Source organism: Grampus griseus (assembly GCF_964374135.1).
Source record: "Grampus griseus genome assembly, chromosome: 12".
NCBI lineage: Eukaryota > Metazoa > Chordata > Mammalia > Artiodactyla > Delphinidae > Grampus > Grampus griseus.
Genome location: NC_139006.1, coordinates 86,401,878 through 86,526,337, shown reverse-complemented (window position 1 = coordinate 86,526,337; position 124,460 = coordinate 86,401,878). Strand labels below are relative to the sequence as shown.

The window sequence follows — 124,460 nt, the reverse complement described above, 5'->3', positions numbered from 1 at the left end:
GCTCTTCCAGTTGGCAAGTCTATTTTAATGTTACATATATAGAAAATGCATTAAGTGGTAAACCAAGGGGTGTCCTAGAATAACACAGCGTTTACCATGATAATGTGATACTAAAATAAAATGACGCAAAATAGGAAATGAACCACGGAAGGGGTGTTCTCACTGAGCATTTATCCAAAGCGGTCTGCATACCCCCCTCAAGTTGAAGGAAATTAGTTTACCAGGCGGAGCTCCAAGAGAAGTGGGTGCTGGAACCCCAGCCGGGACACTCTTCCTCATCTCACTGTGCTCACCCCGAGGACCATCGCTCGCAGGGTCTAGAGGTATCGGGAGGGTCTACTGAACCGAGAAAGGCTCTTCCCACCAGGACAGGAAACCACAATGATCACGCTTTCCAAGATATCGTATCAATCTGCACAGCCACCTCCACGCCACTCGGTCCAGACCGAGAAACGTATGTGGCCTCCTGTCCATCTGGGCGGAGGATGGTCCGAGGAGCTGGTCCAGGGTGCCCAGCCCGGCGGGAACAACCTCTGGAGGGAGGGTTGAGGTCGGGAGCAGGTCAGAGGTTAGCGGAGAGGATGTCGGCTCAATCCGTGGGGCTGGCTTCATAAATCGGGTGCGGGCTGTAAATTGGAATTGGGATTTTGGGAGGAGAGAGAACTGGGGCCTCAGGAAAACACTGAAATAGGGAAAGAAAAGCCTTCTTGTAGCATCTGAAAACGAGAAGAGCCAAGCCTTTAATTGAGTCTATTAGGGCTGTCGTAACACTATACCACGGACTGGGCGGCTGAAACAATAGATATTTTCTTTGCTTGGGGTTCTGGAGGCTGGAAGCCCACGGCCAAGGTGCTGGCAGGGGGATTCTGGGGAGGCCGCCCTCCAGACGCCACCTGCCTGCTGGTTCCCCGCGGCCCCTCCTCTGGGCACGTGACACACTGCTGGTGTTGCTCCTTATGAGGGCACCAGTCCTCACCCTTGAGACCGCCCTTAAACCCTGATTAGCTCCTAGAAGTCCTGTCACACTGGGAGTGAAGGCTCCAACAGATGGATTTGTGTGGGGAGGGGCACCAGTCAATCCACAGCAGGTGTGTGTTTCTCGTGCAGCGACAAGTATGTCCTAGACCCCCATCTGGCAAGAGTTTTAATTAAACCACAGGACTTTGCAGGGAGGACGCTTCCTTCTTTCCCCAAAAAGGTAACATGAAGTGAAGCATCTCAGTGCATTTTCTGTGGCGATTTTTCTCTTGTTAAGTAGCGAAGAGTCAGGGAATCCTAGGCAAAGCGGCGTAAGCAGGGGGTGCGCAATCGCAGCCCGGTGAAGCCGAGGGACGGGTAACCACCGCGGGCTGTTCACTCCAGTGCACGACCCTGGAGCAACGTCCTTTGACAGCATTTGCCCTGGAAGCAGAATCAACCACCTAACTTTCGAGAAACATGCTGATTTCAGTCGGGCTCTCCCTTGCCCCCCAGACAATCTCAACTTTGTCCCCAGGGGGAGGGTGACAGCTCCTCCTCTCACAGCCTCTTCTCAGCTCGACATCCCCCCCCGCACCGTGAAAGAACACGGGTTTGCCCAGCACCCGAACCTCAGCAACTCCAGAAACTCGTTGCTCGGTCAAGACCCGAGAGCACGCCTAAGATGACCAGTGCTTCAACCGCATCCAGACCAGCTGGGGCCCCTGCTGCTCGCAGCCTAGTTCCAGATGCTGGTGCTAAATTAAGGAGAGATTTGGAGCAGAGCGTGGACAGAGTGACTGACAGGGTGCACAACAGCCCCCGAGGGGGTGTCCTGATGGCCCGGGAGGCGCTGGGTTGGCGGCTGTGCCCATGGCACCTGCACCAGCAGCACGGTAGCCCTGGGAGGCCCCGCCCACCTCGGGGGGCAGAACCTGGCCTCTGACGAAGGCCCCCCGGGGAGGTGGGGACGTTGCCCGTGGAAGACACCCACTGGACCCAGAGGACAGTGACCGGTTCACCTCCCTTAACATGAATTGTGGCAAAATCACTTATGATAACGGGTCTGCTGCACAGGTGGGCAACGTCCTGCCCTCCTCGGGGACGCCTGTCTCTGCACCTTGGCAGCCAAACCTCAGAGCAAAACAAGCAACACAGGCTGCTGCAGTGACCGAGGCGGGGGGACCCCAGAGTGCTTGCGAGTCCGTGTGGATGCTCGCTTCCCCCGCCGAGGAGGGAGGAAACGAGGGCAGGGCCTGCAGGCAGCCAGGAGCCAGCCAAGCTGCAGGAGTTGGTTGTGCGTCCGGAGGCGGGGCTCTCACTGTTGGAGGGGGAGGGGATGAAGCCTGCAGTGTTGGAGCATCTATGGGACCCCATGGTTTCACGTGTAGACGGGTGAAAAGTCTCAGATCGATGATGAGTGCGCGCGCACACACACGCACACACATACATACACACACTCACTCACACACTCTCTCTCTCTTCCCCCCCCCCCACCCCCACCACTCAGCTCTTGGCTTCTAAATACCACGCTCCACTAGAGGGAGCCAGGGCTTCGGGAAGAAACGGCTGGTTCCAGCGCTGGGACAGGGAAAGGGAACAATTTCTTGGGCCAGAAAGTAAGAAAGCGCTCAGAGAGTAACGTGGGCATGTCAAAAGGACTCAAAGCTACCTGAAGGAGCCCCTACTGGCCAAATCCAGGACTATTTGAGAGTCAAAATAAGGAAGGATCCTGATGGATTGCAGCCATGAAATAAAACAGGAAGCCACAAGCCCGAACCACCATAAACACAAGAATAAACCACCGAGGGAGAACAGGAAGCCCGTTCTCAAAGTGGAATACCAGCTCCTGATGACAGAGGGAATGAAGGGACCTGCAAGCAGGGAGACGCCGGGGTACCACACAGGCTGTCGGCGGGATGAGGCACTTGGCCGCGTGGTCGCAGAGCTTCTCACAAATACTCACCGGTTACAGAGGGGAAATGGTTACAGGGTTGACACCGACAGCATCAGTCATGGGACACGTGGACACTGCGTGTCACCTTGATAAGACGCACTGAGAAGAGCATCACCTCTGTGACGCAGGACCCGGCCCAACCGGAAGGCACGGCAGGGCGGGGGCGGCTGCTGAACTCACTTTCAGACGTCAGGGTAACAGGAACCACGGCGACATGGGGAGGGGCGTCCCGGGTGAGGAGGGTGCAGGTGCCGGCACGACCCTGCACCGGGTCTGCTGCACAAAGATCTTATCCTTCACAGGTTCGGCAACACCGGAAAGGGGTGTTTTATGAAGATTTCTCTGTGCCACTCTCACAACTTTTCTGTAAATCTGAAACTGCTTCAAAGAGTTTACACAAGAAGGATAAAGATTTCGGATTATTAAACTTGAGAAAGATAATTCAGAGACAACCTAGAAAACAATGCGTGGTGATGAGGGTGCAGATGGCCACCTGTTGTCCACCTCCGGCTGAGATCACATCAAGATGAGCTACTTCGAGTTAATCCGTAAGAATTTCTTCCCCTGAAGCCGGTTAACAGGGTAACCTACAATCACCCTGTTCTGATACTAAACTAGTGGCATAGAACCATCACTTCTGGTCGATAGAGAATTTAAAAATCAGGGAAATACCTGTTTATTGGCAGAAAGGAGAGGGTGGGGCTGTGTGTTGCCCCGTTTTTCACTTTTTCCTTAGAGAGTAGAGGGATTTAACACTTTAAAGGTACTGCATGACAGTAACATCTCCTCAGTGATAGAAATAACACTATGGGTGGTGCACAATAAATTAATCATTGACATTTGTAAAAAAAAATTTCCATTCATAGAGTATGCTGAGCCGGGAACATATTGCCAACAACTAGTGAAACATGGTAAGTTCTCCCCACCTGCCGGCTTAGAAGAAGACCCGCCAGCTTCCCGGCTGCTGGCAGGAGACTTGAGGCTCCCGGGCCAGAGAGCAGGGGCTGGCAACTCACAGCAGGAGGAGGCACCAGAGCCCCGGCGTCTGTGATGATACCCCAGGTGACCTCCACACGCAGCCCAGAGCGGGCCAGGTGATGCCTGCACGCAGGGTGTCGTGTCCCGGGAGAGGAAGCAGGGCTTTGGGAACCTGAGTCTCCAATAAACACACGGCAAGCCGGCCTGACCTTTGCTTCGGTGAGACATACCTCGATTACACGGGACAGTAAGAAAAGCATCACTTGGCTCTGGAGGAAGATGTCCTCTCTCCCGAGGTCGTATTCTCTTCAAACTGCCTTGAAGAGATCGTGGAGCAGAGATGGCCAGTGCTTTACCCCTAACACTTGCAGAAATGAGACAGACCCCTGGAGAACTACCTCCCGATACACCACAGCTCACTGGTTAAGAAGAGGTCCTCGAGCTGGGAAGGAAGACATCTAATCAACTAATTTTACAGACCAGAGAAGTGAACCGAACTGCCTAAAGACAGGCGGCCCGTCAGCGCCCTGGCTAATCTGACCTGAGGCCCCAAGGCCTGACTTCCCAGCTCTGCCCAAGCCCAGGACGCACCGTAGACTCGTGCCCTTGACTGTGTTTAAGTATCAGCAGCAATCTTACACCACCCAAAAGCCACGCTTTCCGGAAACACTCGGCCGGGCCATTTTAAACAGCTGCAATCCACGGTGGAGGGAACAAATGGGCCACGACCTGATCGCTCCTGGAAGAGCAGCCCCTTCCCCCACCCGCCGTATTTGGAACACTAACAGAGCAATATTCTTCCTACAAACAAGCAATGAGAACAGCAAACTTCTTACCATTCCCTCTGAGCAAAGCCCAGGAAAAAATAAAAATCACCTTAGCTGTTTCAGACTTACATAAATCTGAGTGATGATCTTTTAATGTTGAAAATGTGTACCTTCATGAGTTATCACTACCCTTCTGCAAAGAGGAAGCTCCGTGGGAAGAACAGAAACCCACCTCCTTTTCAGAGTTCCGCCCCTGTACTAACGCACGCTCCTCTTGCGCATAAATACTGGTGTTCTTGTAGAACTCAAGCTCACCAACGGCAATGGGCAGGAATTACAAAATACTCTTCTGGAGAAACACTCGCTAGTTCAGTGCTGACACTGGAGGAGATGGAAACTTGACGCAAGGATGGGAACTACTCACTTTAGGACCGATTCTCCTCATCTTGTCAGTAGCGTGCTGTCAGAGGATAAGGAGACATTTGAGGGACTTCCTGCTGAACCAACAGGCTGCAGGCTGAGCCCCATTCTTGCAGGACCCTCCAACCACACGCCTGCCTTTAAGAGGGACAGAGGAGAGCCTGGGGCAGGGCGTGGGAGTGCAAAGGTGTTTCCATTTGCATCTACCGCCATTTCACGCAGACGCGACCACTTGTGCAGCTGCCTCCTGCCCCCCAGCGGCCTGTGAGCCACATCCCAGTTTCCAGTTCAGTATCATGGGTGGGAAGGGAACGCACCCTCCTTCGGCTTACTGAAGGGCTTCACCGTTACATTACCACAGAAGACAGTTAAAGACAGTCACGCCCTTTCTAAAGGCACTACTTTACAGTCTTACTTTGTTTTCTTGCCTGGTCATTTATGACCAGGATACCGCTGAGTACGGCCAACAGTGAAAACAACAGACACTGCTACCTAACACAGACGGCCTGCCTGTCATCACACCATATTCGGATTTTTAGTTTGAAGATCTGCAAATAAACCTTGCAAGGGTAGCGTTCGTCAAGCGCAGAGGTACAGGAAAATATGATTAAAATGCTTTTCTGTAAAAACCTGAGCTTGAAAGGAATTCATGTGCCAAACTATTTTAAAAGAAAAAAATTAATCACATTTCCTAACTTCATTTTTTATTTATTGTTATTTCCAAAGCAGATACGCTATGATGAGATATTTTTAAAAATACAATTATCTATCCTCAAAACCCTGGTTATGCAGGAGACTAGAAATCTCTTGGCAGAAGACTTTTTATCAACCAGTAAAGTATAAAGATCAACCTGTACTCCACTCCACCAAAAAGTTCAAGTGATATTATGTCTTTACAAAACCTTATTTTTCAAGGAATGTCTTGCAAAGAAGCAGCTTTTATAATTAGGAAGTAAATCAAAAGAATACATTAATGTCTTGTGTTTGCCTGATAATAAACTGAGAAAACCCACAAAACAGATTATTGATAGATTTGTTTTTTCATTAACCAAAATAAAAGTAGGCTTTAGATTCACCTGGTAAGGCCTTACTTGGGCAGTGCACCAATACAATTCACTGAACTACGCTTTCTATACAATTAGGAATTAAACAAACCCCTTTTAGAGACTGACCTGAGATGACATTTAATGCTGAAACCAAAATAAATAACCTAGCAAAAACAAAATTTTTAAGATTTCAATCATTTCAACTTCGGAGATATTTGTTCACCAAAATTAATCAACATTTCTAAAATAGTTTAATACAAAATTATAAAAGAAAAGTGCAATAAAAGCAGAACCTTTAACTCTGGCGCAATGACAATTATTCTGAATAACAGACTGCAGCCAGGTATACACACTGACATCCAAGAAAAACCTCAGGGTATACAAGTCCAGCATCACAAGAATAAGTCAAATAAGGCTTTTTTTTTTTTCTCCCTTAAAAAAATATACAATACATAAAGCAGTTTGAAAAAAAAAAGTAATATTATTTAACAGTTTTCTGACTTAAATATTTTCACATAACAAAAGGTTTTATATCACTATCGATGTTACTTATATACATATGCCAGAAGCGTGAACAACAAAAAATCAAAAGACGCCCCTTCAAAAAATAACAGTAAAATGTCTCTTTCTTCAGGAATCTGAAATGAGCTCCTCTCTTAATATACAAAGTCCATACAATATTTATATCATAAAACTGCTCTCTTCTGAAACCAGCGAGGCAATGAGAGAGAAAATAAAGGCGATTATTTTTCAGGAAAAACAAAAACAAAAAACCAACCCCAGCTTTATGTCACAATGACAAGGATATCCATTTATTAATAAAATGAATACAATACTGATCTGAAGTGCTCGCTGGGAGGTAAAAACTCTGTCGCTCTCTCTGTAACTGGGACTAGTGCTTATTTACAAAATATACTGTTCGGCCACACAGAGGCCCATATATCTGTATATGTACATATGTATTTATATATAGAACATATAAATAATTTCAAAGGAGAGATTCACATGAAGTAAAGAAGTTTCCATCTTTGGAATGCTGTGGGAACGACACACACTCTGCCCCAGCGCGGGCAGCGCGGGGTAGGATTTGGTTTGGGACATGTTCAACGTGGCACCATTGATGATACTAAAGAATTCCCTGAAATAAAAAATACACCTGCTTATGCACGAAGAGAAAACCACGGGGCTCATACAGGTTCTTACCCTCAAAGTACAAATACACTTCTTAATCACTGAGGCGGACAGGGCTGCAGTCCCTTTGTTCCCAGGAGACCATTCTGTGATTTCGGACCTGCAGTGCATGGCTTGTGCTTTCTGCGGTAGCCCGACCCATGTACCCGAGTATCGACTCGGGCAGCGTGAGTGGCATCATCCCGCGCGGACAGCTGGATCCTCACGTGTGTGTCAGGCTTGCTCTACTCCCCGGGTGTACGCCCCAGACACTGCATTCTTGTCACTAACGATTAGATATTTGTAATGGAGAGAGAACTGGTCCGGCCATCTCTCAAGGTATTAGTTATATTAACTTATGGTAGACTAAAAATTAGAGTCAATTTCTACTAATTTCAAAATTCACAGAGAAAAAGATGGAAAAAACCTCCCTGCGTGTTGTAACGTTTTTTCCGAACTTCATGCACCTATCTTATGTTTGTTTCATGAGCTATGCTTCTTATAACAGAAAGCATGAAGGAAAACCTATCTGGGTTTTTCCACGTTAACTTCTGTCTTTGCTAATACAAAGAAATCACACTACAATGAGAGTCCGATCCAGTTAATTTCTTTTTAACTAGACGCACTGGCCACGGAGTAGGCGAGACTGCTGACGTAGTACCTGAGTTCAGTGATTTGCAGAACAACAGCAACATGCTTCCACCTTTCCCAGCTTTCTTCCTCAAGTCTCTGAAAGCCAATGATTCTTCAGATAATTTTCTAGCTGTTGTGGTAACATTTTTAACACTTGAGGCTTCAAAACAGAAATCCCAAGGGCTTTGTTCTTCTCCACACTTCACTCTGGAAACGTTCTCGGGGCCGGGCTGTGTCAGAACACGTTGGCCAGGGTCTGCCACTCGCTCGCGGGTTCCGGCTCCACCTCCTCCAGGTGGAGCGCACGGCTCAGCACCTCCCCTCCGTGCTCCTGGGGGACGGCGGGTTCCTGCAAGGTTCCTGCCGTGGTGATAAAGAAAGAGTCCCAGACATTCACTAGCACAAAATTATTCACATTTAAATAAGGACAACTTAAACGGAGACAAGAAATTCCTAAGTTGATTTGTTTTCCTTCCCGGTGAAAAAAGTCATCTGAGCTGCAGGTTTCATAATTCTGTCGGTGACGACAATTACTGTTACTTGAATACGAATACTTGAATACGCACAGAGCGCTCGTTCCCTATGCTCATAAAGCCTATGTGCGTATGACATCCTTGATGAGCGATTACTAATTAATACTAGTGATAACGACAGGCACAAGTTTTCTAACAGAAAGTAAAGCACGAAGCACTAGTGTGTAGATGTTAGAACTTCCTCTTCCTCAAAAACTTCACAACACGAAGGGTCCTACCCCTGTGGCTCCAGGAAAGCCCTGGGCACTACTCCCGCCACGCTCAGGCCGTCCGACTCCCCTCGTGGCCACAGCACCCAGACCGGCAGAGCAAGCCCAAGACGCAGGCTGTAACCCTCCCTGACTTGTCGCAGACACTCCGCGGGCTGCGTTCCAGCCCCCGCCCCAAGCCCCCCGCCCCTGCCTGTCTCCATAAAGGGTGCGGGCATTCCTGGACAACGCGGGAAACAAGGCGGACAGAGGGACGCCCCTGCCCTGCCGGCACCAATGCGGGGGAGTCAGCTCGGGGACACGGAGGCCCATCTGCGGAGCCACAGGGCACAGACTCGCCCGACCTGGACCCTGAGCCTGAGGCGGGGACGCAGGGCCAACCCCCGGGGGCCGGCCGGGCGCGGACCGCTCAGCTCACAGAGCCCCGCGCACCGTGCAGCCAGGACGCCTCACCCGCGTAGCTGTGGGCCCGCTTCATGTGCAGCTTCATGTTGCTCTTCTGCGTGAAGCCCATGACGCAGTAGTTGCACCGGTAGGGCCGCTCCCCCGTGTGCTTCTTCATGTGCACCTGCAGCGCGCTCTTCTGGTTGAAGGCCTTCTCGCAGAGGGTGCAGTGGAATGGCCGCTCCCCTGGGGACAGACAGCACAGTCAGCGTCCCTGATAGATGGCGCTCGACGAGCACACACAGCACAGAGTAACTCCGAAGAAGGGATGCGAGTTTAACAGCAGGCTAAGGACGTTCCTCACTCAGGATGCTAACCCACAGGGTTCCAGCAAGGCCACTCCATGGGGAGCCATGAAAGACACCTTGATCAAAAGCTATGGAAAGTCCTAGAAGCACCCAGAAATAAAGGTAGAGCACATATGGTTCAAACAAAATGTTTCTAATCCATTTTGAGCAGAAAAGCAAAAAGACATTAAGGACATGGGAATATCAAATCCAATTGACTAAAAGTATGGTTTATACAATATGCTTCAAACGGTACTTAATTGCTTTCAAGCTGACGTGGAAACTGACAAATGGAGGGAAAAGTCGCCAAGCTGACTTCCGCTGGGGGCCTGCCCAGGTGAACGCCTGCCCTACAGCCACACTGCGGAGTCCGGCCCGCCCCACGCAGCATCTCTCTGCTTCCACCCCCTGCGGCCCTGGCAGTCCTGCCACCCCTCGCTGTCACGCACCCACTTCCAAGTCCCAGGGACCGGGTCCCTTCCTGCCCCAGGGCCTGGCACAGCCCTTCCCCCTGGCCTTGAAGGTTCTTTCCCACATGCTCTGCCACGCTGCCTCTCGGGGTCACGTGCCAGCACCCCCAGGGCTGTCCTGGGAGCACCTGGTCCTCAGCCCCCCAGGTGTCCCTCCACAGCCAACGACAAAGGAGGTCTTCCTGCAGCTTGCCTAGGGCAGGCAGAGTCCCAAAAATGGCCCCCCAAGGTCTCCTGCCCTGAACTCTGGGCCTGGGACTATGATGACGTCATGCCTGAGAAACGAGAACGGCCACAGATGAACTAGGTCGCTCGTCAGATGACTGGGAGTGACCAAAAGGGAGACTGCCCTGCGGGCCCACCCTGATCACACCGTCCTCAGAAGCTGGGATTCTCTGGAGACGGAAGGGGAAGCTGAAGACATCAGGAGCTGGAGTGACGACGGGGCACCCATGTGAGCAGGGACGTGGCCCCAGTGACAGCCACAAGGTGCCCACTTTACACACATGCCAAACCCTTCACGTGCATCTATGCTAGTAAAAACGGCAGTCGTTTCTCTTGATTGTGCTTTTGAACGAATGCATTATGAAGTAACCACATGGTTGTTTTTCACTCAAGAGCTACTTGCTGGACACCCGGTGGGCGCCGGGTCTGCGCTGACAGGCAAGGGGCATCCCTGAGGACACATGGCCCGCAGGCCGGGGAGGGCTGCCGGGCACCTGCTGACCACACAGGAGGCCCTCATGCCAGCCGGGGCACCAGCGGGGCAGGGCCTCTCGGGAGGAGGCGTCCGTGTGAAGGTGAGTCAGAGACGGCCGGCAAAGGGACAGAAGGGCTGGGAAGACGATGACCCACCAGAGAGCACCGGGAACAGGGTGGGCGCCAGACAGAGAGCTGGATGCGGGGAGAGACCTGCCTGTGGCCGCAGGGCCTCGGGGGCTCAGGGAGGTCTGGCGGGCTCTGCCGGGGGTGCTCAGGGGGAGCCTCCGAGGGCTCTGGCCCGGCTGCCAGGTGAATAGAGGCCTGGAGGGGTGCACAGAAGATCAGAGAGGGTGGGAGGCCGAGCCCGTGGTCCCGAGGAGACGGAGGGGCGGAGGGGGAACGAAGCACGGCTGTGGGGGTCCCGCCGTGCGGTCACCTGTGTGGATGCGGCTGTGTCGCTCCAGCTGGCTTGGTTTGGCAAAGGCCTTCTCACAAGTGTCACACTGGAACACCCTCGGCTTCTGAGAGCTCAAGGAAGGACCGGCTTGATGCGTCTGCATGTGCTCCTGGTAAAGACAAACACACATGTGAGGAATACTGAAGATCCTACCAGAACTTTAGACTTGAAACAGGAGAGGAAAACCCGGCGCAGAAAGGCCCGTCAGTGGGAGGAGGACCACAGGCTCGCCTCCGATCCGGACCCTCGTGGGCGTTCCCGGAGCAGAGTCGGAGGTGGTACCCGGTGGATGGGAGGCCGGGCCTGCAGCTTGCCAGGGAGACCCAGGCTCCCCCCGAGCCCCTGGGCTGCATCTGGGCGGGGTGGTGTCTCGGCCTCCCTCCCTGTCGGCCACCGTGACAGTTGTTACAGGACCGGCTGGATATTTTGCAGGATGTCCCTCAACTGAGAGGTGCCTGATGTTTTCCTCATCACCAGACCAGGGCTGTGGGCTGTGGGGTGTGGGCCGTGGGGAGTTCCGTGCCATTTCCATCCCACAGTATCATCACTGCTGGCACTGACTCTGATCACGCAGGCAGCATCTGTCAGGTTTCTCCAGAGAAGGGCGGCCATTTGTACCCCCTCCCATCACGTGCCCTTGCTGCCGCTCGCCCCTAAGGAGTGGGGCCACCCCCTCTTGGGGACAGCATCCACAGGGGCTACTCGGGATTCTTCTGCACGGGAGACCAGCCTGTTCAGTCGATCATGTTTCCACCAGTAACGATCGTGGAGGTTTTGCACTGTGGGCTATAACCCAATTCTACTTTGTTTTCTTGCCCCGGCTGCTCCAGCTTTGGCCCCTAGGAACTCTTTCAGTTGCCCCCGTGTCCCCCTGACACGGTCCCGTCATATACTGCATGTGGGTGTGATGGGTACTTCCTTATTTTCTGGCACAATGTAATTTTTTAAAAATTCCAGATTTCTGAAGGTCATCAAGAGAAAGTAACTTATAAGTATTAAAAGGCCAAATTTAGTATTTCAAACTGTGGATGTTTATGGAAGAGTTATGTCTATATATAGTAACATATACGATTTTAAACATCTTAAATTTTCTTGAACCATTTTTATTCTTTTCCCTCTTCAAAAGGATTTCTTCTCTATCAGGCTGTAACGTTAGTATAGTTATAATTTCTGTACTGTCTACTAAGAGCTCAGTGCAGGCCTTAAGTGCTTTATATTCCTCAAACTCACCCTAAAATGTAAGTATTAACACCCTTATTTTATAAAGCAGGAAACTGAAGCTGCAGACGGTACGTGACCCGACCAGGAGCACAGAGGCTCTAAGTGGCAGAGGCAGAGGCACACAGAGGTCGGGCGGGGCTGGGGGCCCCTCAGGCATAAGGAGCGCTCGCCAACCTCACCGACCTCGCGCTGCAGCCTCTGCAAGAAGACTTCGTTTGACAGTGTTTTGCTTTTAAAAACGAACATGGAGTCTCTTTTCAGAACACATTAATACTGGGGCTTCTCATCTCAGAAAACAGTAGAAAAAGAGGCGAGAGGTGCCAGGCAGATGGAGGCCTGGAGAACAGAAACTCGGTTTACTGACTGACCGTCTCCTCTAAAGGCCCTGAAAAAGGAAGAGTGGGATTCACTGTGCAATCAGGCGTCACAGGATTCTCGTGCTTTTGGTAACTAAGCAGCAGCAGAGGAGGGGCTCTGGCCTGGAAGTCACAGGCCTGGGCACTCTCCCTGACCGGTGGTCCTGGAAGTCACATCACAGTACCCTTCCTCATTCTTTCCTCTACTGTGTGGACATCCCAGAGTGGGACCCTCAGGTTGTCCCCAATGACTGGCAGCTACGAACAACGCTGACCTAACCCTGAGCTCGGGCGGGCATATATGCCTTTGTGCCAACTCTCATGGTGGGAGCCGCTCTCGCGTGGTTAGGTATCGCCTAATTCCCCTGCAGGATGCCAGACCAATTCTGCAGCCTGCCAGCCGTCACGGAAGTTCCTGCCTCCCCAGAGCCCTGCTCATAGGTGCCGACAGAGCTCTCATACGTGTCCCCGCGATGGGAGAAACGGCATCTCGAGGTGATCTGTAAATATGTTCACCTCCATGGGCCTTTCCTCGAAAAGAGATGGGAACCGTGTCGCTCACTAGGAAGAGTCCTGACCCCACGGAGTCCTAGGCCCGTGCAGCGCCTCTGACCTGAAGCGAAGAGCAGCGACGCTGCCGGGAGGGGGGCGGGGGTGTACCTTGAGGTGCGTGGCGCGCTTGAAGGCCTTCCTGCACACGGGGCAGACGTGGATGCGCTCCCGGCCGTGCATCTCCTTGCTGTGGTGCAGCAGCAGGGCGGCCGAGGCGAAGGTGCGGCCACACTCCAGGCACTGGTGCAGCCGGCCCTCCTTCTCGGGCTGCCCACCCTGGGCCAGGTTAGGAGACACGTCCGTCACCTGGAGCGGGTCAGAAATCCCGGCTTGACGGGACCGGCGCAAGGGGTACAGGCAGCCCCGCCCCGAACCCAGCCCCCGAGCTCGGCTGTCATCTGTGGGAGGCGGCCGGCCTCCTGGCCTCCCGTGGGAGCAGCTGCAACGAGCAGCTCAGGCGTGCCTCAAGCACGCTGACCGGGCAGGCTCTGGGAAGCAGAGCACGGCGCCGGCTGGGACCCCAGCCGCAGACCCGGCCCCCAGGTCACTTGTCGTGGCCGCTGCGGGCGAGGTCCTCACCCCTCGTCTTTACTTCTCTGCAAAGTTCCAGGAGTTTTTAGGCCTTTATACGTGGAACTCTGTCATTTACTACGTGTTCGTCCACCCTCACCCCCGCTGCCAAACTGCGTTTAAGAAAAAGGACTAGTCAAAGGAGAAATAGGTCATGCACACACACGTGAACGTGTATACTATGAAAAAGTATAGCAAGACTTGAAAGAATCAGCAAAGGTATGACAGGAAATCCTACAAAAAGAACAAAGGCAAGTAAATGGCCACGTGCAATCTGATCAGTGGGCAAGTAAAGAAGACAGTGATAGATTTAAAACTACACTTCCGCATTACTGGAAAATCATGGAACAAACGAGACCCAGTGCTAACCCCCCACCCCCGGGTCCTTCCTGCTCAGCACCTGCTCGTCTCTCGGGAGACACATGTCTTCAGGCTGGCGCCGAGCCCGGCCATGCAGGACTCTCCAGGACCCTCCATCCCATCCCTTCTGAAGCTACGCTTTTTGAAAACTATGAGAGATTGTGGATAAAACTTGTGCTGTACCTGATAGGCGATTTCTTCACAGGCTGCCGACGGCTGTGGAGTGGGGCTCACCAGGATGACCTGGGGCGAGCCCGCACCCCCAGGGCCCGAGAGAGCGGGGTCCGTGAGCAAGGCTGGGAACTGCTGACCCTGGCAGAGGTGATTACTGCTTTAGAAGTTGTGACATGATCAAATCCAGTTGTAATTTAAAAGATCTCTTATGGTGCAGTAACTTCAGAAAACAAGCTGGCAGGTCCTCAAACGCTAACCACAGAATCACCATATGACTCAGCAATTCCGCTCAGAGAAACGAAAACCTACATCCACTTGAAACCTTGTACAGGAATGTGCACAGCAGCACTATTCACAACAGCCCAAACAGGCAGAGAACCCCAATATCCATGAACTGATGAACCAACAGACAAAATGTGGTACAGCTATACAATGGAACAGTATTCATCAATAAAACAGAATGATGATGACACGGCTACAACGTGTGCAAGCCAGTGAAGGAGGCCAGTCACAAGGACCAGAGTCTTATGATTCCATTTATGGGAAGTGCCCAGAATCGGCAAATCTGCAGAGAGTGGATCAGTGGTTGCCAGGGGCTGGGGGAGACCTGCAGGGGTGGGGTGGATCTGGGGTCGAGGGAGGGACTTGGGGAGTGACTGCTAACTGCTAATGGGACAAGGGTTCTTCTCAGGTGATGACCTGTTCTAAAATTAGATATGGTGATGGTTGTACAGCTCTGCAAACATACTAAAGACCATTAAATTGCACACTTTAAATACATGGGTGAACTTTACGATATATAAATTATATCTCAGTAACCTTGTAAAAAAAATATATATATAAAGGACATTTGTTTAAAAATAGACATACAAAACTACTTTGAGTCTTACTGCCACGCCAGCACACCTTTATCAACTGACTGTGAATCTGAGACAGAGAGAGAGAATGGATGTGGTGAGGGCGATGCAGGGAATAAGTGCAGAGACGAAGTTCAACCTAAAGGAACCAACACTGTACTGCAAATGCAGGCTCCATACTAAGAACACAACTCGAACTGCTACCATTAAAGCTGATTCTAAGTGTATTTCACACATCCTCAAAACACTCACTCAAAACCATGGATTTGAAGAATCCCCATCAATGCACGATGCTAAGGGGTAAGGGGTCACACGGCCACACAGAACATGGCCCATGTCGCTGGGGGCCTGCAAGCTGAAGGGGAGGGCTGCTGCTCAATGCCCTCACGGGACTGACACAGGCTGAGCCCCAACCGGGAGGACAGAGGCAAGGAGCGGGCAGGGAGATGAAATGCAGGGCCAGACGGCACTGTGAGCACTTCCTCCACCAGAGGATTTCAGGTGCACTTCTTACTGCAAAGACGCCGCCCAAGGCAGATGGGGAAACAAAGGCAACGGGGTAGAATATGGGATATATGGGGCAGAAAATAAATTTACAAGGTCATCTAGATTCTAGAAAAAAGAGAGCTTCAATTAAGATTCTTTACTTTCCATAGGCGATTTTTTATAAAGTGAAATAACATTTTAGGTATCTCCATCCATCAGTCCAATTTTCTTACACAAACGTGGGATGGATTGAAAAGTTCCTATGTACCCTAATAAAGCATCATGTCCACTACCCCCCTTACACAGGGAAGTCGGTTGAATATTGCTATCTTCAAGTAGCAGTTACTGCTGCACTTCTACGTGTCTGTGTCTGGCTTTGGCCCCCACTCTGATTAGACAGTTGGTACCCAGTGTTGGTACCCAATTTTGAAAAATCAATCAAATTTGTCAATCAAAATTAATAAATTCACATTTCCTTATTTTATTAATCAAGAACAAATACAACTGCTGGCCAGAAATTCTGACACACCTGAAGAAGTGCTGGCTCAATAAATTCATATATTCCCAACTAAAGCTAAGACATTTGAGACTCTTAGCTCATACAGGTTTATCAAGGGGAAATTACAATTCCTTTTTGTTTTGAAATGACAACACTGTAGAAGAGATCAGCAGTTGTCAGGGGGAAGGGGAAGCAGATGTGGCTAAAAGGGTAACCTGAGGGATCCTTGTGGGGATGGGCGTGTTCTGCGTCCTGACTGTGCCAATGACAACACCTGGAGGGTGCGGTGCCCTGGTTTTACAAGATGCTACCACTGGAGAAACTGGGTAGGGGGTCTACAGGATCTGTGCTATTTCTTACAACTGCCTGCGAATCCACAATTATCTCAAAATAAAAAAGCTTAATTAAAAAGAATCCTGAATACGACGTGATTTACTAGCTTATGGCTGGTGTTCCAAAGGCTAATGTTAAGTATTCTAATGCAAATGCCCTGATTCAAAAATCAAGTGCCTAATAAAATAAATGCTCAACAATTAGCTATACTTACAGAAATGATGACCTGAATCCGCTAAAATGGCATCATCTAGAAGTCACTTATTTTTGGTTTGTATTATTACTTGCAGTCTGTTTCTTTGCTATATTTCATTTACACTGAGGTGGAAATTGTAATAATTCTCATTCCCCAAGTGCACATGAATTTTGTAGACCCCTCAACTGCTCAGGGGGCCCAGGCTGCTGAGTCAAAATCGCCTGGGAGGGAGCGTTCTGGTCGGCCGGGACAGAAGCCCCTCGCATGCAGTGTCCCACATGTTCCCTGGGGAAAGGGCCGGGCATGCTGGCAGGGGATCTCACAGGGCGTGAGCCCAGAGCGAGCAGAGGACACGTGACCGTTCTACAAAGGGAAAGAGGGAGGACCTAGAAGAGCTAACCCATCTTCCTGCAGTCAAAACAGCCAGCACGCACCTGTGGCAGGATCAGAAGAGACCCTGCTCTGGATGCCACAGCCATCAGCGTTTCCCTGCACAGTGAGAGCCCAGAGCGGAGACGAGGCTCCAGCCAGGAGAGCAGGTGACTGTCTACTCTGCTGCCCAGCCTGCCTCTTCACAGCCAGCGACACGCACAGCCGGGCACACGCACAGACAGGGACCAGCAGACAGGTCCGCTGTCGAAACTCCTACAGCGCTTTACTACAGGGATTCATCACTGTAATTAATCATCCTTTCTCATGAGTTTTCTAATTAAGCTGTGAAAGGTTTTTCGGCATCTTAAGCTCAATGCGTTATCTAAAATGTACACCCTTCTATCCAGCACATCTCCTGCAGGGATTCATCTAAGAACATAAGTGATACAGAGCATAAGAATTTCCACCCTACTAATAACAAACCCTGGATGCAATGCAGTGCCCCTCAGTAAACTCATCTACAAGACGAACGGTGGTACAGCCATTACAAACGTCTGCACTGCTGAAATCATTGATGGGAAGATATTCACAATATAATTAATGGGAGGGGGAAAAGTTTACACTACACGATATATACGTGAGCTCATTTCTGTAAAAGTTAGAAAATACGCATCTGTACGTATGCATAGAAAGGTTTAGAAGGGAAGACACACTCAAACGTTAAATGCAGTTCCGTTTGGGTAGTGGATTTTTTTAAATGCTTTTCTGTATTGTCTGGATTTTCTTGTACTCCCCACTTTGCATTTAACAAATTACTTTTTCAATTTAATCAGAAAAAACCACTTCAGCTTTGAAAGAGCGTATTCAGAACACACACTCAGGAAAGTGATAAGTTCCCCGGGACGACCCCGTGGGGCGGGGGGAACACAGGAACTCACCTGAGAAGCGATGTTGAGCGTGACCGTGTCCAGCCCCCCGGAGAGCAAACCCTGAGTGTCAGCCAGGGTCAGCGTGACGCTGGCCTCTGCCCCCACTCCCGATGAGGACATGACCAGGTTCTGGGCAGATGTGGCAGATGGGGACATGGGTGTTGTCAAAGGCAGGCTTCCAGCTGTGGCATTAAGTTCTACAGAAGAGGCAAAACGGGAAAGTAGGTAAGTCCAATGTTATTCGCACGGGAAGACAATTCTCATAAAGGAACGCATCTGTCATAGTCAGCATTTACAGTGCCTAAGCTTGTGAAAGTGCATGAAGGCATCACAGTATCTTTGATTCCAACGTTATGGCAAGGCTTTTGTAAATATCTACACGTCCTTACACGTAAATGTACTCTGCTTCTGAAGTGTAAACAGAGAAAAAAGCCGTAAAAGAGAGTGAAAAAGTGACCCTGAGGCCCAGTCACCGCTGCCAGTGCAGAAGGAGACTCAGACAAGAATTTCCAGGACACTGTCCTCATCCAGGACCAGAGACCAGCCTGGAGAGAGGAATGAAATGGGACCCACTGAGCGACAACCAGCTCCACAGTGTAACATCTGACAACTCTGCTTACGTTCACCTATTCTGAAACACAGGCAATCAAAATCAACCTCATGCAATCCTTTAAATACTAATTTATCCTGCAGGGCACCTTAATCTTCTTTGGAGAACAAAACAAAACACTATAATATTTTCCCCTTGTAGCTAATGATATAACAGAAAGGAAGACGTCTGGGACAGATCGGGCAAAGAAAGGAAGGCCTTCTCTTCCACAACACTGAAACTCATGCACCTACTGGCAAACGAAATGGGCTTAGCATGGTACTATCAAAGTCCTGTGGCGGGCACCAACAAAACACAACTGTTTAAAGTTTTTACTTGTAAGCATAACACACATGCACATGCACGTGTACACACACACACACGCACAATTCTCACAAGCTGTCCTTCCATTCACCTAGCAAACGTGACTTATCACCCACTTGCGTCAGCCACCGTTCCAGGTGCTAGCGACCCCAAGATGACACCTAAAGCAGAAATTCCGAACACTAGTCCCTAATTAGGTCTGAACACAAAACACCACGAGACTCCCGCGGTCCTCTGCTGAGACCTGGGTCTGCCCGCGTCGGGCACAGGGAACCAGGCTACTTACTTGTAACTGGCGTCCTCCACAGATCCACACTCCCGGAGTCCCACACTGTGCTGCACACACCTGGAACCTTCAAAAGCAGTACAACCATTAGGAGGCTGGGAGTCTCCGCTCTGAAGCAGCCACGCGGCTCCCGAGAACCTCGCCAGCCCCCCCTCACTCGCGTCTGCACAGCGCGCGTGCCCGGCCGCCAGGACGGGAGGGGAGTGTGGATCTGCGGAGGTACCCGGGCCACCTCCTCACCGGGCATCCCCTCCACACACCCGCCATCGGGAGGGGTGAGGATGAACAAGAAGGACCCTGCAGGACCTGGCGAGGAGCAGCTCCACGAGCTGCCGTTCAGTCGGAACCCTAAGGAGAGGACGGGGCCGGCCGCAGGGCGCGGGCTGGGAGAAGCACGGTGGTGTGAGGGCCACGTCGGCCAAGAGCACCACCATGGGCTCAGGGATCATCCCGGAGTAGCCACAGGACTCCAGACCTCACCACAACTCCTGCAACTAAGGAGACGCAGACCTTCTCCCCTTCCGACCAGTGAACTACGTCCAACGTTCTGAGGACGGTTAAGGTAGTGGAAGGTTCCAGGACGTGCAGCACAAGGAATGCAAAGAGAAAACAGAAGCCTGCGAGTTCATTAACTAAGGTGAACCCTGACGCAAAGTTCAGAGAAAAGACTGAACAACTTCACGGAAGGCCAGAGCTCATATTTCAACTCAAACAGTGTGGTGGTGATGCAACCTTTAATAATGTTCTTAATTCAAGAGACTTCCCACAAGAAGGATGACCCTAGTTCAGGCAGAACTAGTCTCAATATGGTCGAAAAGAACCTGTGTTTAAAAATTTTCTTTCGCATTCAATTAAATGATTAAACTAATTAAAAGCTGTCATTATATTTGTTTACTATAGAGCTCTTAGCCGTATGAAAGTATCTGCTTAAAGCTCTAGAAGCCGTAATTTAAAATTCAAATTAAATACTCTGAACAGGAAAATGAAGATTCAACACTGAAGTAAACACTGTAGACTCTTCCTTTTAGTTCCCACTTACGTTTTCTTATTTCTTCTGTTCTCCTGGGACACATCACAGCCATCTAAGCCCTACTTCACTGCATGACTCTAACTCAAAAAGAGTAACCTTTAAAGGATTAACAAGTTCTGTATGTTCATCAAACCCACCCTGTTTTCAGTCTTTGTTGGGATAAGTCTTCACAGCCTCTAAGAAAACTTAATGATAATTTTGGAGGGTTTCGTAACAAGCTGACAAGGTGTGAGATCACTTTTTTCTTGAGATTAACAAAAAAGTGGTGAGAGGAGACGGGGAGTCGGGAACGGGAAAGATGCCCTGACTGGCCTCACCCTCAGGAAGAGTGGGAAGAGCATCTGATGGTAAAGTGCACCCACTGGTAGGGGCCGTTAACATTTCAGAGCTGTTGGGAAGTAAGTAACTGACTGCACTTAAATCTAGGAGAAACGGAGGTCAAAATAACCTCACAAAGAACTAGTAAACAAAGAACTGATCCTTCTCTCACTGAAAGCAGAACTCAATTCATTCATCAACATTACCTTAAAAAGGGACTCAGATGACAATGAAAACACGGCGACCCAGAACCTATGGGATGCAGCAAAACCAGTTCCAAGAGGGAAGTTTGTAGCAATACAGTCCTACCTCAAGAAACAAGAAACATCTCAAATAAACAACCTAACCTTACACCTAAAGGAATTAGAGAAAGAAGAACAAAAAAACCCCAAAGTTAGCAGAAGGAAAGAAATCATAAAGATCAGATCAGAAATAAATGAAAAAGAAATCAAGGAACCAATAGCAAAGATCAATAAAACTGAAAGCTGGTTCTTTGAGAAGATAAACAAAATTGATAAACCATTAGCCAGACTCATCAAGAAAAAAAGGGAGAAGACTCAAATCAATAGAATTAGAAATGGAAAAGGAGAAGTAACAACTGACACTGCAGAAATACAAAGGATCATGGGAGATCACTACAAGCAACTCTATGCCAATAAAATGGACAACCTGGAAGAAATGCACACATTCTTAGAAAAGCACAACCTTCCGAGACTGAACCAGGAAGAAACAGAAAATATAAACAGATCAATCACAAGCATAGAAATTGAGACTGTGATTAAAAATCTTCCAGCAAACAAAAGCCCAGGACCAGATGGCTTCACAGGCGAATTCTACCAAACATTTAGAGAAGAGCTAACACCTATCCTTCTCAAACTCTTCCAAAATATAGCAGAGGGAGGAACACTCCCAAACTCATTCTATGAGGCCACCATCACCCTGACACCAAAACCAGATAAGGATGTCACAAAGAAAGAAAACTACAGGCCAATATCACTGATGAACATAGATGCAAAAATCCTCCACAAAATACTAGCAAACAGAATCCAACAGCACATTAAAAAGGATCATACACCATGATCAAGTGGGGTTTATCCCAGCAATGCAAGGATTCTTCAGTATATGCAAACCAATCAATGTGACACACCATATTAACAAACAGAAGGAGAAAAACCATATGATCATCTCAATACATGCAGAGAAAGCTTTCAACAAAATTCAACACCGATTTATGATAAAAACCCTCCAGAAAGTGGGCATAGAGGGAACTTACCTCAACATAATAAAAGGCCATATATGACAAACCCACAGCCAACATCATTCTTAATGGTGAAAAACTGAAACCATCTCCACTGAGATCAGGAACAAGACAAGGTTGCCCACCCTCACCACTATTATTCAACATAGTTTTGGAAGTTTTAGCCACAGCCATCAGAGAAGAAAAGGAAATAAAAGGAATCCAAATCAGAAAAGAAGAAGTAAAGCTGTCACTGTTTGCAGATGACATGATGCTATACACAGAGAATCCTAAAGATGCTACCAGAGAACTACTAGAGCTAATCAATGAATTTGGTAAAGTAGCAGGCTACAAAACTAATGCACAGAATCTCTTGCATTCCTACACACCAATGATGAAAAATCTGAAAGAGAAATTAAGGAAGCACTCCCATTTACCACTGCCACGAAAAGAATAAAATACCTAGGAATAAACCTACCCAAGGAGACAAAAGACCTGTATGCAGAAAACTGTAAGACACTGATGAAAGAAATTAAAGATGATACAAATAGATGGAGAGATATATCATATTCTTGGATGGGAAGAATCAACATTGTGAAAATGACTCTACTACCCAAAGCAATCTACAGATTCAGTGCAATCCCTATCAAACTACCACTGGCATTTTTCACAGAACTAGAACAAAAAAACGCACAATTTGTATGGAAACACAAAAGGCCCCGAGGAACCAAAGCAGTCTTGAGAAAGAAAAACGGAGCTGGAAGAATCAGGCTCCCTGACTTCAGAATATACTACAAAGCTACAGTAATAAAGACAGTATGGCACTGGCACAAAAACAGAAATACAGATCAGTGGAACAGGATAGGAAGCCCAGAGATAAACCTACGCACATATGGTCACCTTATCTTTGATAAAGGAGGCAAGAATATACAATGGAGAAAAGACAGCCTCTTCAATAAGTGGTGCTGGGAAAACTGGACAGCTACATGTAAAAGAATGAAGTTAGAACACTCCTTAACACCACACACCCAAATAAACTTAAAATGGATTAAAGACCTAAACCTAAGGCCAGACACTATAAAACTCTTAGAGGAAAACATAGGCAGAACACTCTATGACATAAATCACAGCAAGATCCTTATTGACCCACCTCCTAGAGAAATGGAAATAAAAACGAAAATAAACAAATGGGACCTAATGAAACTTCAGAGCTTTTGCACAGCAAAGGAAACCATAAACAAGATCAAAAGGCAACCCTCAGAATGGGAGAAAATATTTGCAAATGAAGCAACTGACAAAGGACTAATCTCCAAAATTTACGAGCAGCTCACGTGCAGCTCAATATCAAAAAAACAAACAACCCAACCCAAAAAATGAGCGGAAGACCTAAACAGACATTTCTTCAAAGATATACAGATTGCCAACAAACACATGAAAAAATGCTCAACATCACTAATCATTAGAGAAATGCAAATCAAAACTATAATGAGGTACCACCTCACACCAGTCAGAATGGCCATCATGAAAAAATCTACAAACAGTATGGGGGAGTTCCTTAAAAAACTACAAATAGAACTACCATATGACCCAGCAATTCCACTACTGGGCATATACCCTGAGAAAATCATAATTCAAAAAGTCATGTACCACAATGTTCACTGCAGCTCTATTTAGCCAGGACATGGAAGCAACCTAAGTGTACATCGACAGATGAATGGATAAAGAAGATGTGGCACATATATACAATGGAATATTACTGAGCCATAAAAAGAAACGAAATTGAGTTATTTGTAGCGAGGTGGATGGACCTAGAGTCTGTCATACAGAGTGAAGTCAGACAGAAAGAGAAAAAATACCGTATGCTAACACATATATATGGAATCTAACAAAAAAAAAAGAAAAAGGTTCTGAAGAACCTAGGGGCAGGACAGGAATAAAGATGCAGATGCAGATGCAGAGAATGGACCTGAGGACACAGGGAGGAGGGAAGGGTAAGCTGGGACGAAGTGAGAGAGTGGCATGGACATATATACACTACCAAATGTAAAACAGAGAGCTAGTGGGAAGCAGCCGCATAGCCCAGGGAGATCAGCTGGGTGCTTTGTGACCACCTAGAGGGGTGGGATAGGGAGGGTGGGAGGGAGACGCAAGAGGGAGGAGATATGGGGATATATGTATATGTACAGCTGACTCACTCTGTTATACAGCAGAAACTAACACACCATTGTAAAGCAATTATACTCCAATAAAAATGTTTAAAATAAATAAATAAATAAATAAATAAAGTATTCTAAAATCAAAAAAAAAAAGACTCAGGTAAGAACAAAAAGACAATGTTAAATTCCTTAAAAAGCTGTGCTAAATTTCAAGCCTCTACTAATAATAACTTTCTGCCTCTGAAAGGGTACTTATAGAATACTTGCCCATTTTCTAGGAAAACCCTTTGTCATGGGTGTTACCTGGATCGGATCTGGAAATGGCCTTCAAACCCATATCACACATCTGAACAAAAGCACATGCTTTCGTTCTGGATGTGAAATTCTGACTCATCGGGGCACATCGATTTATTTGTAAATCCCTAAATGGTAACAGCCTACTTCCAACTAAGGCGCAAAGAGCCCAGAAGCTGCCCTAGAAGCTGGCAGCCCACCACGTGCTGCTCACACAGAGAGTTAACGACGACAACCGTGCGCACAGTCACCATGCTCGTCCCCTGCCCGTGAGACAATCACTCTGTATCTGTGGAGGCAGATTTACAAGGTGGAACACCTAATGTCTGACTCACAGAAGACAGATGCTTTCCACAGGTGATCAAGGGCCTGCAACATGACTTTCACCGGGTGACACCGAAAGTTTGTATTTTGGTGCTCATCTTAGAAGAGGCATGTTTAATCTCAAAGTCACTTCAATTTCAGTTCTTATTGGTGTGGCCTGAAGCTCGGCCTGGGGCTGACTGATTCTAAGATAAATGTTGCCCATTAAGATGCAATCTCTTGACAATAGAATATAGATGAAATCAGCCACTTAATTATAACTAGCACTAGTGGAATACGCAAACCTCTCTAAAAACATCTGCTTAGAGTCAAGGATCAAGTGGTTCAGCATATGAAGAATCTTTTCCTATATTCAGGATTATTCAAAGATGCCAAAGGTATTTGAGATCGTAATACAACTGAGTTGCTTATACAAAATTAATCCTGTATTTATAATAACTGATACTACATTATTAAACAAATGTTCTTTAGTTATGAGCACATCTTTTATTTTCTAATATCATGAAACTCCTGAAAAACAATTTTTTTACTAAGGTACCAAATTAAGCTAAAGTGGCATCAAAAAAGAAGAAGAGAGAAAAGTTCTCAGCTGGCTCTACAACAATAAGTCTTAAGAGAGAAAAAAAAATTAAATCAGAAGGGGCATGCGTGTTGTTTTTAAAGAAACATCAGTGCATGGCATACAGGAGCCCTGTACACAACTGACCGCTCTTCCCCTGCCCGTGAGACCATCACTCTGTATCTGTGGAGGCAGATGTACAAGGTGGAACACCCATTGTCTGACTCACAGAAGACAGAGGTTTAAAGAAATACAGGTGGCCAAAACAGAGCCCTCTGCGTTCCTGGGCCCTCCCTCCATCCGCTTCTCCATTCTGATCAGAACATCACCAGCTTTAAGTAATCTGCTGTACCAGCGAACGCCCAGGGTCACCAAGTAGCGCAAAACACCCCCGCTCCATTTACAGGGAAACACCTAAAACTCTCCTTGTCTTTCCATCGATTTGCCCAGGACTCACTACAGACATGAAGCAGGGCTTCCAAGGAGATGTAAGATTCCACCACCTACAGCCAGTTTACTCCTCAGGGAAGGAGGAGGCGGGGAGAGCCTGACATCCCAGCATTCCAGGACATAGACCCCCACCAGAGCGTGACACCACTCATTAGGGCCAAACACAAGAGACACATCTTCATGTTGCAACACGCACCGCGCACCGCGCACCACGCAGGGTGGGAGAGGTGATCAGAACCCCAGAGGTGACAAGAAAGAACACAGTGTCTAGTCCTTTACAAAAAGACACAAACTAAGACTTTCAGGAAACAGCTGCAGAAACAAGTTTGCTATGTAACTTGAGTAGTACATGATATACTGTAGAAGTCTTACCTATTACAGGCTAAATTATAACCTGAAAGTACTAGCTTTCATAGCCAATTAGAATATAAAACAAAATTCCCCTTAATTGCAAACAAAACCAAAAGACTCTCATTTCAAATTAGTAAGTACAAGAATTCAGTTCTGGGATACAATTTTCTTAGAGCCCCAAAATTAAACAAGCAAACCGACGCAGGAGGGACAGAGTTAAGAGCAAAGTAGAGACAGGAACACACGGAGAGCAGTGGTACAGTGGAAACGGTCATCGGCCAGAAGTCCAGATTTTGCATCTGCCCAGATCCGCCAACACGTGATTCCAACACGGCTCTTAACCAGCCGGGTGTCAGTTTACCCTTTAGCAAAGGGGAGGGGTGGACAGAAAGCCCCTCAGGGTCCTGAGTGGAACCTCACTGTGTGCAGCTGCCTCAGCTCACCACCTGCTTCAGTTCAGCAAGTCCCCACCCTGCAGCATCTGCAGATCCATCAAGCCCTCACTCGCGGGGGAGAAATGCCCCCCCCACGGCCAGGGCTCCCGCCTCGGGAGGCCGCCCCGACCAGGTCAACCCCCCACCCGAGACGTGCTCGCTGGGCGCCCTTCTCCCCTTTATGTATCGCTACTGCCGTTAATCCTACACTGATTTACGGCTTCTTCAATAAACGTCTGCTCTGTTCGTTTCTAGGACCCAAAATGCAAGGGGACCGTAGTTGCCTTGCCCAACATGACACACCCAGATTTAGTATACTTCTTACCATACAGTATGCACCACAATCTTTCAGTGAATAGAAGAAGTACTGGCTAAGAAAGCATTTCAATTAAGCACGGAAAAAAGTCTAGCTGGGGGTACAAACATATCTAAAGATTAAATTTTTTTCTCAAAAAATGATATACAGAGTTGGAAAATAAAGAGGGCTAAGAAAGTAGTGAAATCTCTACAAGGAAGGCAAACAGGTATGGCGTCCTCAACTGTTAACGTTTACTTATGAAGCTGTGACCTATTTTACTGGAGCTCTTTTATTTTTTATTAAAGCCTATACTTCAAAACCTTAGTAAGATGTCTTCTTTTAATTCTGCCATCCTACATTCAGCTGGTGCCCAAACATTCCCACCGCAGGGCACAAAGTAACGAGCCAGAGGCACTTTCAGCCTGGGTGACACAGGGACAGCTTTGTGACTTGCAGACATACACAATGCCTTGCATATTTGAATAAGATTATTTACCTTTGTTCTTTAGAAGGTGGAAACGACCTTAAAAGGTTAATAACACTCGAGACAGTTCTGTGTCCTAGAATTATACATAAGCCACTAATCATCACAGAATCACATCAAACGTATTAGAACGTGCAGTTGACACACTCGTCACGCAAGAAGACAGGTGACTTCTCTCTGCTGACCAGGTGCAGAGCCCTGTAACTATGAAACGTCATGAAGCCTCTCGTGGCTGGATCATTAGCTGCATACCTGAAGCGTTTAATGTTGCACTCTGTGAGAGAAGCTGATCATTGCTTATGGTCAAGGTGGCACCCGTAGATTGATTATTGATTGCAGGTGCTGACAATCTTATGCTTCCGTTCAGTTCACTACTTCCATTAGAACTGTGCTGAATAAGATCTTGACCTAAATAGAAATTAATACTGTGATATCTGAGAGTAACACATTAATTCACATACTGGCAAGTATGTTAAACATATAATAACATCCTTTTAAAAGTGAAAGCTATTTCATTTTTAATACTATTTAAAGAGAAAAAAAATTAAAATAAGACCATGAAATACATTTCCCAAAATGAAACTACCTGTTCACACTTTTTAAGCTATAAAGTTTTTAAGTGCGTCTTAAGAGTTCTACTTTAACCCAGCATTTAGGCACTTACAGCTACACACTCTGTTGAATAAAACTTAAACTGAATTGGAAATACTTCCAAACATGGTGGACTCCCAGCTGCAGCACCGAGGGGCACGAGGGAGGGTACCAAGGCCTCCCTTGCGGCAGCAGTGGCCGCTACAGGTCTCCTACGGGAGGGTCACTGCCCCACGGCGCTCTGGACGCGCACAGCAGGCTCAAGCACGCCGTGATGTACTCCCACCGAGAGACATGGGCTTCTGTCAGCTTCATTAGCTTGTATGTAACCTTTACATTACAGCATAATTGTATAATGTAATCAGATAGTATGGAAACAGAGGAACATGAAAATTAAAAACCCGAGCTGTTTCAATGAAAACCAAAAGACAAAAGGATGCTGCACTCAGCTTCATAATCACCGACACCCTCATGCCACACTAGAGAAACAGAACTGGGGAATGAGTCTGTGCAACAGGGGTGGAAGTGTGGGCAAAATAAAACGTTCAGAACTCCTACCAGCAGAGCAGACCCATTTTCAAAGACCTGCGGATAAATGCTCAAAATCGTGTAGGCATCGTTTCTCTGACTCTCTGCTTGACGTGGCTTTCTATTAATAACTAAAGACATCAGGTAGGAGCACTTTTACTTACACGACAACTGGGGGAGACTGAGGACCCTCCTCGCCTTTTACCCAATGTTTAACTCCTTTCCCAAACAGCTTAGGAATTGCTAAAGGTCTGTACACCTTAGCTGAAGTAGTATTTGCATTCTAGCATTCGTAAGCATTTATAATTCTGTGCATTCATGGAAAACAGAACATTCGACAGAATAACCAAACATTTCTATAGCACAGCTAGATGCTCTCCAAGGTGACCACAAATTAAAAGTTTTTCTAGACTTCTCAGAATGCGACACGAAAATGTTGAGTTAGTAGTCCCACAGCCAATTCTCATTACACACAATAATGAGAAGTAAAGGAATAGGAAATCTTAAGCCCAGAGTTTGGGCAACCCTTATTTCATCAACTGACAAAGATTTCTCCTAGGATAACCCTTTTAAGCTTTTTTTTTTTAAATTGCAGTTATATTCACCTAATACACTAAAAATTAACAATAAAATAACTAAATGATCGATAATAGGAAAACACAGGAGAAACAGAAGTACAAGCCACAAAAACACATTTGCCGAACTGTATGTTATGTGTTTTTTATATAGGACTAGCACAACCCCTCAGATATTGAGATTATGCAAAAAAAGTTAATTTGATCAACAAAACAGCTTTCTGAAAATAACTCTTCCATGTTTCCAACATTACAATTCAAATATATATATATATATATATATATATATATATATACACACACACATATATTAAATAAAAAAGAAGAGAGTTAGTGAATTAGATAAAATTCAGAGTTAACTTCTGCTGCCTGCTAGCACCTAAACACCACTGCGTGTCACTGAGAAGCAAAGCTCCATCCAGGAACAGTTCCTCAAATTCTCACGTAAACTGAAAGGAATAAAGACGCCCCTCAAGAAAGCAAGCTTTTGGTTTTCTTCTCAATAACTACTCTTTCTTTTCCAATAATGATTTTTGCAGAAATCTCAGGCAACAGAGGTAATAACTACACTGACCGCTCACACGGCTATCAGCCCAGTATTCCAGCCACTGCCATACTCTGTCTCCAGGGAGGTTATTTTGACCCCAGCAAAATGTTCTTTTCTTTTTTCTTTTCTTTAAAAAACAACAATCTCATAAGGTTGTTATGACACTTAAATGAGTTAATATTTGTCAAAGTTACTAGAACAGGACCTGGTGCACTGTAAGGGTCAAAAAATTGTTGCTAAATTTAAGAACCACTCCGTTAACATGAAGAGCTCATAGCTAAGAGTCATGTGGGCAAAGCGCACCTGTAAAATATGCTCCAGGCTAACTAAGATGAGAACATACTGTGAGAATTGATGCTCTATAAGGGGAAGAGCTGACCGTGAACGTCACAGGCCTGGAACAGGGAGCACATCAGCTGGTGACTCACATGGAGGATGAGCTTGCCAACCTCGGTGGCCTGGGCTGCCAAAGGGTGTCTTCCACCCACTTATCTAGTTCTACCATAATTTTCTACATAATCTGAGAAGAATTCTGAAAAGGTCAGGGGGGTAGGTATCTGTAATCTCCTAGTGTAACCACTTATACCGATTCAACTCCTTTAGCTCAAAGGAGCATGGTAAGAATTATGAAGCCACGGTTTTCTGCTCTTGGTTAAACGAAATATATCTGACAAAGCTACCTGGCTCAAACTGGACGTGCCGTGAGGAACCACCACGTTTAATCCCTGGTATCAGATGGGAGCTGCAGGATGATCATTCTCACATAAATTGCAAACACTTCCTGAGGCACTGGATTTAGGCAAAGCTCAGTCTTACAGGAAAAAGATACAAAAAAGAGTTACCTAAACTGCAGGTGAAAGGATTTAAAAAATTTTAAGACTAACCGGAGATGGTCAGGGTGATTTCCTGCGGCGACCCCGAGGACGACGCAGCGGTGGGCCCGGCAGCCTGCGCCAGCACCTGGCTCAGGCTCGAGTTGTTAATGGTCAGGGTGATCTCATGGGGGCCACTGGAGGTGGACACCAGGCCTTGTGATGTCATCACCTGAGAGAGGTCTTGCGTCCCTGGTCATCGTTATAAAACAGAACAAAGCTGGGCTTAAAAAAATAATCATTTCCTCCTTGTTCATATTAAAATATTTTAGTGCAACTGTTACTTTAAAAAGAGAAAGATTCAAAATACAGTATCAGTCATTTCTAATTCCTTAATCTGAAATCATTTAAAAACAAACAAAAAGCCTTATGAGGAAATAGGAAGCCGGTTCCATGAATGCAATCTCTGTGCATATACTGACTAAACATCATTTATCGTCAGAAAAGCTTACTTTATTCTTAGGACATTTATTCGTTAAGCTTTATAAAGAGAAGGAAACAGCATCCCAGTGTCCCCAAACCAAATCTGTGATGTCAGCAGCGAGCCGAAACTCCAGCTGTCACAACCAACCGAAGCGGCAGCTCTCACCACTGCTGCTGGTGGTCAGCACGGAATCCTGCTCCGAGAGCGGGCCTATGGTCAGGTTGGCAGACGTCACCGTGGGCTGCAAGGACAGGCCTGAGATGGGCTGGAGGACCACGCTGGCCGGGACTGTACTGTCTGGTGTCTGAAGGGAGCTGTGCTGCGGGGCCAGGCCGGGCTCCACGGTCGGCTGTGGAGCAAGCAGGTTACCCTGCTGTAGCGTCTGCTGCAGGACGCTTGGGTCAATCTGAAAGCACAGAGGTTGTTGTGATGGAAATTTCACGCTGAGTGTGACTCAGACCATCTGAAAGCACAGAAAAGCCTGGTGGGCGTCGCACCTGTAGCGTGATATTATTAATGCTGGAAGCGTCGATCCCAGAGATTTGAACACTGGGTGCAACCAGGTTAGCAGCCAACTGTAACTGTATGCCCTCGAGGGTGGCCAGGCTTCCGTCTGTCAGAGACACTGTCCAGTCGCCACCAGCTGCAGAGGAAGAACAGGAATGACTGCGTACCAGACACTTTCTCAAACAGGAAAAATGCACTGGGTTCCTAAATACAGAAGTTCTAAACACACACCGACATGACCTAGTTAACAAACACTAATATTTACTTTACACAGGCACACACATATCTAATTTAATCATCACAAAACAAACCTTGTGAAATAGAAAATAATATTATCCATTTTAAACACATCAGGAAACTAGGCTCAAAGAGATCACACTGATCAGCCCAAGATTTAAAACAACGCTATTATTTTGTCTTATTATGCTTTAATTGCACCATGGGTCATGAAACTGAAAGAAAGCCACTTAAGATGTCCAGTAGCTACTAACAGTTGCTACGTTATTTGTGAGTGCACAGAAAACCCAACTGACTAAAATTTAATGCTATTCAAATACTGTGTGACCCAAGAGCAATTGGATAACTCGTATATGAGAAGCAAGGTTCACGGGTAGCTATAAATTACGTCTCACTATTAAGTTTGTGAGAATACTAAAAAAGAAACAGGTTTAAGCCCATCAAACTAAACAAAGAGCTGAAGCCTGAAATGCAGAAGTGACGTTAGAAAGAATGGGAAACGGAAAGGCAGCTGCGCCTGCAAGTCAAGACTTCAACCTCCTGCGACCTCGCGGGAAACCCTCAGGAAGGGCAGTGTCCTGAGGCTGAAGGTCGCGCCCCCCACCCCACCCCCCGCCCCCGTCCCGGCGTCCACAGCCCTGGTGCCTGTCAGCCCTACTCACCGGACACGGAGGCGGGAAGGACGGCCTGGCCCAGCAGGCCCTGCTGCAGCAGACTCTGGTCCAGCTGCCCCGCCAGCACGGGGCTGTTCATGATGAACACGCTGGGGTCGGAGGAGGGCGGAGGGGGCGCGCTCACGGGCTGCGGCCCTTCCGGCGGCCCCCGGGGCCCAGGCTTCCTGGCTTTCTTAGGGTCCGGTTTGTAGTGAAACTGCATGTGAGTCTTCCTCCGCCCGGACGTGCGGAAACGCAGCTCACAGTGAGGACACTTGAACGGCTTTGCTCCTGTGTGCAAACGCATGTGGACCTTCAGGCTCCCCTTGGTGGAGAAGGCGTTGCTGCAGACGTGGCAGCTGAAGAGCTTCTGACCTGGGAGAAGAGGCCGTGCGTCAGCGGGCTGGCCGGGTCGCCCCCGTCGGCCAGCGGCCTGGCTGCCACCACGCTGCGTCCACCATCCCCCACACTCCCCGGGGCCCCTCGCTCCGGAGGGCCGGTGGCTGGAAAACTTAAAAGTAAGCGAAGTTCACTGTCGAGGATCCGAATTCAGTCTTTCCACGACACGGAGGCACACCAAGCCCTGCCGGAAGCGGGGACCCGCCCTGCATCTCGGGCTCCGCTCCCTGATCTTACGAAGCGTGAGCTCACGCCTCACCGGTCTTCTCCGCTGACAAAGGGGCGCCCGAGCCGCCAGCACAGGTGGAAGCCGCCCGGCAGACTGCGCTCCGGGCGCACGTGCCCAGCTCCTGGGGCACCAAGTCCTCTAACACACGCGTGCTGCGGGGTGAAGGAGGCCCGGCAGGCGGGGCTGGGCGCGGCGGCAGGGCCCCGGGACTGGCGGCGCCTGCTCCCCTCGCGCTGCTCGGGCCGCAGAAGTCAGCTGAGGGGGGGCCCTGGAAGGTGTCTTCCCAGAGATTCTCTTCCTAGTCCTGATGCCCGGGAGCCCACACGGAGGCTTGGTGCGCAGGAGGCGTCCTTAGGGTGGCCGGCACCTGCCGCGTGAGCTACCACGCGAGACCCGGGACACAAAGCCACTAAGCGGGTCCCTCCTGACCCTCGGCAGTGCCCAGGGCCGCAGGGGAGGGTCAAGCACAGATCCTAAGGAAACAACAGAAGAACTGTCCGTAGAATAGGCAGCTGAAGGACTTCGTGTATCTGTTTACCTAATTCCACACACGAACCCATCAGAAAAGAATCACAGGACTTTACGCCTATGTGTGCAATTCCACTTGTACTCCCTTGGTCAATTCTGCTTACGGCCAAAGCTTCAGAGTGTAAATTGGTTTGACAGTCATAATCCTACGCGTCCTCACGACGCTAACGTTTACTCCGTGTTTACCAGGTGCCACTTTTACTTTTCTAGGCAATTTAAACCGGGGGGGTGGGGGGAGGGTACTCGTGTTTGCCCCATTTTCTACATGACGGATGGGCGGGTCAGAGAAGTAGCTCACAAGTGAGGACAGACTCCAACCGGGCAGAGGCCCAGGGCCGCCTTCTCACCCACGAGGGCGCACCGTGCACAATCAAGAAGCGGAGGTTGAGCACGTTTTACTTAGGATGATTAACCTTCAGTTCCTCACATAAGATGAAGAAAATGGCCATGAAATTTGGACGTTAATTGTTTTCCTTTATCAGATTTTCCCCCCACAGAAACAGAATTGCTACCTGGTAAGTGTAATCAGATTTGTGAAATCCCCAGTTTTCACAGAATTTCAACAAACTGAAACTCTGGCCTGAATGAGACTAAGAGGTAATCTTTCTAACACAGGTATTTAACTCTGAGTAAGACAACTTACAACGCCACATCTGAGACCTAGATCCTTTCCTTTGGTGTCAGAGATCACTTTCTCCGTGTTGGGAATCACAAATCTTCTATATTCATTTCTTCATGGTTCCTGATTTTTAAGCTTTGTTTCATCTTGAAAGTATGTGTGCAAAAAAAATACATAGGAACAAGTATAAAATGCTGTCGGAAGGCATCTACCAACAGTGCAGGTGTTTGCTCTTACCTGTGTGAGTCTTCACGTGGCAGTCCAGGGTAGATTTAACAGTGAAACTCTTCCCACATTCATCGCATTTATATGGCTTTTCTCCAGTGTGGATTCGAACATGCCTAGCCAGAAAGCATTTGCAATTAAGTCTTTCTTTTTAACTTTATACGCAATTTACAAACAACTTCATGATTTAAAATTTATAGCTATCCATATAAATAAAAATTATGCGTGACTATGTACTGAATAAATTTAGCAAAACAAAACTTTTAAGCTTCACTCTATATAAATAACACCATAAACAAATCCACAAGACAACCAAGTAATCTGCAAGACCAATGAAAACAAGGCTAACTTTCCTGAAAACCAAAGAGAATCTTACAAATCAGCAGTAAGACAAGAAATATCACAGCAGAAAAACAGGCAACACACAGGCAGCGTAGAGAAGAAACACACGCACCCAAATGCCACATGAAAAGGTATTCCCCAGCCTCAGAATTTAAAAAGAGCAAGTTAAAATGACAAGCCATCCCTTTCCCATCTGTCTGATGATGACCCACTGTCGGCTGGGTGGCCTAGGAGCAGGTGTTCAGAGGCTGGGGGATGTAAACGGCACAGCCCTCGGAGGCCAGTGGGTGTGTCCATCAGCACTGACCCCGGGCACCCACACAGGTGCACACAGAGCACAGGACAGTGGGGCTGGCCTAGTGATTCCACACTGAAAACTAGGCAGTCATCAACAGGGGTCTGGGATGCCCACACGACAACAAGACGTCGCCGTGAAGGATGAAAGAGGTGGGCGGGTACTGACAAAGCTGTCTGAGACCCCACAATATGTAACAATTAAACCGAGACCAGAATTGCATAAGTTAATGCTGACGTATGAGTAGACATTTCTGAAAAAACGCACAGAAGAAACTGCTAATAGCGCTTGTCTCTGGGGAGGGGAAGGCTCTCCCTTCATAGCCTCCTCCGCTGTTTTCGGTCCTGGCTCGCTTCACCAGGACGTCTGTCCAGTACGCAGTGCGGGCAGCTGAGCCTCGCACGACTGTTAAATGAAGGACAGAGGAGAAGGCAGGCTGGCTGCCAGGCCGCAGCAGGCTTCTCGTTTCCAGGGGCACCTGCCGCCTCGCCCCCTCACGGGGGTGCAGGGTCAGCAGTCCCGCCTCCGGGGCGCACCTCCGGGCCCGGCTGGCTGCTCGTCAGCACCACCCGCCGGCTACGCGCTGCAGACCTTCTCAGCGGCGCGACGATGCCCACGGGGCTGCCCAGCAGGACGCCCTCGTCCGCGATTCACACCCCTGCCTCCCGCTGGGGCCCTGCCCCGCCCCGCACCCAGCGTGTTGCTCCCTTGCGGCCACCGCCCGGTCCTCTCCTAGCTGAGGGTTCCAGCGTCTCACTCCCGGCCTCAGAGTCCACATGCTGTCATCTTCTTAGCTCGTTCCTCCTCCCCACCCGCCGGGACACGACGCCATCTCGGCTCCGCGCCCAAGCCTGGCCCGGCCTTGCCCACTGCCCCTCGCCCGTCTACCCGTCCCTCTCTCACTGGCACATGCCCCTTCCTGCCCGGCAGGAATACAAGGGCAGGCGTTACTAGCTGCGCTCACGTGAGGAGCACTTCCAGCCTAGCAGCTTCTGGGCAGCCTGTCTGCCCTCCCGTCACATGCAGGGCTCTGTGCGACAGAGAGGGACAGGAAGACGCCTCTTTGGTTTTCTGAAGCAGCCGGCTCTCTTATTACCGGTCTTGAAATCCCGACAGCTCCTCCGTTCAATCACCCTCTACCTTTTACCCAGCAGTTCCACCTCCTGAAGCAAAAGACGAGCGCCCCCCTGGCCCCACCCCGTAAACAAAAATCCTCCAAATGTTTTAAGAGAGTGCTGTACTTCGGCCTTCTTTCCTGGAGCCCGTCTGTCAGCTGCCCTCCGCCACTCTGCCAGACCGCACGTCAATCACCGCCTCGCGGCTGATGTGGACTCGACCCCCAGCGCTCGGGCCACCTCCCCGTGTGATGGAGCCTCGTGCCATACAGACCGGTCGCCCTGTGGGGCGGGCAGGAACCCGCTGCTATTCTGAGCGCCTACAAGGCTGGGCTCAGCGCCGCATCTTCCTCAGAAAATCATTTTTAATTCTTTTACTGCTACCACCGTCACACAGAAATAAGCACAAACACCCACAGAGCAAGCAGATTTCTAGCTAACGTGCTCAATGAGCTCGCAAGGAAGCCTCCAAACGCACACGGGCCTGCAACCAGGACTCAAGAGAGGAAGGAGCCACTCAGAAGGCGTCAGCACGGGTTGCCGAGGAGCGCGCAGACCGCACACCCACCCCCGGGGCAGCGGGCCTGCACCGCACCTGACCAGGTCGCTGGGCTTCTTGAAGCTCTTGGGGCAGTAGGAGCAGCAGTTGGCGTGCTTGGGCTCGGCCTCCAGCTCCGCCTGCCTGTCCTTCATCTCGCTGACGCGGTCCTTCTCGGCGGCCGACTGCACCAGCACCTGCTCTGAGACGGTGGCGCTCTCCTGCGGCCCAATCTTGGCCAGCTGCGCCGTCTCCTCCTCTGTGAAGGTGATGACCTCGGGACGAGCCTTTCTACACACGTTTCTTTCAGAACTGTCTTCCTCTTCCTCCAGACCCATCTCTAAACAACATGTAGGAAAAAGGATCAAATCCTAATAAAAAACTAAATGTAACAGAACTAAAACAAAACATTTAACTTAAATATGTAAGGTTAAAATTAGCAACTCAATGAGGCTATATTTGGGATGGTAAAGGGTTTTTTCCCACCACTGTCTATTGAGAAGCTGGTCAGGGTGGAAAGGCCATGCCTCGGGGGAGGGGTCACTGCCAAGGGCAGATGCCGTGGCTGACGGTCTCCGCCAGCCCTGCCAGCAGGCTGGCAGTGGGCTCTGAACGGGTCAGTGTCCGCACGAGTCAACAGTGCTCATACACACAGACGTTCATTTATCAACACGGACACAAAGTGAATTAGCGTAAGAGGACGAGCAGCCCGAAGGAAGAGACCAAACTGATAACTGGCAAACAGCCGCCAATTAAAAAGACTCACTGAAAGGAAAGAAAACACTTAAAAAATATGTATGTTGAAGTATTCTCTCAGTGAAATGTGAGGATATATTTACATCCATTAAAAAGAAAGAATAAGCTGCTGTTAAAATGTAACCGAGAAGGAAAAAAAGGTTTGGCTGGGGACAGGGGACAGGGGGACTTTATTATTGCACAGATGGCTAAAAAAGTTTTTTAAAAAACAGTAGAGACACTAAATAGCAAAACGGACGGCGGTCAGAGCCAAAACAGTGAACTAAAAACTGACGGATGGCCCTCGAAGTCGCACCCCCATCTCAGCACGCTCACTCCGCCAGCACCAATGGTGTGAGGTGCACAGTGCCGGCTGCAGCACTGACAGGAGCCCAGGCCCCAGGACACCGTGTAAACTATCGATAGCATAACTCACACTGCACGTGGAACAAGGTCGTTTAAAAGATTTAGAACGCTGTGCACTGGCGCCCTGTGTCAGGATCTATGCAAGGTGCATGTTCTGTCACCGTAATTTCACTCTGGAACTTGCTAAGAAGAAATCATCTCACAGGTACAAAGAGTATAGGCACAAAGTAATCCTCCTGGGATTCCTATACTTGGGGTGGGAACTGGGCCCATCAGCTCGTCTCCCGCTTAAGTTAGCTTCATGGTATCTCGTGTCGATCAGATGAGAATGTGCGTGGTGAGTAAGCACAGCGCCGAGGGTTAAAGCCCCCTGACCGCCAGCTCCTCCTGTTACACTGCAGCACTGGGCAGCCACTGCGCATCCAGCAACAGGAAACCGTGTAATGAAACACAGCGGAATTCCGTGCAGTCGTTAGAACTGATGCACACCCGTGCTCACTAATACCAAATTCGCCTGTAATGAACACCCATGCACGACAACACTGCATGTAACGTGCTTTCCTATCAGGGAATTCAGGTCCACCTACGCGTGCGTACATGCATGCGTGGGCGACAGCCTGCCCTGTGCGGGGACGCTGGTATTTTGGTGCCTGGTGACCAGTGAGGTGAGAAGTTTTCCTCTTCGTGCCTCCCGAATCTTTCTTTCAAAGAGCAAATTATGATTGCTTTCATAATCAGAAAATGAAATAAGTTAATATACTGGTACAAATCACCTCTGCAATGAGTTAATCACTAAGTTTCAGCATCGGCTGATGATAAACCTGAATCAACAAAGGGACCACACCTCCTCCTTCTGCCTCTCCCGGTGCTGACCCAGCCGAGGGGACTGTCTGGTGCCTCTTCATGTGCTTTTTACAATGGACTGTGGTTCGGAAGCCCTGCTCGCAAAACGGACACTTGTAGGGCTTCATGCTCATGTGCGTGGCCGTGTGCCTGGTGAGGCTGCCGTTGGTTGTGAAGGAAGCGTTGCAGACGCTGCAGCTGAACGCCTTTTCTCCTGCGACAGCAGAGACGGGGTCAGAACACGTTCGTTACCTGAAAACCGCACGCGGTCAAAGCAAAGATGCGTTCAACAAGCTGCAAAACCGAAGAGCATGTACTTGCTGTGGTCTCCAATTTTTAGGAATAGAGGGTCTTTCAAGAAGGTTATTTTAAGAAGACGGACGGTCATAATGAAGCAGACAGATCATACTAAGCCCTGACAAGATGTGAAATCATTGCTGGTGGACAAGGAAAATGGTGCGGCCACTCTGGAAAGGCCATTCTGGTTTGGTAAACCCCAAGGTTTAAACAGTTATCGTATGACCAAGCAAGTCCACTCCTAAACAGAGAAGCGAAAGCTTGCATCCACACAGAAACGCACAAAACGTTCACAGCAAGATTATTCCTGATAGCCAAAAACCGGCAACACCTCAGCTGTCCAACAGCTGATGAGCGGACAGGCAGAACGTGGTTTCTCCACACAGTGGACTACTGTTTGGCTATAAAAATAAGTGTGACACATGCTACAACGTGGGTGGACCTTGAACACGTGCTGAGTGAGGGAAGCCAGTGACAAAAGGCACTGTGTCGTATGGTTCCGTTTACAGGAAGAGCCCGGAACAGGCAAAACCACACAGACAGGAAACAGGTCAGTGGTTGCCTGGGGCTGGGGGCCCTGAGGGGTGTGATGAAAATGCGCTAGAATTCATATGCTCTAGAATCACGTATGGTTTTCCACGTGTTTACGTCCAGTGCGGGGCAGACAATGACCTGTGTGTGTCTTCTCGTGGGACTTGAGGACCCCAGAGGAAACGAAGCCACGTCCACAGAGCTTGCACTTGTAGGGCTTCTCCCCGGTGTGTGACCGCACGTGCTGCTTCAAGTGGCTGGATTTCTTAAAGCCTTTGTTGCAATAGTCACATCTATACACACAATACAGACCACGTTAATTCACAGCATGATCACAAATGCAACACCTGAGAAGGGAAGAAAAGCAAACACGCTTCACCAGCAATCAGTAAACCATCAGACCTAACTGTTACAGAAAGCAGCTATGCTTCCAACACTTAGAACACTGAAACACTAGCGAGAAAAACTTGTTAGATCAAACTCTGCTCCGACTGCACCCTTAAACATATTTTATTATTTCAAAGTTAGTAAGACCTACAGCAGTTCTCCAGGAGAAATAAAATTTGATTAACTACAAACTATTCCTTTAAACATAACAGGGAATTCATCATGTGCTACCTTCTTTACCAAGTCATAAGATGCTGCAAACCCTTCCGCTGCATGAGGGTCAGAATCACCTGAGTCTAGACACTTGGAAATGTCAGTTTGTATACTTTTTAGTTGATAAAATACTTTACCAAACAGATGCTACTGACCTATTTTGAATAATATATAAATATGTAGTGTTATTTTCCTCTCAGTTGTTATGAAATATATTAAAATTAAGGATGAAACAATTATAAATTTCAAAATTCCTATTCACATATTATTAGAAAATTTTTAAAAATTCTGAAAGCTTATTCCATTTTATTTCCCTATTTTTTCCATTTCCAGGTTTTAATCTGTGATAGAAAGGTACACAGAGCACACAGCTCGGCACACAGCAGCAAGTTCTTAATAAGTGTTGAATGAACGAATGGGGAATGAATGAATGGCCAGAAGTCCAGGAATGCCCAAGCAGATGTCACAAAGGAATCACAAGAAAACGTTACACTAATCTCACTTAAAAATACCCGTGCAAGATCCCAAATTAAACATTAACAAACAAATACTTGTTGAATAAATGGAAGTGTGACTTAAGTATCAGGAGGTTATATATAAAACACACAAAGAGCCGTGGACAAAAAGGCACGATATAAATTCAAGTTATTTCTGAAAACACGGTAACAGCAGCCTAGAGTGGGGACAGGAAGCTAGAGCAGAGTAGTTTATGGGTACAGGCTGCTGCGTCCAAACCCTGCCCATGTCACTTATTAGCTGTAGAAGCTTTAGCAAGTGAGTCTCTTTTGTCTCAGATACTTTCTTTATAAAATGGGGGTGACGACAGGCCCTGTTTCCCAGAGCTTTTGTGAAGCTGCAGGAACGGTGCAGGTGGGCACTGGGCGCAGCAGGACGGGCTGCAGCCCAAGTGCGCGCACCCGGAGGAGCGTGCGTACCCGTAGGAGCGTGCATACCCGTAGGAGCGTGCGTACCCCAGGAGCGTGCGCACCCGGAGGAGCGCGCGCACCCGGAGGAGCGCGCGTACCCGGAGGAGCGCGCGTACCTGTAGGAGCGCCGGCTCTGCTCCTCGCTGTCGTCCAGGAACGGGGGACGTGGCGCCTGCAGCCCCAGCTCCTGCTGGGGTGACTCCTGAACCAAACGACTTGTCTAAAACATAGTAGAAGCACAGAGCAGACTGCTTGAGTATCTATGAATGAATACAAACACCTAACAACTAAGGATAAGAACACTCATAAATGTGGATTTAAAAGGAAGAAACCCCAATTAGGTTGTTGCAATCATTTGGGCCAAATTAATAACAAAAATCATCTATACCAATTTTAATGAAGAAATACTTATTTTATTTTCCATTAACTTGCTTTAATCTTTCCTTTTTTTTGCGGTACGCGGGCCTCTCACTGCTGTGGCCTCTCCCGTTGCGGAGCACAGGCTCCGGACGCACAGGCTCAGCGGCCATGGCTCACGGGCCCAGCCGCTCCACGGCATGTGGGATCTTCCCGGACCGGGGCATGAACCCGTGTCCCCTGCATCGGCAGGCGGACTCTCAACCACTGCGCCACCAGGGAAGCCCAATCTTTCCATATTTTTTATGTCTATTAAGAGACTACTCTTTCATCTGCTCTATTCTTACTGAGAGTGAACAAAACGCCCTGCTTTCTTAAAATACTAAGTCCCCTCGCTTGTCACAAAATCACAGGGGGAGAAAGCATGTTCCCAGCCCAGGAGCAGCAGGCCTGGAGACAGCAGTCCCTTAACTCAACACCTTCCGGCCACAGGTGGTGCAGCCCAGGGACTGGGCAAAGAGCTGCAGGAAACACCCATGTTCAGTGGACAGAGCACAGGCTGACCTTCAGGACATGGGGGACAGGCGCAGGAGAGGCCAGAACAGTGGAGAACCTACCTGCGTGCATGCATTTCCCCTGGCTTCCAGGACCCACCCCGAAAAGCCACAAGTGAGCGGGTGTGCAGTCTTGCTCAGAGGGCCGAGTGAAGGCAAGTCACAGAGACGCATGCCCCCCACCACCCAGATTCAGCGCCTACTGTCAATTACGCAGCTTCGAGCTGGGAAAACGTGCTCTGAAAATTTCACTGGAGGGTCCAGGTCCTCCACTTGGCAAAAGTTACCCACAGGGTCTTTTAAAGAGAGAAAATAAGGACTTCCCTGGTGGCGCAGTGGTTAAAAATTCTGCCTGCCAATGCAGGGGACACGGGTTCGAGCCTTGGTCCGGGAAGATCGCACATGCCGCGGAGCAACTAAGCCCTGTGTGCCACAACTACTGAGCCTGTGCCCTAGAGGCCGCGAGCCACAACTACTGAAGCCCGCACGCCTAGAGCCCGTGCTCTGCAACAAGAGAATCCACCGCCATGAGAAGCCCGTGCACCGCAACCAAGAGTAGCCCCCGCTCGCCACAACCAGAGAAAGCCTGCGCGCAGCAACGAAAACCCAACGCAGCCCCCCAAAAAATTAAAAAAGTAAATATTAAAAAAAGAGAGAGAGGGCTTCCCTGGTGGCGCAGTGGTTGAGAGTCCACCTGCCGATGCAGGGAACACGGGTTCGTGCCCCGGTCTGGGAAGATCCCACATGCCGCAGAGCGGCTGGGCCCGTGAGCCATGGCCACTGAGCCTGCGCGTCCGGAGCCTGTGCTCCGCAACGGGAGAGGCCACAGCAGTGAGAGGCACGCGTACCGCAAAAAAAAAAGAGAGAGAGAAAACAATTGATTTGCCAATCATTTTCACCACTGCTGAAAGATTTCCAAAAATGGCAAAATCAACACCAAAACAAAAACTTAAATGCCTCCAACTTGACTAAGAGAGGAAAATTTTAAATGATGCATTTAAATATGTATCTTTAGTATGGCAGCCTTCATCGTATTTTCATTCTAACATGTTTCTTTAAGATTCCACATATTAAAATGCTTTGGTTTTCTCGCTAAAGCAAGGCGATATCCTTCAGATGTTACTGAAGTCAGTTACACTCTCCTGACTTTCCTGACTTTTAACAGAAAAGGTAAAGCCACATCATGGGAATGAAATCTTAAAACAAAAATGTTTTAAGGAAATAGAAGCCCTATATGATAAACACTGAGGTTTCCACAGGTGATGCAGCAATCTTAAAGTTGCAACAAGTAAACATGCCCTCTTAAGTAAGCAAATTTTAAATAATTACAGTAAAGAATAAGATAGAATCTGCTCAATGATGAGACTTCTGCAATACTCACTACATTAATCGTGTCAGAGCTAGGAACCGGAAGTAAGTTCTGCTGATGGAAGCTCGTGGACAGGGCTTGAGACTCCAGTGTGCTGGAATCTTGTAACTGTTGGACCGGTGGAAACTGAGTCTGTTGATTGTACGTATCAGTCACTGTAAAACCTGAAATAAATTAGAAGACACGAGTTCTACAAAAAATACTAAAGTTACACACACACACACACAAAACCAAAAAAGGCTGGCTTTACAAATAAAGGCATTTAAAGGAGCATGTCTACTTTCTGAACGGGAATCAGGCTCGTTAGCTTTTATCAGCAGGCTCTGAAGTGGTCTGCTCACAGGCAAGAGACTACGCTCAGCTCCCACCCTTGCAGGGCAGGCTAACACACCAGCCACAGATAAGTCCCAGCTTCTACTCAATTACCTTTCCTTGGCTAGAGACCAGGTGTAGAATGGTCATTAAAGTCCCCTTCTGGAAAATCTGAACAGACTACAAAATAGCGTATGCGTGCATGTGTACACACATGCACACGCTACCCGCGCAAGACGTTATCTGGTTCGATAACTGGTCATAAATTTCAGAAGAGCACTAAAAGAAACACTCAAGCTTGCTGTAAAGTTAACCCCAACCAGGCGCAGCTCACTGGAGAGCCCCGGGTAAGGCCCACCACTGACCCTGTGACAGACCCGCTGGCTCGAAGGGCTGCGGCGGGGGAGCCTGCTCCTCGTACTGGCCCACGTGTCCTTCCAGAGTGTGCTGCGGGACCACAAGCCTGTCTGAAGACAAGAAGCACAGACGAGGGCGGAAAATTCGTAAACCCGGAAGCTGCTTCACATCTACCAACCTGTCCAAAAGGATGCTTCGGTGAGTTTCCAAAAAGCAGCCTCCTTGTTTGGAAAAGACAGTAGGAAGACAATTCATACAGAGGGTACAAACTTACACATGTTGGCTAAAAAGCACAAAACCCTACTCACAGACCAAATACTTCTTGGGACGCCCACAAAGTAAACAGCAAGCTGACCGGCCAACCGTGTGTCAGGCCCGCAGGGGGCCGGAAGCCTGAGCCGACTCTGTCACTGAGCTCACTGTCCCCCCCCGTGAGCCGGCATCTTTCTGCAGCGAGACCTCCCCGCAGGAGGCAGCGCGCTGGCTGAGGGGCCTCAGCTCCCGCAGCCAGCGGCACCCAGTCCACGGCCTCACGCTGGCAAGTCCGGGAGCCATGCACCAGGACACGCGTGATCACGCAGATGGGCACTCAGTGGAAACCAAAGACTCTCTCGCGGTAGGCTCAGGGGTGAAAGTGGGTGACAAGCAGCACGTATCAGAAGGTCCCATTTCTACCATTCTAAATGCACCGCAGACTCTCTCACGCTCAGACACACGGCACAAACTGCGCTTTAAAAGGTCAGGGACCAGAGGGCCAGCGGGGACTGGAGTACAAAGGGCTGCAAAACTCCTGAGAGTTAAAAGCCCTGAACCGCTCACCTTCATCTGCTTCCAAAGGCTGCCCCGCCATCTGCTGGCCGAGCCCCGCCTCCACGCCGGCGGGCGGCCCCAGGTCCAGCACGGCCCCGGGGTTGTGGGCCACGGCCTCAGCGGTGGGCTGCAGTGCGGCGTTCTCAATCTCCACCTGCACCTGGGTGGGCACGTGCATGCCCTGCTGGTCCACGGCGCCGTCATCTACCGGGCAGGCCTGCTGCTGCTGCCGGAGCTGCTGGGCAAGCTCAAATCTTCAAAAAATGGACAACAGTCCGCAGCGTCAGCTGCTGTCAAACACCGCGGGCACGCGAGGTGCGATTTATTCAGTGACAGTTTTCATTTTAAACTGTTTCACTTTGAAGTCGCGGCGGCAATCCAGTTGAGAGTTAAACACTACAAATAATCTGAAAGAAAACCCCCGTGCCCTTATCTCTAAGCGCTTTCACAGACTATAGGGGCCGGAAGGCAACAAGGATTTTTCAAAGTCTGAACGATACAAAAGATGCCACGTTTCAAAGCTAAACTCTCCCAATTCAAATTCTGTGATGAGCTGAGGTGTTCAAAACAAGAACTGCATGAGATGAGGCAGCGTCTTGACAGACTGCTTTCAGTGTTATACACACACGTGGGAGAGACGGGACCGTCCTGCAACCTGCCAGGCCGTGCGCGGCTCACTGACCAGTGGGCCACAGGCGGCAGAACCTGGACCACGAGGCATGTGGCTGCGATGGTTTTCTGCAAAATCATTATTCCTGTTAATATTACTTTTACGTGTACAAAGCATACCTGGCATATTATCATCAAGGCCAACAATTTCTCTTTCAAAGAGAAAAATGAACAATGAATTCAGTGAATGAACAATGAATTCAGTGAATGAACAAAAACACTGGGGAAAAAACAAACAAAAACCCAGGTCAAACAATGATCTGATTAACAGGCTGTACAGTATCTCAGCCATGAAGGGGCTACTCCAGTCAGACTCACACAAGCTCTACCGGACGCTGGATGCCAGAATCACGTGAATCTGCTGATTCAGAATTCCATTCTGAGTTCCAAACAAAGTCTTTCCTCTTCATTTTCTGATATCAAAAACAGTCACTTGGGCTTCCCTGCTGGCGCAGTGGTTGAGAGTCCACTTGCCGATGCAGGGGACACGGGTTCGTGCCCTGGTCTGGGAAGATCCCACGTGCCACGGAGCGGCTGGGCCGGTGAGCCATGGCCGCTGAGCCTGCGCGTCTGGAGCCTGTGCTCCGCAACGGGAGAGGCCACAGCAGTGAGAGGCCCGCGTACCGCAAAAAAAAAAAAAAAAAAAGTCACTTTTCGACTACTTTTACTGAGGTGGGGGGACAAAAATGTACTGAAAAGCAGCAAAGGAAAGAACACGCACTGTCACACCTCCACCACAGGGTGACTGTACAGCGGTGCCGTGGGTTCACGGGGTCCTCTCCACCACCCTGAAGGAGAGGAACTGTGCCCTCTGTTGTGACTGGTGGAGCCTTGTTTTCTGTTTGTTTGCCTGGGTGTTTTCACAACTCTTACTACAGCGACTTTTTATTTTTAATGTAAGTGTATATGGCATTTTAGGAATTCCCAAGACTTCAAACAAAGGGATCAAACGACTGGAGCTGCTGCCTGCTCGCAGGCAGGTTCACAGTACACGCCATCTATAAGATAAACCCCCAACTCTGCAATGACAGACCTACCCGTCCTTACGCTGCCACCTGAAAGTCACGCACACTCTCCCCTGGCGTAAGCATGGCACGTGTCCCTCAGCGGAACCCTGGACAAGCAGTGGCCAAAGCAACACTCCACTGACAGAAATGACCCGGCTAAAAACAGCTGACCCTCTTCCCGGAAATTACAGCACTGGCCTCTGAGCCTGTAAACTGAACTCCCAACACCACCACAAAAGCACACTGTGAAGGCCGGGCGTCTTGCAGAGAGGCCTCATTCACCACGCTCTGCGCAAGCTGTGGCCGCGCCCCATTTCTCTTGGCAGGGGGGCAGCAGTGCACGCTCTGAGCGTCTCCGCCCCCATGAACTCTCCAGCCCCTGAATGCGTGTGAAGCACAGAGCTTCCTCCATAAAATGCAGCCAAGTGTAACTGGACATGTAATTGGCAAGAGTCCCCTAACTGACACCACCAATCTCATAGTCCCTAGATGGTCTCGAGAAGCACTTAAACTCCTCGGCTACGCGATCAACCAAAATCGAGGAGAGTCAATTCTGCCAAGTGTGCTTCGGCAGCCAGAGGGATGAAACCAGAACACCATTTCTCCGAGTTACCTTATTCTATCAGTTGGGAGTTCTGTTTGGTAGGTAATACCTGGACAGAGACATCCAGGTTAAAATACGGCTCAAAGGTAAACATTCTAGGGCAGAAGGCTAATATTCTTTCCTGGTAAGCCTGGTAACTCTTGTTCTCAAAGTCTCCTAGGAGGTGGTCGTGGTCACCTTGTCCATGCTTTCTGTTACAATACAGAATTCTGTGGCTTCACAGAAGCACCACTGAATAAGCTCCAGACACAGTCAGAAATGCGTCTCTGTAAGGGCTCGTTGGGTCCCCTTCATTTACAGATGAGGCAGCCCTCTAAGCAAGCAAAAATCTAAGTTAGGGCTTCCCTGGTGGCGCAGTGGTTGAGAGTCCGCCTGCCGATGCAGGGGACATGGGTTCGTGCCCCGGTCTGGGAAGATCCCACGTGCCGCAGAGCGGCTGGGCCCGTGAGCCATGGCCGCTGAGCCTGCGCGTCCAGAGCCTGTGCTCCGCAACGGGAGAGGCCACAACAGTGAGAGGCCCGCGTACCGCAAAAAAAAAAAAAAAAAAAAAAATCTAAGTAAGCTTTAATGATGGATTTATGTGTTAGCTAAAACATAATTTTTTTCTGTCAACAACCTACAATAATTACCATTCAGATAACACTAATGATATGCCTAGAGGTCCCAGAGTTGACCAAGATTTTCTTTTTTGAAACCTTCATTACCTCATTATAGTAGACACTGTCTATCTAGCATTTTATCTACTACTGATTATTAGTTTTAAGAGAGTTTAGAAAGCATTTAGGCCAACACTGACTACTTCAACACTACATTAAAAATAAAAATGATGTGCTTCAGTCTATGGTTCTCAATAGGTCATTAAACACTGATACAGAAGTTTCTTTAGCTCATACACCTCCTGCTAGAAGTAATAATAAAGGGAACAAAGACAACTATTTCTTCAAAACGCTCCCCACCATCATCTGGGAATTATAAGGATTGTTAAAAAGTGACCATCAGAATTATACCTACCTATGGGTTTTCATGTGCTTTTTGCAATTTAGTGAGGTCTTAAATGTTTTCTGGCAATAGGGACACATATAGGGACGAAGGTCGTTATGGATGCCCATATGTCGCCGTAAGCTACCACCAGTAGTGAAAGCTCCATTACATATCAGACACTTGAAAGATTTAAGTCCAGTGTGCGTTCGGACGTGTGCTTTGAGCACTCCTGCAGAAACAAAGCCTCTTCCACACTGAGAACATTTAAAAGGCTTTTCACCTGTATGTGATCTAAAAAGAATAAAAATGGTAATGAATAAGCGTCTTACGCTTTCACGCTGCTTTCTAATTTAGAACGCACTCTAGTAATTATCTCACTTGGCCACCCCTTTTCTGAGCTCAGCAGCAGAGAGACTCAGCTCTCACGTCCCCACAACGGGACCTGAGACTCAGCGCTCAGGTGGCTCATCTGAAGTCCGGGGCTCGCATACAACCGACACAAAACCAGACCCCACATCCTCTTCTACGTTCTGTCCTCTTCTCATGACCCCTCACTGTCTCTTGTGATCAGGTTTCTATCAATACTTCCTCTTCCCTGTTGCTAGCACCAAGAATTAACCTGATGAATACACCCGAGAAACTGTGAAAGAGCATAATCCTCATGAAACAAACCAAATATTTCTCTGACATGTCCCAGAGATTGCAAATACTGAAATATAATAGGAGTGAAATATAATAGGCAGTTTGTGGGTAAAACATTTTGGTCAAGACACTGAAGAATGAAAATATCAATTATCAGTAAATATTCTGGGGTTAAAAGTGACATTTTAAATAACAAAAGCTAACACTACCATTCTTAGTATTTCCACAAGTCACCAGATCACTGAGTCACTGTAACTATAAATTTCCATCTCTGAATCTACATTACCTTACCTGATGTGTTGTTTAAGATGGCAAGACTTTTTATAGGCACGATGACAGTAAAAACACTTGTACGGTCTATCTGCTTCATTTACAAAATTATTATTAAAATAACTTTGAAAAAGCTGGTTTCTTGGAATGGGCTGGATAAGACCTACAAACCAAAAGAAAATCAGGAATAATTCACTGTCAGTGCTACTAAGAAATGTCAAAAGGCACCTGCTTTACCCAGAAGATAAACATCCTGAGGAGCCGGATTCCAGTGTTGGGACTAATCGCTACTATGTTAATTGTGTTAGGGACTCGCTATTTAAAGAACACCTATCAGGAAACACTTAGAGAGTTAATATAAGATATTCTTTTCGACATAAGGAACATTTATATTGTCGCAATTACTTCTCCTTGTTCTAGAGCCAATTTTTCATAGATTTCTACATTTAACTTTCTATATGAGCATCTGTTGGCATGCAATTTATATAAGTACATCAACATGCAGGTTAATCAGAGTTTTTAAGTCCCTTATTTGTTCAGTATGAAGACTGTACCCTAGGTACCATAACAAACTCAGACAGAAATGATTCCAACATGATTTTTTGTTCTAAGAAAGTCAGGGTTTTCATAGAAATTTTATTAAAAGAAAATCTGTAAACAGCAAAATTACAACCTTAAATATTTCAGGTTTTACATACTTTCAGTGAATAAAGAATGCCTTTAGGTTGACCGTGTAATAAGTATGTCTTGATCAAGCAACTGAATTATTTATGAAATTCAGAACAAACATACACCTGAACTCTCTGAATCACTTAATATTTACCTGGAACGAGAGGAAGATGTACACTGTCAGTTCTACCTGGGCTGTTTGCTCCTCCTCTCTCCCAGACAGTGCAGCTACCAGCCAAGACTCTGGACTGGCCACACTCCCTGCTCCCTCAGCTGTGCCACTCACTTCCATGCGATGATTACCAAGAGGCACCTCCTAACACAATGCTGTCCAGACTGTCCCTAACGGTGCGGGTTACAGCTCAATCCTGTCCCCTAAAACCCGCCTGTTCCTCCCAGCTCTCCTAGTTCTACGTAAGGAACCCCATCCGCCTAGTCATGCGGGGGCCGGGGATTCCAGACTTCTGGAGCCGCTCGTCAAGTTTGCCATTTGCCAGTCCTGGAGATCCCACTTTTCCAGTGTTCTTAAACTTGTTTCCTCGTTTCTATTTCCACTGCTATTTCTATTTCGCTTCACTCGCGTGTGAGACTTAACTGAATGGACCCGCACTTCCTGATGCTGCATGAGAGCTCATTTACTTTTCAAAGAGAATTCAGAACCTCCCTTGTGGGACTTCCCTGGTGGTCCAGTGGTTAAGACTCTGCCCTCCCAAGGCAGGGGCACAGGTTTGATCCCGGTTAGGGAGTTAAGATCCCACATGCTGTGTGACACGGCCAAAAAATAAAAAAATTAAAAAAAATAACAGAACCTCCCTTGTGACTGATGTGTGTACAACCCACAGGGCACACACTCGAAGAGCCGCCAAACCTTCTCCCATTTCACAAGGATTCAGGACTGGGGAGACGCATGGGGACCACACAAAGCCCTGCCCTCCTGGCAGCTCCAGCATCGCTCTACCTTTCACGGCATTGCCCTGCTTTTTCCCAACAACTCCTTTCTCACGCTCAAGAAGAGAAAACTTCAGTCCCTCAGTCCACCCCACCACCTTCCCCAGGACACACGCGCTAAGTCTGCTGCAGACAGACTGACACGCCTGGCGCTCAGAGGCAAGATGGCCGTCCAAGGGCCGATTCCCAAACCCAGACGCACGTTCACTCTTCTGCGTGGCTCTGTGTCAGACACGCACCTAGACCAGCCTCCTGAATGTTCTGCTCTGCCTTCTCGTGTCACCAGCAGAAGAATGTCCCTGGCACAGTGCGCCGGGACCCGAACAGCAGTTTGCTCAACCACCTCCCGTGGTCTGCCACCGAGAACGGGGCCACCGCGCCCACCAGGCTCGGCCTCCTGGCCCCGGTCCCCACCTCTCCCCACACCCACCGCCGGCTTCTCCCCAGGCAGCTCCGTGCTGCGATTCCTAACGAGCCTCACTGTCCCACCTCCACACGCTGACTCACTTCTGTCCCAGCACTTGTCACTGCTGGTTCTGTTTTCTCTTTCCCCACTCCCTGGGCTATAGCTTCTGGAGCCTGGGGCCTGCCCCATGGTCATAGATGTAGCCCTGAGCCAAAGAGCACTGGCCAGGTAGGACACGTAGATACGATCGAATATACTAACGATCCTGTTCTCAGTGTTTACAAAATCAGAGAAGGAAAGGAAGGAAAGAAGCACGCACAAATTCCAACCAAGGTCGTTGATTCACGGTCTGACATCCAACCTTTATTGGACACCTACTTCCAGGGAATCATGTTAGATTCCATGAAGAGAACAGAAAACTGAAGTGAGTATTTTCCAAACTGGCAGCCAAAAAGGGTGGCTCCTCTGGTCACTGCGAAGCTTGTGAAACTGTGAACCTCAAATGCTCTGCAAGGAAGGTCCACAGGCAACACATAATAGCAGCTGTTAGGCACAGTTCCCCGATATCTTATGCAAACAGGTTCAGTAACTATTAGCATAAAGTACCACTTAATTAAAACTGTAGCTCCAAGTAATATCTGATAAGCCATTTTCTTGTTCATTGCTGAACTTAACGGAATGAGTGATTTCTAAGAAAAACACCAATAAAAAAATTTAAAACTCTCCTCCCACAATTAAATTGGGCTGTACAAACGTGAGACATTAATTTTATAGACTTCATCAGACAAGATATACATTAAAAAGCAACACAGGAAAGTGAAATAATTTTAAGCAATTAGTTATATAAATTGTATAAATTCGTGAAAGTAGGTAAAGTAAATGAAATTCACAAGGTAATTTTTAAAAAGTAAAAAGTCCTCCTATAGTCGTCTTGTATCTGTTTCATCGGGAAAAAAATAAGATATTCACAAATAAGGAAACAAAGTATTGCTTTTGCCATTTCCCACATCAAAAAAAAAAAAAAAAAAAAAAAAAGCCATACTGGGTGCTGGGGGCAGGGCTGTGCAGGGGTTCACTGCCTCCCAGTCAGACCTGAGGTCAGTTAGCAAAGCGGGGCTCCGGGTGAGCGCCTCCCTAGCCTGCAGTGCAGACACAAAGCTCATCAGACGGCAGAGCCGGGCTGCACCCCTAAGGCTCCAGGCTGCACCCGATTCAGCACCTTCAGAGAGCTCGCCACCCGTCTGCCGCGGCAGGCCCTGACTTCCAGCCTGCACGGAAGCAGCCTGACGCCAGAACCTACCGGGAGACTCCAGACGGGCTGTCTGCGCCAGGCCTTGAAGCTGTGAGCCCTGTAAGGCCCACAGACCATCCTCCTCTCCAAGTCACCCCCATTCTGGTGCAGGGTCCCCCCTCCAGCCCCACTGTTCTCCCAGCTCTTTCTCCTGTGGCTTCTGGAACCTACGTTCCACAGCAAACAAGTTCTCCATCATAAACAGGTCCCATAAACAGAATGTTCAGTTACTCCTTTCTTTTCCGAAACAGCAGGTCTGTGGTTGAGCGGCTGGCCTGGACGCTCCGGCTCCTAAGGCCCCCTCCGAGCCTGAGGAGCTCGAGCCTCCTGCCCCGGCCCAGCTCCGCCTCCCAGCCTGCCTTCGCTTCCTCCCCAGTCCCACCTGCCCTCCACGAACCGAATCCCTTTACCCAGTCCCTTGCCAATACGCTCTTGTGCAAGTCCTCTGGCCCTTTCTCAAATAATTCACAAGATCGTAAAAAGAAAAACAAAAGAATGTGCCCAGTAACACCCCTCAGAGACAACCACAGTGAACGGTTTAGTAGCCACTCTAACAGAAGAGTTTGTAATGTGAAAACATAAGTGGGATCAACCATACACACTGTTCTGGAACTACCTGTCCATACTTCATACATATACTTAACTCTCCAAGTCATTACATATGACATCATCCCCATCACCCTTTGGATGCTGGCAAGGAATTCCACCGTACCAGTGTACCCAGTTCCCTTAATGCACTTCTGGCGGACATCCTGCCTGTTTCTAACTGTACACTACTGCAGGGCTGCAATAAACAATCCAGTATATACAGCTGTCACCTTAGTGTCTCCCCGCTAGACACACAATTATAGTCTCTGGGCAGCATCCAGGTATATTTATTTTTAAACAGAACCCCAGATGATTCTGACACCTTTGGGGGGGAGGGGAGGAGTCCCACCTTGAGCTCCTCAGAAAGTGAAATAACAGGCTTCATTTTTCTGATGCTTTATTTTTCACGTCTAATAATTTTACAAAGTTCTGTTAAAAAGCTAAGCTAGGGCTTCCCTGGTGGCACAGTGGTTGAGAGTCCGCCTGCCGATGCAGGGCACACGGGTTCGTGCCCTGGTCTGGGAAAATCCCACATGCCGCGGAGTGGCTGGGCCCGTGAGCCATGGCTGCTTAGCCTGTGCGTCCAGAGCCTGTGCTCCGCAACGGGAGAGGCCACAACAGTGAGAGGCCCGCGTACCGCAAAAAAAAAAAAAGCAAGATAAATGCACTAATATCAATATGATTAAAACATGAATATAAACTTGGAAGATCAATCATTACAGCGCTGAGGTTTAAAATAATAGATAACCAGGGACTTCCCTGGTGGTGCAGTGGTCAAGGCTCTGCGCTCCCAACGCAGTGGGCCCAGGCTTCGATCCCTGGTCAGGGAACTAGATCCTGCATGTCGCAACTAAGAGATTGCATGCCGCAACTAAGGAGCTGGCGAGCTGCAACTAAGGAGTCCATGAGCCACAGCTAAGGAGCCCGCCCGCTGCAACTAAGACCCTGTGCGACCAAATAAGTAAGTAAATAATTAACTAATTAATTAATTAATTAAAAACAAAACAAAGCCCCACTTTTAATTTAAAATAAATAAATTTAAAAAATAATAGATAACCAAAGCCTGGCTCACTTCGAAGAAAATATTTTTCAAACATCTATGCTCCACAAAAATGGTGGGAGCATACACCATTACACAAACTCACACATACGCACAGTCATATATAGAAAACACAGTGATTTCTTTAAAAAAAAATAGATATGTCGTATACACATATGATTTGAAAATCCAGAAGCAGCTACAGATCAAAATATTACGATCACCCTGACTCCAATACTTCCCCAGTCTGCACACTGTTTTATTTAAACTTAGTTCTTGAATTTAGAAGAGAAAGCATTTAGAGGACAGTACACCGCATGTCTAGTGAAAACAGCCCCAAGTGCAATGAACTACACAGTATCTGTGTTCAGTAAAGACTAGTGGTGCTCGATGCCAAGATCCAGTGGCCATCTGGGCCCCTGGCGGCTCCTCCACACTCCTGCACCGGGGGCGCAAGGCTGACGGGTGTGGGAGGAAGTGAGCTTTACTGACCACATCCTGATCCAGAAGTCTGAAGACCCAGGTTCTAGTTCTACCATGAGCTCTAGTTGTAGAACCTAAAAGCAATGTTAGAACGCTCTCTAGGGCCCACATTTTACATCTGTGAAAATGAAGAGTGAGGAATGTAGGCAAGTTTGGGAAAGACTATTTTTAAGTTCCCACGCAGCTCTGGAAGTTTTTAGAATTACACAACTATATGGAACTGTTCTATCCAACAATGCTCCCTTAATATGCAGAGATTAAGTTACTTGCTGGAGTATTTTTTTATGCATTCTAATACTTTCCTAAGCGACGGTAATTAGTGTAAAAGGTATTGAGCTTCAAGTAACTAGACTGGACTGGAACATCTCATCTCCCAGTTAAGTCAAATAACTGTAGCTAATCTATGCTAAACCTTCTCTGGCATGTTTTTATCAAGATCTGTCCCCCAAACATAATTACAGTCACACTTTTTCTACATACGCCCCAAGGAGCTCAGATTCTGAGAGAAGAGACAGACACAAATACAAATAATGACGAAGTGTAAAATAAGTATTTAAATATTTTACAATGTGAAGCCAGCTCTATGAATCACTTCCCCCATGTGTCCCACTCAGCCTAGAACAAAGGAGAATTCTGCTTCCACTAATTTCGTCTAAGATACAGGTGTCTGTGAAGCTAAAAGCACAATGTTCTCCGTTTTAACCTCGGAAAGTCTGGAGAATCAGGGCTCCAGTTCAACTCAACTAAGGATTTGTAAACTTAACGGCAAGAAACCCACAGGTGTGTAACCTGAGTCATGGCAACCTGAAAAAACTGGTAATTTGAGGGTTACCCTCAAGCATGAAGGATAATTCTAGGGCTGCTAAGTAAGTTTTTAGTCTGTCCTAACTTTTAGAGATTTTTTTGCATTTCAAGAATAACACAAATCACTGAGAACCTAGAGACTACAGTGAAGTTAAATACACATTAAGTGAAATTGGTCTGTTGTTTTGTTTTGTGAGCTGCCACAACTGCACAAGGACATCAGAGTGTTCTAACCTACCATGGGAGTTCCGATCAGTGTCTAAACAATTAAACACCCTAAGAATTACAGTTCCTAGGAAGCTTAGCAGAAATCATATGTAAAATCATTGCAGGCTGGTATTTGGGGAGTATGCTCTTAAACTTGTCGTCTCTTGGGGGTTTTCCATTTCTTCTAGAGTCAGTTCTGATAAGCACGTTATTCTAGAAAAAATCCACTTCATCTAAATTTTCAAGCGTATTAGCAAAATGTTGTAGAGTATCTGCAAACAGTTTTTATCTCATCTGTATCTGTGCTTACAGCTTGACTCTCATTCCTAATATTACAGATATTTTCTTGGTCTTTAGTTTACTAGAGACGTGTCAAGCTATCTATTTTACTGTTAACTTTTTAAAAATTGTAAAATTATGTTCACTAGAGTTTTGTCTTCTATCTTAAATTATTGTACTTATTAATTACTTTTTGCTACTTGCTTTTTTATTTTTCTACTTTTTTGAGTTATATATTTTATTTATTTTTGTTCTTATTTTTTAGTAAGAAATACTTCTTAAAAGCTGTTATCAGTCTTTTCTGATAATAGCTTTGGTCCATCCCACTGTTTATAAAAACGTTCCCATTTCTAGGATGTAATTGCAGTTTTGAGTCTTACTTTTCCATAGAATGAAACTTTAGATAGCTACTTTCTATTAATTTATGTTTTCAGTGAACTGTAATCAAAGACTGTATCCTTCACAGTACCTATTTCTGAAAACCTGAAACTTCTCTATACCCTAGAATGTGATCAACTTCTATTTCATGCATATTTAAAAGAGTGTTGTGTACTTTGGAGTAGAAGGCTTTAAAGCCATTCAATCACCCTTTTGATATGTGCGCTTCAAATCCTCCTCAGTCTCACTGTGTTTACACCAATCTAATTGAGGGTCTCTCACTCTGGTTCAGAATTTGAATATCTCTCCTTTCTTCTGTTTTTGGTTTATATATTTTGATGCTATGCTCCTAGATACATAAAGGCTCGTGACTATAGATCACCTTATTAGTGGACTATAGCTGACATTAGTCTACAGTATCTCTCTTTTTTCTACCATTTAAGCTTTATTTATATTAAATTATGTTTTACTTGATATTAATTTTGTTCACAGACTAGATTATCTCACCTAAGACGATGAAATACAGGAGAACTGCATAAACATGTAAATTCTTGCAAAAAACTTAATGAGTTTCCTTTAATCTTGTTTTAGGACCTACAAAAATCATTTCTCTGAAGATTCTCATGAACAGTGTTTTCTTTTTAGTTAGCTAACAAAATCATAATTTACCTTGATCATAACAACACCAAGCCTAAAAAGAACTTAAAAGCTGGCAGATTTACCTTTTAATCCAAAGGTTAAAGCAGCCCAGATAATGATCTGTTACACAGCCTGCGGGGCTTCTAAGATGTAAATGACACAGCATACTGTGTGCCCCACTCAGGACACCCATCCACCCCACAGGTCCACTGAGGTACAGTCTTCCTTGGTGAGGACTCACATATGAACATCTTCACTTACACAGCACTTCCCTCTTACCGAGAACATAATCTGAGCAGCAGTTGAGCCAGAACTAGGATCTTAATTTAATTGTGAAACTTGCTGGCCCATAAAGCAAAACAATCCTTAACAACAACTCCACCGGCACCACACATACAACTATCTAACTACGCAGACCATAATGTTCATACACCCTTTGCAAAGTACCAAGGGAGGACAATCTTACCTACGTCTGTTATGAGGATCGGCTCCTGCAAAGGAATATCGGGGACCGGAACGCTCGCCTTGCCAACACGAACTTTTGCAGGTTTACGCTGGTGCCTCATCTTTCTTAACTCCGTGTGTTTAAAGTGAGAAGCAATGTGAGTCTTCCTGTGGCCTGAGGTTCGAAATTTCTTGTCACAGTGAGGACAAGCAAAAGGTCTGACTCCTGATAAAAAATAAAATAGACTGTAGAATTATTCCAAAGAGATACATCTCAGTTAACGCCGACATAAAATTCTAGTATTTTAATACTGATCTGAATTCTCAATTTGTTGTTTCATGCCATATGTTTATAATTTCATGGACATTATAAATTAACAGTTATTCTCGTTTGCATACAGTGCACGTTACAGATGTTAAGGCATGTAATAAGAGCATTTTAAGTAAAAAAAAAAAAAAAGGGCATTTACTATTTTCAGGAGAAAGCCTAAAATTGTAAAATGGATGTTCAAACAACTAGTAGTCCTTAAGACACTAACGTGAGTAAGGCTGCTCTCCTCTCTCAAATCATCCTCTCTGTAACTGGAATAACAACGGGGCCCCAGGTTTGCTGCTGGGATTCTACACACTTGTGTTTGAAGAGCACTTAGCAGTGCCCGGCATTGGGTAAACGAGCAGTAAATGGTGGCTGTTTGTAAATAACAATGTCACTGCTGCTGCTGCTGACAGTGATAACATCCTTTTAACAATCCTCTGCTATGACTTCCCTTTTCTGAAGGAAACTTCCTTTTCTTACAATTTTATTGGCAAATGAAAATGCAGATTCCAAAGAAAGGCATATATCAAAACAGTCTCATTTCAGCTTTTTCAAATACCCATCCACATGCTCAGCTCAGCCCAGGAACCTCAAAAGGTTAGGAGAAGTTACTGCTAATGCGTACAGCGTTTCTTTTGGGGGTGATAAAAATGTTAGAAAATTAGATAGTGGCATGGGTTGCACAATTCTGAAATGCACACTTTAGAAGAGTGAATTTTTATGATTTGTGAATTATATCTCAATAAAACTGCTATGAACAGAACTGGAGCCTGAACATGGAAGTTCTCGTGCCCTAATACTGATGACAAAATATCCGACAGGCAGAGTGGGTATTGATATTAAGGTCCCAGCCTGAAGGGCGCCAGCTAAAACCCAGAGGCCCCACGGGGGCGATGCCGGCCTCCTCCTCGGGAAGGCCCTCCTGGGCTGCATCTGAATCCCGTCACCCACAGCGGTCTCCCCTCCTCACTCCCTGCACTCCTGCCCTCACTCGTAAGTGGTACAGTTTAACACTCCCTCTTCGGGCCATCGGCTCCATGAGGACCAAGGTCACGTGGACTTTGTTCAACAGCGTGTGCCGTGTGCCCAGCCCGCAGAAGGTCACGGTCACACTCGCTGAAATAAAGAGCAACGGGCGCTCCACACGCCCAGCCACCAGCGCAGACCCCGCCGGGAACCACCTGCGGCGGCAGGCCCGTACCTGTGTGCAGGCGAACGTGCACCTTGAGGCTCCCCGAGGTGGAGAAGCTCTTCATGCAGCACTGGCACTTGAACGCCTTGACGCCCGAGTGCGTTTTGACGTGGGCTGTCAGCGTGCTCTTCACGGCGAAAGCCCGGAAGCACTGCGGGCACTTGAAGGGCTTCTCATGGGTGTGGATGCGGATGTGGCGCACCAGGTCGCTGGGCTTGCGGAACTCCTTGGTGCAGTAGGGACACACGTGCCATCGCACACCGTTCTCCTCGCGGATCGACCCTGGAGGAAGATTACAATGAGAAGGGTCCAGCTTGGCCTCGAAACCGCATTTCACCAATTATTAATGTCCTTCTAGGCTTAGATTTAGACAGCACATCATACGTATAAAAAGCTATAGACCTTTTGCCACAGCAGAGGATATATGATCAACTGTGGAAAAAGCTGAAATTTCCATAATAACTGAAATGACTGATGACTATGATTGAATCTTGCAGAAAATCCTAACAGTCCCATATGAACACAAATCATAGCCTAAGAGAGATAAGAACGCTAACTAGACAGGTACTATGATATAAATCAAGAATCAGCAGGGCAGACTTAGTCTGCTATAAGTGTAAGTAACAGTAGGTGTGATCAAATGACTCCAAAATTAACTCAAAGAACATGAAAAGAAGGAATGAACTTACAATAAGTATCGTCTGAGCTGACCTGTTATCACTAATAAAAAATGCAAATAAAAATGAGGAAATGGTAAATTCTTATGCTACAGAAAGGAACTGATTAATAGTTAAAATAAAGAAATAACATATTTGATCATGAATGAGTTCATGATTTATGATCAAATATAGAAGATTCTTTTGCAACGCTAAATATTGCATTTGGCCAAAAAGTGCCTTTGGTTTTTAAGTAAAAATAAAAGATGCATTTTTCATTTTCACCAAGAACTTTACTGAACAATGTGTTCACCCTTTTGTTCCACTACCTTCTGCCATTTCATAATTCCATCTTCCCAAAACTTCTTATCTTTTTGAGCAAAGAACTGTTGCAGGTGCCTTTTACAATCTTCCAGGGAATTAAACTGTTTTCCATTAAGAGAATTTTGTAAAGACCAAAATAAACGGAAACCTGAAGGTGCAATGTCTGGTGAATATGGCGGATGAATCAGAACTTCCCAGACAAGCTGTGACAGTTTTTGCCTGGTCATCAAATGAACATGCGGTCTTGTGTCATCCTGATGGAAGACTATGCGTTCTCTGTTGACTAGTCCTGGACGCTTTTCATCGAGTGCTGCTTTCAGTTGGTCTAAATGGGAGAGTACTTGTTGGAACTGTTTGGTTTTCCAGAAGGAGCTCATGATAGAGGCCTCCCTTCCAATCCCACCATATACACATCACCTTCCTTGGATGAAGACCGGCCTTTGGTGTGGTTGGTGGTGGTTCATTTCACTTGCCCCGTGATCTCTTCCGTTCCACATTATTGTACAGTATCCACTTGTCATCGCCCGTCACAGTTTATTTTAAAAACGGAAGGTTTTCTCTTCATTACGTTTAAGTAGAGAATCGCATGTGGAAATGCCGTCAAGGTTTTTTTCGCTTCACTCATGTAGAACCCAAACATCAAAGCGATGAACACAGCCAAGCTGGTGCAGATGATTTTCAGCGCCTGATCTGGATACCTGGAGTGTGTCGGCCGTCTCCCGCATGGCACAGCGTTGACTGCTCTCAATTAATGTCTCGATTTGATCACTATCAACTTCAAGTAGTCTACCCGACCACGGCACATCGTCCAGCGAGAAATCTCCAGCACGAACCTTCACAGACCACTTTTGACACGTTCGATCAGCCACAGCACCTTCTCCATACACTGCACACATCTTTTCTTGTGTTTCGGTTGCGTTTTTACCTTTCTTGAAATAATAAAGCGTAATATGCTGAAAATGTTCCTTTTTTTCTTCTCTTCAATATTAAAATGGCTACACAAAAATTCACCAGTTAAGTCTTTTTTTAAATGCACGCTGATAGGACAGCTGTCACATACAATCTAACAAAATTGCTTCGAATGAGTTAAAGACAACCAAGTGCTACTAGACCCATCTTACGGAAAATACCAAACAAACATTTTGGCCAACCCCATACTGTTATTCAACCTTGATCCAGGTTTGAAGCTATTCCTCTCAGAAGAAAAATCACAAGTGGAATTTATGGAAATATAATTAGTAAAATAATACCTAAATTGGCAAATTTCTAATTTGGCAGAATCAGCTTTTTAAATTTCAATTAGATGTATTCGCCAGAAATTAAACAGACACCTACAATAAGGTAAGGAATACACTTGAAATCAAAGAGATTTGGGCCCTGCTAATGAAATTCATCAGAAAATTTTCACTCTTTATTTAACTGTGTCTTTACAGACATAGTTTTATTAGGGAAAAGGAAAGCTCTTTGTTTCCTTCTCTTTGTTATCAGTCAATACAAGGAATTTTCCTTACGTGTTAGTGAATCTGTAAGGAGAGAAAATGTATTTTCCTGAATATAACACTTTTTATGGGACTAATTAACATAGAGAAAGAGGTTAGGTAAAAGAATGAAAAGTAATATTTTTCTAAAAACAAGAACAAAGAGAGGAACATACACACACCACGGCGGGTGGGGGGTAAAGAGTAGAAAACAAAGGAAATGGTTTTTAAAGTGAGAGAAAGATATTTATTTTAGGTGATACTGCTTATACTAAGGAAGTCTAAAACTTAAGATTGCTTAGAACTAATAGGTATTAGAAGAAGTGCAATAATTACCTAAAGGTCTTATCATGACAAATCAGAAAAACAACGTACAAAGAGATAAGACAGAACCATAATATCTGTCAGTTAAAATCTGGAAATCATCTCCCCAAATCAGATTTTTTTTCCAAACAAAAATGAAAATATGTCTTTAATTACATAAGATGACATAAAACTGTCACCAGGTTCTAATTATTTCTGGGAATGAACTGGAAGAGAGATACAAACTGGCAGCTGAAGCTTCAAACCTGAAGCTCTCTCCAAATCTGGCCTGTATACGTTTTGTTTGGCCCAGGCAGTGTTAGAAAAAGAAAACTGAATCCAGATTTCTGACCCTTTGACAAACTGAGTGATCTGGAAAACCAGTTCTGCATTCCCACGTGGCAATCTTTCTTGGTGCTGGGCAATAGCTTTTCTCTTCAAACATATTAATAAATTTTGAAAGAAAAAACATGCATAATCATCTTCAAGACGAAAAGGTATTTACTAAAATTCAACGTCTAGTTTTAAGTTTTAAAAAACTGCCTAAAAACAGGAGGAGGTGAATAAAACATATCAATACAACATTTGACTTGACAGGAAAATACTAAAAGCAATCCTATTAAGGTGAGGAAAGAGTCCACTATCACACTGCCATTAATTTATCATGTTTGAGAGATACCAGCCAACATGACTAGATAAGATAAAGAAATGCACAGTAATAACTATAAAGGAAAAGGTAAAATCATTGTTTACAAATGATATGATTATACACCTAAAAAACTAAAACTCAGAAAGAGGCCCACATTTTAATACGTGAAAATCAACATCCTTCATACCTACCAACAAAATCCAGAAGAAGATTTTAAAATACTACTAAAATATGGATAAAAAAAAAATCTGAGTAAATGGAAATGCATACATACCCTATTCTTTTTTCTTAAGTTATTCTTTTTATTGAATGAAAGATTCTTTAAGTTCTATAGTGCTTTACAATTTTCAGAAGTTTCACACACATGATTTCATATAATCCCCTATTAACCCTATTCTTTGGTATAAAGACAAAAATTTATAATGGCATCAATTCTCTCTGATTAAATCACTTATATACAAATACCAATAGGGATTCTTTTAGAACTAGTTTTGGAAGTTTAGCAGTCGCTTTTAAAGTACATATGAAAATATAAATATGTGAAAACAGTAAAAAATACACTTTAAAGAAAAGTGTAGTGAGAGAGGACTAGGTATCCTAGTTATAAAACACACGATAAAGCTAAAACCATTTGGTATCACAACACATGAATAAAAAGACAGATTACTGGAATAAAGTCCAGAAAAGACCCATACAGGTTTGAGAGTGTAATACATGATAAAGGCAGCATTGCTTTCCAGCAGGAAAAATGTGACTTATTCAATAAATGGTGTCTAGGCAGCTGGATGCCCATCTGGAAACAAAAAATAAAACTGAGTCAAAGATTTGGTTTAAAATATGAGAGTAAACAGATAGTAACTGGACATATCATGGTGCTCATTTTGTAATGATGTATAAAAAAATGAAAGTATAAGTGTTAGATAAAAGAGGCACTTTTTCCATAATGTCAGTGTTGAATTCTAAGTATTGCATGAGTCCAAAAGTCATAAAACACTGACAAATTTGGCTACATAAAAACATTTCTCCCCCTTTTGCTATATAAAAAGAAAATACCTCTCCCTTTTAACTCAAAAGCCAAACAAATTAGAAAAGAATACATGCCACAGATACAGCTCACAAAATACTACCAGGTAAAGAAAAAACGAATGCGGCAGAGCATTTAGCACTTGGAGGATCTAGATGAAGGCAAAAGGCAATTCTCCGTACTTACTGTTCCTGCAATATTTCTAGTAAGCCTGCAATTGTTTCAAAATCAGTACTTTAAAACAATCTTTACAGAATTTACCCTCTGAAAGCTCTGACACTTCCAGAAATGTACCCTACAGATATACACATATCCATGACAGCATTACTGGTACTGGCAAATACCTAAATATTATTTACCCATAAAACGGAATACTATTCAGGCATCTTGTAAAACAAGCTATCAGGTGGGAAAAAGTGAACCACAAAATAATACATGCAGTATGCCATACATCCTGCTAAAAAACAATAATATATAATAATATGCCTAAGCTTGTTTAAAAGACACAGAAGACCCCAGTGACGGCAGCTGCCTGAGGGAGGGGCGCATGGAGGACCAAGATGAGCAGGCAGGGGACTCCCTGCTTTCCACTGTACCCCATCGTGTACCTTTTGAATTGTGGGGCACGAGCAAGTTTCACCTGCTTTTAAAATAACTTAAAAGCGTATGTATTCATTACGCACTTGGTATGTGTCAGGCGCTATTCAGTTCTCTTCCATTTATTCTATCCCTTTTATCTACCCCTGTTACAGATGAGGAAGCTGACATTTTAAAGGTTAACTGACTTTATTAAAGCTTCATAATGGGGGGTGCTGGGAAGATGGCGGAAGAGTAAGATGCGGCGATCACCTTCCTCCCCACAGATACACCAGAAATACATCTACACGTGGAGCAACTCCTACAGAACACCTACTGAATGCTGGCAGAAGACCTCAGACCTCCCAAAAGGCAAGAAACTCCCCACGTACCTGGGTAGGGCAAAAGAAAAAAAAGAAAAAACAGAGACAAAAGAATAGGGACGGCACGTGCACCAGTGGGAGGGAGCCATTTCCACACAGTAGGAAGCCCCTTCGCGGGCGGAGACTGCGGGAGGCGGAGGGGGGAGTTTCAGCACCGCGGCGGAGAGCACAGCAACAGGGGTGCGGAGGGCAAAGCGGGGAGATTCCCGCACAGAGGGGAGATTCCCGCACAGAGGGTCGGTGCCGACCAGCACTTACCAGCCCGAGAGGCTTCTCTGCTCACCCGCTGGGGAGGGCGGGGCTGCGAGCGGAGGCTCGATCAGTCAGTCGGTCGGAGCGCAGGGAGAGGACTGGGGTTGGCGGCTTGAACACAGCCTGCAGGGGGTTAGTGGGAGGAGTCCGGGAAAAGTCTGGACCCGCCGAAGAGGCAAGAGACTTTTTCTTCCCTCTTTGTTTCCTGGTGCGCGAGGAGAGGGGATTAAGATCGCTGCTTAAAGGAGCTCCAGAGATGGGCGCGAGACGCAGCTAAAACCGCGGACCCCAGGGACCGGCGAGAGCCGCGGCTAAAAGCGCGGACCCCAGAGACGGTTGGGAGACGCTAAGGCTGCTGCTGCCGCCACCAAGGGGCCTGTGTGCAAGCACAGGTCACTATCCACACCCCCCCTTCCGGGAAACCTGTGCAGCCCGCCACTGCCAGGGTCCCAGGATCCAGGGACAACTCCCCTGGAAGAACGCACGGCGGGCCTCACGCTGGTGCAACGTCACGCCGGCCTCTGCCGCCACAGGCCCGCCCCGCACGCCGTGCCCCGCCCTCTCCCCGGGCCTGAGTGGGCCAGAGCCCCCTAATCAGCGGCTCCTTTAACCCCGCCCTGTCTGAGCGAAGAACAGACGCCCTCCAGCGCCCTACACGCAGAGGCGGGGCCAAATCCAAAGCTGAGCCCCCGGGAGCTGTGAGAACAAAGAAGAGAAAGGGAAATCTCTCCCAGCAGCCTCAGGAGCAGCGGATTAAAGCTCCACAATCAACTTGATGCACCTGCGTTTGGGGAATACATGAATAGACAACAAGTCATCCCAAACTGAGGAGGTGGACTTTGAGAGCAAGATCTATGATTTTTTCCCCTTTTCCTCTTTTTCTGAGTGTGTATGTGTATGCCTCTCTGTGAGATTTTGTCTGTATAGCTTTGCTTCCACCATTTGTCCTAGGGTTCTATCCGTCCATTGTTTTTTTATAAAAAATTTTTTTCTTAATAATTAATTTTAATTTTATTAACTTTATTATACTTTTCCTTCCTTCTTTCCTACCTTCCTTCCTTCCTTCCTTCCCTCCCTCCCTCCTTTAGACAATGAACCATCCCAAATTGAGGAGGTGGACTTTAAGAGCAAGATTTATGATTTTTTCCCCTTTACCTCTTTTTGTGAGGGTGCATGAGTATGCTTCTGTGTAAGATTTTGTCTGTATAGCTTTGCTTCCACCATTTGTCCTAATGTTCTATCCGTCCCTTTTTTCTAAATAATTATTTTTAATTCAATAACTTTATTATACTTTATTTTACTGTATCTTCTTTCTGTCTTTTTTCCTTCGTTCCCTCCTTCCTTCATTCCTTCCTCCTTCCCTCCCTCCCTCCTTTCTTTCCTTCTTGCCTTCTTGCCTGCTTTCCTTCTATCTTTCTTTCTTTCTTCCTTCCTTCCCTCCCTTCTTCCTTCCTTCCTTCCTTCCTTTCTTTCTTTCTTCCTACTTCTACTAATTCTCTCTACTTTTTCTCCCTTTTATTCTGAGCCGTGTGGATGAAAGGCTCTTGGTGCTCCAGCCAGGAGTCAGGGCTCTGCCTCTGAGGTGGGAGAGCCAACTTCAGGACACCGGTCAACAAGAGACCTCCCAGCTCCACATAATATCAAACGGTGAAAATCTCACAGAGACCTCCATCTTAACACCAGCACCCAGCTTCACTCAACGACCAGCAAGCTACAGTGCTGGACAACCTATGCCAAACAACTAGCAAAACAGGAACACAACCCCACCCATTAGCCGAGAGGCTGCCTAAAATCATAATAAGTCCACAGACACCCAAAAACACACCACCAGACGTGGACCTGCCCACTAGAGAGACAAGATCCAGCCTCACCCACCAGAACACAGGCACTAGTCCCCTCCACCAGGAAGCCTACACAACCCACTGAACCAACCTTAGCCACTGGAGACAGACATCAAAAACAACGGGAACTACGAACCTGCAGCCTGCAAAAAGGAGACCCCAAACACAGTAAGATAAACGAAATGAGAAGACAGAAGAACACACAGCAGATGAAGGAGCAAGATAAAAACCCACCAGACCTAACAAATGAAGAGGAAATAGGCAGTCTACCTGAAAAAGAATTCAGAATAATGATAGTAAAGATGATCCAAAATCTTGGAAATAGAATGGACAAAATGCAAGAAACATTTAACAAGGACCTAGAAGAACTAAACATGAAACAAACAATGATGAACAACACAATAAATGAAATTAAAAATACTCTAGATGGGATCAATAGCAGAATAACTGAGGCAGAAGAACGGATAAGTGACCTGGAAGATAAAATAGTGGAAATAACTACTGCAGAGCAGAATAAAGAAAAAAGAATGAAAAGAACTGAGGACAGTTTCAGAGACCTCTGGGACAACATTAAACACACCAACATTCGAATTATAGGGGTCCCAGAAGAAGAAGAGAAAAAGAAAGGGACTGAGAAAATATTTGAAGAGATTATAGTTGAAAACTTTCCTAATATGGGAAATGAAATAGTTAATCAAGTCCAGGAAGCACAGAGAGTCCCATACAGGATAAATCCAAGGAGAAACACGCCAAGACACATATTAATCAAACTGTCAAAAATTAAATACAAAGAAAGCATATTAAAATCAGCAAGGGAAAAACAACAAATAACACACAAGGGAATCCCCATAAGGTTAACAGCTGATCTTTGAGCAGAAACTCTGCAAGCCAGATGGGACTGGCAGAACATATTTAAAGTGATGAAGGAGAAAAACCTACAACCAAGATTACTCTACCCAGCAAGGATCTCATTCAGATATCATGGAGAAATTAAAACCTTTACAGACAAGCAAAAGCTAAGAGAGTTCAGCACCACCAAACCAGCTTTACAACAAATGCTAAAGGATCTTCTCTAGGCAAGAAACACAAGAGAAGGAAAAGACCTATAATAACAAACCCAAAACAATTAAGAAAATGGGAATAGGAACATACATATCGATAATGACCTTAAATGTAAATGGATTAAATGCTCCCACCAAAAGACACAGACTGGCTGAATGGATACAAAAACAAGACCCATATATATGCTGTCTACAAGAGACCCACTTCAGACCTAGAGACACATACAGACTGAAAGTGAGGGGATGGAAAAAGATATTCCATGCAAATGGAAACCAAAAGAAAGCTGGAGTAGCAATTCTCATATCAGACAAAATAGACTTTAAGATAAAGACTATTAGAAGAGACAAAGAAGGACACTACATAATGATCAAGGGATCGATCCAAGAAGAAGATATAACAATTGTAAATATTTATGCACCCCACATAGGAGCACCTCAATATATAAGGCAAAAACTAACAGCCATAAAAGGGGAAATCGACAGTAACACATTCATAGTAGGGGACTTTAAAACCCCACTTTCACCAATGGACAGATCATCCAAACTGAAAATAAATAAGGAAACACAAGCTTTAAATGATACATTAAACAAGATGGACTTAATTGATATTTATAGGACACTCCATCCAAAAACAACAGATTACATGCTCATGGAACATTCTGCAGGATAGATCATATCTTGGGTCACAAATCAAGCCTTGGTAAATTTAAGAAAACTGAAATTGTATCAGGTATCTTTTCCGACCACAACGCCATGAGACTTGATATCAATTATAGGAAAAGATCTGTAAAAAATACAAACACATGGAGGCTAAACAATACACTACTTAATAACGAAGTGATCACTGAAGAAATCGAAGAGGAAATCAAAAAATACCTAGAAACAAAGGACAATGGAGACACAACGGCCCAAAACCTATGGGATGCAGCAAAAGCAGTTCTAAGAGGGAAGTTTATAGCAATACAAGCTCACCTTAAGAAGCAGGAAACATCTCAAATAAACAACCTAACCTTGCACCTCAAGCAATTAGAGAAAGAAGAACAAAAAAACCCCAAAGTTAGCAGAAGGAAAGAAATCATAAAAATCAGATCAGAAATAAATGAAAAAGAAATGAAGGAAACAATAGCAAAGATCAATAAAACTAAAAGCTGGTTCTTTGAGAAGATAAACAAAATAGATAAACCATTAGCCAGACTCATCAAGAAAAAAAGGGAGAAGACTCAAATCAACAGAATTAGAAATGAAAAAGGAGAAGTAACAACTGACACTGCAGAAATAAAAAAGATCATGAGAGATTACTACAAGCAACTCTATGCCAATAAAATGGACAACCTGGAAGAAATGGACAAATTCTTTGAAATGCACAACCTGACAAGACTGAATCAGGAAGAAATAGAAAATATGAACAGACCAATCACAAGCACTGAAATTGAAACTGTGATTAAAAATCTTCCAACAAACAAAAGCCCAGGACCAGATGGCTTCACAGGCGAATTCTATCAAACATTTAGAGAAGAGCTAACACCTATCCTTCTCAAACTCTTCCAAAATATAGCAGAGGGAGGAACACTCCCAAACTCATTCTACGAGGCCACCATATCCTGATACCAAAACCAGACAAGGATGTCACAAAGAGAGAAAACTACAGGCCAATATCACTGATGACCATAGATGCAAAAATCCTCAACAAAATACTAGCAAACAGAATCCAACAGCACATTAAAAGGATCATACACCATGATCAAGTGGGGTTTATCCCAGGAATGCAAGGATTCTTCAATATATGCAAATCAATCAACGTGATACACCATATTAACAAATTGAAGGAGAAAAACCATATGATCATCTCAATAGATGCAGAGAAAGCTTTCGACAAAATTAAACACCCATTTATGATAAAAACCCTGCAGAAAGTAGGCACAGAGGGAACTTTCCTCAACAGAATAAAGGCCATATATGACAAGCCCACAGCCAACATTATCCTCAATGGTGAAAAACTGAAAGCATTTCCACTAAGATCAGGAACAAGACAAGGTTGCCCACTCTCACCACTCTTATTCAACATAGTTTTGGAAGTTTTAGCCACAGCAATCAGAGAAGAAAAGGAAATAAAAGGAATCCAAATCGGAAAAGAAGAAGTAAAGCTGTCACTGTTTGCAGATGACATGATACTATACATAGAGAATCCTAAAGATGCTACCAGAAAACTACTAGAGCTAATCAATGGATCTGGTAAAGTAGCAGGATACAAAATTAATGCACAGAAATCTCTGGAATTCCTATATACTAATGATGAAAAATCTGAAAGTGAAATCAAGAAAACACTCCCATTTACGATTGCAACAAAAAAGAATAAAATACCTAGGAATAAACCTACGTAAGGAGACAAAAGACCTGTATGCAGAAAATTATAAGACACTGATGAAAGAAATTAAAGATGATACAAATAGATGGAGAGATATACCATGTTCTTGGATTGGAAGAATCAACATTGTGAAAATGACTCTACTACCCAAAGCAATCTATAGATTCAATGCAATCCCTATCAAACTACCACTGGCATTTTTCACAGAACTAGAACAAAAAATTTCACAATTTGTATGGAAACACAAAAGACCCCGAGTAGCCAAAGCAATCTTGAGAACGAAAAACGGGGCTGGAGGAAATCAGGCTCCCTGACTTCAGACTATACTACAAAGCTACAGTAATCAAGACAGTATGGTACTGGCACAAAAACAGAAATATAGATCAATGGAACAGGATAGATAGCCCAGAGATAAACCCACGCACATATGGACACCTTATCTTTGATAAAGGTGGCAGGAATGTACAGTGGAGAAAGGACAGCCTCTTCAATAAGTGGTGCTGGGAAAACTGGACAGGTACATGTAAAAGTATGAGATTAGATCACTCCCTAACACCATACACAAAAATAAGCTCAAAATGGATTAAAGACCAAAATATAAGGCCAGAAACTATCAAACTCTTAGAGGAAAACATAGGCAGAACACTCTGACATAAATCACAGCAAGATCCTTTTTGACCCACCTCCTAGAGAAATGGAAATAAAAACAAAAATAAGCAAACGGGACCTAATGAAACTTCAAAGCTTTTGCACAGCAAAGGAAACCATAAACAAGATCAAAAGACAACCCTCAGAATGGGAGAAAATATTTGCAAATGAAGCAACTGACAAAGGATTAATTTCCAAAATTTACAAGCAGCTCATGCAGCTCAATATCAAAAAAAAACCAAACAACCCAATCCAAAAATGGGCAGAAGACCTAAACAGACATTCTCCAAAGAAGATATACAGACTGCCAACAAACACATGAATGGGCAGAAGACCTAAACAGACATTTCTCCAAAGAAGATATACAGACTGCCAACAAACACATGAAAGAATGCTCAACATCATTAATCATTAGAGAAATGCAAATCAAAACTACAATGAGATATCATCTCACACCAGTCAGAATGGCCATCATCAAAAAAGTCTAGAAACAATAAATGCTGGAGAGGGTGTGGAGAAAAGGGAACACTCTTGCACTGCTGGTGGGAATGTGAATTGGTTCAGCCACTATGGAGAACAGTATGAAGGTTTCTTAAAAAACTACAAATAGAACTACCATATGACCCAGCAATCCCACTACTGGGCATATACCCTGAGAAAACCGAAATTCAAAAAGAGTCATGTACCAAAATGTTCATTGCAGCTCTATCTACAATAGCCCGGAGATGGAAACAACCTAAGTGTCCATCATCAGATGAATGGATAAAGAAGATGTGGCACATATATACAATGGAATATTACTCAGCCATAAAAAGAAACGAAATTGAGATATTTGTAATGAGGTGGGTAGACCTAGAGTCTGTCATACAGAGTGAACTAAGTCAGAAAGAGAAAGACAAGTACCGTATGCTAACACATATATATGGAATTTAAGAAAAAAAAAATGTCATGAAGAACCTAGGGGTAAGACAGGAATAAAGACACAGACCTACTGGAGAATGGACTTGAGGATATGGGGAGGGGGATGGGTGAGCTGTGACAGGGCGAGAGAGAGGCATGGACATATATACACTAACAAACGTAAGGTAGATAGCCAGTGGGAAGCAGCCGCATGGCACAGGGAGATCAGCTCGGTGCTTTGTGACCGCCTAGAGGAGTGGGATAGGAAGGGTGGGAGGGAGGGAGACGCAAGAGGGAAGAGATATGGGAACATATGTATATGTATAACTGATTCACTTTGTTATAAAGCAGAAACGAACACACCATTGTAAAGCAATTACACCCCAATAAAGATGTTAAAAAAAAGATTAAAAAAAAGCTTCATAATGATTTATACATCACAAGGTTTATGATAAATATAAAAGCATTTGTTCAACGTTTAACCGATACACAAAATACCTCTTAAAATAACAAAGCAATTTCTACTAAAAATATTCCCTCTCACAAAACTGAATAAATCAAATAGTGACAGCTATAGATGGCAGAGTACAATTGGAAATGTAATTAAGGCTAATTTTAAGCTGTTAAGAAAGTGTTACAACTTACGAGACAATAATAGTTTGCTCAGGGTCTTCTTAGGGTATCAGATGGTGTCAACTACTCCTGAAGAGGTATTTTCAGAAACAGTCATTACATTAAACGTACACTGGTCCCTATAAAGTTTTAATCAAGAGGAATATCTTTATATAGAAACATGTCCCCATGATAGTTTTCTCATCACAATATCAGAGAGATGGTTAAAACAAAAAAAGCTGGCTCCAACCTGTAGTAAGGATCACATTTAATCTAAAATTTACTAGAACTACATAAGCTTGCTAAGTGCTCTAAGTACTTCATTTATCCAAGTATCTCAAAAATTAATCTGCATAATCTTTACACTCGATGAACACAACACTCCACATTAAAACAATGTACAATAAGGTTAACTGCAGTTCCATTTTGAAATCTCCACCTAATAATGCTCAGTGCAAAAGAGAAAGCTGTTTCTAACACCTAAAGATATGGGACGGCCCAGGATGAAGCCTCCCTTCCTCGTTACTTTCAGGAAGCCAGGTCTGGCCTTTCACTTGAAGACGTGTATGTTGCCTGCAGCCACATCAGAGCATGTTCATAGGCTCAGCATGACGACTAGCAGTTAACTCGTACAAAACGTTTCGCAAGACCTGTGGGTTTCCATCAGTTTATCAGGGGCACATAGAGGAGACGTTCAAGAACGCACAGCTAAACGTGTAACCTACAAGGCTATCATAGAGCTATTATTAAAAGTATGTGGCAATGGCCCTTTATTTCCTTCTTGCCTCTCTAGATCCCAGGAAAACACAGACAATAAACTGCTTAGATTCCATCATCCTATTTTCACTTGGGGAGACGGGGCAAGACCCAAAGAAAAAGGAGAGTAGGGCCACAATGTTTTGTGGGTTGAGAAACGAGGATCTCACAATCGCACGTTAACAATGAGAAAATACATTCTCTGAAGTGTTAACAGAGATGACAGGGTTACTCCATGCTCTCCAGAAAGAAAGCACTTGCCCCCAAGACACCTGGGAGGGGCAGAGTAGTTATATTCACTGAGAAAATGTTCTCAAAGGAACGCTTTTCCTAAAAGGCAGGAATCTATTTTCTTCAAGAAAGATGCATTAATGCGTGCTCCCATGCAATGAGCCATACTGAGCACCGTGGGGTGTTCGGAAACGAAGGGAATGTGTTCTAGCTGTCCACAAGTGACGTGAGGGGTCGCAGGGGTCCTAAACATTCTAGTCTGCAGGACTGAGAGGGGGAGACCTGTGCTCCTACGATGAGGCACCATGATCTGGCCTCAAATGACCACCCGAGTCTGCACAGAGAACAGGAGAGGAGGGGGAGGAAGAAGACATTCACGATGCAGAAAAGCCTGGGGAAACCCACGTCATTCCGAAGACGTGAGAACGTTGAGAACAGCAGGAATCCAAGTTTACCATAACAGAAGCTTGCAACCAGGTGACCCGGGAGGGAAGACAGAAATGCACGCTGGGGCAGGCTGCAGAGGGCTTGTGGGCCGAGAAACGGAGCAGGTGCCGGAGCAGGTGCGGCAGGAAAGGGCCGGCGGCACTGGGGGACAAAGGGGCAGAGACTGGCGGGAAGGGCTGGAGGGAAGGAGGGGCCTGACAGCAGCGGCGGGACAAGTCAGGAGGGGCCCTAATCACAGGGACCTCGGTAAGTTTAACGAAGTTTACGATAAACAAATGCTATTAGGTAGACGCTATCAGAGACTTCAACAAACATACCACCTTCAGAAGGAAAAAGGAGGGCGTGTTTCTTAAAAACCAGCAATAGGCCACCCAAAGTGTCTAAACCTTAAAGCATACTACAATTACCAGGTAGAAACGGAGATTTCTTCTTTATAATCTTTTTTTCTTTTTTATCCAACTTCTCTGGGCTCTCCTGTTCTTCTTCCCGCTCTGCGGCCGTAGGGTCAGCTGGCTCCCTTGAAACGCTGGGAGCGTCTGGAGTCTGGCCCTGAGCGGCCGCGGCCTTGGCGTGGCTGGGGTCGCTGGGATGCGCTGCAACTGGAATTGAAGACAGCCCACTGTTTTCTAAGGCTTGCTGAGACAGAACAGAACTAGGAGGTTAGGAGGCACGATGCCCACACCTGCCCGCCAAAGTCAATTACAAAGACGCGACCAAGCTTGACCTACGGAACTCTGACTCCACCCCACTGGGCGTTAAGAGCTACATCGCCAAGCAGTCATCTCTGAGCGAAACGCCCAGCCCTTGGAGGCCGAAACATCCCTCCTGATATCTGACATCTCGTCTCCACCCAAAGTCTGGTGTGGCAAGCATTTACAGTTCTAAATTCAAGGGCACTGAAATTAATTCACTTGCCTTTTAGAAATTTTCTCTCAGACAACCCTAGCTGTCTGTACACATTTAGGAATCCCTGGTTGAAACTACAGTGGGGTCACCCTCACGACATCAGCCGTCATGACAACCTGAGATTCTTCACACCCCGGCCAACTTGTCACCACAGAGGTAGAGGGGAGAGGTTAGTGCTCACGTCAGTAAGTAAACAGAGGGACAGGAGAGAGAAGGCTGTCTCTGCTTGGGAATGAAGGCGGTGACTATGGAGCTGGGCGGGGAGGAAGACTCAGAAGAGCCCTCTGCCCTCCGCACGCTCCAGCGCCACAGGAGCAGGGACGCTCACACTGTCAAGACAGGCAGTGCTATCTCCAAGGAGCGCAGTGGGAAAGGAGGAAATATTCCTTACCCTCTGTCAACAAGGGTAGATACAAGGAAGTTCTGAAACGCCTATACTTTTCAAGAAAATTCACTTACAGAGAAAAAATTATAGTTTTAAACTTTGTATTTATCGAGTGATAAATCATTTCAAATACTGCACTGTCCATAAGTACTCAAACAAGCATATTTTGTTTCAATACAGTTTTTCAATGACGACACATTTTGCATGAAGACCCCTTTCCTTTGACAAGACCTGCATATTGCGTTGTCAGTGCTGACGCCCAGCCCCTGACAAACACAGACAGGAGCAGGCAAGTGTGGCTCACCTGTAGGATGTCCTGGCTGACCCCCACCGTGATGCTCAGCTGCTGGCCGGCCTGAGGCGGCTGGCTGCACCCCGCAGGCCCCGGCTCCGACAGCTCCAGCAGCTGCTGGATGACATCGGCCACCGCCTGGGAACTCTGCTGACTCGGAGCAGACGTGACCTGGGCTTCCGCCTGCTGAAGAGGTAAGGTCTGAAACAGCGTGGCCTGAAACACAGCAACATTTCGTTAAAGATATAAACAATTACATTAATTTGTACACCAATTTTTTTTAAAAAGGAAATAAACAGGCATATCTCCCTTATGAGCATTAAAATCCCAAAATTAGTATCCCAAACATGAATTTTTTTTTTAACATCTTTTTTGGAGTATAATTGCTTTACAATGGTGTGTTAGTTTCTGCTTTATAACAAAGTGAGTCAGCCATACCTATCCAAACGTAAATTTTAAATAAAATGCCTCACTGATTTTTAAGTTAGACACAAAATTGGCCCTTAAAAAAATATATTCAATGAATTTTTTCTACTACAATTCAAGTCTTGTAAGCGGCGGTAGAGACTATTGCTTCAAGATGGGGGTGAAGCACACAAGCCTCATCTCCCTCTTAGTCCGTTAAAATGAAGGAGTAAAAGAGTTACAAAATATAGAAAATAAGCAAGAGATCACTGTGGTTTAAAATTTTTCTTTTAATTCTCAAAAAATAGGGGCACTGGAGGAATAAATGCTCTGTAAAGCTACAGCCAAGAACTTGTGAAGAGAGAGCTGATCTGATTCCTCAGAAACCCAGGAATGTGAAACGCATACACAGAAGACAGTAGGGGCAGAGAACTACCCTGCGCGATGCTGTAATGGTGGATAACAGGGCATTATACACTGGCCCGAACCGACGGAACGTGCTCCACCGAGAGTGAACCTTAACATAAACTGTGGACTTCAGTTAATAGCAGTACACTAGTACTCATCCATCAGCTGTAACAAGCGCACCTCACCGATGCAAGGGGCAATAACGGGGGTAATAACTTAGGTGGGCTGCTGGAGAGGGGTCTACGGGAGCTTTCTGTACGTTCCGCTCACTTTTACTATTAACCTAAAACTGCTCCAAAAAATAAAGTCTATTAATTAAAATACTTATCACTGACAATGAATCCCGTCTTCCTCCATAGAAAAGATGGCTATTAGGCACTTACCTTCAGGCAAAAAAATGGGGGATTGCCTCTAAAAGAGATAAAAATGAAAAAACTATTTGGGGAGAGCTAGGGCACCTTTTGTGGCCCTTAGTTCCCTAGATTAAACAAAAAATCGTTTACATTCTGCCACCAGGGACCCCAATTTTAAGAGCTGGTTCCCTGGCCAATTATAAGTAACCCTGGAGTTCAACCAGCTCTGTTCACACATAAAAAGTTCAGAGGCAGGTTTCCTGATGCTCCCCTTCTTAAATGCAGGCAACCAAGAACTATAAGACATCTGAAAGAAGAAGGAGTGGGGAGATGCACAAGAGAGACAATTCAATGACTAGAAGAGAACTTTTAAGAGAAAATGCTGATTAGATTTCAAAGGAAAGTACATCAAACCAGAAAAGAGTATCTTCAAAAAGAAACAATCAGATCACAAGGAAAGATCTCAGAAATTAAAAACCTTACTAGCTTAAAAAAAAATTCAAGGAAAGAATTATAAGATAAAGTTGAAAAAAACCCTCCAAAGTAAAGCACAAAGGTCAAGATTTAGAAAATGGGAGAGGCAAAATGAGACAGTGTTCAGGGGGCTGGACACTGACCCCTAGACAGTCCTGAGAAACAGTACGTATAACCTGACACAGAGCGCTCTTACACACGCAGATGAGGGTAAAAGGTGGCGTGGATCACAGGTTTCCAAACCCCTATACTACATTTTCTGTTTTTTACTGAAACTATAAATTTTAAAAATGATTTGTATTATCATTCCAGGTAATTCACTACATCTACATATTTGATTCGCATACTGCCAAAGGAAATGAATATTTGCTTGATTTATACATTGAAAATTTTATTTAAAAAATACTCAGTCCAAAATAGAATTTAAGACATAATTATTAGACTCTAATTATTCTCCAGTTTTAGAACTTCTTTACAACATCCTCCCTGATCAAGAGTAAGTTGAGCAATCATCCTAAGCTGCAAATATTGTGAGAAAAGAAAAGAAAAAGTAAACACTACATGTGAATCTCATGCTTGGGAACTAAATACAAACTAGGCCTATTTTCTAGTTTGGGAGGAGGCAGCTGCTGACTGAACACAGACTATCGGCTGACAGCACTCATGAGCTACTTCAACACTCCCGAGACCTGTACGTCCAAAGTCTCTGCTGTTGGTTAGGACACCAAACTCTATGCTTAGATGCTGCCATTTATGATCAATTGGGAGGGTAGTAGAAGTAGCAGATCGAGGCTGAGCTATGAAAGCCTACAAAAAAGGAGTAAAAGGGGGTGTGTTTGGGGGTCATACAATTTCAAATACATGTACTGAAAAATACAACTGAGTTTCCCAGAAGTCCAAGGTCTCAGGAAAAAGTATCACTGTCACAGTAGACCTGGAGAAATATTACTTTAAAGAGAGACGTGATTCTTAAAGTATAACATAAGGATAAAGAATATTCAATAATCATCATCAATAACACTGACCATAGGAATTACAATTTCATAAATTAACGATTACATGATTACATTTTGTCTTATTTCTAACCGGTTCAGATGACAGTCCATAAATCAGAATCACGTTAATATTATTCTAACGTTTTTAAAAATTTGATTTCCTCTCACTCCTTAAACAAACAAAAGTAGCACCGTACTTCCATACAGGAAACTTCCATAGCATCTTTACGGTGCTAAATACTATTCTAAATAATATTCAATTTTCAAGGTCATAATTAAGATGACAGATTTTGGTAAAAGAACACCTGCTATCAACCAGCTTACTAAGCTTACCGTTAAAACGTGAGCAGTCTCTGCAGCACTTGTTGAATTCTGTGGCCCACCCATATGCATCTTGCTGATATGAGTGTTCAGGCTACCTAAACTTTTAAATACACAACTACATTCTGTACAATTATAGGTAGGGCCGTTCTTGACCTTAAAAAAGAAAAAAGAAGTTTTTACAATTGTTAGATTAAAATATTTAAATTATGGCAAATCATAATTTATCATTCAATTAAAATGACAGAAATAATCTAACCCTTTATCATACCTTTTCTTATAAGTTAGGTAGGTCTAGAATCAATGACCCAACCCTTTAATCAATATTGCCAGTATGAGATTAATTGAAATTTCAGTCTTTTCTATAAATCAGAACTGGTTAAGTGAAAAATCATAGTTTTCAGTTATTGTGCTCTAGTAAAAAAATGTCTGACATGTTCTCAACTTCTTAAATGGTTAAGCACAGTGTGCAATAATGAAGGCCAGACAGTTAAGATATAATTTTACTCTGAGCCTTGAACATACAAGTCAGGATGGATGGCCACGCAATGTATACATTTTCCATCACCAAGTCCAATCGTCCACGGCGGTGACTGCATTTTTTGGTTTTTTTAATAGTGACTACTTTTTAACACTACGACAGAGCCAAGAGTGGACTACAAGGCAATATCAGGAACAGGGCCACCCAGGCACAGAGGAAGCACCTACAGTGTCCTCTCTGCACTACTCAACAAGCCCAGCCGGCTCTGAACTTGGCTAAGACCTCCACTCCACCTAGCACCTTGCTAAGAATGAACTTTACGGCTTTAGACTCATCACAGGATTAGATAATGTTACAAGCAATCTTTAGAGGTTGCTCCCGTCCCACCGCAGGTCCCAGGGTGTCCCCAGGCTGGGGGCAGGCGAGTCCCCGGCCTTCCCTGAAAGGGTTTCCTAAAGCCGGGAGCACCAACGAGGACGCCTGGGACTGTTATTCCTCAGCAACCTGTACACAGAGGGAGCTCCACGAGAGTCACTCACACAGCCCACATTTGTTCTTCTCAAGTCGGAAGGGAACCTCACGAATACGTACATGCTCTTCCTAGTGTCTCTGGGTCTTAGATAATAAAACTTAGTCTTTAAAAGCAACTTCACTGCATATGAAATTCTCAGTCTCTTTACAAACTATATGAAGTATGTAGGGTTTTCTTCATTTTAGTGTTACTTAAGGATTTACTCCAAGGAAAAAATTAAAAGATATACATATGCTTTTAGGAATGTGATGCTTTTCATCCTCCAAAGTATTGTAGTTATATAAAATAAATGATCCATGATAAAAGTATTTGTGTTGCTTAAATATTTCTTCATAATCTACAGTTAGACTAAATAAGACACCAAATCATGACAATTAACAAGAGCAAAGGTGGGGACTTCCCTGGTGGTCCAGTGGCTAAGAATCCGCCTTCCAATGCACGGGACACGGGTTCGATCCCTGGTCATGGAACTAAGATCCCACATGCCGCATGGCTACTGAGCCCGCACGCCGCACCTAGAGAGAGGCCCACAGGCCACCAGAGAGAAGCCTGCGTGCCACAACCAAGAGCCCGATGCAGCCAAAAATAAATAAATATTTAAAAAAATAATAATAAGAGCAAAGCTGAACCAATTTAAGAGAAATACTTCCAGAGTTTGCAAATCAGTATTACCTGGAGACAACAAGAAAATTAGGAACATCAGTTTGGCTGAAATAGTTAGCTAACATGCAGTGTGGAGGGAAATACACCGACCAGGGCTCTGTTTGATAGAAAATGTGAATGGGCCCATATGCAAGGTCAGCAATACTAGCACCAGAAAAATACTTTCTCCTCAATTTCATTTGTCTCTCAATTTCTTACACTTGGAAGTGTCTGTTTCAGGTTCACTAAAGGGATGACAGAGGTTAACATTCAGATTGACGGACCACAACTAAGAATGGTACTATGATTATTTCCAAACATTTATTCATCAAAGGTATAATACTGTTGGCGAAAAGACAAAAAATAGTATTTTATATTTCTCCCATGTATAATAGGCCAGAAAGGTTCAAATGTGTGTATATATATGTGTGTCTGCGTATATGTGTATGTATGTGTGTATATCTGTGTGTGTATATGTGTGTATGTCTTGTGTGTGTGTATATGTGTGTGTCTGCATGTATGTGTGTATGTCTGTGTGTGTTATTGTGGCCTCTCCCGCTGCGGAGCACAGGCTCCGGACGCGCATGCTCCCATTGCGGAGCACAGGCTCCGGACGCGCATGCTCCGGACGCGCAGGCCCAGCGGCCATGGCTCACGGGCCCAGCCGCTCCGCGGCACGTGGGATCCTCCCGGACCGGGGCACGAACCCGCGTCCCCTGCATCGGCAGGCGGGCTCCCAGCCGCTGCGCCACCCGGGCGGCCCCGTATATGTATTTTTAAACAGGGTCTGCTCTGCACAAATTCTTCGTCTACATTTAAAATGGAGAATTTCTCAGGTTCACTCTTAACTCAAGAGCCATCGTGCAGCCTGTGACGTACTGCACACCTGTGAGGACCACACCCCCAAGTGTGACGCTTACCTCTGAGTGAACTCTCTGCACGTGTGACTGGAGATTCCCTTTCTGAGAAAAAGCGGCAGGACAAAAGGCACAGGCGTGGGGTTTTTCACCTGTATGCTTAATCATGTGAGTTTGCAGCGCCCCCTTCTGGTTAAAAGCTTTTCCACATTCGCTACATTTAAATGGTCTTTCACCTAGAGAGGGAGAAAAATGATCAAAACATCATTCCATACTGTGCCAGCATCTGACGGATTAAAAGAAAATACTTAAGTTACCCACACTCAAGACCCCGAACCTACCCCTCCAGGCAGAACGTTCCCCTGTGGCCGCAGACTCACACGTCTCACTACCTACTCAAAATCTCACAAGTAACACCAAGGTTATCAGCAAACTATGGAAAAGGCAAGATTAAATTTCAGGTCTAGCTGGCTCTAAAGCACCTTTTCTTCCCTTAAGGTCGCACGGGAAATCACCCAAACGTCAACGTATCTCGTACCTGTGTGTATCCTAATATGCCGAGTTAACTGACTTGGCTTTTGGAACGTCTTTCCACAGTGTGGGCATGAATACGTGAATCCACTCCTGTCAATGTTCCGATTATAAGACCTTGTACTTGACACCCTAGTATAAGTAGAGGGAAAACACTCAGTAAGTCGAATCCCTTGTGCCACCACTTCTAAATCAAAATCCTATGGGAAAGGTTAGGCCGACTGGCCATCAGAATGTGCTTTAATGAGAAATCAATCACATAGAAGTGTGTAGGACACACACACACATCCATGGATTAGTTTTGTGTATCAATATCATAAAACTCATTTTTTTGGTTGGGGAGGAGGAGAGTCGGAATGTCTCTTCTAGATAAAGCTTTCCCTGTGATGATCAAACACAGACCTGTGCAGGTGTGGTTTCTACGTCGACACGAGTGTGTGCTGCCTGCTCCAGGCTCCTCCTAGATGCTGATGATCTCCAGCAACTCGGACTCCTCCTCTGTGCAGCAGCCCTGGGCACCTAACTCTCTAGCTGACACCCCTTGAAGGCTCCCGGGCGCCTCAAACCTAGTCAGTCCCAAATGAAGCCCTGTTAATTCTCAGCCTGCTCCTTTCCACAACAGGAGACGGCAGCTCCCAGCTGTGAAGTTTAAACCTTAGAAGTTACACTGGATTCTTCCTTCTCCCTCACCCCTGACTTCAAGTCCATCTCCAGAAGCTGCTGGTCTCACCCCAAAACACCTCCAAAGAAGCTCCCGTCTCTCCACCCTGCAGCCACCAGCGTGGCCTGAGAGCAGCACCGCCATTCTGTGGCCCCGATCCATGGGTCTCCCTGCTTCAACCTCACCCACACAGCAGTCAGGCTGCGGCCTGAAGGCTGGGCAGCCAGATCCGTGGGCCAAACCCTCCCAGGTTTTCCCGCGGCCCTTGGGGTAACACCTGCGTTCCCGGATGGGCTCAGCGCCCTCCAGCTCTGAGACCCGGCCGCCTCGCACTCAGCCCCGTGAGCTCCACTCCACCCCGCAGCCGGCTCCCATCACACCGGCCTCCCCCTGCGGCTCAGACTGTGGCAACTGCCCCCCTCCCCACCCACCAGGCCCAGAATGCCCCCCAGACCTGCAGGGCCGTCTCCCCCTGCTCCTCACCTGGGTCCCACTTCAAACGGCCATCCTAAGAAAGGCCTACATCCGACAGGTGCCTCAGCAACTGCCCATCCCTGGAGCGTCACCCCAGGTGAATCCAATCCTACTTCCTTCTCAACACGCCCACTGCCTGAAGCCTGCGCCGGCTAATCCGATTGCTTGGCCGCTGTCTGTCTCCCCTGCTAAACGGCAGCTCCGCGAGAGGGAGGCAGCTTGCCCGGCCCCTGGAAGGCCCAGGGGCCGGCGCGCTCTAGTGCGCGGTGACCACGTACGCACCTTCAGTTGCCTCTCCAAGACCTTCGGGGACAATCAAAAGAGCCTGTGCTAGAACGTCATCACAATAAAAATCTAGTGTGATAGGACACATGCGTTACATTTGGGGAGTTTAAAAATCGCCGAAATAACAAAGCATCAGGTGGGAACCACATTAGTCAACAACCAGCAATATGAAGGGAGTGGGAAAGACAGGAGAACTTTGATCATATGGAGATGTTCAGTCCACGCTTCCAAAACACAATGCCAAAGAGAATACATAAATACTACAAAACACTCAGGCACTTTACAAACTTTATTAACTGGTGTGGGACCTTTTGCTGTGGTGGTGCTTGTTATTAAACAGTACAGATAGCTCCTAGATACTGGAGCTTGGAAGGGTGGCAAGTTAAACTGATGATAGTGTCATTAAAAAGTTAATCAATACGGGCTTTTATAGTTTGTTGTAGAGATTAGCTCAACGAGTGTGACCACTGATCACCACCATTGGCTAACTTAGCACAAAGGGCCAGGAACAACTCTGCATTTCATATCATTAAGAGAAGGAAATAGCAGTAAAAAATATATAATCAGGAATAGGTCAAATACAAAATTTCGAAGCCATGTTAAGTTTTACTAGGAACAAATGTATATATGTATGTAAATACAGGCGTGGTTGCTAATATTATGAGCACTAAAGCCAGACTACTAGGGCTTAAATCCCTAACACTTGACTTATGGCTGTAAACCCTTGGGAAAGTTACTTGGTCTCTCTAGTCTACCTTTTCTCATCTGCAAAATGGGGACATGAAAGTATCAGGCCTGAAGGGTTGTTTGTAAGGATTAAATGAAGTTTTACTTATATATTTATATACACACTAAGCACAGCAACTGTTCGAACACGTAAGTTCTAAATAGGTAGTATAAATAAACCAATTCAGTAAAAAGGGTGCGAATGTGGCCTTTGTGAATCCTCTCCACACACCTTGTTGCCTGCCCATAACAATGTATTGCCAATATACTCTGTTCTACACCTTTTAACATTATAATATAGCTAAAAACGGCTATCCATACAGTCTGACATTTAAATTTTCGACCTTTTCTGTCCTACTGTAGACACAACACATAACACATGCTACGAAAGACATCCCGACACCACGTGAGATGAGTTGCCCTGTTCTTGCTTCTAACGCAGCCAAGATGTGTAACCAGTCATAGCAAAGCATGCCCATTTTTAAGGTACCGTATAATTTTTTTAGCCCAAGAAAAGGCTCACACCTAATTTTATAATGTGTCTTCATGTGCTCTCTCAGCTGTGATGACGTCTCGAACTCCTTCCTGCAGGCCTTGCAGGCGTGAGTCCGGCTCGCAGCCAGCTCCTGGCGGTGCTCCTCCATGTGGATGGCCAGCTGGCTCTGCAGGGTGAACTCATCCCCACACTCAGAGCAGATGAGGTTCTGCAAAGGCAAAGACCGCCCGTGAGCAGAGCAAACACTTCAGAGCCATCACCTCTTGAAAGAACTCATACTGTAAATGGCTGATACACAAAGGATGCTTTCCTCTGGAACAAACACTATTTCACCTCTCAACAAATAATATCATCATGTCCAAATATGAACATATAAAAATGATTTCTTTCCTGATAGAAACATAGGGAAAAGGATGAGAGAACAATACAATTTCCGAGCAAAGCGAATTGTTTCAAACTGGCTGCTGGGTAAACGGCATTTTGTCCATCTTTGCTGTGAAAACTTTAAAGAGAAGCAGAATGACTTCAATACCACAAAAGTGTCAGGAAAGAATTTAAATTAAGGTGACAGTTTAATAGACTACCTTAAAACAAAATGACAGCTGGTAAATTTTTAAACGGAAACACCTATCCTTCTTTCAATCTGGTTTACGGGTAGTCGATTACGAGAGGTCCGCGACTCTGTCCAGAAGTGCCTGGCTGAGCACCTGAACAGAGCTATGGAATAAGTATAAAATACACACAGGATTTCAAAGACTTACTGAAAAAAAAAAAGGAAGAATGTAAAATAGCTCAACTTTTAACATTTGAATTAGAATATTTTGGATATATTTTCATAAATATATTAAAATAAAATATACTTCATCTGTTTTCTTTTCAACTTTTGGAAATATAGCCACTATAAATTTTAAATTACTCAAATTTCAATTAGGATAGTGCTGGTCCAGATGTTCTGGAGTTGGGCCTTGGTTCACGTGAAGGCTGCCGGTCACCAGCGGTGTGTATCTGGGGGTGTTGACCACTCAAAGTCTGTGAAACAGTGGTGACAGCAATGCCTGCCCTCACAGGGTTGTTATAAAGTTAAGTACAACGGTGCATGTAAGATGCTGAACGGTGCCTGGCACAGAGGAAGTACTCAGTAATGAACTGTTGACTCAGTACAAAGTTCAATGAGTTTACTCATGTGACCTTCTATAATACAATTATTTATTTAAATGATCCAAACATGGAAAAGAATGAGTGTAACCTGTCAATGAGAATAAACTATTATTTCCAAACAACGAAATATATAGCTATTTCTTCCCATCAGACTTTCTCCTAAGTACTCCACCTGACAGTCTCGTAAATGCATGGAAACAGCGTTAACATGAGGCTGTTCACTGGTACTACTCAGCGCATCCTCTGCAGAAAAGACAGGATGAATGGAATACTTTGAGCAATCCAAGAACGACGCCAACTTAAGTAACTTTAAATTAGTGTTACTATATAATAATTTAAGGAAATAATGAACTATCTTGTTAGTATCTTGCTGATAATAAAGAAATTTCTTTCTTGGGAACTATAAAAATTTAAAAACCACCTAACAAAATTTGCTGCCTATCTTGAGTGTAGCACTGGGGGCATCCACACCCTGAATCTGTACAGCAAGGGATTCTCCTTTCACTAATGACTTACAATCACGGATAAACCCTGACTTGTTACCCTCCCACCCGCCCCCTGACTCTTTCATTGCTTTGGCTCAGACCCATCCTCTTTTCAGGTACTTCTTCACCAAATGACAGGTTCGTATATTTCAGGAGCCATCTACATGGATACTACTCAGAAACTGACCAGAATTTTCCGAGTGGAAACTCTGGTTTATGTACAATTTGCTCATACGGCGAAAGCAGGACCAAGCACATGCTGGGCCACAACCGAACAGACCTCGTGGTGGAAAGTTTCGTGCTGCCGCTGTGTTACACCCAGCCAGACCAGGAGCCGGGACGGGCCTCCCTCCCTGCCCAGGACCTGGCACCTCGAGCAAGTCTCTGGGGAGTGCGAGGCCTGTGCGCGGCTGGCGGACGCCCACTGTACCGCGTTCCCCGCAGTCGGAGCTCCCGGCAGACCCTCTAGGCAGAGGCGGTGGCTAGTGCCTGCCCCAGAAGCTGGCGGTCCTGGGGGAATTCCAGTGACCGCTAAGTGGCCAGCAGATCATCCAGGGAAACATGGCATTCGTATCAGCCCCCACCTGGCTGAAGATATAATAACTTTTTAAAAGTCAAACAGAGTATAAAATACGCTAAATACTAACCGCCTTTAGGCTGCTCACCCCGTAACGCTTGCCCTTCCGCCGCCCCTCCCCCGGGGCCACCCACGACCTTTCTCTGTACCCCGTTCCCTCTCCCAGAGCCCCCAGGCTCCAATGCCCAAGCGCTGTCCTTGCCCCTGCCCGGGCTTTCTCAGCAGCCGTTCTTCCTTTCCACGGGAGTCCGCCTCAAAATGGCGCTCAGCGCAGGAGAGAAAGCTTAGCCCACCCCACAGGGCACCGCCCTCCTCTGAGCCCCAGCAGCACTGGTTTCCATCACCGTCCACTGGGCTCATCTCTTGGCCGGTGTCCCCCTGTTCAGAGGCAGGACCAGCTGGGGAGTGGAGGGCCACCTCACAGGGCCCCTCTGCCCCGTGCAGACCGGTCCATCCCACATCACCTGGCTGAGTCTTGGTGCTGCCGGTGGAGAGACTACACAGGCGGGGAGTCAGAACACGCCCTGCTTCTACCCGTCAGAGGATGGAAGGCCGGCTTCTAGCTGGGCTCTCTAACACCATCGGGGGGGGGGCGATCTGGGTGCCACCTCCTTCCGCCAGGAGACGGATGCAAGATTAGCTCCCTACTGGATCCCGGGGGTCAGGGGAGCAGAGGGCCATCTGCTTGCAGGGGACTGCAGGAGAGCAGGCTGGCGTAGACCATCGCTCTCCTCCCAGCCCCGCCGAGCTCTTCAGTGGGTATTTGGCTGGAATAGGGTTGGCAGCGTCAACAAGATTTTCTCTTGTGAGACCACCCTCTTCCCAGTTTGGGCTGCTGGCAACCAATCTTCTGGCGTGTTTTCATCTACGCCTGCTGGCAGAAGGCTGCAGGCTCTTCCAGCACCCTGTCCAGGTGTACAGCAGGCAAAAAAGCAGCTCAGGGGACTCGCTGCCACACGCTCCTCAAGTCCTGAAAGCCCTCAGCTGCCCGCCTCCTTCTTCCCGCCCCCTTCTTCCCGCCCTCAGGAGCCTCTAGATCTCTCGGCTGTGTGATTTCTGTGTATTTTCAGTTGTAAGAGGGGCACAAAGGGTCTACTTCATCTTAGCTGGATTCTTATCGGTTAATTTTAAGTGCAACTAAAGGTAAGGAATTGTTCCTGTAGTCGATACTAATATACCACATTCAAATCAATTAACTAAGAAATGAAAACACAAAATAGGCAAAGGTAGCTAAAATGCATTATTTAACATACATGGACAAGACTGATAATTGTGTTCCAGTATCTATTCCTCTTCTATACGACGATGGGTTTCTTAGCTGAGCACACGGCTGTGTGCCGACCTTCCTAACACTAACCACGCTGTGTGGCGACCGTGCCCCTTCCGCTCGACAGGATGGCAGCAGGCTGATGCTCCGCCCACCTCTGGATCTGGCCTTCCCACAGCAGACGCGCCACCTCCCTCCCTCCCTCCCTCCTTCCGCTGTAAGCCACATGGTACAAGAAACACTCACAGAGAGCAGAGCACGTGGGGTCCCGGACTACCTCGGCCACCCCACCAGCTCTGTACTGTACGACACCAGACTGTTAGGTGAGAGAGGAAAACTCCCAACCTGCACCCGAACACAACCCTTTTTTTTAAAAAGAGCACCCGATTTTTTACATATTGCCAACACATTTTCCCATCAGAAATAAGCACTGCAAACCTTTTTTGTTGTCGTTGTTCTGCTCATGTGAAACCGCTAGTCCTGAATTCCTGTTCAGCATGGGGTTACTAAGGTCAAGTTACTGAATATCACTTCTCAACTTCCAGAGCCTTGTCCCCGGCAGCACAGTGGCGCAAGGGCAAGAAGATAAAGCATTTTCACGGTTTCCATCCCCAGCTTCAAACCAGTTACACAAAAGCCTCCCTTCTGACTATTCCAGCCCTGTTCCTCTCCTGTGATTATTTACTGATCTAAGAGAGAATCTGTTATTTTCCAAGAGAGAAAATAGAAGACAGGTTAGTAGTAATAGAAATGAAAGTCAACTGGTTTCAGAAAATACACGCTTCTCAAAGGCCTTTTGGGGAAAAAAAAAAACTAGGCGTCAGAAACTATGAACTGTTTATGTTCCTCAAAGGCCTTTTGGGGAAAAAAAAAATCTGGAGCCAGAAACTATGAACTGTTTACGCTCCTACAACAGTGAAAGACAAAGACAGCTGGAGCTTCACCACTGCAGCAAGTATGCAGATGAGACCAGGCTGCCCAAGCTGCCGTCACAGCTGCTGCGCATGACGGGGCTGCCACCTCAGGAGACGACGTCACAGCAACGAGAAACCGATACAAGGAAACGGTATAAAGGCAGACATCAGAGACTGTGAGCTCCACTTGGGGGACAGTGTGGAAAAGAATCTGGACAAAGGGTGTGGAAGAGAAAACAGAATGAAGGGAAGGTTTTGAAAATAATGTATAAAAACCTAAGAGTGTCTGGAAATGATGAATTACCGTTATTTCTCTTTTCAGTCATGGAGGAGGTAGAGAAAATTTTTAAAGGTGTATCTGAAGAAGCATTAGGATGGAGCACAGCAGTTTCGCTGGCCTGCATCGGTGGTGTGCGGCTGGCAGAGGTGCGGGGCCCCGGCTCAGGGGCACACCCGCCCTATGCCGTCACCCCCAGGGCTGGGTCCACCCGGGGCGCCAGGACAGTCGGAACGGCTTCAATCATCTGCCCCCACCCCACCCACCGCAGTGAGCCCCCTTGAGGATTGACACACACACACACACACACACACACACACACACACACACACACACACACACACACACACACACACACACACACCCCAGGCTTCACCCCCTTGCTGATGCGGCCTAGACCGCATGTTACATCGTTTCAACCCTCTGCCAACAACTGACTCATTCGCTATCCCATCACAGAACCTTGATGCAAACAACCATCTGACCTCCTACCGGGCTGAAGGGCGCTGTGAAGAAGCCACATGCTCCCCTCCCACCCAACACACACAGATCCGTTCGCAGCCACGACCCCTGTAGTACGTGTAACACAACCCACGTATCTGTCCCTGGTCAGGCTCTGCTCCCACTTCCCAAAAGCAGGCTTCCCACACCCATGCCTCTCTCCACCACCTCATTCTTCTGTGAAGACAAGGCAACGTCTCCATTTCACAGAGAAAAATGAGGTTCTGCAGCCCCAATCCAGCCCGAGAGGGAGGCGGCAGTGACCATAACAGACTCGCAGGGGCCAAGGGACAGCAGACGCCCTCAAGGGAAGACACATGACCCTCGACAACCGTCCCACGTCACACGGACGACTGGCTCAATACCGTTCAGTTTCAATGACATCGTAACGTTGTGAAGCTGGCTTTCAGTAGTCGCTGTGGTTAAAAAGCAGGGAATGAGTGAAAATCAATGTGAAACAGGAAATTGCAGGGTTTAAAAAGCTACAAAGTACCTAATTTACATACAGTAGTTTTTCAAATGGCTACTAAGTTACTTAAGACATAAATACTTATTGGACCTCTTAGATTTAACTGCTTCAGAAAAAGAACTCTTAGCGTTTGGCTCAGTGGAAAACTTGCTGAGACACAGAGACTACGGAAGCTGCAAACGGAGAAAGGGAAAGCTGCCCTAAGCCAGCAGGAAGGGCCTGGACTCCCACTGTCACACCCGCATCCCCTGTCCACCCGAACCTGTCCTCATGCTTTTCTTCTAGGGTCAAAGGCAGAGGTATCTCTTCCGCTCACAACTCCCTTCTCCACCTACTCTCATAGGAAGTCAGTCCTTGCCCCTCCCGATGGAGACGTCTGAAGATGGATTATTACAGCAACGTTAAATTCTTGGGTGTGGTAACTGTTTTGTGATAATGAGGAAAAGTGTCTTTGTTTTTAGGGGATACAACTGAAGTATTTAGAGGTGCAGTAGTAACATGATGCCTGCAACTATTTCAAAATTGTTCGAAAATTCGAGGGGTGAGATCTGGTTTACTTTAAAACCCCCCATGTACTAGGTGAAAACAAAACCAAACCAAAAATCTCATCACCTAATTATTACTTGTAGATGAGGTTGTACACCTGAAAACTCAGAGAATCTGGTAGAACAGCAGGCTACAAAACCAATATACAAAAATGCACTGATTTCCTATAGACAGATAACAAATAATACATGTTTGAAAGAGCCGTTACATGATATTTAAAAAAAAAAAAGAACAAATTTAAATAATGTGCTGAACCCATCTGAACAAAACATTACTGAATATTTTGACAATAAAGATTCAATATTTTAAACATGCTCAATTCTCCCCTTTAACAATCTAAAAATTTAATGCAATCAAAATTAAAATACCAATTAATTTTTAATTAGGCAAAATTCTAAAGTCCACATTAATAATAAACCAGAAAAGTAAAATAAGAAACATACAAACATTTGTTTATCATTACAAAGAGAAATACAGCAAAGTCACACTGAAAACCAAGAACGTGGTCCCAGGAATGGGGCAGGGTGACAGAAAGGAGCCAGTCTCCTGAGTGCCCCTTGTTTGTTTCTTTTTGACGGCTACTACTTACTACCCTAATGTTCAAAGACTACCTCCCCGGCCCTCAATCCCTACTCTGCCTGCATGGGGCTGTCTCTGGTCTTACAAGCCCGACCCTAATTGAGGGCAGTAAACTGAGGGCCGCAGATCGTAAGAATGGGAAGGGGGCCTAAAAGAGAAAGCAAACGAATGCAACAACCCTGTACTGACCTCAGATCCGGAACGCGCTTCATGTACAGTGGTTTGGGCCAAGCAACTGTGAAACGACTTCCAGTGTTAACACAGGACCACCGAGCACACGAGGGGAGGGGCGTGCGCACTGCTGGGAGCCCCGCCCCGCCGTGGAGGAAGGGACACACAACCAGGAACTGGGGGGCAGGTGGGCGCCCTGTACGGAGGGGCTGGGGTTGGAGGAATGAGTGTGAACTCAGGATTTCTGAAATACAGGTGCGCCCTACATCTTGTGGACCTGCATTAGAAGACACGGTGGGATTTTAAAAAATGGTGATTGTACACTTGGGAAGCATTTCTAAGCAAATCGTAAGAGCCAGAACCCGTCAATGAATAGACTGCTCACTGCAGCTACACACAAAGGGCAGAAACAACCTGTGCAGAGACCTGCTGATTATGACACGGGTGTACACAACGCATACAGTGTAACACCATGCGGCGGCTGCAACAATACCTAAGACAGAGCCAACTGAAGAAAAAGCACAGAATACTGCTACTGCGTGGTATTACCGGGGATGCAGAGATGTGTACGCGCACTGAAAGCCCCTGGGAGGATGCAGAAGAGACCGCTGTGCAGGCAGCTCCTGGGAGGAGGACTGAAAGTCGGGCCTGATGGAGACTTAAGTCTCACTCTCTAACCCTTTCTCTGCTGTCTGAGTCTCACTGTGTGAACTTATTCCAAAATTAAACACGTTCTGCCTTTTAAAACGAAAACAATGGCCATTTCTGGACAGCGCTACAGCTGAGTGAGACAGGCAGGCCTGCAGTCTGCAGGAGAAGGTATAAAGCAGCATGCGCTCTCGAAAACATAACGTGGCATTCTATAAAGAACTTGAAAAAGCCTTGTTAATTCAGTAAATCCAACTCTAGGAATCTATCCTAATGAAACGATTAAAGATACATGCAAAGATGTACTGTTTATAATACTGAAAAAGTATAAACAACTTAAAGGTTAAATAATAAAGGAAATGGTAAAAATATCATGATGCTATATCCAGATGCTGAAGACTTTAATAAAGCAATTTAAAATAGTGACATGGGGAAAACACTCATGATTCAGTAAGTGAAAGAGGAAAAGATGTATTCACAATGTATTAAAGGAAAAGAGTGGGTTACAAAACAGTATGTATTTGCACTAAAAAAAACTATCCTTAAGTATATAAACTATTATGGGAAGTATATGTCTAGCTAAAAAAAAAAAAAAAAAGCCTGAAAGACTACACAGCTGACCCTTGAACAACACCAGGGTCTGGAGCGCCGACCCCGCGCGGTTGAAAATCCGAGCATAACCTCAGGGCGGCCCTCCACGTCCACGGCTCCCCACCCTTGGAGTCAGCCAACTCCGCACCACGTAGTACTGTCATACATACTGACTGAAAAACTCCACGTTTAAGTGGACCCGCACAGTTCAGACCCGCGTTGTTCAAAGGTCAGCTGCATATGCGTTCTCTCCCACTGGTGTGATTATTGGTTCTTTTACATTACTTTTGTTAATCTTTAGTTTCTAACTTTTTCCAAAATAAACATGTATTACTTATACAATAAGATTTTAAAAGATAAAAATAAATTATTTTATATAAAAAATTAAAGACATAAAAAAAGGGCACAAACCGATATACAAAGTATAATAAACTCAATTTTCAGGAGGCAAATTTTATATATGCAATTTAAACGCTGTATGTTTTTCTGTCTCTGGAGGAAACTATACCAAATAGTTATCTGTAATTATCCCTGGGTGACTGCTTTTTACATTTGCATTTCCCTAGCTTTCTATGGTAACAATGGGGGGTAATACTTTAAGCAACAGCCATGTATACGTCACAGTGAGCCCACCCGTCCCAAGAGCAGGCAGGCCTCTCTGGTGCACACCAGCGGCACGTCCCTGTCATCCTTCACTCTGTCCCAAGACTAGGCCTGTGGACCTTTCAGGACTATTCACTGTGGTGCATAAACTGCTTTGGGTCATCATGAATTTCCTCTCTTCTCCCAAATTCCCACGTGTCAGGGGATCCAGGAGCCAAGCAAGGAGATTCTACCATCTTCAGAGGCAGAAACTTTACTTTTGACCACTCAGAATCCTAAAAAAGTTAATTTTTATTAAGAAAAAAAGAGTGCGGGGCACCTCTGCCAGCCACTGTGGACATACTTTGATCCCCACAATATACTACACACTAAAATGTCTCTACCCCAAGGTGTTGACATGACCCCGAAATAAACACTTTACCAGTGACCTGAAGACTAGCCAAGGCAAATTTAATGATAACTGACTCCTTGAAACCTATACCAAAGGCTTTTTAAAACTAGTTTAACCCTAACATCCTCCTAAGGATCAGATGCATTTTAAAAATCCGTGAACAAAGTATAGGCTGAAATAATTACCTCTTCCTTTTCATGCAGCATAACATGTGCTTTGAGACTAGCCACTCTGGAGAATTTCTTGTTACACACGGGACAGGTAGGATCCTCCCCATTGTGGGTACATTTGTGAAGTGTCAAGTTGAACTCAACATTAAAGGTTTGGGGGCACTGGTCACATCGATGTGGCTAGGTGGAGAAAAAAGTCGAGAAGCACTGAAACACAATCTTTCCACAATGAATGTCATTCAAATATTAACAAGCACCATAATCCACAGATAAGTTTTCTAAGGAACTTCTGAAGTCCTTCTGGACCTGAAGTCAATAAATCCAAAACGGACACAGTAAAGCTCCTTACAGTATTTCTCAAAGGAGTGTAAGGAGACACCACATCTATGTAGAAAATATTTCTAATAAGAAATGCTGCATATAAACGTATCAGAATGTAGCCACTATGAAAATAAAAGTGAGACACTTCAACTCACTGGGTGGGATTTTTTCCCTTCTTTTATGACAACTCCACTGCTGTAAACAAAATCACTTCAAGTAAACTAAGTAATTGTGAAAACTTTCACTAGATTTTAACAGAGTTGCTTATCCTCATCTAAAATATCCCCCAAATGGAAGGTATTCTGCCACTTACTAGTAGAAAGATAAAGTAATCACTGGTATTTCTCCTGTAAATATCAAGACCCTAATGGGTCAGTATTTTCAGATTTTTCAGCTTGGGAGAGTAACGCCAGCTGGTACTGGTGTCAGTACCACATTATCATAGTTACAGCAGCATCATTCATGCCGAAAGTAAGGCTGGAGTTGGTCAGATCCTGTCCTCCAGAAAAGAGATCCCTGGTGTTTTTCTGGTCTCAGATGGCTCACTAGCTTACATCCTCCTAACCTAGAGAAAAGTCGGCAATCACTCTTTTCACTGTAGTTTTAACTGCCACTTTCCAACTCTCAGGCAGCTCATTCCATTAGCACACTAACACGCCTGACATACCCCACAAGGGGCACACTTGCAAGAGAGTTCAAATCCCTATTCAAGAGAGCACTGCTCCCTGCGGAAATAAGATCTAAAACATCTCAAGTACCTTCTTAAAATGCAAGACCACTTAAAGGTAACACTGCCTGCTGGAGAAAAACACACCAAGATAAGGGAAACTGGGGCTTCCCTGGTGGCGCAGTGGTTGAGAGTCCGCCTGCCGATGCAGAGGACACGGGTTCGTGCCCCGGTCTGGGAAGATCCCACATGCCGCGGAGCGGCTGGGCCCGTGAGCCGTGGCTGCTGAGTCTGCGCTCCGCAGCGGGAGAGGCCACAGCAGTGAGAAAAAAGATAAGGGAAATTGAAACTACTGAAGAAAGTCATATTTTAAGATTATTTCTTTGTCCACTCATAAATAACTTCATTAGATTCACCAGACTAGCTCTCACTTTCTTTATCTAATGATGGGTAGAAATACAACTACAACTAAAAACAAAACATCAAAATATTTATTTACATAATATGGAATGTTCCACAATTTAGGAATAAGAAAAATGTTTACATGTTGATTTTCACAATTCCTCCAGTTTCAACGCTCACATTTCTGACATCCCTTTTTAAAATACATACCTTGTCATTTCGCTCGTGATCCCTCATGTGGCGTTGAAACTGGGACTCTTTTGGAAAAGATAGCAGACAGATTTCACATTTATGGAAGCTCGGAACTTGACAGGCATAATTAGTGTTCTCCGCATTCAATGTTAAAACTCCATCTATAAAATTGCATAAGTATAAACAATAAATACCAGTTGTTATTCTCAGCATATAAATGAAACTAAATTATTTGGTTATTGTTTCGAAACCACATTATATCAGATTTATGAGAGATTTCAGATGAAATGAATGGTACCTTAAATTTTTTTAATGGACATGTTTTTAAGTTAGAAATGAGAAATGCTGAGATGACTGAGACATGGGACTACAGGATTCTAACATCTGTTAACAGGATTGTCAGAAACCTGAAACTAAACTCCTGAGGCTTAATTCCCACTCAAGGACGCACAAAAGCCACCGTGTCTCTTAGCCTTGCCTGCCTGCTCAATACTATTTCTAAGCCACAAGTCACAGAGGCCTTCTCCTCTAAGGCACTTTGAGCATTCATCAGTAACGCAGTTTCTTAAATCACTCAGTAAACAAAACTCGAGTAGAAATATAAAAGCTGATGCACTAATTCAATCTACCTTTGAAAACTGCTGCAAAGCAAGATAAAGTCAAAAAAGCAAACCCTTTTGTTCTCTCACATACTTACGGTTTTAGGAAGGTAAAGAGTTGCAGTGCTTTGAACAGTCCTCAGGCTTTACAGTGTGCTTCCTAGTGTACAGTGTGCTTACATTTAGGTAAATGGCTATAAACTTAAAAGTATTTTCAAACAAGAACAAATATGCAATAATCACAAAAATTTACCAAGAACTTCATAAAATAAAGATTCCTAAATGTCTTCAATTCCTGAAAATAATACTCCAAGTCTTATAATTTCGGCACAAATATACAATCCATATTAACTAGACAAAGACAGAAATATGTCACGTACAACTCTTTGTATCCAACTTGACCCCAAAATATTAGAAATTTGGAAGTAGGGTGAGGGGCTAATTTTAAGACTCAATAAAGCTCAGGAATGTCTTCTATTTCTCAAACGTCCATGTGGGGAACACAGCATTCCAGCATTTTCTCTAGACCTTTACATGCCTGTGCTGAGCAAATGGCCTGCAGTCCCCTGTTTGGCCAACAGTCCTCCTGGTCTACAGCAGAATCTGCTTAAAACAAGAGCTGTGAAATTCCAACGATGGGAGGTGGGGTGAAACCATGCTGGAGACAGAGCAGAAGCGGATGCAGAAAGCCGACAAGAACTCCAAAAAATCCTCCCGGCAGATCCTCCAGTAAAGCGATTCCAGTTTTGAGAAACACTGATGTAATTCAAAAGACTGTAACTTCATTCAGAAACAAAGTGGATCTACTAAGGGAAAGATACACATAATTTTTATTCTACTTATTCTTAACTCTATCCACATTCAAAGCCCATACATTCAAAATCTCTACACCAAACTAATAACAAAATGTTGTATGACTCCCCAGGCCCAAATAAAATGATTGCTGGGACCACATTAATTGATACATTATTCCCTTTTGAAAAGTCTGTAGTATGGGAAGAAACACTAAAGGCACAAGTAAGATATCTGTTGACAACTGTGTTTTAAGAACTCAGTAGTGCTTTAACCTAAAGCCTGAATACACTAAGAGCCCCTCAACTTAATTTCTAAAACGCAAAATTAAAATGCTATTTCAGGATGGAGAATGAAACAATTTTCATAGCCTCTATGTTGAAACTACTTAATGTGTTATCTAAAAATGAGAATTAATTTGATTTAATTAACTGCAATTGATAGATAAACCCCTGAGATAAAAAACTGTACATTTAAAACTGAAAAATGATGTCATTTTGCTTATGAATTAAGACTTTTCTAGAAAATAGTTTTATCCTAAGCAGCAAGACTTCGCTCTTTAACAAAGCTCTAAATGTAATAAAATGACTTTTTCAGTAGGTCCCTTCCCGCCGTTGATAACATAATATTAATTTGGTCCAAAGACAAACTTAAAACAATTCAAATTACAGTGTAACTGGGAAGGAAAAAAACAAAACATGTTTTAGTTTCCACGTTGAGTCTAATTTTAAAGTCCACAGCATCTCTAGACTTTCACTTTGCTTCGCGGCTGTTTCTCTCGGCACTGAGAGAGCAAAGCCTTTCTCCAGGGCTGGGGGGTGCTAACCCCACACTCGGCTCTCTTTCTGCTCAGGGTTGGCCCTTTCTGGGAGAGTCCTAGGCCTCAAAACAACCCCAATTAGGCACCAGCTCTTCAAGTTCATTCACATGTCTGGTCTCCAGAGTACTTGTTCAGAAAGAGGTCTATGAAATTCACGTATCCTTAGAATGGGCTTCAGGAGATCCACCAACTCCAAGAAAACTACACACCAACATACACGCATGTGCACGTGTCCACTGTTGGGGGTGAGCGGTCTCTGCAGCCACAGGGCCCCCGGATTTCTAAGGGGCTAGGGATCTAGGTTAAGGTGTGATCAATTCACATCAGTCCTCCTGAGTATGGCTGCATTTTTAAGAGACAGCCAAAACTTCACATGAGACGTTGGGCCGCACATATTCCTACTGCTCCCCCAGACAGAATGGGAATAAGCACAGAGCCACCTGCATTTGGCAGTGCTCAAATCTAAGAGCTCATCCAGAACAGTACTTCTCACCTATGTGCTTCTGCACTCTGAGAGGACCGGGGAGGAGTCGTCATGAGATCTCACTGGTGCAAGGAAGCCTCCGGAGGCAGGACCCCAGGCAGGACCCAGACTGTCCCCATACACACGTCCCCTCACACACACATCGCCTCACACACAGGCCCACCGCTCTCCTCAACTGCTCACCTTCCCACCACCAAGAACTCCACTTCACTATCAAAATTAAACAAAAACCGGTGTACGAAGATCAGAAATTGAGCACCTTTGCTTCCCTGAGAAAAACTTGACGACCAGTTTCAAAATCAGTTTAACTCTTTACACAGAGATTCTAAACAGTATATAATAATAGTTGTGTCTCTACCACCCCAAAATGATACAGCCTATCACGGAGTTGTGCAGATTAAACAAGACGACGCTTCCTGGTGCCATGGGGACAAAAGCCCATCAACCGTCTCGGAGCACGGCCACCTCTTTAATGCTCGTCCTTGCTACTCAATACCCTACCCATCACTCCAGACCACGCTCTCCCATGGTAACTACCCACAGGCAGGCCTGGCATGTAACGGCGGGGACAAGATGAGCTGCCTTTCAAACTGCTCTTCCCAGAACGGGCCCAGCACATCAGACCAGCCAGCTTATCTGCATGGCGAAGGTCATCCACAACTCCAACTGGAAGAACCTAGGTGGATCTCTTCCACGCAAAATGCCTACGATGTGACGCCAAGTTCCAGCAAAACCTGCTGCATTTACAGCATTCAGGGATTTAACTCCACTTTGCATCTCCCGGCTGAAGCTCTCAAGCACTGTGCATTTAAGATCTCAGCTATCCATAAATCCTGATGAGGCATTTTCAATTTCTAAAGTAACTAAACCCCAAACTTTTAACCTGTTTTTATTTTGTTTTGAATAAAAATCTTTCCAAAATAGAGTTGCTCTCCCCATCCTCTGCCCTCAACAGGCACTAGCCTCACTTCCCTCTTTCCATCATTCCGTACATTCCTCCAAGAACCCAGCTCTTTAACCATCAACCACCTGCTCTCACTCTGTCACCCTCTGACACCACAGTGCTCGCTGAAGTCACCAAGCAGGCGTCTGGGAAGTCTGAGAGTCACCCCCCTACTTCAAATCGGTACCACCTTGCCTAATCGCCACCATTCTTTCCCCTCATTTCTACTTTTTTTTAAATTCCTTTCTACTTTCTTTTCTCCCATTTTCTACTGCTCCTCCCACATTTGTCAGCATTCAGGTTTTAGCACAGCTGAGATTTTTTAGGTAAAACTCTGAAGTGAAATGGGCAAAACTAAAATCTAGGCTGTGAGATATCAGGACAGGGGTTAGTCTCACGAGGGTACTGATTGTAAGTACACGGAGCATCATGGGGGTTTCTAGGGTGCTGGTAATGCCCCATTTCTTAACCTAAGAAATTATATAAATAATTATATGAATTATCAATACAACCCATATAATCTGGGTGCTGATTATATGAGAAAGTTCTTGCTCTGAAAATTCACTGAACTGAACATAATTTCTGTTCTTCTCTGTATGTTATATATCAATAGAAGGTTTACCCCAAAGTAAAGTGCTATAATATGCAACTTTCCTTTTCATTCCTGTTTTTTCTTCCAGATTGGGGTCAACTAACTAGGGTCTAGCCTTTCTGGTAAGCAGAGTTTCATGGAACTCAGCCACGCTCACTGGTTTACGTATTACTGTGGCAGTTTTGGGGCTGCGACAGCAATTCAAAGTTACAACAGAGACCTTAACACCCACAAAGTCTAAAACATTTACCATCTGGCGCTACAGAAGAAGCCTGCTACCCCTGCCCCAGAGGGTAAACCGGGGTTCCACACCGGCCAGCCAGCATTACTGCAATCCCTGCAACGTCTGTTATCCTCCAAGCTCCGTGCACCCCAGGGACGTCCCAGAGTGACAAAGGCATAAAGGGCTGACATAGACCATGCTTTACCTTCTACAGCAAATAGGCTTAACACTTACCTAGGCATAATCTCCTCAAAACTAAGACCTTTGTCTTAGTCATGAGATAGAAAGACTGGACATTCCCCTAAATAATAATTTTCAGAAAATTAATACAATAAAGGCAGCTATCTCTGTATTTCACCATTCTGCCCGATACCTATGTACCTCACCCCACGTCTTCTTACGCCACCCACTAAAGGCTTTCTGCCAAGCATTTTCAATAAATGCAACAATGAGCATCAGGGCCTTGGTTTGCTACACAATGATTAGCAACTCCATGTTTCCTAAAAATGTGCAGAGATAGTGTTTTCTAAGTGTGACAAGCGTACCACCAGCAGTCTGTGAGGTGATTTTAGGCAGCACAAGAACTCACAATTTTACTGGCTATGTATTTATTTTAAAATGTCTTAGTATAAAGTATACTTGAAATTTAGTATGAGGTACTAGCACATGGATAGACATACAGACCAATGGAATAGAACTGAGAGTCCAGAAACAAAACCCATACTTCCATCGCAAACTGATTTTTCAACAAGGGGGCCAAGACCACTCACTGAAAGAACAGTCTCTTCAACAAATGGTTCTTGGACAAACGGATATCCACATGCAAAAGAAGGAAGGTGGATCAGAGACATCCACCTCACTCCATACCACACACAAAAAATAGCTCAAAATGGATCAAAGACATCAGTTTAAGAACTAAAGCTATTAAACTCTCAGAAGAAGACAAAAGGAAAAAGCTTAATGACTGTGGAGGCGTGATGGTTTCTTAAATATGACACCAAAGACAAAGTAGATAAATTGGACTTCATCAAAATTTAAATCCTTTGTGCATCAAAGGATGCTATCAAGAAAGTAAAAAGACAAGCTACAGAATGGGATAAAATATTTGTAAGTCATACATCTGATAAGGGCCTAGTAACCAGAACATATAAAGAATTCTTACAAAAGGCACAAAAAACAAACAACCCAATTAAAAAATGAACAAAGGGGGCTTCCCTGGTGGCGCAGTGGTTGAGAGTCCGCCTGCCGATGCAGGGGACGCGGGTTTGTGCCCCGGTGCGGGAGGATCCCACATACCGCGGAGCGGCTGGGCCCGTGAGCCATGGCCGCTGAGCCTGCGCGTCCGGAGCCTGTGCTCCGCAACGGGAGAGGCCACAACAGTGAGAGGCCCGCATACCGCAAAAAAAAAAAAAAAAAAAATGAACAAAGGATTTGAATAGACATTTTTCCAAAGATATACAAATGGCCAACAAGTACATGAAAAGATGCTCAGTGTCATTAATCATTACGGAACTGACAAGCTGATTCTAAAATCTAGATGAGGGACTTCCCAGGTGGTCCAGTGGATAAGACTCCATGCTCCCAACGCAGGGGGCCCTTGTTCGATTGCTGCTCAGGGAACTAGATCCTACATGCATGCTGCAACTAAGAGTTCACATGCCACAACTAAGAAGCCCACAAGCTGCAATTAAAAGATCCTGCATGCTGCAGCTAAGACCCGGCACAGCCTAAATGAATAAATAAGTATTTTTTAAAACCTCTCAAATCATATTAAAAAAATTTTTTTAAATAAAATCTAGATGAAACTGAGAAGTACCAAAAATTATCAGGATAACCATGAAAATGAAAACCAAAGTAGAGGACTTACATTTACACTACTAGATACCAAAACTTGGACTAAAAGTAATTAAGACAATAAGAAATTGAATAGGCAGAAACCAAAAAACAATGGAAGAGAACTGAATGCAAAAACAATTCTTCACCTCCACAGTCACCTGATTTACAACAAAGGTGATACTACAGTACAACAAAGGATGATCTTTCCAATAAATAGAGCAGATTAATTAGACATCCACATGTAAAAAGCCTTGACCTTTCCACCAGAAACAAAAATCAATTTTGGTTGGTGTATCAATCTAAAGGTGAGAAGTAAAACAATAAAGCTTCTAGATGAAAATGTCTTCATGATTATAATTGTCAAAAATTACTTAAACAGGTCCCAAAAGTACTACGCATAAAGGAAAGGACTGATAAATTGGACAACATTAAGGTTAAAAACTTCTTTCATGAAAAGATTATCCTTGAAAGAGTGAACATGAAAGTACAAAGAACTCAAGTGCAGTATACATAAAGAACTCCTACGGATCAATACTGAAAATACATGTTAACTCTTCACCAAAAATATACAGATGACAAGCATATGAGAAGATGCTCAAGATCGTAAGTCATAAGGGAAATGCAAACTAAAACGATGAGATACCCAATAACACACACCGATTAGAAGGGCTACAAGTCCAAAATAATCAATAACACCAAATGCTGACAAGGATGCAGAACAACAGCAACTCCCATTCATTGCTTGTGAGAACACAAAAGGGTGCAGCCACTGTGGAGAGGTCTGGCAATCTCTCACAAAGCTGTTTATAGTCTCACCGTCTGATCTAGCAATCATGCTCCTTGGCATTTACTCAAATGAGCTGAAATCTCATGCCCTCACAAGAACCTGCACATGAAGGTATACACCAATTTTATTCATAAGTACCAAAAAAACTGGAAGCAACCAAGAGGTCCTTCAAAATGTAAACAAATATACCGTGGTACATCCATATAATGAATATTATTCGGCAATAAAAAGAAAGGAGCTATATCAAGCCATCAAGAGACATGGAGACGTGTAAAATGCACACTGCTTAGTAAAACGCAGTCTGAGAAGGCTACATGCTATATGATTCCAACTATATGCTGTTCTGGAGCAGGCAAAGCTATGAAGACAGTGAATCCTAATGTAAGCTATAGACTTTGTTTATAATAATGAATCAAAATAGGTTCATTCGCTAAAACAAGACATTAATAACGGGAGGCTGTGAGGAGATAAATAAGGAGTACAGTATACAGGAACTCCAAACTATCGGCTGAACTCTGAGCAAGCCTAAAAACTGCTCTAAAAAGTCTACTAACTAAAGACAAACAAACATCCAACTCAGTAGAAAAATGGGAAAAGACTTAAGAGCTTCACGAAAGAGAACAAATGCTTAATAAACATAAAACCCTTATTAGCACAGACCTGCAAATTAAAAATCAAAATGAGATAACACTACACATATCAGGAGGGCTAAAATATTAAAAGGACAGACAATGCCAAGTGCAAAGAGAGTGATAAGGCAAAGACTACAGAGCAAATGGAAGGTTAATCCCCTACTGGTGGGAGAGTAAACTGGTACACTCACTCACCACTGCCCACCATGACCCAGAAATGCATAAAGGTTCCCAGCAGCACTTATTTGTAATAACGCCAAACTGGAAACAACCCAAATATCTATAGTAGAAAGGATAAATTAAATGACAGTATGTTCATACAACAGAATACTATATACCTATGAAAAACGAACAGATTTCTGCTATATAATAGGGAGGATAACCTCATAAAAACAAATATTGAATGAATGAAGCCAGAAAGAAATGGGTACATACTATGAACTCAATTTAGTTCAAAAACAGCTAAACCTAATCTACGGTATCAAAAGAGGACAGTGGGGGTCAGCAGGTAATAGAGAGAACAAGGGGAACTTTTAAGGTACTGCTAATGTTCTGGTTACATATGAAAATTCATGAAGCTTTTCACTTAAAATCTACACACTTTTCTACATTGATGTTCTATTCAATTAAATTAGTCACCTAAATACAATAATAAAGGAGTTTCAAAAAACACATTTCTGGCTTCTCCTGAAAAAAAATCATTAGCTGTGGCAATAATTAAATGGAGCAAAGTAGGAGCCGGCCCCTGTGGAAAAAATAGGAACTCCAATTCTCCGAAACCCCAGAGCCAGCTATCAACTGCTATCACCTACTACCTTTAACTGCCTCGCTAGTTTGCATTAGTGTCTGACCTACAGACAACTGAGGTTTTGAATTCAGTTAAAGAATTGAGGTATTAAGAGAGCACAGTCTGTTCCTGCAGTTTATTAGATTACATACATTTTTCATTTTAACCCAGAAAAGCAACAGGTTTCACGTTTGCTGAGAGAAATGCTAGAGAAAGGCACCTCGGAGCCCCAGCTCCCTCCCTCCCTCCTTCCCAGCAGAGTGGCCTCAGCCTGGACCACACAGTGGAATCTCCTGTGAGCTCTAAAAGCCGTTGATGCCCAGGTCCCACCATAGGCTCAGATGTCACCGGATGAGGCCCGGTCATCGAGAGCTTTAAAAGCTCCCCACATGACTCCATAATGCGCTCCAAGGGTGAACACCGCCACCGGAGGTCTTGCTGCGATATTTCACGTGAGAGAATTCTAAAACAAAAAAGAAGTTTGAAAAATATTGCTAATTCCTTGAGCACCGTCTTTGCGTATGGAGACAATGTAAAAACGCTGATATACATTAAGCATTTTAGAACTGCTGAATTGACTCTATCTAATGAAGAATTAGGTTTACTATGGTTTTCCCAGGCTAGGTTTGTGTCAAAGACCAAGATCTTGAACCCACGTTAACTCACTACTTGATTCCAGGATCATAAAGTCTTTAGATTTTGTGTCTTATCTAATCACACTTTCTTCAAAATACTAAACACTCTAGAGTTTCTGTCTACCTGAAAAGTTCGATTATGGAGAGTACAGCTTGCTCCTTTCTGAAGAAATCTTTTCATCCTTCAATACCTGATATTGATAGAAAGTAATTATTTTAAGCAGAATCTATCTCCCCTTAACTGTTACCCACCAATGACACCTAGTTTTGCCAGGGAAGCAGAGTCCCCTTAAAGCATCAGAGCACTTCCCCTACTGCCCTGTAAGAAGTTCAAGCTCTACTTCTGTTAGCTATGCTAGCAGTCTCCGCCCCTTGAAGGAAGAGTACAGAGTTACTGAATTCATCGGAGAAAATCTAAAATGGCCTGAATTGGTAATCTGAGCAAGAACGGAATTGTTTATTCCTTTGGCTCAAGGTCTGCCTGCCTCAGCTCTCTGGAAATGAAGTATTAACAAATATCCCTTCAACAGAAAACAGAAACTTAGCAGGAGACCAACTAAAGGTTCAAGCTAGGCAGAAAAGGTTTGCACCATTCTACTGGAAAAACAGAAGCCACACAAGATCCCAAAATGTAGCTTCCATCCAGATCACATTACGGCTTATTAAGAGTAAACTAAAATAACAATGATAAAAAAAAACCCTATCTCACTCATCTTTATATTCCCAGGACAGTGCCAGGCACAAAGGTGAGTGCTCAACAAACACTCCCCCATCAATTTATGTAACAGATGAGGCTGACTTCTTTACTTATGTCCTAAAGCTAATTATTACTTTAAGACACGTTTTTATGCTACTGACAAGGGATTAATCTCCAAAATATACAAACAGCTCATACAGCTTAATATCAAAAAAACATACAACGCAATCAAAAAATGGTCAGAAGACCTAAATAGACATTTCTCCAAAGAAGACATAGAGATAGCCAACAGGCACGTGAAAAGATGCTCAATATCGCTAATGATCAGAGAAACGCAAATCGAAACTACAATGAGGTATCACCTCACACTAGTCAGAACGGCCATCATCAAAAAGTCTACAAATAACAAATGCTGGAGAGGGTGTGGAGAAAAGGGAACCCTCCTACACTGTTGGTGGGAATGTAAATTGATACAGCCACTATGGGAAACAGTATGGACGTTCCTTAGAAAATTAAAAACAGAGTTGCTATATGATCCTGCAATCCCACTTCCGGGCATGTATCCGGGGAAACTCTAATTCGAAAAGATACATTCACCCCAATGTTCAGAGCAGTTCTAGTCACAATAGCCAGGACATGGAAGCAACCTAAATGTCCATCAACAGAGGAATGGATAAAGATGTGGTACATATATACAACGGAATATTACTCAGCCACAAAAAAAAGAATGAAAGAATGCCATCTGCAGCAACGTGGATGGACCAAGAGATTATCATACTAAGTGAAGTAAGTTAGAGAAAGACAAATATCACATGATATCATTTATATGTAGAATCTAAAAAAAAAAAATGATACAAATGAACGCATTTACAAAAGAGAAATAGACTCACATACCTAGAAAACAAACTTATGGTTACCAAAGGGGATTGGGGGTGAGGGGGAGGGAGAAACTAGAAGTTTGAGATTAACATATTCACACTACTATATATAAAACAGATAAACAACAAGGACCTACTGTATAGCAGTAGGGAATAGGGAACTCCACTCGATACCTTATAATAACCTATAATGGAAAAGAATCTGGAAAAGAATATATGCATATGTATAACGATCACTTTGCTAAGTTGCATTTAAAAAAAAAAGGAAATGTTTTTGAGCAGACCTCCTCCTCCTCATTTCTGGAGGTTTCAGTTTTGACATCATTTTCCTTGGGAAGCCTAGACCACCAGTGACTGTTACCTGCTGCCATAAACAGTGTTCCTGCCGTCAGAGGACACACACCGTCCTGAGACCCAAGGCAGAGACCTCGTCTCTCTTCTTAAACTCTGCGCCCTCAGCCCCTAACACAGTGCCCACCTACGACAAGAAGTGCTTCAAAATGCTTGCTGAAGAAATGAATTAACCCACATGTAGGGCTTTATAGTTATGAGGGCAGAGCAATGCAATGGACCTTTTGGACTCAAAGGCAGATTCAAATCCAACTCTGACACTTACTAGCTGAGTAGACCTTCCATATCACTTAACCTCTCTGAGCCTCATTTCCCCTATAAAAATATAGGGGAAATATAGGTGTTGTGTAAAAATCCCCACCTCCTACCTTCCATGTTTTTCTTAGAATAAAATTCATAATGAGTGACACAGAAAAACAAGCAAAATAATTTCAGATTATGAGAAACATTAAAATCGTAATTAAAATCGTAAACTGTTAGAGCAACAGTCCCCAAACCTTTTGGTTTCAGAACCCCTTGATATTCTTAAACATCACGGAGGACCCCAAAGACCTTAACTTTCTACAGGTTATACCTACTGACAGCTGCCCTACTAGAAATCAAAACTGAGCAACTTTCCAAAGGCTTATTCACTGAAAAATAAATCTAGTCCATGTTAACATAAATGCACATTTTTGTGTAAAACATACTCTCCAAAAACACAGTAAGAGGAGTTTTCACTTTTGTACATCTTTTCAAGGTCTCCTTTAACAGAAGACAGGTGGATGCTCGTATCTGCTTCTGCTTTCTCTCTGTTGCAATACGTTGTTTTGAGTGAAATACATGAATATAGCGCTGCCTCACAGGGTTGGGTGTCGCCACCACGGCTCCTGCTGAAGAGTCAGCAGTTTCACCCTTAATGGCCTGTGTATGATTAGTGCAATTGTTAACCAAGTGAAAAAGCCCAACGGACTTAGTATCACTACAAGAATATTTACCTTGCAGATGCCTGAAACTGTCTCCAGAACTCCCAGGGGTCCATGAACCAACTCTGAGAACCACTGTGGTAGAGAATGACTGGTCTAAGGCAGGGAAAGCAACTTTCAGAAGGGTCTAAGGAAGGAGGCCTCTCTCGGGAAGCTGAAGCCCAGAATGAGCAAGGGGTGGCTTCTCAGAATAGGGAGCAGCAAAGGCCCTGAGGCAGAAACAAACGTGGCCTCGTCCAGGAACAAAGGACTGAGGGCAAGGAAAGAGAAAGGAGAGTCAGACGCAGACCAGATCAGGCAGGGTCCTGCAAGGAGTGGGACTGTAAGTTAAAGGGATGAAGGATCCTCTGCAGAGTTCTAATCAGGGTGTGGCCACCTTATTTACATTTGAAAGAGATGCCTCAGGCTGACAGGTGATGGAGACCAGCAGAGACCAGTCAGAAGGCTCCCACAGAGGCCCGCCTCGCAGTCACACTGGAGAGGGAGGGAGTAGGGCCGACTGAAAACACGCCTCTGAGGGCGAAGCTACAAAATTATGAAACGCCTTGGGGAGGAAGGGAAAGAATAATTTTTCAGTTTGGGGCCTGAAAAAGCAGGTGAACGGCGATGCCATTTGGTCAGACGGGAAAGACTGGGGGAAGAAGAGGTCGCAGCCGTATTGCAATGTAAACTTCACATTCTTTCTCTACCCTAAGCCTTTTGCAAGTGACTAAGAACTGCGGGACACTGCACTTTATTTTTTTGCATAAATCATATTAACGAGAAAAAAATTAACACTGACCAAAATAAGGCCCGATCAGGGTGCGAGGCCTTTAAGACCTCCTTCCAGACACCATCAGCCACTAACGAGAACTCTAGCAGCCACTAGGCAACTACAAACGTGCACACCTGGACTGTTCTCCAGCGACACCTCTCCAGCGGAAACTCGCGGGCGCTGCAGCCCGGTTCCCATGCCCGTGAACTTCAGCAACTGCAGTAAGAGCACTGACAACGCCGCTAAGCTTACACCTAGCCTCTCCTCCTCTCTTCCCAAACGCCGCAGCGGCAAAATGGAACGGACGCAACGGCCTTCCTTTCCAGACACGACCTCTTTCTCTTCCGAAATCCGGAGCGCCCGCCCGCCTGGGTCCCGAGCCTCAGGGGAGGGTGACGCTGGGCCACCGAGCCCGGGGCCGGAAGACGGTGCACCTGGACACGAGCCCCGCACGGTCTCGGCCCCCGTGTCACCGCGGGGGGACCCGCTCCCGAGCCCCCCGCGGGCGTCCCCCCCGGGGCCGTGGCAGCTCGCGGTCGGGCCGGGCCCGCCACCCCGGGGATGCACACCGGGCCGGCGCCTTCTCGTCAGAAAGGCCTCCCACGACCTGCGGCAGCCGGGCCGGGAGGGCGGCGGGCGGGGGAGCGGGAGGAAGGTGGCGGGCGGGGGAGCGGGAGGAAGGTGGCGGGCGGGGGAGCGGGAGGAAGGTGGCGGGCGGGGGAGCGGGAGGAAGGTGGCGGGCGGGGGAGCGGGAGGAAGACGCCGAGGACGGGGGAGGAGGACGGGGTGTGGAGGGGGGAGGAGGAACGGGGGGGGAGGAGGAGAGAGAGTAGAGGAGAGAGAGGAGGAGGAGGGCGGCGGCGCGCGCCTCGCCCCCGGCCCCGCCGCCCGCCCGCGCGGCCCAGGAAAGTAGGCCCAGCCCGGCGGAGGGGCCGGCCGCGCCGCGCCGGTATCATTCCGCCCGCACCCTGCGACCCAGCAGTCGGGCGGCGGCGGCGGCGGCGGTGGTGACGGTGGCGGCGGCGGAGCACCCACCCCGGCCCGGACCCGGCCCCCGGTCTCCAACCCCAGCCCGCTCCGCCGCCCCCGGGCCGGCCCGCTCCCGGCGCCCTCCGCACCGCATCGGGGGACTATATTCGCGCGGAGCGGCACAGCGCGGCCGGGCCGGGGCCGCTTACCGGTGTCGCCGCGCGCCTTGCTCTCCTTGGGCTTCGGGGGGCGGCCCCGCGGCATCGTCGGCGGCGGCGGCCCACCCCTCGGCCGCACACACACTCACACACATACACTCGGCGGAGCGCGCACGCGCGGGGACCGGACGCGGGGGCGCGGCGCGCGCCCGGCCGAGCGGCGGAGGCGGGCGGAGCGGCTCAAGCGGACGCCGAGTCACGGCCGAGCGCCCGCGGGCCTCACGGGGGGAAGGCGCCCAAGCGAGCGAACGGGAGAGCTCGAACCCCGCCAACTTCGGCGGGTTCCATGGCCCGGCGGGCCGTGTTCGGGGCGTTGAGGGCGGGCGCGCGGTGGGGGCTGGGAGCGGCGCCGTGCGCATGCGCGGTCGGCCGTTCGGGCCTGGGCGGACGGAGGGCGAGCGGCCGCGGTCACCTAGCGGCGGCGCCTCCCGAGGTGTTGGGCAGCCGAAGTCAACGCAGCCGGTAAGGCCGTCGGGAAAGTAAGTAGGAAACGTGTCCTTGTAACGGGTCGAGGTGGTGAGAAGGAGCTTTCCAGGTGGAGTCAGGTAAAAGAAACAACCCAGCCACGGGTCCTTCCTGTGCCGCGTGCGTAGTCTGCGTCCTGTGTGTGTATATGCTCGTGTAATTCCAGGAAAACTGGGCGCTCCATCTCCCCGGGTTGCTTCCGGAAGGCCTTTGAGAGCATCCCTGTGAAAACCACAGGGGCAAAAAGGCTGGGAGCCTAAATTTACCCAAAACATCGACCTTGGACTGAGGAGGACCCACCCAGAAGTCACTTATGTTCCTATCCTCTGATGTAATGCATTAAAATTTACAATTTCAAATGTGTCCATCTGTTATTTTTGTTGTTGTTGCTCATACTGACTTAACCCAAAACCCGAACAGGAACATGACGGCAGAGTGTTAGGTGAGGTCAAACAAAGCCAAAAGAAAGTAGTCTAACATCGTCTTAGTATCCTCAGAAAAATTAATGCAAAGCCATAAATAATGACCACCAACTGCACGCAGGGTATTATGAGGGAATACAAAGGTTAACAAGACAATCTGTCCCCCCGAAAAACTTGGAACCATGGGGCAAGAAACACAAAACTAGTCAAAAATCCACAGAGAACTTTGAGAAGGACAAGGTTAATTATAGTTAGAAAAGTAAATACAAAAGACCCCTCTCTTAACTGAAACTTAGTAAGTGGTTGGGTGCTAACAGATGGTAAAGGGTTTTCTACCTGGAGGCAACAGGTGAAGAAGGAGGTAAAGTAGGAAAAACTAAAATGAGTCTTATCTGTTAGGGGTTTTATATACATCCAATTCCTGAAAAAACTAAACACGCTCAGGTTATTCAACCTCCCGACATCAGGCAGCCAGTGGATGGCAGATGGGATTTAGCAATGAACATTTCCTGTTCTTTAACTTCTTAGCATGTTTTAGTGCCTTACATAAAATACTTCAAATCCGTACAACATTCCTTCAAGGTACTCTTTTAGGAATGAGATTCAGAGAGGTTAAGGAATTTGCTTAAGGCGGCTACATGGCCTGTAAGCAAATCCAAGACGCAAACCAAACCTGCTTACCTGTTAACCCCATGCTCCTAGTTGCATCACAGCAGAAGTCTACGTTAAGTTTAGACAAAATATGACAGGGGCTTCCCTGGTGGCGCAGTGATTGAGAGTCCGCCTGCCGATGCAGGGGACACGGGTTCGTGCCCCGGTCCGGGAAGATCCCACATGCCGCGGAGCAGCTGGGCCCGTGAGCCATGGCCGCTGAGCCTGCGTGTCCGGAGCCTGTGCTCCGCAACGGGAGAGGCCACAGAAGCCACAGAGGTGAGAGGCCCGCGTAACGCAGAAAAAAAAAATATATATATATATATGAAAGTACTACCATATGCATGTTAGGGCTGGAGTACCTTGTAAGGCTGAGAAAATGGAGACAGATAATAATCCTTGGTCATTTATAAATCAGTTTGGATGATGGTGATGTGTTTGTGAATGTATACCCTATTTTGTTCTGAAAAAGATTTGAAGCAATTTATATCAGGGGAAAAACATGAGGAAGTCAGGACAATGGAAACAATAGAAAAAGTGAGTCAGCACCCAAACTAATGAAATGCTTATAAAAAGCAAATAGGAAATCAAACTCCAGGTTTCTTAGCCCAAGCAGAAAAGTAGACATGATTAGTTACAAGATCCTCACTTAATCCATGAAAGAGAACTGCACCTCCATCACTGTACCCGCTATGTAGTTCCGTAGGTTTCTTTCTTCATCATACATGTATACCTACACATATCTGCAGAGACGTTTTGACTTCTTCCCTTCTGGTTTGGATGACTTTTATTTCTTTTTCTCTTTTTTTCTGGCGAGGACTTTCCAGTGCAATGCTGAATAGAAGTGAGCGTGGGCACCCTTGTCTTGTACCTTGTACCTAGTCATAGTGGGAAAGCTTTGAACGTTTCACCACGAGTAAGATGTTAGCTGTGGTTCTGTCATATATGGCCTTTATTATGTTGAGGTACGTTCTTTCTCTACACAATTTGTTGCGAGTTTCTATCACGAAAGGATGTTGAATCTTGTGAAGTGCATTTTGTGCATCTGTTGAAATGAGCATATGATTTCTGTCTATTAATGTGGTATATCCCATGTGCTGTTCTTTGTTGCTTCCCAGGAATAATTCTGCTTGCTCGTGGTGTGTGAGCCTCTTACTGTGCTGCTGAAATCACTTTGTGGATATTTTATTGAAAATGTTTGCATCCATGTTTATGAGAGGTATTGGCCTATAGTTTTCTTTTTTTGCTGTGTCTTTATCTGGCTTCGGTATCAGGATAATTCTGATAAGAATGAGTTTGGGAGTGTTCTCTCTTCAGTTTTTGAAAGGGTTTGAGAAGGATTGGTGTTAATTCTGCTTTAAATGTTTGGTAGAATTTACTGGTGAAACCACCTAGTCTTGGGCTTTTCTTTGGTGGGAGCTTCTTGATTACTGTTTCAATCTCCTTACTCATTATCGGTTTATCCAAATTTTCTGTTTCTTCATGATTCAGCCTTGGTAGGTTGTATATAGGTTGGTTTTCTATACTCTCCCTCCTGGGTGTGTCAGAGGGTTCCATGGAGGACTGCTCTTTTCCTCCTTTTCATTTCGAAGTTGATAACTATATCAGACATTTAAAAAGGGGGCATAAAACATATCCTCCCCAGAATCACCACACAGGGCACAGCTAGAGAACAGGACCAACACCGTGGAATCTCCATATGTGAGATGACTGAGAATGTCCTCCCCCTAGAGATACCTGCTCTCCTGATACTATAATAATCATCCCCTTGCCTTTACAGTTGTACAGTCTATTTAGATGTCTTTAAATAAACGAAGTATTCGTCAGTTGGCCCAGCTTTGGAACATTTTCTTAAAGTTCTTCCAAATTCTGCTTCCTTGCTCAATATTGTGTTTGTGAGATTCAATGATGCTGATGCATATAGCTGCAGTTCATTTATTTTCACTGTTGTATTTCATTGTAAGACTATGCCATAGAGTATTCATTCAGTCCATGATGGACTTTGGGGTTATGTCAAGTTCTGTTTTGTTTTGTTTTTAATTTTTACTGGAGTAGAGTTTACAATGTTGTGTTAGTTTCAGGGATACAGCAAAGTGAATCAGTTATACATATTTCCACTCTTTTTTAGATTTTAGGCCATTACAGAGTATTTGTAGAGTTCCCTGTGCTATACAGCAGGTTCTTATTAGTTATCTATTTTATATATAGTAGTGTGTATATGTCAGTCCCAATCTCCCAATTTATCCCTCCCCCCCATCCCCTGGTAACCATAAGTTTGTTATCTACATCTGTGACTCTACTTCTGCTTTGTAAATAAATTCATTTGTGCCTTTTAGATTCCACATGTAACTGATATAATATGATATTTGTCTTTCTCTGTCTGACTTACTTCACTCAGTATGGCAATCTCTAGGTCCATCCATGTTGCTGCAAATGGCATTATTTTGCTCTTTTTTATGGCTGAGTAATATTCCATTGTGTATATATATACCACATCTTCTTTATCCATTCCTCAGTTGATGAACATTTAGGTTGCTTCCGTGTCCTGGCTGTTGTAAATAGTGCTGCAGTGAACATTGGGGTGCATGTGTCTTTTTGAATTACGGTTTTCTCCAGGTATCTGCCCAGGAGTGGCATTGCTGGGTCATATGGTTTTGTTTGTAAATGAACATGTGCCGCTATGAGTAGTCTTGTACTTGCCTTCTGGTGTTGAGTTTTTAAATACAGTATGAAAAATATTTGTGCCTATTATTTTATTTTTTGCTTTCAATTTGTTCCATCATCTAAGTTTACTTTTCTCTACTTTCTTGCCTTCTTTTGGATTGACATTTTTTTCTCGTTCAACTTTTTCCCCTTTCTAATTTGAAAGTTATATGCTGTATTCTGTAAGGGAACCCTAGAAACTTCAAGATAATACTTATAAAAGTTGAATGTTAATAAATATATTTACCCTTCTCCTAATTTATATACCACTTAGTTCTGTGTTTTAATTCTACTTTTAAGCTTCAAAAGATATTATTATATTATTTTATTTAGTCTGATTTGTCTAAATATACCTCCATGTTCCAATTTTTTTGTCCTCCACATTCCTTGTATCTCTGACCTTCATCTGCTCTCTCTTTGCCTCTGTCTCATACACGTACTGTACAACTTCACTTAGTAAGCATGGCTAGTGCCAAACACTCTCATTCTTTGTTCACCTGAAAATTATTTTGCCCTCATTCTCTTTTTTTTGCGGTACGCGGGCCTCTCACTGCTGTGGCCTCTCCCGTTGCAGAGCACAGGCTCCGGACGCGCAGGCTCAGCGGCCATGGCTCACGGGCCCAGCTGCTCCGCGGCATGTGGGATCCTCCCGGACCAGGGCACGAACCCGCGTCCCCTGCATCGGCAGGCGGACTCTCAACCACTGCGCCACCAGGGAAGCCCTGCCCTCATTCTTAAAAGTACTTTTTATGGGTAAATAATTCTAGGTTGACAATCATTTTCTTTCAGTCCACTGACAGTGTTCCACTTTTTAGCTTGGCTTCTGTCATGGGTGATGAAGTCTCATCAGTCTTTGTTCTTTGGAGGTTATCATCGTCACTGGAAGCTGTTAAGGCCCCTCTCAGCTGTTCGTGTCATGCAGATTCATCACGGTATTCGTGTCATGCAGATTCATCACGGTATGCCTAAGTATGGATTCTTTTTATTTACACTTTCAAGAATTCATTTTAAACTATAAGTGAACTTTCTCTTTCTCCTGGAATCCCAACCAGATTCATGATAGGCCTTCCCATTTTATTTGCCATGTTTCTTAACTTTTCTTTCATATTTTCTGCCTCTCTTTCTCTCTGTAGTGCATTATGGATACTTTTTTAATATTTATTTTGCAGTTCACTGATTTTATCTTCTGCCATGTCTTCAGTTAAACCTATTCATTGAGTTTGATAATTCAGTTATCTTCTGTTGTATCTCTTGTAATTTGGTTCTTTTTCAAATCCATTTGGTAAATTTTTCCAGCTTTTTAATGAGAAAATTATCAAACCAACCTTTCAAAAAGCTGAAAGAATGAATAGTCAAATGAACACCTGTGTACTGACACCTAGATTCAAGCGTCTTACTATTTCTGCCATATTTGCTTTATCTATTTATTTTTTCTTTCTTTTTTCCAAACTATTTAAAATAAGTTGTAGACATCCCATTTTACCCCTAAATAGTTCAGCATGTATCTCCTAAGAACACTGGAATTTTCTTACATATCCACAATACCATTATTATACCTACAGAAATTACCAATAATCTCCTAAAATGGTTAATACCTAGTCCATATTCAGATGCTCCCAATTGGCCCTGAAGTTTGTTTTCCCAGTCAGGATCCAATAAGGGTTAATGTCTTTAAGTTTTTATTGTGCCTCATTTTATTTTTCACAGCTTTATTGAGATGTAATTTACAGAGAATAAACTGCACATACTAAAGAGTAAAGTTGAGTAAGTTGGACACATACAGCTGTGAAGCCATCAGCACAATCAAGCTGTGAATTATCCTATCACCCCTGAGACTTGCTTGTTCCCCTTTGTATTCCTTCCTTCCCCCTACTTCCTACTTATTTCCCTGGCACCCACTGATCTTCTTTTTGTCACTATAGATTAATTGCATTTTCTAAAATTTTGTATAAATGGAATTCATACAATATTCTTTTTGTCTAACTTCTTTCACTCAGAATAATTGTTTTGAAATTTATCCATGTTGTTGCATGAATCAATAATTGATTACTTTTTATTGCTAAACATTATTTCCTTTTGTTTTGAGATATGATTGACATAAAACATTGTACTAGTTTCAGGTGTGCGATGTAATGATTTGATAATTGTAAATATTGTGAAATGATCACAATAAGTCTAGTTAACATCCATCACCACACACAGTTACAGTATTTTCCTCATGCTGAGAACTTTTAAGATCTATTAGCAACTTTCAGATATACAATACAGTATTACTAACTATAGTTACCGTTAGTAACTATGGTTACATTATATTCCTAGGACTTATTTATTTTATAAAAATACGGAACGCTTCACAAAACTGCAGTCGTCCCCGTGTAGGGACTATGCCTATCTCCTCTGTATCGTCCCATTTTTCGCGCTGTTGAAATAGCACAGAATAGCGTTTCGGTGTGTGGAGGGACCACGGCTTCTCTAACCACCCACCTTAGATGGCGGCTTAGATTGTTTGCATGTTTTGACTGTTATAAACAGGATCCGGACTAGGGTGAGAGAAGCAGGGCACCTTGTGTGCAAACTTAAGGAGGTGCTCGCTGTCAGGTTTGTGCAAATGTCCCACTTGCCTTGCCCTCATACCAGCCCTGATTGCAGATAAAACTGCTGTGAACATTTGTGTCAAGTCTCGGCATGGACATATACTTTTCATTTCTCTGGGGTAGATACCTAGGAGTGGCATGGCAGGGTGATACGGTAGTCGTATCTTTTTCTAGAAGCTACTAAACTGTTTTCCAAAGTGGTTGTACTGTCTTACATTTCTACCCACAATGCATGACCTTCCAGTTGGTTTACTTCCTCACCAGCACTTGGAATGGTCAGCCTTTTGAATTTTACTCTTTCTAGTGGGCGTGTAATGGTATCTCACTGTGGTTTTAATTTGCCTTTCTTTAATAACTAATTATGTTGAGCATCTTTCCATCTGCTTCTTTGTTGTCCGTGTATTGTCCTTGATGTATTTGTCTGTTCAAATCTTTTGCCCATTTTTAATTGGATTGTCATCTTATTATTAAATTGTAGAGTTTTTTTAATATTCCAAATATAATTTATTTGTCAGATATATGTTTTGCAATATTTTCTCCTAGTATGTGGCTTGCCTTTTTATTTCCATAAAGTGTTTTTTGAATAGCATAAGTTTTTATTTTTTTGAAGTCTAAACTACCAGTTGTTCCATGACTTTTATCATTTTTAAGAAACTTTGCCAAAGTCACTAAGATTTTCTGTGTTTTCTTCTGGAAGTTTTAGCTCTTACTTTTAGGTCTTTCTCCATCTTGAGTTAATTTTTGTATACGGTATGAGGTAAGGGTTGAGTTTTATTTTTTTGCCAATATACTATCCAGTTGTTCCAGCACCTTTTATTTAAAAGATTATCATTTCTCCATTGAAATGCCGTGCCAACACTGTTTAAAATTACATGATCATGTAGGTATTGGTCTATTTTAAACTCTGTTCTGTTCTATTACTTTTTTGCTTATTTTTTCTCCAGTGCTACACTGTCTTTAATACTGTAGCTTTATAGTAAGTCTTGAAACCTAGTGGTGTTAAGTTCTCTAAATTTGTTCTTTTGCAAAGTTGTTTTGCCTATTCTAAGTCATTCTGACATTTCCTGAATTTTAAAATCAGCTTGTCAATTTCTTTAAAAAAAAATCTGAGTTTTTGAGTAGAATTACTTTGAATCCTTAGATTGATTTGGAGTAAATTCGCACCTTAACAATATTAAGTCCTCCAATCTATGACCACAGTATCTTTATTCAAGTCTTCTTTAATTTCTCTTTGCTACAATTTGTAGTTTTCAGTGATCAAGTCTTGCCCATCTTTTGTCAAATGTATTCCTCCCATTTCGTATTTTTGAGGTTTTATTAAATATATTGTTTATCTAGCTTCAACTTGATTGTTCAATTGATTTTTCAATATTGTCTCTTTATCCAGAAACCTTGTTAAACTCATTTATAAATCAGTCTAGCTTTTTCTGTAGATTCCCAAGCGTTTTTAAAATAAATGATTATGATTTCTACAAATTAAGTATTTTACTTATTTTCCAATATGGAGCCTTTTTTTCTTTTTCTTGCTTTGTTGCACTGGCTAGAACCTCTAATAATAGTTCTAGTACTAATGGATAGACACGATAACAGCAAATATTTTTTTCCTCTTTCATATTAGAAAGAATTCAGTCTTTCCCCATTAATTATATTTTTGCTATTGGTTTTTTATAGTTGAGGACATTCCCTTCTTTCCCTAGATGGTGAGGGTTTCTATCACGAATGAATGTTTGATTTGCTAAAATTTTGTTAAGAACTTTCACATCTATGTTCATGAGTGTTATTAGTCTGTAGTTTTCCTTGTAATGTGTTTTCTGGTCTTACTATCAGAGTAATACTGGTCTCATAGATTGGATTGTGAGGTATTCCTTCCTCTTGAATTTTACAGAAGAGTTTAGCATTAGCACAGTTTTCAAGTCATAGAAATGATGTTTAGGTTTTTTGATTTGTTGTTGTTTGTTTCTCATCTGTCAAGAATTAAATACCAGCAGCCAGTTTTCAAGTTAAAATGAAGATGCAAGCAAAACCATTGGGTATTAATTTGCCACCAGGCACATTCACACGTTTAATCTCTTTCAGTTGTCCCAGGAATAGAAGTGTAGACTCCCATTTTACAAAACTCTCTCAAAAGAGGTTAAATAACTTGCCTAAGGTCACACAGTAGGTCTTGGAGTTCAGATTGGAAAGCAGGTCTCTAGGTATCCAGAGCCCTGTGCTCTTTCCCATACCAGATGAGCAAATGAAAGTACATACCTCGCCATTCGAGAAGCTGAGATCTGGGAGTGGGAATCTGAGTTCACTCCAGAGTTGCTTGAATTCACAGATTCCAAACTGAACTAGACTCTGAAATCTGCCTGAAGCTGAAACTGCCTGGAGTACTTTCAGAAGTAAACCGACTTAGTTTGGCACCTAAGAAAATTGAAATAATATGATAATAGAAATAATAACTTACGATAACTAAATAAAATGGTTACTAGGTATATAGTTTGGCACCTAAGAAAATTGAAATAACATGATAATAGAAATAATAACTTACGATAAGTAGATAAATAAAATGGTATAAGCTAGAACTGTAGTAACACCAATCAGCCTGTCTCACGACTTTCTCAAGAAGCACTCAGTAGCCCAAGAAAACAGGCACAGGCCCACACGGACGGGATGGCGTGAGCACAAAGCAAGAAAGCGACCGGGGGCAGGGGTTAGGGGTAAACTCGGGAGCCACCAAGAGCATGCTTTCAAAAAGCACAGTTAGCTGATGTGCAGTAAGGGATGACATCATTCAAACACCACTCAAGTAAGGAAGCAAACGATGCGTGCAGGGGGAGAGTGTCTTGGATAATAAGGAAAGTGGATGTGGGTCCTGATCAGCATTGATGGGTGGATCAGCGGGAAAAATCAAGTTTGCCATCAGTGAGGAGACTCTAAGACACCAGAAGAAAGAACAATTGCTTTAAAACTTCCAACACATTTTCTCCCATAGATTCCTCAGAGTTGCTGACAGAAAACAGGTGTCAGGCTGTGTGAGCCCAGGAAAATCGCCTTACCTTTCCAGGTCTCGGGCCGTAAAATGAGAAAGCTGAACTAGTGTCTCTCTGAGGTCCCGAGCGATTTTAACTCTGTGACTGCTCTGTGCTTCAACCAAAAACCATCAAACACTATTTTTTTCCCCAGGGAGAGTCTGTTGGATAACAGTTTAAAGTCAGTGGCCCTTGAGCAGGACACTTCCAGGGATCAGGGGTCGGGGTGTCCTGCTTGCCCACTGATCACAGGTGTGAGCGTTACTCTGGGCTGTAAGAAAAACGAAAATGTACTCATGATTCACTAGCAAACTCAGAGCCCAGCTTCACCATGTGGCTCAGTGGCAGCGCCTCCCTGGGAGGCCGGGCCCACAGAACCAGCCACGTTTAAAGGGAGGGCACATCCCACCCCATTTGCCCTGAGTCCTAAACACAGCCAGCCTCAGTGCCTGTGAATGTACGTATCTTTATGCATCTGTTTTCTCTTTGTATATTGTGATATGTATCTCATTCATTCTCACTGCTGTAAACAGTTCTGTTATATTAACTATATTAAATTTTCTTATCTATTCTGTTGGTGAAATTTAGGCTATTTCTCTTTTTCTTATTATTACAAATAAAATTGCTCTGAACATTCTTATACATGTGGACATAAGTATGCTGGGTTGTAGGAGTGGAGTTACTGAGATTTAAAATGATTTTCCAGTGTAATTGTAATAATCTACATTCTTACCAGCAGTGTCTGAAAACACCCTCATCACCGTCTGGTATGACCAGACGTCTTAATTTTTGTCAACCTGTGGGGTCTTATTTGAGTTTTCCTAATTTCTAGTGAGGTTGAACTTTTCTTCCCTTGTTTTTCCTCTTCACTGATTTGCCTGTTTTTATTTTTGCCTATTTTAAGCATTAGGTTTATGTTTTTTACTATAAGATCTATAGTAATTCTTTAGATATTCTGAATACTAATATTTTATCAGATAAATGTGTTATAAACGTCTTTCTATTCTGTGGCCCATTTTGGTTTGTCATTTGAGAAATGCAAGTTTTAATTCTAACATAATTTCGTGGACGAGCGTTTTTCCCTATCGCAAGAAGAATCCAAGTTGTTCATCGTGATCCTTTCTAATTCCCCCGGAGACCCCTCCCCAGCCCCGAGCCTGTGTCCCCCGCGCTGCGGTGACCTGACCCAGGCGTCCCCGCTCTGGGCCCGCTGGTTGCCCTCCCTCTGTCGCATCCAGCGCGTCGTCCCCACCCCGCCCCCAGCCACACAATCACTTTGATGCTGCCCGGTCTCTTAGCGCAGGGTGGGTCTCCCCCGCTAGGTTTTGGATTGTCGAATCCGCTTCCCCAGGCGGAGAGATCTGAGGGGAGGCAAGGCGCGTGAGGCTGGGGACCAGCCCGGGGTGGTCCGGGTGTGAACGCGCCACCCCGGGCTGGGGAGCCGGGGGCGAGGCCGAGTCTCAGCGGGTGAGCTGCAGGGTCTGGAGATTCATCACACAGGCAGAGGCGGCGTGGGGGGAGCAGGGAAAGGGACCCGGGCCCGGGACTGATGCAGGTGGAGCAGGCTCGCGCGCTCACCCAGCGCCCTGGCTGGTCACCATCACTTTCCACCCGCGCCGGGACCCAGAGGCTGCGACGTGCCGCCCGGGGCACCGGAGCTCCCCGCGCCCCCCGCCAAGGTGGAGGCCGCCCTCGTGGAAACGGCGGGGCTGGGTTCCATCCCCAGGTGACTAGATCCAGGGATGACAGTGTACACACGGAAGGGAAAGAAGGAAAAGACAGGAGCAGAATGGAGAAAATGAAGAAATGAGAGAAACAGAGTCGGGGAGGAGGAGCGCCACCTGGTGGCAGATCGCGCCGCCTGCACTCTCCCCGCCGCAGCGCAGACCCGGGCCGTTTACGATACAGGCCTGACCTCCAGCGCTGAAGCGGTCATTGGCACATACTGGACGCTTATAATAACGATATTCATTGAGCAACAACTCTGAGGAGTTTTTTTTTTAATATGGAACACTTCAGGAATTTGCGTGTCATCCTTACTTAGGGGCCATGCTAATCTCTGTATCATTCCAATTTTAGTCTATGTGCTGCCGAGGTGAGCACCTGAGGGTTTTTTAAATTAATAGTTGATTTTTGAACAGTTTTACATTTTCAGAAAAATTGAGCATCTGGTACAGGGAGTTCCCACGTACCCTCCCCCCAGTATACACACTTTCTCCTATTAATAAGACCTTGCATTAGTATGTTACATTGGGTGCAGTTAATGAACCAATATTGACGCATTAGTATTAACCAAATTTCATAATTTAATGTTCATTTCTGTGCAGTGCTATGGGTTGTAACAAGTGTGTGTTGTGCATCCACCATTACAGTACCACAGAGGATAGTTTCACTGCCCTCAAGTTTCTCTGGGTTCTACCTAATCACCCTCTCCCCACCCGCCTTGAACCCCTGGCCGACACTGCTCTTTTTACTGTCTCTATATTGCCTTTTCCAGAATGTCATATAGTCAGAATCATGCAGTACGCATCCTGTTCAGACTGGCTTCTTTGTGCATTTAAGATTCCTCCGTGTCTTTTCTGTGGCTTGATAGCTCATTTCTTTTTAGTGCTGAGTAACATTCCATTGTCTGGATGAACCATAGTTTACGTATCCATTCACCTACTGAAGGACATCTTGTTTGTTTCCAAGTTTTCACGACTATGAATAAAGCTGCTATAAACATCCATGCAGGTTTTTGTGTGAACGTACGTCTTCACCTCCTTTGGGTAAATACCAGGGAGTGTGCTTTCTGGAGCACATGATGAGACTATATTTAGTTTGATAAGGAGCCGCCAAACTGTCTTCCAAAGTGGCAGCACCCTTGGGCATCCCCACCAGCAATGAATGGAGTTCCTGTTGCTCCACAGCCTCGCCAGCATTTCGTGCTGTCAGTGTTCCGGGTTGGTGTGTCCTGGTATCTCACTGCTGTTTTGATTTGCAATTCTCTAATGACATATGATTCAGAGCATATTTTTATATGCTTACTTGCCATCTGCATACCTTCCCTCATGAGGTAACTATTCAGATCTTTGCCCATTTTTAAAATTGGGCTGTTTGGTTTCTTGGTGTTGAGTTTTAACTTTATTTTGGGTACCAGTTTTTTAATCAATATGTGTTGTGCAATATATTTTAATACATATGAAATACAGAGATATTTAAATAAAACATATTTGTTGGGGTGTTGCCTAAAATTATTTCCTATACCATCTGTTGTATGCATACAACATTTTGGGGTATATTATTTAAATCTCCCAATTAAAGTGAAATAGCAGCAATAACACAGAATCATTTCTGTGGACATATGATTAAAGCTAAACAACCCTCATAGTATCCGTGGATGCTCACGTCTCATAGGCTGCAGCCTTGGTTAGATGTCTCTGCGTTCAAACAGATGGACTATTACGACCCATGGTGTAGGAGGCTTAACACACACCAACATTCATCCAGCACTGTCTGCCTGGGGAGCTCAACATGCAGACTTAAATTATATTTATTTCCTAGCTTTGTCATACCTCAGTCCATTCAGGCTGCTATAACAAAGTACCATAGGCTGCATGTCTCATAAACAGCAGACATTTATTTCTCATAGTTCCGGAGGCTGAAAGCCTGAGATCAGGTGAGAGCATGGTCGGGCTCTGGGGAAGCTGTCCTCTGAGTTGCAGACGGCCATCCTCTTGCTGTGTCCTCAGGTGACAGAAGGAGCGAGGGAGCTCTCTGGGGCCTCATTTACAAGGGCACTAATCCCACCACGAGGGCTCCACCTTCATGACCTAATCTCCTCCAACAGGCCTCACCTCCTAACACCATCACACAGGGGGTTGGGTTTCAACACATAAATTTTGGGGGGACACACATGTTCAGTCCATAACAATACCTTAACATACATAACATACATAATGTAAACAAAGAAGAACAGAGAGCTTTGTGCAATACTGCAAGGTTAGCCCACTACAGCTGCTGACCGACAGTATCCTCTGCCTCAGACGGAGGGAATGATGGTACCAGGATGCTCTGTGCTTGGACAAGCAGGCCCCTTAGACAGGCAGACGGAGGGAATGATGGGAACAGGATGCTCTGTGCTGGGACAAGCAGGCCCCTTAGGCAGAAGTGTAGTTCAGCAAGAATTCTAATGAACTCAGATTCTTGCATCTTTCTGTACATAGAAAAGCACTAAAATCATTCGCCTGAGATGTCTGTTCTTCGTGACTAGCAGTAAGTAGTGTTTTACCAACATGTATACTTGACGCTTGAGCCCAAGCACTGGACTCGCCACCAGCCTCTTCAGAGCAGTTTACTCAGAGCTCCTGAGAGGCTGTCTCCCAGGCTATAGTCCTCAGTAAGACCCTGAATAAAACTTAAAACTCACAGCTCTTATGCTGTGAGTTTTTTCTTTCAGTTGACAGTAACAATACCTACTGCTCCCAGAGGTAGGTCTTGTTAATAGCATAACTTTAGACATGCTGACTATACCAAAGGTGAGTTTTAATTTCCAATGATGTGTAGCAAAGACGATGCAACTTTCTACTGCATACCAGATCTTTCCAAGAGATATTCTGTATGGTGACACCAATGAATGGGAGACAGGAGGCCAGAGTTCTTACGGTGACTTATATTTACTCATGGTATAAGGCACTTAACTTCTTTGAGACTCAGTTTATTAACATAAAGCAAGTGGTTGCTAAATGTTCTTGCTAGTTCTAACACTTTTATGATTCAAAGATTTTTGAAACTTACCTTTTTTAATAAATTTATTTATTTTATTTATTTATTTTTAAATTTTTGGCTGTGTTGGGTCTTCGTTGCTGCATGCCGGCTTTCTCTAGTTGTGGCGAGCAGGGGCTACTCTTCTTTGTGGTGCGTGGGCTTCTCATGGTGGCTTCTCTTGTTGCGGAGCACGGGCTCTAGGCACGCGGGCTTCAGTAGTTGTGGCTCGCAGGCTCAGTAGTTGTGGCTCGCGGGCTTAGCTGCTCCACAGCATGTGGGATCTTCCCGGACCAGGGCTCAAACCCATGTCCCCTGCATTGGCAGGCGGATTCTTAACCACCGTGCCACCAGGGAAGCCCTGAAACTTACCTTTAAGACACAGGAAATGGCTACATTAAGAAGTCCACAAAAGTTGAGTAATATTTCTGACATTACACCACAAGAGGAAGGAAATTGAAGCTTTCGCTTTATCCTCAGCTAAGGTCTGAAACAGACAGCAAAGTTGTCGGTAGAAAATCACAAGCCTATCCCAGGCGATTGTGACAACCTGGCACTTTATGTGTTGGTGTTGGGCTGAACACGTTTAGGAACAGAAGTGAATATGAATAAAGCACGATGAAAAAGCTTCAGTGAAAAGTCCAGTCTAGAATGAGACAATCGCCGTCCATTTAGACAGTTAATGTCAACAGCCCAAGGTTGACCTGAGAGCCCAGCCCCCAGAGCTGGACCGCCGAGCTCTGCGTGTTGGAAAAGCCAACGGGCTGAAGGATCGCCCCTGCCTTGCTTCCCGTCTGCCTCCCTCAGAGGTTGTTGTGAAGTGTAAACGGTGTGTGTAAGAGTCTTACACAGCACTGGGCACGTGGACAGCCTTCAGAGAAGGTCCGCCCTTGTTGCGCCCGACAGGCCCCTTTCTAAGCCTCTGGGCTCTGGGCACCATATTGGCTGCTGAGCCGAGTTTCCGACGTGGCTCCGACTCGCCCCTCCCCTCTTCCTGGCCACGCCCCTGGCCTGCCTGGAAGCCTGCCTTCCTTCTCATTTCTCTCCCTTCTTCAGAGGCTATGCTCTTTGACTCGCCAGAGAACCTCATCCTTTCAGGCACTGGCAGTTCCCCTGGCGGTAAAAGGAGAGTGTCAGAAAAGTAGGTGAGGCGCATGACGCTGTACAGCCTTTGAAATTTCAGATGAGACTGGGAAAGGCTAATGGGACTATTTGTTTTCCTCAATCAATGATGCACAAGAGGACTCCTCCTATCACGTCCTCATTTTCATATAATGAGCATTTGGGGAGTAGAGGGGTCCTGGCCCGCTTCTACCAAAAGCAGAGCCCTGTGTGCTGGGGACGTATTTGGGAACGGGGCCCCAGGGAGCGGAACGGGGCCCCAGGGAGCAGAACAGGGAAGGGAGGCCAACGCAGGGATGTAGTCTCCAGCTGGGGCCACCGTGGACCCCCCTGGGGACCTTCTGAGGAGCCTCATGAAGCGCTTCCCAGAACCACCTGCCTGGCTGAGGGGAGGAAAGCTCGTGGGGACATCACTGCACCTGCCCTTCTGGGTGGGGGAGCATGCCTCAGCATGTGGCACCGTCCAGAACTGGAGTCCATTCCTGTCCCTTGGGGTCCAGGAAGGTGTCCCTTCCCGCTGTCCCTGCCAGGCGGGAAGGAGTCTGGTCTGCCCAAGCTGCCACCGGGAGGCCACGGGATCCCCTGTGGCTGGTCCCTCAGTGGGGTCTCAGAGGGGACCCTGTGAGCGGCCAGGTGGGTGCCCTGCAGTGTCAGGAACAGCCCTGCAGAGGGAGCCAGGCCGTCCTTCGCCGCCGCCGTGGCTACTCCGGGCCTGGCCCGCTGCGCGGGCGCCGGCGGCTGACAGGAGGCGGCGTCACAGTCCCCGAGACTGAGCTTCACCACGGTCATCCGCAATCCCTCACCACAGTACGCCTGGTGCTTTGCTTTGTTTCGTTTCCTTGTTTGTTTGTTTTTGCAGGACAAACGATTTGAACAGAGATGTGAGGGGACACATCGCCTGCATCACGTCTTCGGCGGG

General features: G+C 45.4%; 1 protein-coding gene across 5 annotated transcripts; it reads right to left on the bottom strand.

The window, feature by feature from the left end:
* Positions 1-5,856: 5,856 nt before the first annotated feature.
* Positions 5,857-107,922, bottom strand: ZNF236 (zinc finger protein 236). 5 transcript variants are annotated; one of them, XM_082668487.1, is made up of 32 exons: positions 107,819-107,922; positions 93,884-94,026; positions 92,299-92,463; positions 82,966-83,144; positions 80,302-80,426; positions 79,827-79,999; positions 77,264-77,407; positions 74,308-74,511; positions 73,120-73,348; positions 58,216-58,488; positions 56,721-56,924; positions 48,545-48,686; positions 47,642-47,902; positions 44,360-44,604; positions 43,549-43,650; positions 42,884-43,035; positions 40,708-40,811; positions 39,207-39,358; positions 38,239-38,451; positions 36,351-36,633; positions 34,016-34,119; positions 32,013-32,378; positions 31,104-31,249; positions 30,772-31,012; positions 30,195-30,374; positions 27,322-27,477; positions 17,945-18,132; positions 14,273-14,401; positions 13,268-13,465; positions 11,010-11,139; positions 9,124-9,300; positions 5,857-8,288 (listed from the first exon to the last, which is right to left on the bottom strand). In XM_082668487.1, exons 1-32 carry the CDS (start codon positions 107,871-107,873, stop codon positions 8,164-8,166), a joined length of 5,688 nt encoding a protein of 1,895 aa, XP_082524613.1. In that variant the 5' UTR covers positions 107,874-107,922; the 3' UTR covers positions 5,857-8,163. The 5 variants fall into 5 exon arrangements, with proteins under 5 accessions (XP_082524613.1, XP_082524615.1, XP_082524614.1 ...); XM_082668489.1 differs by lacking the exon at positions 107,819-107,922 and adding an exon at positions 105,899-105,974; XM_082668488.1 differs by lacking the exon at positions 38,239-38,451.
* Positions 107,923-124,460: the final 16,538 nt, after the last annotated feature.

Coding starts and splice junctions, on each gene's coding strand:
- ZNF236 (XM_082668487.1), bottom strand. CDS start 107,873: ATGCCGCGGGGCCGCCCCCCGAAGCCCAAGGAGAGCAAGGCGCGCGGC. Junction 43,036..43,548: donor GCCAGCGGGTCTGTCACAGG/GTCAGTGGTGGG, acceptor AATTTATTTCAG/GTTTTACAGTGACTGATACG. Junction 39,359..40,707: donor CAGAGCCGGCGCTCCTACAG/GTACGCGCGCTC, acceptor TTGTGTGTATAG/ATGTGACTATTGCAACAAAG.